This window comes from Lutra lutra, chromosome X (genome assembly GCF_902655055.1).
Source record: "Lutra lutra chromosome X, mLutLut1.2, whole genome shotgun sequence".
NCBI lineage: Eukaryota > Metazoa > Chordata > Mammalia > Carnivora > Mustelidae > Lutra > Lutra lutra.
The window spans coordinates 1555272-1669353 of record NC_062296.1 but is presented as its reverse complement, the minus strand read 5'-3'; the positions used below and the strand labels follow the sequence as shown (position 1 = coordinate 1669353).

General features: G+C 59.3%; 7 protein-coding genes and 1 long non-coding RNA gene across 30 annotated transcripts; 3 read left to right on the top strand and 5 right to left on the bottom strand.

Moving 5' to 3' along the window:
- Positions 1-6748: 6748 nt before the first annotated feature.
- L1CAM (L1 cell adhesion molecule) lies at positions 6749-30279 on the bottom strand. 3 transcript variants are annotated; one of them, XM_047714790.1, is made up of 29 exons: positions 30180-30279; positions 20586-20776; positions 17920-17934; positions 17350-17455; positions 16921-17123; positions 15845-15967; positions 15569-15739; positions 15205-15316; positions 14892-15076; positions 14610-14741; positions 14338-14481; positions 13625-13736; positions 13350-13516; positions 13104-13260; positions 12797-12921; positions 12577-12687; positions 12139-12336; positions 11881-11951; positions 11469-11691; positions 10884-10999; positions 10459-10660; positions 10254-10376; positions 9986-10159; positions 9765-9884; positions 9522-9674; positions 8969-9103; positions 8449-8521; positions 8331-8342; positions 6749-7893 (listed from the first exon to the last, which is right to left on the bottom strand). In XM_047714790.1, exons 2-29 carry the CDS (start codon positions 20659-20661, stop codon positions 7662-7664), a joined length of 3771 nt encoding a protein of 1256 aa, XP_047570746.1. In that variant the 5' UTR covers positions 20662-20776; positions 30180-30279; the 3' UTR covers positions 6749-7661. The 3 variants fall into 3 exon arrangements, with proteins under 3 accessions (XP_047570746.1, XP_047570745.1, XP_047570747.1); XM_047714789.1 differs by lacking the exon at positions 30180-30279 and adding an exon at positions 24250-24269; XM_047714791.1 differs by lacking the exons at positions 8331-8342; positions 17920-17934; positions 30180-30279 and adding an exon at positions 24250-24269.
- Positions 30280-45829: 15550 nt separating this feature from the next.
- AVPR2 (arginine vasopressin receptor 2) lies at positions 45830-48451 on the top strand. Of its 3 annotated transcripts, none has more exons than XM_047714849.1 (5): positions 45830-46047; positions 46243-46381; positions 46481-46534; positions 46889-47770; positions 47973-48451. In XM_047714849.1, exons 3-5 carry the CDS (start codon positions 46510-46512, stop codon positions 48176-48178), a joined length of 1113 nt encoding a protein of 370 aa, XP_047570805.1. In that variant the 5' UTR covers positions 45830-46047; positions 46243-46381; positions 46481-46509; the 3' UTR covers positions 48179-48451. The 3 variants fall into 3 exon arrangements, with proteins under 3 accessions (XP_047570805.1, XP_047570804.1, XP_047570806.1); XM_047714850.1 differs by having other exon boundaries at positions 46030-46047; positions 46269-46381; XM_047714848.1 differs by lacking the exon at positions 46243-46381.
- Positions 48452-48715: 264 nt separating this feature from the next.
- On the bottom strand, positions 48716-65423 carry ARHGAP4 (Rho GTPase activating protein 4). Of its 4 annotated transcripts, XM_047714793.1 has the most exons (23): positions 65034-65422; positions 60292-60499; positions 60052-60214; positions 59863-59925; positions 59411-59593; positions 58587-58715; positions 58272-58493; positions 54181-54282; positions 53872-54063; positions 53693-53777; positions 53503-53530; positions 53161-53263; positions 52332-52392; positions 52152-52229; positions 51926-52060; positions 51716-51821; positions 51387-51620; positions 51227-51300; positions 50956-51139; positions 50734-50826; positions 50348-50462; positions 48998-49255; positions 48716-48953 (listed from the first exon to the last, which is right to left on the bottom strand). In XM_047714793.1, the coding sequence occupies exons 1-22, from the start codon at positions 65098-65100 to the stop codon at positions 49025-49027; spliced, it is 2856 nt and encodes a 951-aa protein (XP_047570749.1). In that variant the 5' UTR covers positions 65101-65422; the 3' UTR covers positions 48716-48953; positions 48998-49024. The 4 variants fall into 4 exon arrangements, with proteins under 4 accessions (XP_047570749.1, XP_047570748.1, XP_047570751.1 ...); XM_047714792.1 differs by having other exon boundaries at positions 48716-49255; XM_047714795.1 differs by lacking the exon at positions 50348-50462 and having other exon boundaries at positions 48716-49255; positions 65034-65423.
- Positions 65424-69662: 4239 nt separating this feature from the next.
- Positions 69663-74173, bottom strand: NAA10 (N-alpha-acetyltransferase 10, NatA catalytic subunit). Of its 4 annotated transcripts, none has more exons than XM_047714874.1 (8): positions 73970-74167; positions 73443-73590; positions 73130-73188; positions 72276-72321; positions 72075-72190; positions 71748-71792; positions 70421-70505; positions 69663-69987 (listed from the first exon to the last, which is right to left on the bottom strand). In XM_047714874.1, the coding sequence occupies exons 1-8, from the start codon at positions 73975-73977 to the stop codon at positions 69751-69753; spliced, it is 744 nt and encodes a 247-aa protein (XP_047570830.1). In that variant the 5' UTR covers positions 73978-74167; the 3' UTR covers positions 69663-69750. The 4 variants fall into 4 exon arrangements, with proteins under 4 accessions (XP_047570830.1, XP_047570831.1, XP_047570832.1 ...); XM_047714875.1 differs by having other exon boundaries at positions 73443-73541; positions 73970-74164; XM_047714876.1 differs by lacking the exon at positions 73970-74167 and adding an exon at positions 73835-73855 and having other exon boundaries at positions 73443-73541.
- Positions 74174-74266: 93 nt separating this feature from the next.
- On the top strand, positions 74267-77164 carry LOC125091343 (uncharacterized). Of its 2 annotated transcripts, none has more exons than XR_007124654.1 (2): positions 74267-74443; positions 76688-77164. It is a non-coding gene; the product is annotated as an uncharacterized LOC125091343 (long non-coding RNA). The 2 variants fall into 2 exon arrangements; XR_007124655.1 differs by lacking the exon at positions 74267-74443 and adding an exon at positions 74838-74968.
- On the bottom strand, positions 74448-81846 carry RENBP (renin binding protein). 2 transcript variants are annotated; one of them, XM_047714823.1, is made up of 11 exons: positions 81697-81845; positions 81297-81406; positions 81061-81136; positions 80781-80856; positions 80232-80404; positions 79466-79690; positions 78803-78884; positions 78285-78460; positions 77496-77627; positions 74708-74795; positions 74448-74612 (listed from the first exon to the last, which is right to left on the bottom strand). In XM_047714823.1, exons 1-11 carry the CDS (start codon positions 81721-81723, stop codon positions 74464-74466), a joined length of 1314 nt encoding a protein of 437 aa, XP_047570779.1. In that variant the 5' UTR covers positions 81724-81845; the 3' UTR covers positions 74448-74463. The 2 variants fall into 2 exon arrangements, with proteins under 2 accessions (XP_047570779.1, XP_047570780.1); XM_047714824.1 differs by lacking the exons at positions 74448-74612; positions 74708-74795 and adding an exon at positions 74860-74991 and having other exon boundaries at positions 81697-81846.
- Positions 81847-83606: 1760 nt separating this feature from the next.
- HCFC1 (host cell factor C1) lies at positions 83607-107901 on the bottom strand. 8 transcript variants are annotated; one of them, XM_047714777.1, is made up of 27 exons: positions 106290-107898; positions 100486-100634; positions 100169-100329; positions 99355-99563; positions 98521-98605; positions 97924-98030; positions 96624-96803; positions 96453-96511; positions 96152-96245; positions 95751-95911; positions 95045-95242; positions 94450-94674; positions 94240-94344; positions 93769-93988; positions 93376-93518; positions 93088-93226; positions 92688-92908; positions 90550-92026; positions 90135-90298; positions 89033-89609; positions 88408-88725; positions 88141-88259; positions 87918-88055; positions 87375-87560; positions 86506-86806; positions 85904-85967; positions 83607-85666 (listed from the first exon to the last, which is right to left on the bottom strand). In XM_047714777.1, exons 1-27 carry the CDS (start codon positions 106480-106482, stop codon positions 85627-85629), a joined length of 6033 nt encoding a protein of 2010 aa, XP_047570733.1. In that variant the 5' UTR covers positions 106483-107898; the 3' UTR covers positions 83607-85626. The 8 variants fall into 8 exon arrangements, with proteins under 8 accessions (XP_047570733.1, XP_047570729.1, XP_047570726.1 ...); XM_047714773.1 differs by having other exon boundaries at positions 89033-89606; positions 96152-96511; XM_047714770.1 differs by having other exon boundaries at positions 96152-96511; positions 106290-107897.
- A 100-nt stretch (positions 107902-108001) lies between these two features.
- Positions 108002-113519, top strand: TMEM187 (transmembrane protein 187). Of its 4 annotated transcripts, none has more exons than XM_047714869.1 (2): positions 108002-108513; positions 111690-113519. In XM_047714869.1, the coding sequence occupies exon 2, from the start codon at positions 111939-111941 to the stop codon at positions 112734-112736; it is 798 nt and encodes a 265-aa protein (XP_047570825.1). In that variant the 5' UTR covers positions 108002-108513; positions 111690-111938; the 3' UTR covers positions 112737-113519. The 4 variants fall into 4 exon arrangements, with proteins under 4 accessions (XP_047570825.1, XP_047570826.1, XP_047570828.1 ...); XM_047714870.1 differs by lacking the exon at positions 108002-108513 and adding an exon at positions 109658-109779; XM_047714872.1 differs by lacking the exon at positions 108002-108513 and adding an exon at positions 111414-111537.
- The last annotated feature ends 563 nt before the right edge of the window (positions 113520-114082 follow it).

Genomic DNA, 114082 nt, shown 5'->3' with positions numbered 1-114082 from the left:
CGTTGGAGAAGTGTCTGCTCATGTCTTCTGCCCAGTTTTTAATTGGAAGATTCACGTTTTGGGTGTTGAGTTTTATAAGTTCATCATGTATTTTGCACACCGATCTTTCATCGGATGCGCCACTTGCAAATACCTTCTCCCGTCCGGCAGGTCGTCTCTTAGTTTTATTGGTTGTTTTCTTCACTGTGCAGAAGTTTGTTTGTTTGTTTTTTAAGATTTCCTTTCCTTTTTTTTTTTAAAAGATTTTATTTGTTTATTTGACAGAGAGATCACAAGTAGGCAGAGAGGCAGGCAGAGAGAGAGGAGGAAGCAGGCTCCCTGCTGAGCAGAGAGCCCGACGCGGGACTCGATCCCAGGACTCTGAGATCATGACCTGAGCGGAAGGCAGCGGCTTAACCCACTGAGCCACCCAGGCGCCCCTTCCTTTCCTTTTTTTAAGATTTTCTTTATTTGAGAGAGAAAAAGTGAGAGAGAGAGAGCACGAGAAGTGGAGGGTCAGAGGAAGAAGCAGACGCCCTGCTGAGCAGGGAGCAAAGCGGGACTGATCCCGGGACTCCCAGATCATGACCTGAGCTGAAGGCAGTCACTTAACCAACTGAGCCACCCAGGTGCCCCGAAGCTTTTTAATTTTGATGGAGTCCCAATAGTTTATGCTTTTGCTTTTATTTCCCTCGCCTCAGGAGACATCTAGAAAGATGCTGTTATGGCTGATGTCAGAGAAATAACTACCTGTGTCCTCTTCTAGGATTTTTATGGTTTCAGGTTTCACATTTAGGTCCTTAATCCATTTTGAGTTTATTTTGTGTATATTTGGTGTAGGAAAGTGGTCTAATTTCGCTCTTCTGCATGTAGGTGATCAGTTTCCCAGCACCATTTGTTGAAGGGGCTGTCTTTTTTTCCATTGGACATTCTTTCCTGCTTTGTCGAAGATGAATTGGCCATAGAGTTGTGGGTTTATTTCTGGGTTTTCTGTTCTATTCTGTTGATCTATGTGTCTGTTTTTGTGCCTGTATCATACTACTTTGATTACTACAACTTGAGGTCTGGCATTGTGATGCCTCCAGCTTTGCTTTCTCTCTCTTTTTTTTGTTTTAAAATTTTATTCAATTATTTGACAGAGAATGACACGGTGAGAGAGGGAACACCAGCAGGGGGAGTGGGAAAGGAAGAAGCAGGCTCCCCGCTGAGCAGGGAGCCTGATGCAGGGCTCGATCCCAGGACCCTGGGATCATGACCTGAGCCGAAGGCAGAGGCTTAACCCACTGAGCCACCCAGGCGCCCCATTTGCTTTTCTTTTTCAAAATTGCTTTGGCTATTCTGGGTCTTTTGTGGTCCCATATCTTAGGATCATTTGTTCTAGTTCTGTGAAAAATTCTACTGGTATTTTGGTAGGGATTGCATTAAATGTGTAGATTGCTTTGGGCAGCTTAGACATTTTAACAATATCTGTTCTTCCAACCCATGAGCATGGGATGTCTTTCCATTTCTTTGTGTCGTCTGCAATTTCATCAGTGCTTTATAGTTTTCAAGGCACAGGTCTTTCACCTCCCTGGTCAAGTTTACTTACTCATAGGGTTATTATTATTATTATTTATGGTGAAATTGTAAATGGGATTATTCTCTTCATTTCTCTTTCTGCTGCTTCATGATTGGTGTACAGAAATGCTACAAATAATACAGATTTCTGCATGTTAATTGTGTATCCTGGGACTTTACCGAATTCCTTTATCTGTTCTAGTAGTTTTTTCGGTGGAATCTTCTGGGTTTTCTATATGTGGTATCATGTCATCTGTAAATAGCGAAAAATTTTCCTTCTTCCTTACCAATTAGGACGCCTTTTATTTCTTTTCTTGTCTAACTGCTGTGGCTAAGATCTCCAATACTATGTTACATAAAAGTGGTGAGAGCGGATAGGACATTCTTGTCTTGTTCGTGACCTTCATGGGAAAGCTCTCAGTTTTTCCCCATTGAGGATAATGTTAGCTGTAGTTTTTTCAGAGATGGCCTTTATTATGTTGAGGTATGTTCCCTCTAAACCCACTTTGTTGAAGTTTTTTTTTTTTTTAATCGTGAATGGGTGTTCTACGTTGTCAAATGCTTCTTCTGCATCTCTTGAAATCATCATATGGTTTTTATCCTTTCTCTTATTCATGTGATGTGTCACACTGATTGATTTGTAAATACTGAACCACACTTGCATCCCGGGAATAAATCCCACTTGATTGTGGTGAATGATCTTTTTTTTTTTTTTTAAGATTTTATTTATTTATTTGACAGAGAGAGATCACCAGCAGGTAGAGAGGCAGGCAGAGAGAGAGGGAGGGAAGCAGGATCTCTGCCGAGCAGAGAACCCGATGCGGGACTTGATCCCAGCACCCTGAGATCATGACCTGAGCCGAAGGCAGCGGCTTAACCCACTGAGCCACCCAGGCGCCCGGTGAATGATCTTTTTAATGTACTGTTGGATTTGATTTGTCAGTATTTTGTTGAGTATTTTTACATCTATGTTCGTCAGAGATGTTGGCCTGTAGTTCTCTTTTCTGTGGCGTCTTTATCTGGTTTTGGTGATACTGGCTTCATAGAGTGTATTTGGAAGTTTTCCTTGTTCTTCTGTTTTTTGGAGTGGTTTGAGAAGAATAAGTACTAACTCTTCCTTGGATGTTTGGTAGAATTCAGTTATGAAGCCATTTGTCTGACCCTGAACTTTTGTTTGTTGGGATTTTTTTTGATTATTGATTCAATTTTCTTGCGGGTAATTGGTCCATTCCAATGATCTATTGTTCTGACATCTTTTTTTTAAAGATTTTATTTATTTATTTGATAGACAGAGATCACAAGTAGGCAGAGAGGCAGGCAGAGAGAGAGGGGGAAGCAGGCTCCCCGCTGAGCAGAGAACCCGATGCGGGACTCGATCCCAGGACCCTGAGATCATGACCTGAGCTGAAGGCCGAGGCTTAACCCACTGAGCCACTCAGGTGCCCCTGTTCTGACATCTTGATATCGCTGAATTTAGGCCAGGATTGACTTCAAGTTTAAGTCAACCAGCCAAGTGGACTTGTTAGAGTCCCTTGCAGCTACACAGGCTAACATTAAATACAGACTCCCTGGTAAATGTGTCTGCTCAATAAATTGCATCTAACTCAATGTCACATCGTCTCCTCCTTGGTGGAAAATCTCTAGAATTTACACATCCCGTGCCCACGTTCTGCCAGTACTTACTATCCAAACTCCCGCTATTCTCTTACTCTTGGATCTTGCGGAGAGGAGACCCTGGCTATGGGGGATGGTTATGGTGGGTCTTGAGGAGAATGGGTACCCCCTTGCAAGACACCAGGGAACTTGCATGAGAGCCCTAAACATTCTCTTACTTTCTAAGAGACACCTGGCCGACTCAGTCGGTAGAGCGAGCAACTCTTGATTTCAGGGTTGTAACTTCAAGCCCCACGTTGGGTATAGAGATAATGTAAAAAATAAAATCTTTTGGGGCGCCTGGGTGGTTCAGTGGGTTGAGTCTCTGCCTTCGGCTCAGGTCATGATCCCGGAGTCCTGGGATTAAGCCCTGCATCGGGCTCCCTGCTCCGCGGGGAGCCTGCTTCTCCCTCTGCCTCTGCTGCTTCACCTGCTTGTGCTCTCTCTGTCTGATAAGTAAATAAAATCTTTTTAAAAAAATCTTTTTAAAAAAGATTTTATTTAGGGCGCCTGGGTGGCTCAGTGGGTTAAGCCGCTGCCTTCAGCTCAGGTCATGATCTCAGGGTCCTGGGATCGAGTCCCGCATCGGGTTCTCTGCTCAGCAGGGAGCCTGCTTCCCTCTCTCTCTCTCTGCCTGTCTCTCTGCCTACTTGTGATCTCTCTCTCTGTCAAATACATAAATAAATAAAATCTTTAAAAAAATTATAAAAAAAAAGATTTTATTTATTTGACAGAGATCACAAGTAGGCAGAGAGGCAGGCAGAGAGAGAGAAGCAGACTCCCTGCCGAGCAGAGAGACCAATTCGGGGCTCAATCCCAGGACCCTGAGATCATGACCTGAGCCGAAGGCAGAGGCTTAACCCACTGAGCCACCCAGGTGCCCTCTTTTTAAAAAATCTCAAAAAAAATAAACAAGATAGATAAAAATCCATAAAAATTCTCTTCATTTTTATAGCTGTAGGGCTGCTACTGCCGGGGCTTGTGCTTCTCACGTGGAAGGCAGAACACTGGGTTGGGGGGAGCAGGTCCCGCAAAACCAGTGGTGCTTTCAGGCCTGGAGACACAGACAAACCCATCCATGCGGCCCCTCTTTTGAGATAGGATTCCCAACACACTCCTGTTACCAGTTTCTCCATCATCAGTCTGGATCTTATGAGGAAGCCGAAACAATGGCAGGTCCTTCCCTAGTGTGTGGAGAGGGAGCGCAGCTCTGCCAACACCTCGATCCCGAACTTCTGGCTTCCAGAACCAGGAGACATTTCTGTTGTTGGAGCCCCTGGTCTGTGGTCCTTTGTTCCAGCTGCCCCTGCAGACTCCCGGAGCAATGGGTAGGCTGCAGTTCCTCAGACATAGCAGCTTCGAGACAGGGGCTAGGCCCTGGGACTCAGAGCTCTGAAGAGGGGGCACTGCTGGCCTAGGGAGGTAGGCTGCCCCAGAGCTGATCTGTCGGTGTTGGGAAATTTGAAAATTTGGTTCAGCTGTCCAGTGTTCTGCAGCGTGATCGGAGGGGCTTGCAGGTCCAAACCCAGCTATACACTTTCCTTCGTGCACGCCAGGTCTCGGTGAAGACATTCTTAGGGGATTGTCGGGGCAGCAAAATAATTCTGTAGGATATGGGAAAGCCGGATTGATGTCATTATACGTTTGTCTGAATCCATAGAACGCACAGAATGAGCCCTTGTGAACGCCGCGGACTCATGGACAATAGACCGGCCCTGGCTCTCGGGTGGTAACAGGTGTCCCACTGCAAGTGCCGGATGTTAACGGGAGTGAAAACCGCTGAGGTTGGCGAGTGAGGGACTCTGTGGAGGAATTCTACTGCCGGTTCAATTTTTCTGTAAACCTAAATTTGCTTTATTATTTTTTAAAAATTTTTAATCTTTTTTAAATTATTTATTTATTTTTTATATTTTTAATTACCTTTTATTTTATTTTATTTATTTATTTGACAGACAGATCACAAGCAGGCAGAGAGGCAGGCAGAGAAAGAGGAAGGAAAGCAGGCTTCCTGCTGAGCAGAGAGCCCTATGCGGGGCTCGATCCTAGAACCCTGGGATCATGACCTGAGCCGAAAGCAGAGGCTTTAACCCACTGAGCCACCCAGGTGCCCTTTTTATCTTTTTTTAAAAGATTTTATTTCTTCATTTGACAGAGAGAGAGAGATCACAAGTAGGCAGAGAGGCAGGCAGAGAGAGGGGGAAGCAGGCTCCCTGCTGAGCAGAGAGCCCGAGCGAGCGTTGTGGGGCTCGATCCCAGGATCCTGAGAGCATGACCTGAGCCGAAGGCAGAGGCTTAATCCACTGAGCCACCCAGGCACCCCTTTTTTTTAATGTTTTAAGTAGGCTCCACTCAGAACGTGAGGCTTGAACTCATGACCCAAAGATCAAGAGTCACACACTACTGACTAAAGCAGCCAGGCGCGCCCCCTAAACTTGCTTTAAAAACCCAAGTCTGGGGCACCTGGGTGGCTCAGTCGGCTAAGGGTCCGACTCTTGATCTCAGCTCAGGTCTCGATCCCAGGGTCTGGAGTTCAAGCCCTGAGTTAGGCTCTGTGCCACGAGTGAACACACTTCTAGGAAGGCAGCCCAGGGCTGATGGAACGACTCCCCGTCGCCAGGGCCCCGGGTCGGAAATGCCCTGTAGTCAGCCCTTCCCAGGCCACACTTGGTTTCCAGCGACGAGATGGACTGGGGCAGGGGAAGGCCCAGCCTCAACGCTCCCCATCTGCTCACTTTCCACCGGTCCCCACCTCAGTGCAAAAGAGGAGGGGGGGATGGGCCTTCAGCTGAGCAAAACATCTCCTTGTTATGTCACAAAAAGCCCTGATTCTGGGGACAAGAAGCGGACGTTGACTGCTACGGCTGGAGGTTAAGCCGGGATGATGAGTGTGGAGGAGACTTGAAGGGATTCGCTGTCTACTGGAGTGCGGAACCCGGCCAAGGACCGGAGGGGCATGTGCTGGGAGAGCCGGTGTTTTAGTGACAGCAGCTGGGAAAGCATGTTCGTGGGCCCACAGGACTGATCAACAACGACAGGAGAATGAGATATGCAGAAAAGAGGGCAAGCCCTGAGAGGCCATGGCCTGGGAAAGGCGGGTGACCTCAACGGCCTGCAGCTCAGCCTTGGCGGGGGGGGGGAGGGCCAAGGGCTCAGGTTCAGCGCTAGGGGGGCTGATCTGGCAGCAGGAAAGGGGTAACTGGGGGAAAGAAATTCTCTTCAGATGCTTTCCGTGCTTGGTTGCAGATGAAACACGGGCTGCCCCTGAACTGTGGGGAAGGAACCGGACCTCCCCTTGGAGAGCCAGGGGCCGGCCCTTCAGGTCCACTTAAGGCCAGTGTGCTCAGTAAAATGACACAGCTTGTCTTCAGTCACAGGTTTTTATTTGCCTGTCATAATTCTGATATTTATGTACATATATATATATTTCTTTTGTTTTTTTTTGTAAAGGGCTCATCAACAGACCAAGCAAAGGCATACAGGGAGACCGTAGCTGCCAGGCAGGAGCGCGGCAGAGCTGGGAGAACCAATCTTTCCTTTTTCCTGTGTGTGTGTGTGTGTGTGTGTGTGTGTGTGTGTGTGTGTGTTTTTATTTTTCCTAGGATGGGATCATCAAAGCTAATTGCTATAAAACCTAGAAACCACCTAGAGACTCAGACATCTGCCTACACTAGTGGCATATGGGGAAAGGCGAGGGCACAAACTTTCAAGATCACGGTGTATTTACATTCCCAAGGCTGAGGGGCAGGGGAGGCTGAGGAGGGGTTCTACTCGGACCGGGCAGGGTGGCTAGAGGGTCCTGGGCTGCAGGCAGTGGCGGGGGCAGCGGGGAAACGTGCCTGCCCCATGCCCTGGCAGTGACAGAGGCCACTTGGATGTTGTCTGGTGGGCACTGAAGGCAGCATGTGTGCAGAGCTCCGGGAAGCTGGCCGCGGGGTGGAGCGGGCAGCGGAGGAAGGTGGCGACCAGCTTGATACTGCGAGGTGGGGACTCTGGGCCCTCCAGATGGCCTCCTCCGCCCCCGCGGCCAGCTTGCCCAGCTCCCGTCCTGATTGGAGCAGATGGTGGGGACACCGAGTCCCGTCCCCAACCCCAGCCAGGCTGTCTGAAGAGTGGCCACCCCTACTTCCTCTCTGCCCAACCACGGCCCTGCAGGCTCTTGGTGGGCGGGTGATTGGTCCCCGAGCTGGAACAAAGCAGTGCGTGCCCAAGAAGGTGTGCAGCTGGGTTTTGGCAATAAAGTGGGGACCGGGTAGTCAGAAGGGGTTCAGAGGCAGTGAGCTCCTCTCCTCTGCCCCCAACTTCAAGCCTCCCGCAGGCCCAGGGCCGGGAGGGTGGGGCCGAGGCCTGGAAGGGAGTGGATGGAGCCTCAGTCCCAAGGTCAGCACAGGTGCTGGGCTCGGGGGTCTTGGCCTGACTCCCTTGTAGCCTGGCCCCAGACTTGGCCCTGCCTGGCCTTGCCTGGCTGGAACGCGCTACTCTAGCGCCCCGGCAGGGTTGATGGGGGAGGCAGCCCCTGAGCTATCATTGCCTCCTGTGGCCTCCTTCTCCTTCTTGCCACTGTACTGGCCGATGAAGGAGCCATCCTCATTAAACTGGACGTCCACACTGCCCCCGTAGTCGGCCAGGCTGTCATCGCTGCCCAGGGGCTTGATGTCTCCATTGAGGGACGGCTGGCTGCTGCCAAAGGCCTTCTCCTCGTTGTCACTGTGAGGACAGACGGCGGGAGGGAGTGGGAGGCTCCCCGGGGAGCCCAGCAGGAGCGGGCAGGTCTAGCCTGAGGGAGGAGGCCCGGCCGGAGGGCGGGGCCCAGGTTCCACCTGCCTTTCATTTGAGGAAGAAGTCCTCATCCTTGCCCCATGGCCCGGGAGGGCAGGTGGGGTGCACACCACCAGAGGGGCAGGATTGGGGCATGCCCAGGATCCAGGGGCCAAGAGGAAGGAAGTGGGTGCTCAGCCTACAGGTGACAGCAGACCCATAAACTGGGCATCAGTGTGGGGACGGGTTGGGGCATGTCGGCTTCTCCCCGAAACAGGGAGCTGCGGGGCCGGAAGGCTGGGGGATGGCAGAACCCCGGGGTACTGTCCGTGGAACGGCCTCTGCCATCAGGCTGTGCCAGTATCTTCCCACCACCCCCGTCTTACCTCTCCAGGGACCTGACATCACCCAGCAGCACGGAAGAGAGAGAGAGATAGGGTCAGATATGAAAGCAAGAGTGGTGCTGGGTGGCCAGCCAGGCCCCACTCTTATCCCTGGGCTCACCTGTACTCGCCGAAGGTCTCGTCCTTCATCGGCCGGGCCTCAGAGTCCACGTGGGTGTCCTCCTTATCCTTCACTGAGACATAGACACAGAGAAGGCCCAGCTTCCTCTCCCACCCCTGCCTGCCTCTGGGCACTAGGCCCCATCCCCAGGCTGGAGACCCTCTGTGCCCTAAGTGCCCCTGTTCTCTCTTGGCAGTGCTCAGAAGCTGGGAAGCCTTCGAGGCAGACCCCTCACCCCACGTGAGCCTGAGTGCCACATGCTGCCAGTGTACACGGAAGCTCTGTGGGGCCCCTTGCCTGTCCCCATGCAGCCATGCCATCCTGCCAGTGACTCGGGTGCCCATGACCACCACCAGCGCCGTCCTGGAAGGCCTGTGGCCCTACAGCTCCTACCGTCTGGAGGTGCAGGCCTTCCATGGCCGGGGACTGGGGCCCGCCAGCGAGACGGCCTTCAAGAGACCCCCTGAGGGAGGTGAGCCTGGGCCCTGCCTCCCACTCGGTGGCTGCCAGCCTCGCTTACCAGAGTACTTGCCGCCTTTGCTGCGCTTGATAAAGCAGAGGATGAGCAAGACGAGAAGCAGGAGGACAACGGCGCTGATGAAGCCGATGAACCAGCCCTCAGTGGCGAAGCCGGCGGGAGGGAGCCTCACACGGCCTGGCGGGGGGGTCCCGAAGACACTGAGCCTGGGCCCCAGCGAGACCCGCACTCCCAGCCCTCTGCCCTTGGGGACCCGAAAGGGCTGAGGGAGGGCCAGGCCCGCAGACACCCCAGGGGCTGGGGGCAGGGGAGGGGGGCAGTGATGACCTGGCATTGAATCGTGCTTGAAACTGACACTTGACCCGGGGTGGGGGGGTGGGCGGGCCCGCTGGGGGCAGGGGGTGGGGAGGAGGACCTTCTGCAAAGATGACTGCCCCGGAAACAGTTAAAAAACAGAAGGATACAGAAAGAGGCCATTTCAGGGGCCCGGACTTCTCAATCCGGGCCAAGCGGCCCCCAGATTCCAGAAGGACAGCAGAGCCATGGCCTGGGGCCTGGGGCAGCCGCGGGCGCGCGGAGCCGACAGAAGCCTCACCGGTGCCGTTGGTCTTCACGGCCATCTTAAGGAGCACCCTCTCCTTGAGCAGGTGGATCTCGTAGTCGGTGTCGGGCTGCAGGTCCCACTGTGTGTAGGAGCTCTGGTTGTAGCTGACGTACTGCGGGGGCAGATGGGGGCTCATCTTCTCGTCTGCAGGGGTGAGGGCGGCAGGAATGAGCAGGAACGCCAGGCAGCAGCCCGGGTTGTGCCAGCCCCGGGGGGGGCCCTCTTTGTGCTCACCCCCCAGGGCTTTGAACCAGATCTGGAACCCAAAGTTGCACTGGCCCTCCTTGGGGACCCAGGAGACCACGCTGTAATTCTCGCCGGCCATGGCCGAGATGTTGCCAAAATCCGGGGTCCCTGGGGAGCAAGAGGAGGTTGTGGGTCCTCGAGGCAGCCCGAGGCTGGCCCTCCTGGGGCCTGGCTGCGGGTCGGGGGCCTCCTCAGCCCCTGCCGCTCACCGGATAAGGCCATGGTGCCTCCCTCCCGCACAATGGCCTCCCCGGGGCCCTCCTTGGTGGTGGCCTGCAGCCGGAAGCGGTACCGCAGGTGCGGGCTGAGGTTAGTCAGGTTGTGTGTCCGAAGCTCGGGGTCCGGAAGGTCAAAGGACAGCTGCTCCTTGTCACCGTCGTCCACTGTGGGGAGAGGCGGGGAGTTGGCCCTGGCTGCCAGCTCTGCCTCCCCCCGCCCCCCCGAGCTCCCCCCACAACTCGGCCGCGCCCCACGCACGAGGGCGGTAGGAGAGCACGTAGCCGGTGAGCACGCCGTTGTGGCTGAGCGGCGGCTGCCAGTGCAGCAGCAGGCTGGTGTCTGACTGGCACTCCAGATGCAGGGCCTCGGGGTGGCCTGGCACTGTGGGGCACAGAGAAGAGTGGCAGGTCCTCGCCTGGGGCCGCCAGGTGGGGGATGGGGCGGGGGCGGGGCCCAGGCTCACCTCCCTCGGGAGTCTTGAAGGCCATCTCGCTGGCGGGCCCCAGTCCCCGGCCATTGAAGGCCTGCACCTCCAGACGGTAGGAGCTATAGGGCCGCAGGCCTCCCAGGACGGCGCTGGTGGTGTTGGCAGGCACCACCACGTGGCCTCTGTGGACATGCCTCTTGCTGTGCTTCCTCTGACTGCCCTCCCACCAGTACGTCACCTTCGGAGAGGGGCAGGAGACCCCGTAGTGTAGAAGGCAGCAGGCAGCGCACCTCCTCAGGCCTGCGTCCCACTGCCCTCAATGGGGACCCTTTCCTCCCACCCCAAGGACTCCTGGGAGAGCAGCCCAGGTGGCAGAGGCCCACCCCAGGGCTGCTACTCCTGGTGGCCTCACGCATCACCCTGGGGATCCTGCCACCCCCACACCTTGAACCCTTCCTTACATTGTATCCTCGGAGGTGGCCCTTGACCTGGGCGGGGTCCACCGGCCACCACCTGACCAGCACAGTGCTAGAGTTGAGGATCTTGACACCTTCCAGCTCAGGGCTTGCCTGGGGGTCTGTAAGCAGCCGGCGACAGGGATGAGGGCCTGTGGCATCCGCAGGCCAGCCCAGAACCCTCCCACAGAAGGAAGATGGATCTGGCTGTTCTATGGGGTGCACCTGGTGTTGGGCTCTCCTGGCAGACCGTCTATTAGTTGCAAGGGAGAAAGGATCTTGACCAGGTGACCAAAATCAGTGTCTAGTAATGTTCCAGATGCAAGGAAAGGAAAGGCGCAGGACAACTAGACCTGACGGGGGGTCTGGATTGGATCCTGGACTGGGCGGAAGACAGCGCGGACGGGTACACCCGGGATGTCAGCCGCCGACTAGAAAAACAGCGTCTCAATGATCAAAGATAAACTTCTGTACTTCGTGGGGGCACTATGGTTAGGGAAGAAAATGTCCTTGCTCCTAGGAAATGCTCTATTGAGAGCCCCAGCATGGAGGGAGGGCTGGGGACCTGGCCAGCGTTTGCCCAATACTCACAGTCTTCCCCCGAGTAGCCAATGGTAATCTGCGGCTCAGGGCCCTTGCCCTGGCTGTTGACGGCCTGGACTTTGATCTCATAAGGCACAAAGGTGGACGTGTTGGACACAACCAGCAAGGGGTCGCTCACGATCTGTTCCTGCCAGGCACCCCGTGTCCCTTGAGGGCGCCACTGGACACGGTACTGAACCTGGGGGGCATTCCAGTCCATCCATCTAAGGGGCTGGAGAGGGGTGAGCAGAAGCGGAGCTGGTCAGCCAACAGCACCTTCCCCCTCAGCTGACCCGCTCCAGAGCCCAGCCTCATGTCCTGTTGTCTTCTGATCCTTCGCAGAGTCGGGGGAGCAGCCGACACCCGCATCCCGCATCCTGGCCTGATGTCCTGGGGCATGCTCAGCCCGGGGGCCCCTCACCTTCCAAGTGATGACCATGTTGCTGGTCTCGTTCCCTTCCCCCTTCACGTCCACAGGGTTCTTCTCCGGGGCTAGAAAATAACATGATAACACATCAGAGCTGTGGGCTCCCACCGAGGCTGTGAAGGCCAAGGCCAAGGAAGGAGGGGGCCCTTTCTGGCACTTGGAAGCCAGGAGCCAGAAGCTCTGAGCGAGCTCTGGCTCCAGCAGAGGGGCTCGGGTAGGCCATCTCTTCCCCTTGGACCCCAGGTGCCTCACCTGCCTCAGGTGTGACCACGGTCTCGGAGGCCGGGCTGGGCTCTCCAGGCCCGTACTTGTTGATGGCAGTAACTCGGAAGGAGTAGCGCACGTAGGGCGAGAGCTTGAGAGTGGTGGAGGTCTGGTTCCCGGGCACCTTGCCCAGACTGTACCATTCCTGAGGCGCCATTTCCTTGTCTTCAAATTCAATGTCATACTCTGCCAGGAAGTGAACCAGTGAATGGGGGAGGGGCAGACAGGGGTACAAGCCCGACTTTCCCTGAACGGGAAAGGGAGTGCCCAAGGCAACAGGCAACCTCAGAGGCTGGGGAGGAACCGCGAGCCCCATGGAGGGGGGCCCGTCATGGAGCCGTGGTCCCAGGAGGAGGAGTCCCACCAGGAGGGAAGGTGACCAGGGGCGGCCGGGTGGGGGCTGGGGGGCACGCTCAGGCCTCTTACTCTCAATGGGGGCGTTATGGTCCTCGGCGGGTCTCCAAGACAGGCGCACCTGGCTCTGCTCCAGCAGGTGGCGGTCGGACAGCTCCAGCTGGGGCACTGGCCCGGGGCTCCCTGTGGGTCATGGAGAGTGGATTCTCTGGCCCGAATACCAGCCGGCCACCCCCACCCCAGCTGGAGGGGGGCGCCCAGGCCGACAGCCCAATACCATCCTGGGACTCACCCACCACCAGGAGCTGGGCCCGGCTCTCCACCACGTCCAGCTCAGTGCCAGCCACACAGCTGTAGTTGCCCTGGTCACTGTAGTCCAGGCTGTGGATGACCAGGCGCCCCTCCTCTATGAAGTACCTGCAGGGGGCAGGGGGTGCATGCTTGTCCCTTTGTTCTGCTCCCTTTCCCTCCCTCGTTTGCCAGAACCTCCCTGCTCAAGGCAGGAGCGCTCCCCCGCGGATGAGGCCAGGAGGTCTGGACGTCCTGCTTTCCCCACTCTGCCCCCTTCCACCAGGCCGAGGTTGGGGCCGGGTCCGCACTTGTCACTGTCCCCAGACTCCTGAAGGTTTCGACCGTCCCCTCGCCAAGTGATGCTGTGCTGCAAGGAGGGGTCAAAGGAGGCCTGGCACGTGAAAGTCACTTTTGAGCCTTTCTTCTCGATTGCACTCTGTGGCCCCTGCGTGATCTGAGTGGCATCTGAGGGCAAGGAAGGAAAGGGGGGTCACACCGGTGTTCTCCAGAGACCCTAACCCTCCCTCCTGGAGGTGTTGCTGATCACATCAGACCTTTGACCTGCAGGTTAGCCACAATGGTCACATTGTTCTGGTCATTGGTGGCCTGGCAGAAGTAGTGGCCAGTGTCATTGGCCTGGAGGTCCCGGATGCCCAGGGTCCCATTGGTGTAGGGGAAGAAACGTTCATCCCGCAGCACGGTCTTCCCTTCCTTGTCCAGCCTGGAGTGAGCAGGGCAGGCCCGGCTCAGAGCCCAGCCGGCTGGGGGCCTTGCCCTCCCTGGGCCAGAAGGTGGTTTGGAGGCACCCCACTGGGGAGGGGTCACTCACCACTGGACACTGGGCACAGGGGCTCCAAAGGCCTTGCACAGAAGATAGGCGGTGCTGCCCTCGACTGCCATGTAGGTCTCATTGTCTGGGGTCAGGATCTTGGCAGGAAGCTCTGGGGGAGAAGTAGTTACAGGGGACAGGCAGGGCTCAGGGTAGGGCGAGGGTGCATAAGTCATCAGCATAGGCGAGGGCTCAGCAGGCCAGCCTCTCCCGGATGGGCTCAGGGGCCATTCTCAGGTCCCCAAGAGCCTGCCCATCTTGCTTCCCTGTATCCAGGCTGAGCTTCTGCCTTCCAGTAGGCCTCAGCTATGCCTCCCATCCCAAGCACCCAAGTTTGACCAATTACATGAGGCCCCGCCGACAGCCCACCTCTTCCTGAAAGCCTTCCTGGCCCATCCCTCCCTTTCCAGAGGCTCCGAGAGAGGAAGCACCAGGCTGGTCTCAGAGACACAGGGCCTCCTCTCAGTGACACGTGGTGGGCCGGTGCACTGTCTGAAGCCACCCTGTCAGCTGTAAATGGTGGCCAGACCCTGCCCTTCCTCCACACCACCGCCCCCAACCCTGCCCCACGCTGCTGACGAAGGTGGGAGCGAGATGGGGTGAAGGAACCCGGGGAGGAGAGAGGCAGCCACGGCAGACAAAGCAGCTGTTGGCCGAGTCAGTCCGGTGGCCTCGCCGGGTGGGCTGCGGGGTCAGACAGACAGGTTACTCACGAACGACATAGATGTAGGCATTGGCCAGCAGGAGCCCGTGCCGGTTGCGGGCCTCGCACTGCGTCACCATCGTGTCGCTGGGCTGCACGTGGCTCAGGATCAAGGCCCCACGCTGGATCCGGTACTTCTGGTCCTTAGCCAGCTCTGCGTGAGCAGCAGTTGCGTCCGGGGGCCCGGGGCAGAGCCGTGAGGCACACCGAGGCACCCCTCACCCTCCCCTCCCACCCCAGGGCTCCCCCAGGCTCCCTGCCCCTTCCCAAGGCCCCACTCACCCTCCACAGGAATGCCGTTGATTCTCCAGGTGATCTCCGGCTGGGGCCTCCCCTGCACCTGGCAGTCTAGGCGGGCAGTCTCTCCGGGCCCGTACAGATGACTCTGGGGCTTGTGCAGCCAGTAGGGGGCAGCTGCGGGGGGGGGGGGGGCTGCCCTGAGCAAGCAGCCACCGCGTCGCCCCGCCCCTGGCCACCCCCCACCCCGCCACCACCTTGGGCACTGCAGGCTCCTGTCCCTGGAGGTCACCCCAGGAGCTGGTGTGGCCCAGGGAGGCACCTTACCCTCCACAGTGACGTAGTAGGTGTGCCGGTCGCTGCCCAGCGAGTTCTCTGCCAGGCACCGGTACTCGCCGTCGTCCTCCTCCGCCACGTTTAGCAGCTGCAGCGTCTTGTTGTGGTTCTGGTAGGCGACTCGGTCAGCCGGCATGGGGCCACTAGGGCGCAGCCACTTGATGGTGGGCGTAGGGCTGCCCCGGGCCAAGCGGGGCGGGGGGTGGGGGCAGAGCACATCGGAGAGAGCACAAGGCTGCTCAGCCTGGGCCAGAGACAGAGACCCCCCCATCTGCCCACCCCCACCCAGGGCCCCCAGACTCACAAGCCCTCGGCGATGCACTCCAGGACCAGCGGCTGCCCCTGCAGGGCCACCAGGTGGCTGCTGGAGTTGGTGGGGAAGAGCAGGCGAGGCTTCCTGTCGATCATGCTGTTGGCTGGGAGGAGAAAGGAAGCACCCATGAAGTTACCAGGGTAGATGACTCCCCTGTGAGGTCCTGGGTGGGGCCTGTTTCCTCCTCTGTTCTAAAGGAAGGACCCCGTCTCTGTTCTGGCCTCCCAGGACGGGGTCTGGCCAGGGTGCAAGTGGGGGTCGAGCAGTCCTGGCGGAAGACTGAAGCCGTCTGATCTTTGGGCTGGGTCGTGCCTGGGTGGGGGGGTGGGCAGGTGTCCGAGTCTTTGGGACTCACTGGCCTTGACCCGGAGGTCAATGGGTTCCTTCTGGATGATGGTCCGGGTGCCAGGGAAGTGGGCGTGGCAGATGTAGTCCGAGTGGTTGTCCGAGGTGAGGACGTTGGCAAAGTAGAGATTGCCGTTCTGACCCATCGTCACCCGCTCATCCTGCTTGATGTGCAAGATCTCTGCGGGGGTGGGGGGGGGCAAGGAAGCAAAGGTCAGACCCCCACCCAGGGAGAGGTACCCGTTGCCACCTTCTCCCCAGCCAGCAGCCCCTCGTGGGCACCCACTGCTGTTCATCCAGTAGATTCGGAGCGGCTCAGCGCTGGGCGGAGGGTGGCAAGGCAAGACCACCGACTCCCCCTCCTCCACCTCTACAGGCTTCACCGTCTCTTTTGGCCACTTGGGGGCACCTAGAGGGGACAGACAGGCTGGCGCTATGGGCCCTAACTCCTGGTCAAGGCAGGGCAGGGCAGGGGAAAGGAGGACAGACGCCCCGTGGGAGGGCCTTTCTGGGCTCAAGGCTGAGACCTTCCACGTGCAAAGGAGAGGCTGGGCAGAAGAGCAGAGGACTGTGAAGGGTTAACCCTTCACAATTCTCAGCTCCCACCCAGAGGCCTAAGATGGGGGGGGCTATGGTGCAGTGATGGGGGAGGGGAGCTGTGGAAGGATGTGGGAGTCACAGACCCTTCCATCATCCTGACACAGAAACCATGGCAACAGTCGCCAAGGTAACCAGAGGGGTGGAGAGGCAGAAAGCTCAGGGAGGATGGGATTGGGATGTAGAGGGAAAACCCCAGGGAGAGGAAGGCACAGATAAAGACAGAGCTGGAGAGCGAGCACCGGAGGAGGGAGACAGAGTGCCAGGTCGGAGGTGGAGAGGGAGGCAGCAGGGAGGAGGGAAAGCAGAGGAAAGGGGCCACAGAATGCTGGGGAGGTGGCAAGACATGACCCAAGAGCTGCGGAGAACGAGAAGGGACTGCAGAGATGCAGAGGGGACAGAAGGCCAAGCCCAGGGAGGAACAAGGCAGCTCAACAAACCTAAGCCTGGGGCGGGCGGGAGTCGTGAGGAGGGCCCCGGAGGCCAAGGCAGGACAAAGCCCAGAGGCAGAAGCGAGGGAAGGGGAGCTAGGGGTGACCAGAAAGATAGCGGGAGAGAGGGACAAAGCACGGAAGGAGGGGGACAGTGCTGGAGAGCGGAGGAAGGTGGCTGCGGCTGGCGGGGCCCCCAGACTCTTCCACACACTAAACTGCCAGCAGGAGGGCCATGGCTCCCAGCCTGGACTCCCGTGCCAGCTCCCTGAGACCTGTTCGGGGACCGTCTTGTGTGCCCCAGGCCCTCCCAGGCCCCTGCAGTGTGTCGCACCCTCAGCCATGAGCTGGATCTCATGGGACATGGCTGTGCCCAGCTTGTTGCTGGCAAAGCAGCGGTAGGTGCCCTGGAACCTCTGGGCAAAGTTGCTGTTGTTGCCCGTGATGGTGAAGGAGCCAGAGTGTGGTGCCTGGTGCACGGTCACACCCACTTCCTCCTTGGGTTTGAAGTGGACGCCATCCCGAGTCCAGCGGAACCTGTGGGCAGAAAAGGGCTCAGAGGCCTGAGGCCCAGGAACCCAGGAAAGGGGCTGGAACAGGCCAGAGGCCAGGCTGTGAGCAGCCAGGGACCCTGGGGATGGGCCAGGCAGGGCAAGGACCAAGGGTGACAAGAGACAACTGGGGTGTCTGGGCGCAGAATTTGGGTGGTCCTGGGAGGCACGGGGACCACAAGCTGAGGGCTTAGAAGGTGAAGGTCACTCACTGCACTTCAGGTTTGCCACTGGCCTCACACTTGAGGCTGATGTCATCTGTAGGGAAGACAACCAGGCGCCGTGGAGACTGTTCTGTGATGACAGGTGGTTCCATCACTGGGGACAGGAGAGACAGAGATGTGGCAAGGATAGTGTCTGGCTTCACAGCCTCAACCCCTGTCCCACTGGGAGGGCGGCAGGGTTCGAAACCCTTAGAGTCCCAAGGCCATGGGAGAGGGTTGGGGAAGAACGAGCTAGAGAGCCATGGGCTTGCGGGCCATGAAAAGAGGGAGAGAAGGGGACACGGTGCAAACGTAGAAAGAGACAGAACGGAGAGAATGGCAGCGCAAAGAACGAAGACAGACATCTGAGAGAGACACGAAGCCAGAGACAGAAACCAGGAAGTCCCATAGAGAGAGGGGAGCAGAGAGGACAGAGCACCGGAGGGTGAGCAAGAAAGCCCAGGCCCGGGGCAGAGACAGAACAAAGACGAGCCGTAGGCAGGATATGCGGGAGGGGGACCTGCAGGCACCACTCTTTGCCCACCTCCTGGGAAACACTCCCACCCTCCCCCAACTTACCCCGGTATCCTTCATCTAAGGAATCCAGGCAGCAAGGGAGAGAGCAGAGAGAAATGCTGACACTAAGCCCCAGCAGGGCGCCCGCTGGCAGGGGCAGAAGTAAGCCCACCCCGCCCCCGCCGACCCACCCCCTCGCCCCGAGGAAGGGGAGGGAGTGAACCAGGGCCACGGGTGGGGTAACATAAGGGTTACATGCCAGGCTGGAATTGTAGCAGGTCAAGACCCAGAGGACAGGGCAGGGTCCCCATCTCTGGTCCCAGGGGCGGGGTCATGGCCACAGGGTCCAGGCCGCAGCTCTCAGGAGAAATCTGTGCCTTTTACAAGTAGTGCCCTTTGGACAGACCCTTGCATCCTTCCCCTGGCAGGGCCTGCAGGACTGATCCCCGTTCCACCCAGGGTGCCTCAGAAGCTGGGGAGGCAGGAAGCCTAGCGTCCCGGGTGCCCTCCCCAGCTCCAGCCCACTTCCCTCCTAATCCAATTACCACGGCTCAGGCGTTTTCAATTACCCAGGCCCAGCCTCCGGAGCCCAGCCGCCCCTCCCCCCCCCCAAACCCTCCCAAAGGCCAGGCTGCCGCCGAGTTTCCGTCGCCTGCAGGGCTGATGCCAGCCCTCTCTCTCCCCTGTCTTCCTCCCCACCAGCCCCCAAGTTCCCTCGGGTGGGGGAGCCGGAGCTACGGCCTCCCAGCTGCAGGACTCAGCGCCACATCGGCCTGGGTGGCTGTGAGGAGGGGAGAGGAGGCAGGGAGGCTTCTGGAAGCTTTGTCTCCGCAGAAGACCTCCGTTAAGGGTCCCCAGAGAGAGAGGAGGAGGCTTCCTGGGGACACTGCCCAGGGAGCCCTGAGCTGGGGAGGGGCCAGCGCAGGCAGCCCAAGAGCAAGAGATGGTGACTGGGATGGAGAACAAGATGGGGAAAATGGACTGGATGGAGGAAGCGGGAGAAGAGACAAAGGGGCCCGGAGCTGCAAGGGGGAGCAGGCTGTAGCTGAAGGTCCCAAAGGGGAGGCGCCCCGCCACCCACCATATTGTACTGGGGTCAATAACCAGCGCTGGCCAGTGCTCAGGGCAGCGCACGTCTGTCTCCTCACTCCTCCCTTTCTCCACATTCTCCCTGCCCCTCTGCACACAGACACGCCTGGCCAGATGGCCCAGGCAGTGTGGTGGCAGGCGGGCCAGGCTGGTGCCCAGGGTAAGGCCTGAAAAGCAACCAAAAGGAGATGGAGGGGAAGGGGGACAGGTACATGTAGGTGAGTGTGCAAAAGTGTGAGTCCAGGCAGACCTGTGAATGCTCCTGGGTGTTCTAACCCGGCAGTGTGTTTGTACATGGGTGTGTCCCGCCAGAGCACATCTGAAGGCTGTGGCTGTGCGTGCTTGCGTTCCATATAGTACACCTGCCTCCATCTGTGTGGGTGACTCTCTTTGTGTCTAAACCCCTCGTTTGTGTGTGTGTGTGTGTGTGTGTGTGTGCGTGCCTCCCATGTGTCCTCTCAGGGTCTCTGCCCCTTCTGTATATCTGGGCCTGGTTGGATACAGGTGGCTTGTCTGTGTCTACCCACGTGTGCATCTAAGGGGACATCCCCACCCTTTGTCTCCTCTCCACCTCCTCCAAACCCTCGGCTGCCTTCCGCCAATGCCGGCTACCTTCCAAGCCCACCTCCCTCAGTCCCTGTCCCATTCCTGGCAGAGATAGTCTTCCCCACTGCCAGCCCCCAGCTCATCTTTCAGTGACACAGGCCTCCTCCAGCTCCAGGCTCAGAGACAAAGGTAGCAAGGTGAGGGCGAAAGGACTGGAACTACCGAGCAAGGAGCGGGCTCAAGATAAACAGCACAGTAACGCACACCCACACGCGGACCCAGCTCACACACACACGCGACCCACCACGATCAGAGGCTAACAAACACCTGCAGACCGTCACAAACCTGACCAGTAACAGTTACAGCGACGCACCAACCTACACATATAGGAAATCAAAATCACACACTCAAGAATATCCACATGTTGTCAGTCACAACCACACACTTCCATACACGCAAATACACAGTCTGTGCAACTCACAAGCACACGCAAATACTCATGGTTTGTCACAAACCTCCAGCCACACTTCCCAACACCCACACACCCATCCAGGACACTCAGCAAATGGAAGGTTCCATCAGTCCCACCCCTCCGCCCCACCCATTCATAAGGATCCAGAAAGCTGCTGGGCCTTTGTAAGGTGTCTTGTCCTGTCTCAGTTCACAGACAGGGCCACCAAAGGCCCAAGATGGGATTATTCAAGTCAGAAGGAAGGCAAAACTAGAATCCAGGCTTTTGCACAAGCTAGCCCGTAACCGGGGCCGGACCCCCTTCTCTTGCCCGCCACAACCCTGGCGGCGGGTGGGGGAGGGCGGGCCAAGGGCGAGCACAGAGGGGGTTGGGGCAGCGCCAAGCTCGCTGTCCGTGGTCCTGAAACCGCTCGTCCAGCCCGCGCCTGTCCCCTATCCATGGTGCTGACACACCCCGTGCCTTCCACCAGTCCTCTCCAGAGGTCCTGGGGGCCTCCTGCCCATCTGTGCCCGGGAAAGTAGGAGTGAGGGTCCAGAGCCAGCAGAAGGTGAGGAAGCAGAAGATAAAGAGGAGCCCAGCGCGGCGGCGAATGGAGGCGTCAAGGCTCCCTCCGGCTACTCACATTCGTCGGGAATCTGGATGAGCAGGCAGGGGCTGCACAGAAGCAGAGGCCACAAGTACCGCAGCGACACGGCCATCTTCCCGGCGGCGCCGGCAGCTCGGCACGGCACAGCCGGCCGGGCTTGGCTCAGGCTCCGGCCGGAGGGAAGGGGGCTGCTGGGCGGCTTGGGGCGGGATCCGGGGGTGGGGGCACTGGGAGAGGGAAGGAGGGAAAGGAAGGGTGGGGGAGGAGAGAGGAGAGAACGGACGACTTTAGTGACTAACATCTGGGCGAGCCCCGGCTCCTGGCCCCGCCCCCCGCCCCGCCCCCGGCTGGCCGGCTCCCCCATCCCTCCCTCCCCCACACCTTAGAAGGAGAAACCTAGAAGAGTCTTAGCACTGGCTAGGCCTCCAGGTTGCCTTTCATTCCTTCTCCTCTGTGCCTTCCGAACCAGCTGCCTCTCCAGCGTCAACTTGTTGCCACAATCAGCTCCCCTGGGCATGCCACAGGCCACTCAATGCATGAGTGTGGATGAGGATGGGCACGTAGCCAAATATGCACATTAGTATTTATGTGGCTGTGTGTGTGCAGGCAGGAGCACATTTGTATACGTCCTCTCTGGGAGGGGAGTGCACTCACGAATGGGTATGTGTCAATGCATGGGTATAGATAGCCGTGTGCACACAGGAACACGTGTGTCTTCTCATGTGTACCTGTGGGGGATGAATCCTCATATGTGCTCTCTCTGTGTTGCACACAAGCAGGGGTGCGCATGTATGCAGAGAACTCTTGTCAGTATCACTGCCATGGGTTTCAGAGCCAACTGATCTCTGGGTGCTGTTCAGCTCTAAAAAAATGGTGAGGGGGGCAGCGGGATCTTGGGAAGTGGGGACAGGGAAGGGAAGAAAGGGGCCCAGGAAGATGACATTTCACAGAACAGTTTGAGGAAATGGAAGAAGGAGGAAGGAAGCCTGACCTCAAGAAGTGGCAGGAGAAAGGAAAGTAGGAAAGCACCTCTCCTCTGTTCCTCTGTCCCCTGCAGGGCAATAGAAGTGAGTGTGGCCTCTCCCCTTCCAGATGCTGCAAGCCAGGGCAGGGATCAGGGGGAGCTCTGGGACAGTGTTTCTGTCACCTCTCAAGTGTCTGGCAAGCCCAAGTCTTTTTCTGAGTCTTCCGGGCTCAACTGCTAGATGTGCCTACTCAAGCACCAAGTGATAGCAGCCACACCCACATCCCACCTGCATGCAAGAAGCCCTGAAGACGGGAGGTACAGGCAATGGGGGCTTCTCTGCCAATGACTAGAAGAGGAAACACGCTCCCAAGAAGACAGCAAACTTTGACTCCCAACAGGAAGGGGTGTGAGAAAGAGGCAAGTGGAGAAAGTGCAGGAGGGGTAAAAGTAGGCTGCTGTTGACCAAGAGCTTGAGTCTGGAGCTGGGGTCTCGGTGCCCTCCCCAAGACCATACTGGACCTCGTCATTGTGCCCAGCGAAGACCTCAACGAAGGGAGACAAAGCCTCATCCAGAAGCTGAAGGGGTGGGTAGGGAGGCCTAGAATGCCCTGATGAGGCATCTAGACTCTGTCAGGAAGCAACCAGCAGCCATACATTGGGTTTTGGTAAGGTGACCCCCAAGAAGAGTGGTGAATGCAACAGACCGCCTGGGGACTAGGAAGGGCAAATGGATGGTGGTGGAGAGTGGTCAGCTGACTGGGGATGGGGGAGATGGAGGAGCACCAGGACAGGTCAACATGGATGGGCTGAAGGCCAAGAGAATGCCTTGGAGGGCTGAAAGTGGTGACCGCATGGCCAGTTCCCAACTTGCAAGAACTAAGCTGGGGCCCAGAAGGGAAGAGCAACAGCAGACCTTCCCCCACAAAGCCAGTACTAGCAGGGTGGCCCCCAGGCAGGCTTGGCCTCCACTTCAAGGCCTGTAGGAAACAGTAGGAGACTCAGATCAGAGGGCAGGCGATCAAACAACCACCTTGGGAGCTCTGAACGCTCTAGTCTTCAGAGGCGGGGGGAGGGAAACCAGCGAGGGCAAGCTCAAAGAAGGGCCTTCTTGCACGGAGGAGACCTGAGTGCTCCCTTTGCTGGAATGATGATCACTGTCATGGCAGCTCCTCTGTGTCCTCAAAATCCAGGCTCCCAGAACGGGGTCGGCAGATAAGATACACGCCAGGTGCACATGTACGGCCAATACAAGCCCCTGCTCCCCACTCTCTGCCCCGTCCCAGTGCCCCACGGTCTCCTGGTATTTGCCACCCAGCTTGCCACCTTCCCGGGCACTCAGACAGGCAGGAGCCAGAAGGTTGAGGCCCCCTGACAGCAGGGAGGGGGCTCTACCTCCTCCACTCCCACTGCTGCCAGGTCTCTGATCTCTCATCATTCCTCAGGCAATTACAGAGCAGGCGGCTCAGGTTGTCAGCTCAGCAGGCCCCCCAACACCCATCAGCACCTCCAGGGGCAGGGAGGCAAAGAGAGTGTTCCACAAGCTGGTGTACAGATGGAGCCAAGGCCATGTCTGCGAGGGGTGGCGACGGGCTGGGGAAGACTGAAGGGTGACAGACAGGGTGAGAAAGAGGCAGGAGGGAGCAGGAGAGGCTGAGAAGTGGGGCTGGGGGAGGGAGGACAGGGAATGGGAGACAAAGGATGCTGGACCACCACTGCAGTAACCAAAATGGAGAAATCCAGCAACGAGACTGGCACTGGGGAAAGGGAGAGAGAAAAGGAGTACGAAGGGTGAGAGATGGTTGCAGAAAGCTCTGATGGAAAGTGGTCCAAAGAGCAAGAAGAGTGCGTGGTGTGTGTGTGTGCACTTGGCCTAGTGGTGCCTCCTTGGGCATTCCTGTCCCTTGGGGGGTGTGCCAGGCAAGGACTGAGATGGAGGAGGGAGATGGGCCTGAGGAGGGGGGCTTCCTGGGCTGGGAGGCCAGGCTGGACTGACAGGCAGGGCAGAGAAGCTGTTGAGCCAGGACCACAGGGACAAAGCCCACGGTAACAGGCAGAGCAGCAGGTCCCCGGCCACTTGTGGCACTGGGGCTAGGAGACAGTTGTAAGACACAATGAATGAGGTGGGGACCCCCAAAATGGGGAGGGAGAAACACTCAGAGGATCCCAGTGGGGTCCTTCCAAGATTTCTGCTAGTGGAGAGTGAGCAGCCACCTGGCTAGGGGAAGGGGCCCGCATGTCCACAGGCACACCAGTGGGTGTCTGTGTGCATGCCTGCACTTTGTGCTGGGGAAATGCACAAAGGCAGGCTGCTCCTGAGTGGGTCTGGCTGGGAACCTATCCCCCGCCCCCAACCCCCCCCCCTCCAGGCAAGAAGAAAGGGCGTGGCAGGCACAGAGGTAGCTGGTCTGGTCCACTGGAGCCGGCAGACAGATGGGCTCAGGACTCCAGAGGAGCTCCGCCCCTCGCCGCTCCCTAGCTAGATTGTGCTCCCTTAGTCCCTGGGTCCCCTGAGGAGTCCTCTCCTCCGGCCTCCGGTCCTCTGACTGGCAGGAGGACTTGGAAGGTCACGGAATGATGCTGAGACCTGGGGTTTCTGCTCTCCTCCCTACACACACAGACACACACACACACACACACACACACACACACACACACACACACGTCATGAACCTTCGAGGGTGCCCAGGTCCTGTGTAGAGTCCTCCCTGCTCCTCCCATCTGATAAAAATGCACCTGCTCAAGGGACAAGCAGCAAGAGGGCCTTCCAGCTCAAGGTCTGCTAAGAATGGCAGCGTCCCATGATCTCGCAGGCCTGAGCAGGGGCAGGGCTGGGGGCTCAATGTCCCAGGTGTGTGAGATGGTCTGAACACGGGTAGTGGGTCCGCGTACTCCTAGGCCTGGGGCCCATGGCTGGGCTCTCTCCCCAGCAGGGCTGGTGGGGCCTTCAAGCCTGTCTGCATGTACATGAGGGCGTGGGTGTCACCTGGTCCCCGTGCACTGTGTTCCTTTAAGGCTCCTCCTCACCCTCCCCCCGCAGGCTGTGGCTGGCGGGTTTCCATGGAGATGGAGCCCAACTCCCTCCACCGGCAGCGGCAGCGGAGAGGAAAGCCTGCCGCAGCCAAATGGGTTATTTTGATAATACATAAAGGAGGCTGCTGGGTGGGAGCCCCCACAGGTATCTGGGGGCTGGGGGCCTGAAAGGATTGCTACCTTGTCTTCTGTGGCCCCCCCACCTTGCCCCTCCCTGAGGCGCTCCCCAGAGTGAGCCCTCAGCCGGCTGCAGTCGCCAAGGCAACAGACCTCACCTGTAAAGGACCATTCTCCTTAAAGGGTGAGGAAGGGGTGGGACAGACGTTAACCCTTCGTGGGAGAGCAGGGAGAAGAGACAGTCTCCACTGGGGAGGGGAGGGGCGGAGCTCACCATTTGAGGCCCGAACAGTTTTCCCCACCCGCTCACGTGTGTGTCTCACTCAGATGCCCCATTTTATTAAATAAATTCATGGATACTACTCACCGCACCCCAGGGACTTCTAAGCACTTTTACATGCATTACTCAATTAATCCTTAACCCCCCCCCCCCACCGGAGGAGGTGCTATCACGATCCCAACTTCACAGATGAGGAAACTGAGGCTCGCAGAGACAGCATGGACCAACGCTCACCAGGATAGAGATTCCCAAAGCCACTAAACACTACTGGGGGGAGAACCAGTGGGGGGAGCAGTCAGCTCGCCTCTCAGGCACCCGGCGTCCCAGCATGTGCACCTGCTTGCGTTCCCAGAGGGCCAGGGCCCTGGCCAGGGGTGGCCTCCAAGCCGTCCTGCTCCGTAGGGAAGGGCTTATTTGCTAAGCAGATGGCAGGCAAATGTGGGGGACAGGGAGGGGAATCTTGGGAGGAGGATGTGACCCATATCACGCCTCAGCACAGAGCAGAAACCATTCCCTTCCTGGGCCTTCGGCTTTGCATGACCCCTGCCATCCAAGGATGCCGTCCGAGAGAAGGCAAATTCCTTTCCCTACCGGGCTTGGGGACAGCTGTGTGGGAGTGGAAACTGAGGCCCAGTGGAGCAGGGGCCAAGACTCTAGCCTCCCAGACCCCTAGAGTGCCAGTGCCATAGCCGAATTTCCCATGCATAGTTGGGGAAACTGATGCCCATGGCCTAAAATCTGCCCCCCTTTCCCCCCTCTAAGCCTTCCTTCAGTTCTGGAAAGCTGGGGACAAGACCACAAACATCCCTAAGAAATAAACCTGGCACTAGAAGGGGCTTGGGAGCCAGGCTGGAGGGCACAATGTACACCCCATTGCAATGGGCTGGCAGGGCCCGCCTCTAGAACCCCAGGGAAGAGAAGGCAGCCAAGCGGACAGGCAGCACAGGGACGGTGCCTGGCAAAGAGGAGAGGCAAGAAGGCTCAGCTTGCTGCCAGATCTGCCAGTCCTGGGACACCTGGCCCAAGGAGGGGCATGGGGGATGGGCAGGGGTTGCCTAAAAAGGGCTCAGAGATGGCCAGGCCCCTCCAGCCCCCTCAGGGGTCCCCACCCCCAAAGGGCTACAGAGCAGAGGGACACAGGAAGCCTTGGGTGGACAATGGGTCTTCTGTTGTCCCCAGGGCCTCAGCATTCCTAAGGCATGAACACAGGAGGCCAGGGGAGGGGTCAGAGGGCACCCCCCACACACAACGGGAAGCCCCATGCTGCAAGGCACCCCAGCCCCCCCGCGACCACCACCATCAGCCCCGCCCCTTCCCAGCACAGGCCCACGGGGCATCCGAGGGGACCCATTCGGGCACAGAAGGATCTGCCCACGCTCTCTCACGAACACAGACAAATGCAACCAGATGTATGATCCCCACTCATGCAAAGAGGAACGCCGTGCAAACGTCGGAAGGCCTGGCTTCTCTCTCCAAATGCTCTAGACCTGAAGGCCGAGGGAGGGGCTCCTGGGAACTCATCTCCTGCCTTCGAGCTCCTCAGTCAGGCCGACATCGAGATGGACAGGCTCAGAAGGCCCCCCTTGGCTGCATGCACAAAGCCCAGGACGCTGTCACCTCCTCCTCCGCCCAACCCAAGGCTGACAAAGCCATCCCTGATGGGTTCAGGGCCAGAGGACAGTGGCTGGGTGCTCCCTCCGCAGCTTCAGGACCTGAGGAGAACATGGAGGGCCCAGGCAAGCTCCCGAGGCTCTGGGTGGGGGGCACTGGACAAAGGAAAGCTTCCGGAAAGGCCAGCAGTCCAGACCCTTCCCCTGCAGAGGGACTGTGGCCTCCTCTCTGACCGTGGGCTTTAGGATGCCACCAAGATCCTGTTGATATCGGGGAAGAAGGCCGACTGGCCTTGCTAACTGCCTGTCCCCCAGTCCTCTGGCTGGTGGCCAGCAGGCGCCTCCTGTCCACCGTCCAGGTCGGATGAAGCTACTACAGGCAGTCTGGGCCCAACCCCAAGGCAAGGAGCCCACTGGAGGAGCGCTGGAAGCCGCTGAGCAGTCACCCAGGTGCTGAGGCTCAGAGCTAGGGCCAAGCTCAAAGACATCAGGAATGGGGCAGGGGAGGAGCAGGGAGAGCAGCTAGACAAAAGGGGAAGCAAAGAGAGCAAGCCCAGGGCACCAAGGGGGAAGGGTGGGACAGGCAGAGGCAGGGGGAGGGGAGGAGCACAGCAGTGCACTCCCCACAGCAAAACTCAACTGAGTTGGGGGGAGAAAGGCGACGCTTTCTAGAAGGGGGGCATGGGGAGCTGGGTGGCTGGCAAGGGGAGAGCAAGGGGGCGGGCCAGGGGAAGCAGAAGAAGGGGGGCAGTCAGGATGGGCAGGGTCAGAGCAGGCAGGAGGGCGAAAGACTGGAAGGCAGGGCCTGCTGAAAGCCTGTCCCAGCAGGTCCCCACCCAGGAACCCAAACACAGCCGTCCAAACCCAGAACGATCTTGTGGGAGGAGCAGGCAAGGGCAAAGACAGGGCCTGATCAGACCCCCTGCGACCCCCATTGTGTGAATCACAGGCTGGGGCGGGGCCCCTAGAACTGCACTCTGTGCGCAGTCTCCCCACCTCCCACCTGCCTAGGGGAGCCTGGCAGAGCAGGGCAGTTGGCTGAGATGTCCATCTTGGTCAACCTCTGCACCGGACCCCCATCTCTACTCCATTCTCCCCTAGCACACGCCCTCCCCAAGCCCAGGACAACCCTAGAGACCCATCCCCCTCACCCCAGAACTGTTCAATCTTTTACCCAAGAGGTGGGTCCAGGAAAAGCTCCCTTCGCCTTTGCCCCGGTTCTCGGGGAGCTGGCCTGGCGCTGCGATTCCTGACCGGGCCCCTCTGCAAGGCCACATGGCCCTCGCCACCCACAACGGCGCCCCGAGCCCTTCTTTCCAGTGGCACCCATTTAGAGCGGCACTGGAGACTGTCTCGAAAGGGACCTTGGAGGTAAACGAATCTGCACCCTCATGTGATAGCCAAGAGGGCAGAGGCTTGGAGCAGGGAAGGAACTCAGACGCCCAAGTCACTGGGCTGGGGAAGGGCAGATGTGGCACGTGGGGCCGCCTCCTCCATTCTCCCCCGCAGGCTTTGCCCAAGTGTGTGCCATGGAAGGCACCAGCCCCAGCAGCAGAAAGAGGCTAATTGGAGAACAGCCCACTGGAGGAGACCTCGGATGGGGCCCTTGCTCGCTCCTTGCTTCCCTTTTCCCTTCAGAGAGTCACAAAGGAGAAAAGAAAACCAATTCATTCCCTCCGAGGACAAAGGCGGCGTTGGTCTGGTTCCTTACTGGCTCTTCCATCAGCAGCACGGAGCCTGGCCCAAGTGGGCACTTGGCAGTGGGCAGCCACCCAGCAAATGACGGCCGACACCATGGGCCGCTGGGCTCCTGGGCAGGGAGGAGCTCATCACGGTACAGAAAGGGGCCCCTGCCGCCTCGGGACACTGTGCACCCACTGGGTGCTCTGCAGGGGGGCTGGGGCCCGGGCACTGGGGGAGGAGCCTCTGGGGAGACTGAGGCTGGGGTGTGCTGAGCGGTGATCAGATCACCGGCAACCCTTAATTTCTTTTGTTCTTTTCTGGATATTTCAAGTGTACCATGGTAAGCCTCGTTACTTCTGGGACTGCACACACACAGACACAAAATAAGTGTGAAGGAAAAGACAATGATCAGAATGCAGCAAAGAGAAATGACTAGGAGCCAGAGGACATTCCCGGTCTCAGCCCTGACACCAGCTTGCCTTGTGGCCACAGAGAGCCAGGAGCCCCTGCAGCCCCAGGAGCCTGGGGGCACACAAGTGGGTGCTGCCTGGGTGCGGTGCCAGGCGAGAGGCTGGGCCGGACTGAGTCCCACCACCTGCGGCAAGGAGCTGCTCAGGAGTAAGAGGGAGTAGAGGCCCCAGACAGGTCCCTGCCCCAGCGCCCCCACCATAAGAGACAAGAAAGATGAGGCTTAGCAGCCCTTGGTGGGAAGAAAGGCTGACTGGCTTATTCACTGCCAGGGCCCACGTGAGTCAGCAGAGATGACACGGGGCTGCCCAGATGCCCCTACCCTCTGGGTGGAGTTAACTGGAAGCAGGGCACCTCCTTAGAGGGGGGCATCAGGCCTCCAGCGCCTTGGGGCTGGCATATGGCTCCGGAACTGACTCCCTAACACAGGCAATGATGCGCGGGGCTCCAGACCCCCACAGGGGGCAGCACGTTGTACTTGCTCTTTGCGGGGCGGGGTGGGGGGGCAACCAAGAGATTCCAAAGTCTGCCCTAGGGAAGGGGGAAGAGGAATTGCAGGCCCCTCCCGTAACAGAGACCCGGCGTCGGGCAAAAGATGCTCTGAGCATCTCGCTTTCCAGAATCCCTGGCCCTGAGCCGCTGCGACCCTCCCTCCCTCACCTCTACCCCACAGACCCACATTCTATGCCCTGTGCACTGCCGCACACCGTAGGCGCCCGGGCTGACTGCACACAGTGCACCTTTCTCGGCCGCAAGAGCCTTCAGAAACTGAGGCTCCAGACACACCCCGCGCCTCCGCAGGAGCCCCTGGTCCTGGTGCAGGCTTGCAGGGGAGCCCTGGGGAGTCCAGACTGGGGTTCGGAAAGAAGAGGGAGGAGAACAAAGCCCCCCTTCGCTCCCCCCCAGCCTTGGGGCGGAGGGCCTGGCAGCGCCCGGCCCGGCCCCCACCCCTCCCCCCCACGGCAGGGGCAGCCTAGGCCAACCCCTACCACGCAGCGGCAGGCTTTTCAGCCAAACCGAGCCCTCGAGTGGGGAAGAGGGGCAGCCACGCCCAGGGCCACACCCCACGGCGGCCAAGTGGGGGGTGTCACTCGGTCCCCAACGCTCCCCTTTCTCTCACACGCGCACACCCGTAGGGATGTGCCAACTTCAGCCCCTACCGGCCCGCACAGGCCCTGCCTGACTCCCCGCGTAGTGTCCCTCTCCCGACCAGCATCTTGGGCGTCGCCCAGGTACCCCTCACCTGTCGGGCTCCGGCTCCCAGTCTCCTTCACCGCCCCCCGCCCGGCTCCCGTCCGCGGGGCCCGGAACCCGGGGCCTGGCCTGGGTGGGGCTCCAGCCACCCCGCCCGCAACTGCGGGCTTGGCCTTGCGGCGCCCCTAGCTCTCGTTCCCCCATCCCGGGCAAGGCTGAGCCAGGGGGCCGGGGGCGTCGCAGCCGCAGCCGGGGCGCGAGGGCAGGCCTGCCCGGCTTACCTGCGCTGCGGCTGCCGCTCGGGCTGCCCGCCCAGCCTCCGCGCACGCCGGCCTCGGACCCGCTGCCAGAGCACGTCTGCGATGCCGATGCTGCGGCGGCAGCGGCGGCGGGGCGGGGCGGGCGTGCGCGCAGGGGAGGGGGAGGGGAGCGAAGGGGAGGCGGGGGAGGAGGGAGTGAGATCACCTCCCCCGCCCGCCCCGCCCCGCCGCGCCCTCTCCCCTCTTCTCCGCGGACCCGGGCTGCGGAGCCCGGCGCCGGCCAGGAGCCCCTTGTGGCCCCCCGCGGGAGCTTAGTACGACCCCCGCCGCCAGATCTTGCCAGACCTGCGCCCGCAGCCCCGTAGTCCCTGGCCCCTGAGCGCCCTGCACCGCGGCGCCCTCGCCGCAGCGTTGGCTCCGGGAGGGAATCGCAGGGCGAGGGTGCCCCCGGAGCGCGGGGCTGGGATGTGGAAAGAGGAGTGGGGTGGGAAACATCCCCCAGCCCTCACCCGGTCCTCGAGGGCGCTGGCGAGGGAAGAGCGGTCGGCCGCGCCCTGGTCGTGGGGTGTTTGGACGCTCCCCAGCCAGGGGCAGAATTCCCCAGTCCCTGGGGTCTTCCCTGAATCCCTCCCATCCTAGGCACCCGGTCCGGTAGGGCGCAGGCCTCGATTTCAGCCCATCAAAGACGCTCCAGGGATGCAAGGAGGTCACGGAGAGGGAGCCCCTGGAGCCACCACTCTCAATTCCTAGATCTTCCTCCAACTCCCTGCCCGCGTTCCCAGGCCCGCATTTTATTTCTTTGTCATGAGGATCGGCCCCTTCTCGACCTTTCCCAGAGGCCGTACTCTCTCAGGCAGCCCTAGCCCTGGAAGCCTGGGAGGGAGCTCCTCCCCAGCGCCCCCGCTAGGGCCCCCGCCAGTGACCTCCAATGGGAGGCGGAGGGCGCAGCGATTCCGGAGTAAGCCGAGCTGGCCGCAGGGCAAGGAAGGCCTAGGGCCCAGATGGCAGATTGCAGCCCTGGTGGCCTACGGTATTTTTATGAGCGTGCCTGTTGCCCAATGAAGCATTCTGGGGCCTTCAACTCAGCCTCCCCAGACCCTCCAAGCCATGCAGGAGGCCCACGTGGGAGGGCTCCCGGCATCCCTGCCTGGGGTTCCCACGCCACTGACCAAAGTGCCAGCTTCCAGCACCCCTGGACGGGGAGGCTTGGGGTCCTGCCCTCAGTGAGGGTCTGGATGTGGTGTTTCTGGGCTCTTTGGAAGGAGACTCCGTGAGGAGAACAGGCTCTTGGGTGAACGGGGAGGGCTGGAGAGCAGGAAGAGCCAAGGGGCCCCCCCTGCCACCCTCCAGGGCTGCCAGTGCCCCCCCACCCCACACCCCGTTTGGTTCTAGTAGATCCGGAGTGGGAGTACAGGACAGAGGCCGAGCCAGGCACAAGGCCAGTGGGCCCAGAGCTCCCTATGGGGGGCGTCCTGGGCGGTCAAGACGGAAGCGCTGAGATGCTCCCTGCTTCCTGCCTGCTCTGATTCCACCTTTGATAGGCCTGGTCTCTCTCCTCTCCAGCCGCAACTGCACAAACCCTTTCCTCCTTTTTGGGAATATAGGGTTTGATGCCGACACTGCCACAGCAATGACAGGAGTGAAGGAAGAGGACGGAGCCCAGAAAGCGTGCTCTCCCCAGCGCATACTGATGGGTTCGGCGCCAGTGACCATGACAGCATTCATTCCCATCGTGACGCCGAATCTCGGGCCTGCCCTGATTCTGAGCGCAGGGTCTTGTATAAGCAACCTGGGGAGGTCGGTCATTATTAGCCCGTATTACAAGGGAGGAGATGAGAGTCGCAAGAGCTCAAAGGATGTGTCCAGGGAGCGTAACCAGAAGGGGTTATGTGGGCACCATTGTTGCCTCCTCTTCACAGATGAGTGAGGTTCGGGCAGGTCAAGAGACTTACCCAAGGTCATCCAGGAGGCAAATGGCAGAGCGGGGATATGCGCTGGCTTCTATTTGACGGAAAAGCCCGTTCTCCCACTTCTGTGGGCTGAGATGGAGGGGCCAACGGCAGTGAGGGCAGGAAGAAGAGAGGATCCTGAACAGGAAGTGAGCCGCGTGCTCACTGGGGACACTGGGAGGCCCTGGGTCTCTCCCACTCACCTCTCCGTCAGTGGCCAGAGCTCCTCACAGCCATCTCGGGCATAGTAAACTGGCCCCGGGCAGGCACCCAGAGTCTGTTCAGACCCCATCCCACCCCCCACAAGGCAAAGGCCATGTCAGGAGTCACCGGCCTCAGCTGAGCACGAGCATACAGGTTTCCGCATCAGCGCACTCCCGTTTCTGTGCCGACCGAGGAGTGAGATTGCTGGGTTACTGGGCGCCTTTTTCTGCCACTGGTTTTTACCTGTGGGGTTGAGTTGACCGTGTGGTTGGTGTTTGCGATGTGTTCAGATTCGTTCTCGCCAGCTTATTCAGTGCTTTCTATCTGACCTGCTTTCCAGGCTGCTCTTTCTGCCCCTACCAGCTATCGGCGAAAGTTCAAGGCAGGACGCAGAGGGGGTGCTGTAAGCCTGAGAAAGGGGGTCACAGACACAGCCCCTGCAGAGGCCCCGAGGGGAGTGTTCGGTGTGAGGGGGGCACAGCTCCAAACCAGTCTCCCTAAGGACCAGCTACCTCTGCCACCATTAGCCTGGTGGCGGGACGGGCGGCCCCCAGGGTAAGTGTGGGTTACGGTTATCAAGAAGATAGCGCCGCTGGCCTGAGTCAGGGATCAGCGAGCTGGGACCAGGAAGTCAGGGCTGTGGGAAGAGGAGGCCCAGCGCGGGAGCGTGGATGCTGGAGCCCTGTGTTTCCTTGTCCTTTAAAACGAGGGGAAGAGGGGCGCCTGGGTGGCTCAGTGGGTTAAAGCCTCTGCCTTCGGCTCGGGTCATGGTCTCAGGGTCCTGGGATCGAGCCCCACATCCGGCTCTCTGCTCAGCAGGGAGCCTGCTTCCTCCTCTCTCTCTGCCTGCCTCTCTGCCTACTTGTGATCTCTGTCAAATAAATAAAATAAAATCTTTAAAAAAAAATTAAAAAAAAAAAAAACGAGGGGAAGAAGGGCTCGGCAAAGTGAAAGGATGAGCTCCCCTTCCTTCAGCCTTCCACATTTCAGGTGAGTGCGCCTAACTGGCAAAATCCAACTTGTCTCCCAGAGCCTGGCTGGCCCTGCGCAGCCTGGGAAATAACGTGCTTGGGCAGGAAGCTCAAAGGCACATTAAAAGGAGGTCCCAGGGATGGCTAGGGTGGCTGTCGGCAAAGCGTCTGCCTTGGGCTCAGGGCATGATCCTGGGGTCCTGGGATGGAGCCCCTCATGGGGGTCCCTGCTTGGCAGGGAGCCTGCTCCTCCCTCTCCCTCTGCCTGCCCGTCTGCCTGCTTGTGCTCTCTCTCTGACAAATGGATAAATAAAATTTAAAAAATTTAAAAAAGGAGGTCCCAGCCATTTCCTGTGATACTGGTCATCATTTAGATAGATCGAACTTGTGTTCTTTTTCATTTCCTTTTCTGTTTTGAAGCGCTGTATGAATTTTTTAATAGTTACCCTAGCTGTTTTCATGTGCATCCTTAATAAAGCCCAAAGTCCGTCAATATCTCTGCTCTGGTGGTTCTAACCGGTGGCAGCAAAGTCTTTGACGTTCCCCGCATCAAGAGGTGGTGCCGCCTTTCCTCCTCCTGAATGTGGGCTGTACTTGATGACTCATTTCTTTTTTTTAAATATTTATTTATTTATTTATTTATTGGGGGGGTGGGGCCAGAGAGAGAGAGAGAGATCTCAAGCAGACTCCCCAATGAGCGCAGAGCCTGGCACGGGGCTCCATCTCATGACCCTGAGACCATGACCTGAACCGAAATCAAGTCGGACGCTTGACCCACTGGGCCCCCCAGGTGCCCCTGAGCACTCATTTCTAATGACAGAATGAAACAAGTGGCGGCGGGCCACTTTGGGGAGTCATAAAGTGTCCTACTCCTTCCTCCTTGTTCTCTTTCCCAGATTGTTCTGTGTGGGACAAGTCAGTGGCTGTGCTGCGAGGGGCACTCAACGACCCCATGGCCAGGGTCCTTTAAAGCTCTTCTCCCTGGGCCTGGCCACCCTCTGTTCCTCCTTGAGCTGTCACTCTGCCTCACTCCCCAATGGCTCACCACCTTCCCCTCACCCACACAGCATTCCCACCTCTCAGTTTCCTGACCTTCTTATCTCCAAAGACCTTGACCTCACCTCAGCCTCCCCCTCTGACGGTTATGCCTTATAGTCCTCATCATCCGCAGAATCACTCTGCCATATTAAGTTCCAAATGCCAGCTCTGTTGGCGTGACTTCCGATCTGTCCCTTCCTGTTCTCCAACTTCCTCCCTTCTCCCAGCCCTGCATTCAGGTTTCTCAAGAGCTTTCCAGTCCGTCGACCCCTGTCCCCGACCTACCAGATCCCACAGGACCTCTTTGTCTTCCACGTGCCCCCTGTGCCTTCGACAGGCTCTAGTTTCTCCATTCATGGGGGGAAATGAGGAATGTCATTTGCATTAGTCAGGGATCTCCAGTGAGACAGAACCGACAGGATGTACGTGTGTGTGTGTGTGACGACCCAAGATCTAGAGAGCAAGCTGGGGAAAGTTCTAGTCCGACCCCAGGAAAAGGTCAGTGTTGCAGCTGGAACAGTCATGCCCGAGAGTTCCCTCTCACTCAGCCTCTTTCTTCTCTTCGGGTCCTCAGTGGGCCGCATGAGGCCCACCCACTCTGGGGGCCAAGGATGCGGCAGGCTCTGTGGTATGCAGCGTGGCCATCTGCCATGTGCTGAATGTTGCCGACTCCCCCCAGTCCTGTGTTGAAGCCCTAATCCTCTATTTGGAGACGGGGCCCTTAAGGAAGTAATTAAGGTTAAATGAGGTCATAAGGGTGGGGCCTTGATCCAATAGGGTTAGTGTCCTTGGAAGAAGAGACAGCAGAGACTTCTCTCTGTCTCCGTCTCTCTTGTCACTAAAGGAGGACACAGCAAGGGGACAACAACCTACAAGTCCAGAAAAGGACTTTCACCAGGAAACCAACCTGATCAGAACTCGATCTGGGACTACCTGCCTCCAGGACTGTGAAAAATTGAACTTCTGTTGTTCACGCCACACAGTCCGTGGGATTTTGCCGGCTTAGACCCGGTCTGTGTGTCAGTCACCGGGTAGAGATGTGAGCACAGCCGGGAGCCATGGCTTGGTAGGCGTTTGGCTTGGCCCGTCCAGTGTAAGCATGCCTAAACCACCTCTTCTCTTGGGTTTCCTGCAACCCCCCAGGCTCTGAACAGAGCTGCCTGTTTGACGAGTGCAGTCCTCCCCCGCCCCCTGCAGATAGTGGCATCAGAGAGAGGCGTGTCTCCGGGGCTGAGATAGCAGCAGTGGGGATATGGGTGCAAATCTATGTACGAAGCAGCTCGACCCCTCCATGCTGTCCCCCGTCCCAGCCGAAGAGCAAGTTCCTTCTTGGGAGATGGGGAAATGAAGAGCGCTTTGGCCGGGCAACACCGGGGACAACTGGGGGGCACCACGCTGGGGACAGGAGGACGAGGCAGATGAACGCTTACCTACTTGCCACGCAGCCCTCTGGCCCCCCTGCCCTCATTCGTTCAAGTACCCGCAGCCAGCCCCGCTTTCACCAGCTGGGTGCTGGAGCAGAGTCGCCAACAAATGGCCATCCGCCTGCTTTTCCCAGCGCAAGAAGAGGAGGACGGAAGTGGCCAACAAGCTGGCTGAAGGAGGGTCGCGGCGATCCAACACGTATGGCCTCAAGCTGTCTGCGCGGGGCGTGGACTTGGCTCGGTTCCACGAGGACAGATCGTGGTGCCCCATCTGCCAGGCCCGGATGCCCGACAAGCCCTCAGCGTGCAAGCCTGCAGGGCCCCTCAGCAGGCCACTGTCGCCCCTGCCAGAGGACCGGGTAAGGGGTTGGCTTCAGAGGTCACTGCGGCCAGAGCCCTGAGTGTACGGGTTGCTCCAGCCCCAGCCCCCAGCCCACTTGGAGATGCTTGCGGATTCTGAATTCTGTCCCCACTGCAGACCTAGTAGAGACAGTGATACCAGGGTTCTCCACTAACATGGCTCAGGCGCATCGCCCCACCACAAAGGCCAGAGTGGACCAGCCTGCCGCTTCCATCCCACGTTCTTTTTTTTTTTTTTTTAAGATTTTATTTATTTATTTGACAGAGAGAGAGAGAGAGAGAGACAGCGAGAGAGGGAACACAAGCAGGGGGAGAGGGAGAAGGAGAAGCAGGCTTCCCGTGGAGCAGGGAACCCAACATGGGGCTCCATCCCAGGACCCTGGGATCATGACCTGAGCCAAAGGCAGACGCTTAACGACTGAGCCACCTGGGCATGCCATCCAACCAATATTCTTAAATATGAGACGACAAGCAAGGATCAGTGAGCATCAGAGGAAGCCTCATGTGCAAACATGAAAGACGGAGAATCAGAATGAAGGGGAAGACAGTTTGTGGGAAATGGGATCACGAGGGAAGGATTCTCTTAAAATTCCTTGAGGAGGGGCACCCAGGTGGCTCAGTGGGTGAAGTGAGTCATAGTCCTGGGGTCCTGAGGTCGAGCCCTGCATTGTCCCTGCTCTGCGGGGACCCAGCTTCTCTGTCTCCCTCTGACCCTGCTTGTGCTTGTGCTCTCTCTGTCAAATAAGTAAGTAAATAAATAAATCTTTTAAAAAATTCCCTGAGGAGTTTTCCTAAAAACTCCTTCATTTCCTCAGGGAGCTAATAGACGAATATTCATGAAAGAAGAACAAGGTGCTCTAAAAAGGAAGAGTCAAAGAACCCACTAGAGCTTTCTGTGGTAGGAAATTAGAAAGACAACACCACTTCCATTCCTAGCTCTTAGAAGCAGGAAAACTACAAAAGCACAGATTTTTTTTTTTTTCTTTTGAGCCCATGAAGGAGCTGAAATTGCCCCCAAAAGTGGGTCCAAATCTATAAAACAGCAGGCCCTTCCCAGGGAAAAGAGCCGTTGTTACCTTTATCTGTGGCGACGGCGGCAATAGCAGGAGGAGGCTGCCATAGACTCGTGTAAGAAAACAGGAACTATTAACACATTGTTAAAGGTCACATATGGAATGGCATGACATTTTGAATCCTGAGGGGTCTTAGACACAAAGAGCTCGCATTCACCCACCAACTCTTCTCTGCAGACTTCACCAAGAAAGCCTGGAAGCAGTGTAGGTGGGCTGATGTATTTTCTCTGCGGTATTGCTGTGCTAGGGGTGCCGAAGCGCAGATGCAGGGCAGAAGAACGGAGCAGTCCCGTTGACTACAAAGAAGTCACAAGTCTGCCAATTACAGGGGAGAAGGGTTAAGTTCGACCTGCTTTTTAAAAAGATTTTAAGTAATCGCTACACGCAATGTGGGGCTCGAACCCACAACCCCAAGATCAAGGGTCACGTGCTCCACTGACTGAGCCAGTCAGATGCCCCCAATTCTACCTTTTGATGGCAAAATGGCAAGGTTCCAGAACAGCAGAACGAGAGATGCTGGTGGGGCTACCTTTGAAAAACAGTCTGCTACATGCACCAGTTAAAAGGCAGACACTGTCAGGCTAGATAAAATTGCTACATGTTATTTACAGGAAGCGTCCTTTCAGCATAAAGACACCAAAGAGCTGAAAGTGAAAGCCTGGAAGCACAGCTTTTTTTTTTTTTTTTTTTCTCCGTACTCAGCATACGAAAGCTGCTCTGACAGTATTAGTATCAGAACGGAATTCAAGACAAAGGGTATTAAGAGAGATGAAGAAGGACAAACAATCAAAGAGACAATCATTTTTTAAAGATTTATTTATTTATTTATTTGACAGAGATCACAAGTAGGCAGAGAGGCAGGCAGAGAGAGAAGGGGAAGCAGGCTCCCTGCTGAGCAGAGAGCCCGAGCGATGCGATGTGGGGCTCCATCCCAGGACCCCGAGATCATGACGTGAGCCGAAGGCAGAGGCTTTAACCCACTGAGCCACCCAGGTGCCCCAACTAGTCTTTAAAAGTAAATGAATAGGGGACACCTGGGTGGCTCAGTGGGTTAAAGCCTCTGCCTTCGGCTCACGTCATGATCTCGGGGTCCTGGGATGGAGCCCCACATCGGGCTCTCTGCTTGGCAGGGAGCCTGCTTCCCCCTCTCTCTCTGCCTGTCTCTCTGCCTTCTTGTGATCTCTCTCTCTGTGTCAAATAAATAAATAAGTCTTAAAAACAATACGAGACAAAAATTTACAGCAACGAAGTTTCTAGAAATAGACAAATCTCCAAACATAGTTTGGAAAAGAAATCAGTAAGATTTGAACAACACTATCAACAAAAGTGACCTAATTGATATTAGTACATCGAGAAAATAACAGGAAAATACACATTCTTCTCAAGTGTGGATGTAACATTCACCAACACAGACTACATTCTGGGCAGTAGCTCAATAAATTGAAATTTCAGTAAATTACAAAGACTAAAAATCTGTGAAGTAGGATTTCTGACCACAGTGATGTTGAATCAGAAATCAATAACAAAATAGTATCTAGGAAATTTTCAAATATTTGGAAATGAAAAAATATGCTTTTAAATAAACCATGAATCAAGGGAGAAATCCCAAGTTAAATCTCATCTATTGGGAAAAAACTTATTTAATTGAATAAAACAAAAACATAAAATATAAAAATTTGGGAATTCAAAACTAAACAAGTGATTAAAGGAACTCGTTTGACATTCACTGCTTATATTAGAAAAGGAAAAGGGTGGGGTGCCTGGGTGGCTCAGCCGGTTAAGCCTCTGCCTTCAGCTCGGGTCATGATCTCAGGGTCCTGGGATCGAGTCCCGCATCAGGCTCTCTGCTTAGCAGGGAATCTGCTTCCTCCTCTCTCTCTGCCTGTGTCTCTGCCTACTTGTGATCCCTGTCAAATAAATAAATAAAATCTTTAGAAAAAAAAATGATAGTAAAGGAAACTTACGCCAATACATTACAATACAAGGTAGACAAGATGGATGGTTTCCGTGAAAGAGACAAGCTATCCAATTCCTCCAGGAAGACATAGATTAACCTGAATAATCCTATATCTATTTAGGGAGTTGAATTTGTAGCTAAAAACATTTCCACAAAGAAAACTCCAGGCCTATGTCTTCACTAAGGAATTCTACAAATTCTACAACAAACTGTTCCAGAAAACAGAGGGAACAGTTCCCATCTCATCTTACCAAAATGAAAGACATTGCACAAAGAGGAAACTACAGATCGGTATGCCTCTGAATACACATGATGCAAACATACTAACCAAAATCCTAGCAAATCACATCCAGCAACATATAAAAAGATAAAACATCATGACCAAGTAGCAATGCCAGTTTGCTTTGACATTTGAAAGTCAGCCAAGGTAATTAACCATATTAACAACAAAAAAGAGAAACCACATGATCATCTCAATAGATGCAGGAAAAACACTTGTGATAAAAGGTCTCAGTACAGTCGGAATAGAGGGAAACTTCCTCAGCCTGGTAAAGGGCATCTGTGAAAACCCCACAGTTAACATCTTATTTAGTGGTGACAGACTACTGCTTTTCCCTTTTGATCAGGGACAAAGCAAGGCTATCTTTCATCCCTTTTACTCACTGTTGCACTGGAGGGCCTAGCTAGTGTGATAAGGCAAGAAAAAGAAATAAAAGGCACATAGATTAGAAAGAAATGTGTTTTTATTTGACATGGTATTATTATCTATGTAAAAAAAAATCCTAAGAAATCTACAAAAACCAGCAGAACTAATGAGTAGGTTTAGCAAGGTCACAGTTAAACAGTCAATATACAATATCAATAGTATATCTATATACTGGCAACGGACAATCAAGTCACAACATTTGAAAGCACCATTGGTTGGGGCACTGGAATGGCTCAGGCAGTTGAGCGGCTGATTCTTGATTTCAGCTGCGGTCATGGTCTCAGGGTGATGAGTTCGAGACCCACGTTGAGCTCCAGGCTCAGCACAGATCCTACTTGTCCCTCCACCTGCCCCTCACCCCACTCATGTACTCCCTCCTTCTCTCGCTTTCAAATAAATAAATAAATAAAATCTTTAAAAAAAAGAAATTAAAAAGCATGTGTTTTCACCATATTTTCAGTTCCTTATTTCCTTACAAGTTTCCTGTGTCTTGCAAAACTTACATAAATGCGTGTGCCTTAAAACCAAACCAAACCAAACCAAACAAACCAAAAAAACAAAAAACAAGAAAAACCCGAAAAGTACCCTCAGCAAAAACATCCAAGATGTAAAATCCTTGCAGATAACTTAATAACATATGGAAACCCTGTAAGCCAAAAATCGTAAAATGCTGCTAAGAGAAATTAAGGGAACGTAAACAAATGGAGCAGAATACCGTATTCGAGGGTTGAAGGACCCCTCATTACTAAGATCTATCTCTACACAGATTCAGATCCGTGTCTCTAGATTCAAATGTAAGGGCAATTAAAGTGCTGGCAGGAGGGGTGCGTGGGCGGCTCAGTGGGTTAAGCATCAGACTCTTGATCCTGGCTCGGGTCACAATCTCAGGGTTGTGAGACCAAGCCCCATGTCGTGCTTCATGCTCAGCGCGGAGTCTGCTCAAGATCCTCTCCTTCTCCCTCCCTCCTGTCCCTCCCTCGAGCTCTCTTTCTCTCTCCCTCTCTAAAATAAATAGAAATCTTTAAAATCCTGGCAGGATTTTTTTTCCTTCGATAGAAACTAACAAGCTGATTTTAAGTTTTACGTGAAAATGCAGATTACCTAGACTAACCAAAATGATTTTGAGAAAGAACAAAGTTGAAGAAGTTATACTATCTCATTTCAGACTTACTATAAATCTATAGTAATCAAGACAGTGTAACACTTGTATAAGGACAGGTGTACAGAACAATGGAACGGAAGTCAGAGTCCAGAAACAGACCTGCACATGTGACCCATTTGTGGCAAAGTTGCCAAAGTAATTCAGTGAGGAAAGGACAGTTGTTTGACTACACGGTGTGGGGACAACTGGATATTCACATGCAAAAGAATGAACCTAAACTTTTAACCTATAACACACACAAAATTTAACTTGAGGTTGGGGTACCTCTTGGGGCTCAGTCAGTTAAATGTCTGCCTTCGGCTTGGGTCATGATCCCGGAGTCCTGAGATCGAGGCCCGAGTCAGGCTCCCTGCTCAGTGGGGAGTGTGCTTCTCCCCTTCCCTCTGATTATCTCCTTGCTTGTGTTCTTTCGCTCTGTCTCTCAAATAAATAAATAAATAAATAAAATCTTTTAAAAATTTTAAGTTGAAATTAATCACAGGCCTAAATGTTAGAGCTAGAAATATAAACCTTGCAGAATAAATCATAGGAGAATATCTCTTTTTTAAAGATTTTATTTATTTGACAGAGAGAGACACAGCGAGAGAGGGAACACAAGCAGGGACAGTGGGAGAGGGAGAAGCAGGCTCCCCGCTGAGCAGGGAGCTCGATGCGGGGCTCGATCCCAGGACCCCGGGATCATGACCTGAGTCGAAGGCAGATGCTTAATCCACTGAGCCACCCAGGAGACCCCCCAAATTTTATTTTTTAATGTTTTTCATGTAATCTGTACATCCAGTGTGAGGCTTAAACTGACAATCCTAAGATCAAGAGTCATATACTCTACTGCACTGCCAGGCGCCCCAGAAGTTTGCTTTTTAACAGGGATTGTTACGGGTGCCTGGTTGGCAGAACACGTGACTCTGGATCTCAGGCTGGTGAGTTGGAGCCCCACGTTGGGGGTAAAATGACAAAAGAGACCACTAACACAATGAAAACGCAAGCCACATACTGGGGAAAATATTTGCGACGCACAGCTTTCGAAGAAGTATCCAAAATATATTAAAAGTGAAAAAAACTCTCACAAATCAGTGGGTGGCTCAGTGGGTTAAGCCTCTGCCTTTGGCTCAGATCATGATTCCAGGGTCCTGGGATCGAGCCCCGCATCGGGCTCTTGGGCTCTCTGCTTGGCAGGGAGCCTGCTTCCCCCTCTCTCTCTGCCTACTTGGGATCTCAATCTCTGTCAAATAAAAAAAATTTTTTTTTAATTTAAGAAAGTGACAAATAAATACGTGAGAAGGTTCTGACCATCATCCATCACAAGGAAAATGCCAGATAAGACCCCAGTAAAATCTTGTTGAAACAGTTCAGACTACAGAGGCAACGGCCCGCACAGAGGCGGAGCAGTAGGCCCGCAGGTTCTCAGCGCCGAGGGCGTCCTCCGGAGGAACGGGGTCCTGCGCACTGTACGTGACAGCTTCAAACTGGCAATAGCCCCATGTTCACCACCTAGCAGTGGAGCCGATCCTCTGCGGCCCAGCCAGCAGAGCCCCACTTGGCACAAAAGAGGAGCAAAGTCCTAACACATACAACAGATAGGCCCAGGCATGAGATACTACATACTCTACAATTCTATTTATATAAAATTCTAGAAAAGACAAATTTATAACAATAGAAAGATCATGGTTGCCAGGCTCCAGCTGCCCTCTGCCCCCTCCCAGGTCGTCAGCCCAGAAGAGGGGTGCTCCCAGCGCCTGCCTGCTGGGGACCCTGCCCCTCCCCGCCTTCGGGGCTCCTAATCCAAGCACCACTCTCCTTCCTCCCGAAACGGGCAAGCAGGCTTTGTCTAACTTTGAAAACTACTGTTCCCTTGAATTTGGACCTCAGGTGAGTGGACACCGTGTCTTGCTCTTACCCTCGAGCCATGCATGTCCCACGTGTTTTTATTAAATGCGTTTTTGCCCTATTGGGTCCCAACGTCTGCCCCAGGGCTCTCTCGTGCCATTGGAGGCTCTCGGAGGAGGTGCCTGGTTGCCATCGGGCTTCCCCGAGCCCGCTCCTCGCCTGTCCGTCCAGCTGGTGTGCGTGCACGCTCGGGCTGCTGTGCCAGGCTGGCCTGGCCGTCTGCAATGAGGCTGTGCCCATCTCTCCTCCTGGCCTCCTGGGCAGACACTCTCCTGGCTCCATCGCTCCTTCTCGATGGGCTGCGCTGCCTCCTCTTCCTCTCTCATCCCTCAAAGCTCCTTCAAGGGTTTATTCAGGGCTGAGAAATGTCTCTGATCCATTAATGTGCTAACAGGGTCCCACCATTTCTCCCCTGGGTGGTGGCTGCCCCGCATCCAGCCCTCTCAGCTGGAGTGGCACATGACCCTGCAGTCCTTGGGGCAGGGCCCAGGTCCTTCCACCTCTGCACACAGGCCACAGGGCCCTCAGCACGGGCCGTTTGTCAAGCAAAGTGTTCTGCCAGTTCTGCTCCCCTGCCCTGGTGGCTGGCGACTGGGAGGCCCAGTGCCCCGGCCTGAGGCCTTCTGTCCTCTCCTACTCAGACACTGGGCTGGGGGACACACAGGCTCACACCTTGGCTACCCAAAGAGTCCTTTCTGCAAATGGAATCCTGGAGGCATGGTGGGGGGAGGGGGTGTCTGCTCAGTCCCACTGAGGCCAACTGGTCCGCCCCGTGACCAAGCCCTTCTCCATCCTTTCACAACCAGCTTCTCAATGCTCCCCAGGGTGAGTGCCACCCCCCAAACACCTCTCAGGGATCCCTCCTGTCTCTCCTCCATAGTCCCTGCCTGCCTTCCTGTCTCAGGGACAAGTGGCCCCCTGGTCAGTGCCCTGCTCTCAGTCCATGAGGGGGGTGGCGCTGGGGCAGGGGCCTGCCTGGGGCCTATCGCCTCTGATCAGCCCCTGGCTGCAGGAGGGGGCACTCAGCCAGCCTGGTCCAGTGTCTCTGCCAGCCCAGTGCCCATGTGGCACCTGCACCTGTGCCACGAGCTCCCCAGCCTTAGGAGCTCTCGGCGAAGGATCCAGACTCTCTCTGGCATGCCCTCGGGCTTTGGTGGCTTCTCAGTTCCTCCTGAAGTTCCCCAGCATCTGTTCTGGCTAGCAGGGGCAAGCCATGTGCCCGGTCTCCCTTTAACATCTGGTCTGGATGTGGACACATACCCGTTGCCTCTTGGAGCCAGGAGAGAAACACTGGGGAGAGGAGAGGACTTCCCCAAGATCTTTACCCCGGGTTCAACGACAGGAAACATGGAGCACGGGGAGCAGAGAGGGTGAGGAAAGTGGCCTCAGGGTTCGGCTGGAGGGAGGGCGGCCTGCTAGGCCCTGTGGGCAGAGAAGGTAGACCCTTCCATGGGCTTCGGGTCTTTGCCCATCCTGTCACCATCGTCAGCCTTCAGGGGTTGGCTTCCCATTTTACAGAGACAGAAGCTGAGGCCCGAATTGCTGCACAGAGTGTGCACAAGGGCGCACAGCCCTAGAGGGCAAGGCATCTGGGTCTCCTGTGCAGATGAGGGAGGTCCCATCCCACCTGCGAGGCGAGGCCCCGGCACAGGGCAGATGGGCATGACAGAGGATGCTGGGTGTGATGTGACTTTTTACCATTGGCTCATAGCTCTCCTGTGAAAAATCTGTTCTAGCATCCTGCCCAGAACTCCCGCTTTCTATCATTTTTGTGGATTTGGACAGCAGTAGAAAAGTTGTTTGTAGGCTTCTGGGTTAATAACAGCAGTGCGGTTACAGGGAAGAAAGTGAGAATGTTCTTGTTCTTAGGGGGTGGGGCTGAAGGGGTCCGACATAGGGTGTCAGCATTCTGCAACCTGTGCCCATAGGGTCCAGCCCTCCCCAGCCCCCACCCCCACCAGGCTCTCTGGCCAGGAAAGGGAGGCCTTAGTCAGGGCTATATTTGTGCCTGGTCAGTGTGAAGCTGTTTTGGCCTTTAGCCTTGCAGGTCATCAGAGAAGACGGACAAACAGGAAAACAGAGCCAGCTGGGCCTGGAGCCTGGCCCTAGGAGACGTGCAGGCCGCTGCCTTGGGCTGGGCTGTGTGGACCTCGGCTGAGGAGGGCCGGGATTTGTAGCAAGAGCAGGAGAGGACTGGAAAGAGGGCTCCTGGGACAGGGCAGAAAGGATGGATTGGAGGGGCTGGGGGTGCCGGGCACTGAGGAGAGGAAGGGGCAAGAGCCCAGCGCCTGGAAGGGAAGCCCCAGCCTCAGAGGCTGTTGCGTGCATGTGCATGTGTGTGTGAGAGAGGCAGGCACAGAGACAGAGAGACAGAGATCTGAAGCTGCCCCCTCCCCCTAGGACAGGTAGCTGCAGGTGGGGGAGGAGGAAGAGGGTGGGGAGGAAGCTGGCTCGCTTGGGGCGCAGAAGCCCTGGCTTGAACCCGCCCCACTCCCTCCCTTCCTGTCCATCATCTCCGGAGGCCCTAATTGAGGACGGGCGGGTACCTCGTAGGCCCAGGAGGAGCCCACACTCCTGAGCTCTCACCCCTTCCGTGCCGGGGCCCAAGAGGGACAGAGAGAACCTGGCGTGAGAAAGGAGTCAAACTGTGCCATGAAAAAGCAGGGTGCCCTTCAGTCAGCCCCACCCATCTCTGACCTCAGTTTCCCCACTTATAAAATGGAGCCGCTGAGCTAACTGATCTCCCAGAGTCCTGCTGGACCTGATCTTCCGAGGGAGGTGGGCCCTGTGGGCGCAGGCGTGGGCCCGGGTCGGGGGGGAGGGGTAGAGCCCGCTTGATGGTCACACCCAGACCAAGCTGGGGACCCACCTAGGAGGGCTCAGGTCCTCAGGAGTGGGGGGAAAGGAGTCCCGTGGACAGACCTGGGAGGGCCGGGACAGGAAGGGCAGCACAGGAGGCCAGGAGCCTACTTCCCCGTGCCACAGGCAGGAGGCCAGGAGAGGCACGTGGGGGAGGGGAGGGAGAGGAAGTCCCCTCCTGGGCAGGTCACTCCCAGAGGCCGGGCTGGGGCGGGGCAGGAGATGGAGAGCAGATCTGAGCTCCTGGGCCACCTTCTCGCCGGCCACTGCCCAGCTGCCCGGAGCCCAGAGAACCCAGCCAGGTAAGGGGCTTCGAGGGGTCCCAGGGACAAGCTGGCCTCTCCCCTCCAGCCCCTGCCCTCCCATGGCCGCCTCTCCCGGACTCCCTCAGGGTGTGTGGGGGGAAGGGGTGTCTGTCTGGCTGCCTCAGATCCCGCGGGCTGCCCGGGTGGGTCCTGGGAGGTGGGTCCTGGGATGCGTTCGTCCATCTGTCTTAGCCGGCTTGGTACGGGGGGGAGCACAGTGGGCCCGGGAGTCTGTGGCTGACTCAGTGTGGCCAGACGTCACCAACCTGGATCTGACTAGGGCTGTAGCCCCACGTCCCCACTGCTGGAACACGTGCACACACGTACACAGGTACCCCGTCACCTGACCCTTCTCGGGGCCCCTGTCTAGACACAGAACGCAGCTGACCCCTCTGATGGGAGGCTGAGCTCAATACCATGTTTCCTCCAGGCGATAGAGACACCTGCCCTGGCCCCATCATGCCCATGGCGTCCACCGCCTCTGGTAAGGTTCCTGCCCCTGGGCCCCCACCCATCCGCCCACCCACCCCTCCATCTGCATGAGCCAGGCAGGCTGAGTGGGGTTGGATGAAGCAGAGAAGCCCCTCTTTCTGGGACCCCCTCCCCCCTCCTCTCTAGGCTCCCTGGGGGCTGGGGCTGCCTCTCCCTCCCTACCACATGAGGTGGGAATGGAATCTGCTGGGAGTCTGGAAGTGGGAGGCTGGAGGGAAGCAGAAGGCCCAGGCTGATGGCCGCTCGAGCCCCTGACTCTGCCTGACCAGCTGGAATGTCCTTGGGCCCAGGGCTCCCCGTGCAGCACACCCCCTAATTCGGCCCTCTTCCTCCACCCCTTGCCCAGCTGTGCCCTGGACCCTCTCTGACCCTGTTCCACCTGGCAACAGCAGCGAGGGGCTGCTGGACACGCGGAACCTGCTGCTCGCCCAGGCGGAGCTTGCCCTGCTCTCCACGGTCTTCGTGGCTGTGGCCCTGAGCAACGGCTTGGTGCTGGGGGTCCTAGCACGCCGGGGCCGGCGGGGTCGCTGGGCACCCATGCATGTCTTCATCGGCCACTTGTGCCTGGCCGACCTGACCGTGGCTCTGTTCCAAGTACTGCCCCAGCTGGTATGGGATGCCACGGACCGCTTCCGTGGGCCAGACGCCCTGTGCCGGGCCGTCAAGTACCTGCAGATGGTGGGCATGTATGCCTCGTCCTACATGATCCTGGCCATGACGCTGGACCGCCACCGTGCCATCTGCCGCCCCATGTTGGCCTACCGCCATGGAGGTGGGACTCACTGGAACCGGCCGGTGCTGGTGGCCTGGGCCTTCTCGCTCATTCTCAGCCTGCCCCAGCTTTTCATCTTTGCCCAGCGTGACGTGGGTAACGGCAGTGGGGTCCATGACTGCTGGGCCCACTTTGTGGAGCCCTGGGGCCTCCGAGCCTATGTCACCTGGATCGCTCTGATGGTGTTCGTGGCCCCGGCCCTGGGCATTGCTGCCTGCCAGGTGCTCATCTTCCGGGAGATCCATGCGAGCCTGCTGCTGGGGCCAGCAGAGAGGGCCGGGGCTTGCCAGGGAGGGCACCGGACAGGCAGTCCCAGCGAGGGGGCCCGGGTGTCAGCAGCCATGGCCAAGACTGTGCGGATGACGCTGGTGATTGTGATCGTGTACGTGCTGTGCTGGGCGCCTTTCTTCCTCGTGCAGCTGTGGGCAGCGTGGGACCCGCAGGCGCCCGTGGAAGGTGGGTGTGGCCACAGCTAGGACTGTGGGGGATGGCTCAGGCCTGGCCACAGAGGCACCCGGGCCCCCACGGACACGGCGGGCCTTGGGCTCAGAAGCACCCGCTGGCTCACGCGGATGGCTCTTCCCAGTGAGCAGGCGGGGTCACCACACCTCCGCTCGGGCACCCTCAGTCCCAGCCTGGACTCTCCTACCCCCCACAGAGGCCCCCTTCGTGCTGCTGATGTTGTTGGCCAGCCTGAACAGCTGCACCAACCCCTGGATCTACGCCTTCTTCAGCAGCAGCGTCTCCTCGGAGCTGCGGAGCCTGCTCTGCGGGGCCCGGAGTAGGGCCCCACCCAGCCCAGGGCCCCAGGAGGAGTCCTGCGCCACTGCCAGCTCCTTCCTGGCCAAGGACACTTCCTCCTGAGAAGTCAGGGGGCGCCTTCCTTCTAGAGGCTCTGTGAAACCCCGCTGCCCACCTGGAGCTGGCCCTGGGAATGCCAGGTGTGGGGCAGCAGCGGGGTTCCACCCCAGCAGGGGACCGCCCCTGAGATGGAGGTCCCAGGGCCCCCCCACCCCCAGGAAGGAAAGGGGGCGGGGCCGGAGGACTTTCCTCTCCCCCCACCGCTCCCCTCTTCCCAGCCTCTCTAGCTCCCCTCAGCCCTCCCCTCTCACTTGCTCCCCAATAAATGTTCCAGCTCTTTTCGAACCGGTGACTCTCCTTGGATCAGAGTAACGTTGGCTGTGAGGCAGCGTAGAAAGACTCCCTCCACCAGACACCGGACCTGGTGTGCGGGTCACCCCACGATGCCATGCCCTGGCCTGGACAAGTCTGTGCTGAGAGACCCCTGGTGGAAGCTGCTGCAGCTGCCCAAGCTGCTGCCTTTGCTGAGCGCCCGCCGCCTGCTGCTGGCCGCCCAGCTCCCACCCCGGCGGGCGCCGAGACAGAGAACCGGCTCGCGTGGGGAGTCAGCGCACAGGCCTTTATGAACGGCAGCCGCCGCCTGCCAGCTCCCACCGGCACCGCACTCTCAGCGAGGCAGACGCAGGCCCCGGCGCCCACCACCCAGCTCGCGGACAAGCCCTCACGGAACAGCCACGGAGGGGCCCGCCCCAGCCTCCTCCCTTCTTGGCCTCCCGAGGGGCCCAGGCCGGGGCTGGAGCAGGCGGGGCCGCCTCTGGGCAGATGGACCCTCCTCTGCGAAGGGCCGGAGGGCCAAGGGCAGGAGCCCCAGCGCCGGCTGCACGGGGCCGGGGAGAAGGTGGCAGCACCTCAGTGCTTAAGGGGCGAGTCCGGGCTCTGGGGACGGGATGCCGAGGGTGATGCCAGGACCCCGGAGCCCCGGGAGAGGCCTTTGTTCCTGCCGAGGCGGCCACAGGCTGGAGGCTTCAGGCTGCAGGGCCCGGGGCCAGGGGAGCAGGTGGATGCCGGCCCAAGCCCTTGGCGGGCGGAGGTCTTTCCCAAGAGCTCCTTAAACACGGAGTCCATGGTCTGGGCCACGGCCTAAAGGGGAGAAGAGAGAGGGAGGGCATCTGGTGAGAGCCTCCCCCAACTAGCCAGCTCTTTCTCCCATCCCCGGTCAGGGGCTCGCCCCCCTGAGCCAGGAGTGGGGGGCCTTCTTCCCTCTGCCGCCCAAGTGTCCACTCGAACTCTTTCTCATTCCGAAAACAAAGCCCTTGGCCACCTTCCTGTCACCACACCCCTCCTCTCCGTTGGCCCCAAAGCTGCTGCCCCTCCTTCCCTGTCCGGTTTCCCTCCTGTCACTCTTGGTGTTACTGTCACAGCCTCCTCTGGGGACAGCAATACATCCCCCCCTCTTCTCATACCTACTCTCACCATGGCTGGGATCACAGCCACACCTTGGCCCCAGGGACCACCAGCGTGCTGGAGCCTCTCAGGTGAGTGTCCCCCTGCAACCCACCCGGCCCTGCCTGCCGCCTGCCTCCCCTCCCCCTCCCCTCCCCCACCTACCACCAGACTCCTGCTTCCCTGGCATGAGAGTCCGTGTGGCCTAGGTCAGCCCCTGGTCCCCTGACTCCTAGGCCGGGCCACTGGGCCACAGCCAGCGCGCCTCATGCTCTTGGGCTCTTTCCTCCAGTCCCCGCTATCCCGAGGGCTTCTGCTCACTGGGAGCCCGGAAGCACACGTGCTAGGCCCATGAAAGCAGGGAGCTGGGTCTCCCTAGACTCCCATTCTCTCCCTCGCCAGCTATCCGCTCCATCTGTCCATCTCCTCAATCTGTCCCTTCTGTCCTCCTTAGCCACCAAGTGCCTGCTAGGCCACTACTGGTCACCTACCCTGGCTCCAGATGCCATGCCTGCCTGGGACTCCCGCTTGCCATTTCCTGCTCAAGAACCGAATGAGACCCCAGGTCCCCCTCCACTCTGCTTTGGGGATCATCCTTCCCTCTGGGCTCACACCCCTGCTGGCCTGTCCCTCCCCGGGCTGGGCCCCGCCAGCTGGTCTGAGGCCAGGAAGGGCAGACTTGAACCTCGGGAAGAAAGAGTTTGGTTCCTAAGGGGGAGGTAAAGACCCCCCCAGGAGAGGTACCCCCCCACCCCCACTATCTGCCACACACCCACTCTTGGCTCTCACCTTGTCTACCTCCACATATCGCTCCGGGGAGGTAGGGACCAAACAGTGCCGTCTATGCCCAGAGGGCCCCCCGGAGGTGCCCAGTGGGGCCTCGGGCGGGGTGCATGGCTCTGGCCTGCAGGGTACAGACAGGGCATGGCCAAGGGAGGAGGAACAGCGAGGCTGGCCCAGCGGGTCCATTCTGTCCTTTGGTGTCCCTCATGGACAACTGTCCCCCAGCCGAGACCCTCTCCACGTGGCCTAAGCCAGACCCCAGCCCCTTCTGACTCCACCCCACACCTTTGCCTGGCACAGGGTTGGCTACCCAGTGGCAGTGCTCAGGCTGAGGTGGGTGAGTAGGGCCACCAAAATGAGTCTTCCCGAGGAACCATCCTTCCCTCGCTCACCGATGGACGAACTCCATGGCCAGGAGGACCTCTGGACTGCTCACCAGCTCCCCTGCAGCCTGCGGCCCCTGGGCCACCGTGTGCTTCTCTGCACTAGGGTCAGAGAGACCACCCGCAAAAAGTGCTCATTCCTGGGGCAGGCTCTGGGGGCCGGCGGGCTCTCAGGGCTGGCCCAAAGTGGTCTGGGCTGCCCCAAGCCTAGGGAAGCTGGGACTCACTCACCTCCCGGGCATCGTGATGTACTTGTGTGGGATGAGTCCCCGGGCGCCCGCACACTCGCCCCGCCACCAGTCGCCCGAGGCCCGCTCGTGCAGCCGCAGCACGTCCCCGCGCTGAAAGCTTAGCTCCTGGGCTGTGCGGCCCGTGTAGGCAAAACAGGCCACGGCCTCCACGACCCCCTCCAGGTCTGCGGAGAAAAGGGGGTTGAAGCTGGGAGGCGAAGGGCACACCCAGGGCGGTCAGGAATCGGCACCTCCTCCTCCCCGCTCCTCACCATCCTCCTGGGCCGTGGTCCCGGCTTCCAGCTCCGGCTCGTTCTCCCCAGCCAAGCCCTCCAGCTGGGCATCCCTGAGGTCAGAGTGAGGCATCTGCGTGGATGAGGAGGCTCCCCTCTGCTGCACGGCCCCCCCAGGCCCCGCACACAGAGAGCATACCCCAGACAGCTGGAGGAGGGCGGGGCCATGCACTTCTCATAGGTCGGGCCCGGCAGCACGGCCACGGGCGGGAAAACCCGCGATGGCTGCACGATGAGGGTCTGCACCAGCTGGTTCACGCGACCCTGCAAGGCTACTGGGTCCTGCCCGGCGGGCACGGGCAGCAGCGTCGGCCCGAAGCACACGGCCAGGTTGTAGGGGTCCATCATGTTCTCGTCGCTGTACTGCGCCAGGCTGGGGGCACACGTGGGTCACAGGCAGTGAGCACCCCGCCGGCTGCTGTGCCCCGTGCCCCCCACAGTCCTCCTGGTCCCCCAGAGCACACTCACTGGTTGAGGAAGGTGAAGAGGTAGCGCAGAACGACCAGCGCTGGCGCAGGCAGCTGGGTCAGGAGGCGGCCCACGTGCTCCACCCGCTCAGCCACAGCCTCCAGCTCTGTGGCCCAGGCCGCCCCCGGGGGAGAGAAGCGCGGGAGTGAGGCCCTGGCCACAGGGCAGTGCCCCCCTCCACCGCCAGGACGCCTCACGCCCGGGCCTCACCTGCTGAGGCCAGCAGCTCTCCGAACAGGTCCGGAGGGAAGAGTGGGGGGTCCAGGCTCCGGAAGTAGAGCTTCAAGACCCCTGCCACTGCGTCCAGGTCGTGGGGTGTGCAGCCTTCCACCAGTGGGTCCTCCCCTAGGGGTGACGCAGGGCATAGGAGGCCGATCGCACCAGCTCCGGCTGTCGCCCCTCTGCCCGCCCCTACCCCGTCCAGCCGGTCCCCTACCTCTCTCGAAAGCGTCACGGATCTCTGAGACCCGGGGCTGGGCACCTGACACCCGGAAGATGCCCTCGTGCTGCAGCCCTGGGGGAGGAGGAGAGCCGGTGGGTGCCCGCTGGGTCCCCTCCCCAGCGCCTGGGGGGTCGGGTGCTGGGCGGGCAGCAGGGAGGCCCGGGTCTTGCTTACCATTCAGGTTGATGAAGCGGACACAGCTCTCCACCACCAGGGGCACCGGCTGGCCTGAGCTCTGGGGACAGAGAGGGGGCTCACTTCACGGTCCCTCCTTGTCACTGGCTCCCTTGTATCTTCTCTAAACAAGCCACGATGGTTATTGGCAATGCGGCCTGCCACGTGGTTTGTGAGACTCACCCCCAACCAACCTCGAGTCCACAGACATTGCCAAACTCTTAAATGAACCACCCGCAGCGCGTGAGCACATCGCAAAAACGCTCCCGCTGTTTCTTCTTTTCAGACCCTTCTCCCTTCCCTCACTTCGCCGCCTAGGACACCCAGGGGCGCGCCAGCCAGAGCTTCCTCCTCACGAGCTCCTTCCTCCTCCCTCCTGGGCTTCCTCCTCACGCGCTCCTGCCTGAGGCTTTCTGTGGAGGCCTGGGTTGTTGTTTTTATTAATTTGTTTTTAAGTGTTTTATTTACTTATTTGTGAAAGAGAGAGAGGGGGAGAGTGCGCACGCGCGAGCGGGAGGCCGGGAGAGGGGGAAGCAGACTCCCTGCCGAGCAGCGAGCCCGATGTGGGCCCTGATCCTAGGACCCCGAGACCGTGACCCGAGCCGAAGGCAGCGCTTCACCCACTGGGCCCCACAGGTGCCCCTCAGTACACGCCTGGTGCTAAGTGAAGGACGTTCCTTGCAGTCGGGTCAGGCCTGACAGAGGCCCGTGCAGGAGGGGTCGGTCGACCACTAGTCAACAATGGAGGCCACTGGGGTCATGGGCCGGAGGGAAGCCAAAAGGCAGGGCAGGGCCTGCACGTGGCTGGAGCGTGAGCCGGAGCCAGTACCTGGATAAACTTCTCCATGTCTCCCCCGAAGAGCTTCTGGTTATACTGGGAGCTGGGGCGGGGGCGGCGGCTCTTCTGCTGTTTTCTCTGTGTGTACTGGGCCCTGTAGCGGACGGCAGCTGGCTCTGAGGGGAGGGCTACGGAGAACAAGATGCCCCCCACCCCTCCTGGAGCCCAGCCAAGCAGGGCCCTGGAGCCCACGAGTCAGTCTAGAACCCACTGGGCCACAGAACGATGAACAGCAGAGCTGAGCCCCAAGGAGAGGGTACGTGGGGACATGGCAGCTTGTCCCTGTAGAAGCCACCCCTGAGAACACACGGGCCGCACGCAGCGGGAACTCACCAAGACACGTCCTGCTCGTCCTTTTCACCTGGGGGTAGAAAACAGTGGTGCGCTTTGCAGGTCCGAAAGAAAGGCTGGCAGAGAGGAACGTGGGCTGCGTGGGGGCCCGAGGCAGGAGAGCTGAGGGCGGGAGCCACTCTGGGCCCGGGGGGCTGGGAGGGAGCAGCCCAGGGCCAGAAGGGGGGCCCACCTCGCTGAATGGCCTCCTGCAGCTTCTCATGCTTGGCCTGTAGCTTGGCGAGGACACTTCGCCCGCTCAGGTACTCCTGCAGTTTCTGGGGAGCCCAAAGAAGAGTCCGAAGTTGGAATCCCAGCTCTGGGCCCTCCCTGCTCCCCGCTCCCGCCCGCCCCCCAGCTGCCCCTCCCCACCGTGATGTAGAAGGTCTCAGTCTCCTGCTGCTGGCCCCGCCTGCGGCCGGCCTGCCGCGCACCCGCATCCGAGCTGGTGGACTTGAGGGACTCTGTGGAGGGGCTGGCTTGGAGGGAGTCGAGCGCGTCCCCGTCTTCTGCCGCCGCCGCCTCCAGCAGGACCTGCAGTGTGGCCTTCAGAGTCTTGCTCACCTGGGGCACAAGTGAGGGACAGAAGTCCAAGTCAGAAGGAAGGGGGAGGGGAGGCGATGGCCACTTGGCTCCGTGTCTCCAGGTCCCGGTCCCCACCCCGAGCCGAGGTATTCCTACCTCCTCCGTCTCTATGGTCTGTCGGTCCAGGCGGCTCTGGATATTCTGGGCTCTGGGCAGAATCTCGTCCCGCAGCTCCATCTCCAGCCGGATCTCAGCCACCTGTGCGGGGCAGTGTGTGGGGCACTGAGGGCTGAGCTTGGGGCCACGAAGCTCAGGCGTGGCGGTGGGCTGGGCAGTGGGCACCAAGAACTCTGGGCCTGAGGACAGCATGCGCGTTTCCGCTGCCGCAGCAGCTGCTGTCCAGGACCCCTGGTTCTTGACATGTAACATACCCGGTTCTCCCCAAGAGGAACAGGCTCCTCCACGCCCGCGCACACCAGTGTACAGACACTCACAGCAGTGCTACTCCTAAAGGCCCCAAGACAGAAGCGAGCCCAATGCCTATCAGATGAGGGGGTGTGGGGGGATGGGGGAGGGGGTGGGGAGTGACTGCTTCCGGGGTCCAGGGTTCTTTTTGGGGGTGAACGTGTTTGGCAATGAGAGAGTGGTGATGGTTGCGTAACTCGGCGAAGATTCTAAAACCCGTGGAATTGTATGCTTTAAATGGGCAGATTATATGGTATGTGATTCACACCTCAATAAAGCAGCTGATCATTTTTTAAAAATGTGGTCAAGAGGGCTGGGGTGTGAGACAGAAGAGGGAGAGCCTAGCGAGATAAACGCCTCATTCTGATCAGGCAGAAATAGGTTCCCTGTAGCAAAATGTGAGCCTTCGAGCCGCTTGCCCTGTGGGCAGAGTGGAGGGTGGGGAGAGACCGGCTTTAAGAAGTGAGGAAGAGGAATGCCTCTCCTTCGAACATTAACCACTTTGAGAACGCTGACACTGACATCAAGTTCAAATGGAGAGCTAAGAGTTTGCTGAACATGCCCTGCTCTCTGTCCTCTGTAAGCCCCACTGGAAAGGGGCGCAGGAAGGCCTAGGTCACGGGGATGCCGGGGGTTGGGGTGCAGCAAGGCCGGCAGTGGAGATGCCATAGAAGTGAAAGATTTGCACACTTGCGTTCACAGCAGCCAAAAGCAGGAAGCAGCCCAAGTGTCCACCAAGGGATGAATGGAGAAGCAAATGCACTCTGTCCATACAAGGCCATGATTTTCAGCCTTAGAACGGAAGAAGAGCCTGTCACAGGCTGCGACATCCAGGAGCCTCGAGGACACTAGGCGGAGCACCACTAGCAAATTACAAGAGACAAATAGAGTATGAGTCCACTCACGACAGTGAGCTAGATTCAGAGAGACAGAAAGTAGGACAGGGGGTGCTGGGGGGCTGTGGGGAGGGGGAGCAAGTGTCTCCCGCGGACATAGTTTCAGTTTGGGAAGATGTAACATGTGCTTAACGTCACTGAACATCACACTTAAAAATGGTTAAAATGGGGGCATCCGGCTGGCTCAGTCAGTAGAGCGTGCAACTCTTGGTCTCAGGGTCTGAATTCAAGCCCCACACTGGCTACAAAATTAAAAAAAAAATCCTTATATGAAATGGTAAATCTCATGTATGTTTGACCAGAATTGTAAAAAAAAAGAAAGAAAGAAAAGTCTCTCCAAGCTCTAGGAGACACTAACATTAGAAGACCCTCCCCCCAGACCCATACAGTTAGCAGAAAACTAGAGATTTGGCCTCTGGAAAGGATAAATCAGAGGGATTCTGGACTTAGGGACACTATTCACAGCTAAAGAAGGGGATAACACTTCCTACCGATGAGAAAGAAGCGGCCGCTGCCATCTGGCGCCGCCCAGATGGGACATGCTGTTACCCTACTGAACATAAGGAGTGTCACAGAGCATCAGCATCAGACAAGGTCACTCTGTGACCACGAGGGCTGATGACAAAAACAAGAACACCTTATAATCACATCCGAGTAGAGACAAAAACAAGAATTTTGTCCGAGCCACAGAAATACGCAAACCTCCCTCTGTTCAGGCTAATAACAATGTCTGCGGCTTTAGCCTCCCTTCACCCCCCCACCCCCCCCACCTCCTGCCTTCTGGATAAGATTCCCGAAGACATCCAATCAGAGTCGCCCCAGCTTCCTGACAGTATCTGGGCCAGAGCCAGAACCAAGTCCCTCCCCCAAATCCCATTAGTCCTTCCTAGCACCCTCTTACCAGGACACCCCAAGATCCCCACCATGGGTGTCTCCCTCAAAGCAATGGTCTGAGTCCCTGACGGAAAGCCCCCCCACCCCGTTGACGAGCTCTGCTCATGCACATTCGCTATCTCATCTAATCTACCTGTCAGCCCCTCCTCTTAAATATGACCTCATGAGGGACGCCTGGGTGGCTCAGTTGTTAAGCATCTGCTTTTGGCTTAGGTCATGATCCCAGGGTCCTGGGATCGAGGCCCACATCGGGCTCCCTGCTTGGCAGGAAGCCTGCTTCCCCCTCTCCCGCTCCCCCTGCTTATGTTCCTTCTCTCTCTGTGTCTCTCTCTGTCAAGTAAATAAAATCTTATTAAAAAATATGACTTCATGACCGAGAATTGCCAGCCATTTGAGGGAAGCTCTAAAATGAAAGAGAAAGGTGAAAGTGAGCTCTTTTCTTTTTTTAACTGCAAGAAAACAAGAGAAAATGCAGAGAGCCGAGAAAAACATCAAGAAAACAAACATGAACATTTCAGAATGATTTCAGAAAATATGATGTCCACAAAACAAGGAGAAGGGGTTATTTTAAATAGGAATTTGGAAAACAGAATAGAACTCTTCGAAACAAAAACTACGAAAGTAAATTAAAAAAAATTTTCAATAATGGATTGAAAGAGATAGTTGAAGAAATCTCTAAGACAGCAGAACTAAAAGAAACAGAGGTGGGAGAAGAGGAAAGAGAACAGATAAGAAAATTAGAGAATCAACCCACAAGGTCCAACATCCAATTACAGGAATTCCTGAAAGTGAGAGAAAAGAAAATTGGGGGGGGGGGAATGATCAAAGGAAAATATAAGCCCCAAACATAAGGCCACAGTACTCTAAACCCACAGTGCCCACTGGTGGTCCAGTCCTGTGAGGGGAAAAAGGATCCTTAAGGATCAGACTGCGTCATCGGTGGGAAGTCCAGCGATGCCTTTCACAGTCGAAGAGAAAATGATTGTCAACTCAAGATTCTATATCCAGCTAAACTAGCAACCAATTTCAAGGCTAGAATATGGGCATTTTCAGACAAGTGAAGTCCCAGACTGCCTGGGAGAGGAGGGGGAGGAGGGAGAGGACCCGGTGGTAGGGCGGTGTGGGAGGCCTGTCAGCTGTGGAAGGAAGTTCAATGCGAACACCTTGAGGCAAGCACCAGAAACTGCAGCTAGAAGATGAGCGGGAAGTGGCTGTTCCTGGGGAGTGGAATCAGAAACAGAAAGGGTGAGTCAGAGAACTGCCACGGCCCATTGTAAGCCTTGAGCAACATTTGACTTTTTCAACTACGACTCGGATCAGAATACAGATTAAAAAGCCAAAAGCTCGCGTGCCTGGGTGGCTCAGTGGGTGAAGCCTCTGCCTTCAGCTCAGGTCATGGTCCCAAGGTCCTGGAATCGAGCCCGCATCGGGCTCTCTGGTCAGTGGGGAGCCTGCTTCCCTCTCTCTCCACCTGCCTCTCTGCCTGCTTGTGATCTCTCTGTCAAATAAGTAAATAGAATTGAAAAAAAAAAAAAAAAAAAAGCTAAAAGCTCCGTGTAATCCCTGTCATTCGCAATGCCCATTTGGACAAACCAGGGAAAACAACAGCTCAGGGACATTCCACTGCTTGTGTGGTTTATTCGCCTTCAGCTTGGCATTATGAAGTGTCTAAAACATGCAGAGCATTTGGGCAAAGACTACACGGACAGCTAGATGCCCACGGACTACCTGGTGTTCAGCCGGAGATATTTTTGCTGTGTGTGCCGTGGTGGGGAGGCGTGCGTTCGTTGGCTGAGGCTTCAAACGCACGCGGCAAAACTTCCAGAGAGCGCGTTTGCCTCGTGGCCATTGAACGAGGGGCTGAGAAATAAGCCACGTCCGGCAGCTCCGACTCCTTAGCAAAGTGGGGTTTGTTTGCCTCAAACGCTTTACAGTGAAGACCAGAGAACACAAAGCCCTACACGTCCCTGCCTGGGGGCCGGTGACCCTCACCTCATCTCCCTCGTGGGGGTGGTAGTCAAAACGCTGTGGGGGACAGAAGGCGACCGCATGCACCTCCAGCACCTTGGCCTTGTCCCCTGAAGGGTCTAGGGCCTCCACGGCCTCTTCCAGGCTGCCCAGGCCCTGCATGTGGGAGACTTGGGCGCGGCTCTCTGCTGCCACATAACTCCGGAGCAGCTGCGCCAGGGCTACGTGGAAGCCTGTGTCGCAGCACTGGGGAGGAGGCAAGCACGCGGCTTGGGCGGGTCCCCCCGGGCTTGGGTTCCCGCCCCCCCTGCCCCCTACTGCCACTCCCACAGTACTCACATCCATAAGGTCCACGACGTCATGTAAGTAGTAGTTGCTGACAGCGGCGTTGACACTGGCCAGGCTGAGCAGGTACTCGTTGCGCGCCTTGGTGCACTTGAGTTTGTGCTCCAAGAACTTGGCCTGACGCTGCTCAAGACCACACAAATACAGCAGGGTCACCGACTCGGCCAGCCGGCCGGGCACTGCCTCAGTCCTTCTGCGGAATCTCCACCTCCAACCCCCCCATGCGGACATCTGCACCGGGATGTCCCCCAGGCCCCCCAAGATACACGGCCCAGAAATCTCAATGTCTTCCCTTGCCCCTCTCTGCCCCACCCTGCCACACAGAAACCCTCCCATCTTGGGCCAGCGACCCCCATTCTGCCTCCGCTCCTCTGGGCTCGGCACCTCCCCAGCCTCTTAGGGACCACCTCAAACTCTCCGTGCACACTCCCCAGTCACCCATCCTCTGTGTCTTCTCGTCTCTCTGAGACCTGGCAGCACTAGGTGAGGCAGGGGTGGGTGGGGCAAAGGCTTCCCTCCTCGACAAAACCAAATCTCTCTTCCCTCCAGCTGGGTGGGGCAGAAGCGGGAGCACCGGGAAGATGGTTCTCCGGTCCCCCCACCCCCCACCGCATCTACCAGTCCGCTTAGGGAGACCTTGAAAGCCAGCAGAGCAGCCTAGGCCCAGCCTTACCAGACGGTTGTGACTCTCCTCTCCCTGGCCCTGCTTTCTCCCTCCGTGCACCACCTCCCAGCAGGCCCCAGTGAAGGCCAGGGATTCCAAGGACAAAGCCTTGAACCAGAGCCTTCGAAGACAGACAGGGGCCCTCCAGGCCCACCTTTTCCACCAGCCGCCCTCCCTTCTTGAGGGAGCTCTTGCGGAGGGGCCCTGTGTCGGTGGCCGTGGCGGGGGCGCCGGTGGCGCTCCGGCCCGCCCGCTTTTCCTCCTGCCGCTCAGCTTCCCGGAGCTTCACCTCAGCGTTCATGCTCTCCGTGTGGTATAGCTGGTACGTCTTCTTGGCCTGCAGAGAGGAACGGGGCCGGGCTGCCCTGCTGAAGGCCATGGCCACAGCCAGCCCTCTCCCTCCTCCTCCCAGCCCGTGGAGGATTCAGATCCTATAGCTACCCGATCCCACGGAGGCACTTAGCCCCACCGCCCTGTGCCCAGGAACAGGGACAAGGGGCTGTGCTTGCAGTCCCCCAAAGCCAGGACCCTGCTGGGCCCCCAACCCTCTTCCTTGAGCCCCGCCTGGAGGCCCCCCACCCGGGCCTCCCTCGGGCCCGGGCTCACCGTCTGCAGCTCTGACACCACCTCCAGCAGCTCCTCCTGCAGCTGCTGCTCCAGATCCTTGCTCTGAGGGTGGAGGGGCCGAGTGTGAGGGTCCTCGGAGCCCTGCCGGACACACCCCCGGGCCACCGCCCGCCCCCCCACCGAGCCTGGGGCCACCCGCACCTCCCGGGCCCAGGGCAAGGGCCTCACCTTTTTGACCAGGCGCCCCACATCCTCGGCGATGTGACTCAGGCGCTGGGCCAGGGGCCCGGCCAGCACCTCGCCCAGGGTGGCGCTCTCCCGGCTCTGCTGCCGCGTCTGCTGCAGCAACACAGCCCAGCAGTGCAAGGGCGACAAGAGCGACGGCTCCTTCCTGGGGCAGAGGGGCGCTCAGACCGGGCGCGGGGCCTCGGGCTCGGCCGCGGTCCCTCCTGCCCCGCGAGGACCTACCGGAAGCTCTGGTGCTCCCGGCTGTTGCCCCCAAGGCGGCCGCCGCGGCCGGAGAAGCGCTCGGCCAGCTTGTCCAAGCCCCGGGAGTACTCCAGCTCCACCTCGGCGCGCCGCCGCAGGAACTCGGCCAGCTCCTGCAGCAGCTCCCGCCGCAGCTCTCCCTGCAGCTCCAGGCAGCGCAGCTGCTCGCCCAGCTGCCAGCGCATCTCTGCCGGGGGGGGGGGGGGGGGGGGGAACCACAGCTCAGCCCCGGGGCGTGGGGCGGGGGGGGGCGACACCCCACGACCCCAGGGTAGGGGGAGAAGGAGGCTGGACCCCAGGGAAAGGGACCTCTGGGCCAAGGCTAAAGGGAAGCGGCCAGGCCCACGCAGCTGAAGATCGGGAAGGCTGCTCTGGGGAGAGAGGGAGCCTGGGCGCCCCGGGAGGGCGGGGGTCCTTGGGGATGGTGGGAACACAGAGTGGCCCAGCCCCATCTCACCCTGGCCCCAGCCAGGTGCCTTTCAGTTGGGCTTCCCATCACTCCCTGCTGCTTGGAAAGCCCCTGAGTTGTTTGCCCGGCCACTTCCTGCCTTCTGGGTGCCCAGGACCGCAGGCGGAGTAGCCTCTCCTGAGACACCCAGACACACGGGTCTGCGTAGGGGCAAAGCTGCCGTGGCATTCTGCCGAAGCTGCGGTGCACTTGTGGCCTTAGTGGCCAGGAACCCTGCCCTTGGTCCCCAGGGGGAAAGGGCGGCCCTACGGGGAGAGCCAACGGCCAGGGCAAGCTGGCTGGAGCAGACAATGAACGGGCTGAGAGAGCTGGCCTGTTTTTCTGCCCCCTGGTTTCCACTTGCCATCACCCACCCACAGGGCACCCTCCGACACACCTCCCAGCAGAGAGCCACACCCCGGGCCCTCACGCTGCTGGCTTTTGACACCTTATCGCTGGCTTGATTTGGCAACACTGCTTTCCCCCTGAAAGCAAAGAACCGCCTGCATAACAGGCTTAAGCAACCTGCTACAAATGGTTTTGCATCCCCCCTGCAGGGTGCCCAGGTGGGCACCAGGGAGCCCTGCTAATAACACTGGGCTTCTGGCTGATGGGTGGCCCACTTACTCATCTCCACCGACACACCCAGGGAGGGACAGCAGTGGATGTCTCCTGTCTGTAGACTGTCTGTGCCAGGCATGTTCAAGATAAGGACATGTAGAGGCAAAGAGGGTTGACCAAGTGCTTTCCCTCATGATGCTGGGATGGGAATGGGGGTACAGATCACAAGGGGACAGGGTTATCTGGGTGGCTCAGTCAGGTAAGCGTGGGACTTCAACAGCTCGGGTCCTGATCTCAGGGAATCTGTGCTCAGCGGGGAGCCTGCCTGTCTCTCGCCCTCTGCTCCTCGCCCCACTCTAGCTCTCTCTAGCTCCCAAATAAATAAACAATATTAAAAAAAAACACAACAGATCACAAGTGGGCAGGTATAGACTAGAATGTCCAGGAGCAAGGGGCTGGGGAGGCAAACAGCAAGGTGATGTCAGAGCTGGAGGTGGGGCAGGAGGGGTTTTCTTCGTAGCCGGTGGTCCGGAGGTGAAGGAAGTGACAGGGGCTGCGCCACCATTTGGGAAGAGTGTTTGGGTCTAAGAAAACGGCGAAGGCTGTTGGAGCCAGCGTGGCGGCAGGGGAAAAAGTGGAGACGCGTGAGAAGCCCGTGGTGAGGGAAGGCCGTCGGGCTGGCCCTAAGGGAGAGAGAAGCCACAGGACCCAAGCCATGTGGGGAGGTCAGGCAGAGGTCAGGTGACAGACAGAAAGTGCCTGGCCCAGTGGGCACCTCCTAAACCAGTCCAGGCAGAAGATAGTGAGGGCTCAGACCAGGGAGTGGGCCTGGGAGGCAGTGAGGAGGGGCAGGACCCAGGGCCCACTGGAAGACCCCACTGTGAACAGCTCAGTGATGGGACCGTTGGCACTTCTGTCCTGCCGGTGAGTTCCGGGGGGCTGTGGGCACGGGACAGCCCCCAGGGGCGGTGCGTGCCCAGCGTCCTCATCACCTCCTCTGATCTCCCTCTGGAGAATGTCCCCTTCCTATTCTCGGCCCCTGGATCCCTCTCCCAGATGTGGCTGCCCCTCGCCCCATCCCTCCCCCAGCAGGGGCCCTGTGATGGGCCCCCGCGCCCCAGTAGTTGCGTCATCACTGGAATTACTAAACAGGAGCGCTCTCCTTCCAGTGTGGGGTCAAGCTGGGCAAAAAGAAGCCAGAGGTGGGGGGTGCTTCCCGACACTGAGACCAGCGGGGAGCAGGGCAGAGCTGGGTGAGCCAGAGTCTCCTTGTACCATCTGAGGCCGGACTCAGGGGCCAGCTCTCGGCGCCATGGGCCAGGTGGAGGGGGCTGTACGCCGCTGGCCATCTGGATGTTCTTCGGCCAATCAGGGTAACATTTTGGGGCTAAAAGCACATCTCATTTCATCCTAAGAAACACGTGAGATGTCCCAGCTCACCTCACCCTCCTCGGAGACCAGCTGCAACTGAACACAGCTGAGCAGGACAGCCGTGTGTTGACGGGAACCCAGACCTGCACCACACCGTGGCTGGTGTCGAGAAGATCCGTGACTGGGGCTTGGCCCCCAGCCTCCAGGCTGTCACTTTCCGGCTCTCAGATCTCAGCTCGAACATGCTCATTGCCAAGCCTTCCCTGACCTCCCCACAAACCAGGTCTGGCCCTCCTCCCGCCCCCCTTGTGGACCGCTGTGCTTTCCCTTTACAGTGGCTGCCGTCATATTCGAACGTGATTGTGGTAGGGGTTGTTTGCCGTGTGTCTCCCCCGCAGGACCTGCGGGCCCCCCAAGGGCAACGGCAGGTTCTCTTGCCCAGCACCACATTCCCGGGGTCTGGGACAGAAGACACGCATGTGAAACTTCTGTCCAAGGAAGGACGGGGTCCACACACACTTGCATCGCCAAGCTGGGGCCTGGGCCCCACCAACACTTCCTGTGAGCGAGGCCTACGGTCTCACTTCTGCTGACAAATAAAGCAAAAGAGAAGATGGCCACCGAAACCACGACTACGCTGACCTTTCAGAATTTAGGGTGTCAAGACAGCGATCTGGGGTTTGTTTAGTATGGTGACAAGTTCTGTGGGGGGAGGAAGTAGAAGGTAAAGGCACTGGAGACCTAGAGCAGCCAAGGAACAGGCTGTAAGGACAGCCTGGCTCACATTCCCAGTGTCTCAGTGTGAGTTAACTGGTCTGTATTTGCTGACTGAACAGTTTCCAAAGTCCTTCAGCTTCCTGACATTCGGGGGAAGCAGGATGGGGTCATTATCTCCACCTGAGAAACGTGGAAGGCAAGGTCTGTCTCACCCTGCACAAAGTCACTTCAACCTGGCTCGGCCATTAGGCCGCCTTTCCCAGACGGGGGTGCGGGGGGAAGGCATACTTTTTGGTGTAAATTGTTCACATTGTATAATTATGGTAGAACCTGCATCTCAGCGCACGGCTCAGTCGGTTAAGGGTTTGCCTTTGGCTCAGGTCATGATCCCCGGGTCCTGGGATCGAGCCCCGCATCCAGCTCCCTGCTTGGTGGGGAGCCTGCTTCTCCCTCTCCCACTCCCCCTGCTTGTGTTCCCTCTCTTGTCTCTCTCTCTCTGTGTCAAATAAATAAATAAATAAATAAATAAAATCTTAAAAAAAAATAAAAAGAACCTGCATCTCTGGGTGGGAAGGAACTTCAAGGATCATTTCCCTCTCCCTCCCAAGGGTTTTTATTGCCGTGTGACTGTGTGCAAGGCACTTTTCCCCGAGTTTCAGTTTCCTTCACCGGTAAAACGGGTCAATTAAGAGTGATATATAGGGTCACACATCTGAAAACTCGGGGAAACATTATGGTCCCAGCTGCTGGCACTTGGACCGCCCTGGGTAAGACAGGCAGAAGAGGTCCACTAAGAATCTGAAAGCAGGGCGCCTGGGTGGCTCAGTGGGTTAAGCCGCTGCCTTCGGCTCAGGTCATGATCTCAGGGTCCTGGGATCGAGTCCCACATCGGGTTCTCTGCTCAGCAGCAAGCCTGCTTCCCTCTCTCTCTCTCTGCCTGCCTCTCCATCTACTTGTGATCTCTCTCTGTCAAATAAATAAATAAAAAATCTTTAAAAAAAAAAAAAAGAATCTGAAAGCAAATTTGCACGTGATTTGCACAAGTGTTTTTCAGAACCCAAGGAGGTCGACCCTCAGAAGGCATCCAAGCTGGCCCTGCCGAAGCTCTACCGCTGATACCCACAGGCCAGCGTGACCCAGAGACAGAGGCCCCCAAGTCCAAGAGAGGGTACAGGAACTGCTTCCAGGCACCTTAGGCACTCACACTCCCCTACCTGGACCTCCTCGGCAAATTAAAGGTGCTCGATTTCACTCTGGCTAGAATGCCACTTTCGGGGGGCCCCCGTGGGCCCCCTTCCCTCACTCGGGCTCTTGGGGTAGGTGCAGGGAGAACCAAGGAGGGCACAGCAACCAAAGGAGGGGAGGGAGGACGCAAGGGAAAACAGTCCACAGCTGAGACCGAAGGGGCTCGGAGAAGTGGGCAAAGGGCTCGCGGTCGGGGGTCGGCTCGGGCTCCCTCAAGCCCCCTCCGGAGGTCGCTGGGGGTGGGGTGGGGGAGGGGAGGGGAGGAGCAGCGGGGCCCTGGGCCAGCGGCGGGCCTTTTCCGGCTCCCTCACGACCCTGGAGGCGGGTGGGGGGGGAGCTCGGCAGGCACCCGGGCCAGGAGCGCCCAACGCCCTCTCACCTTTCACTTGCGCCTCGTACTCGGCCTGCAGCCCCCGCTCCCGGCGCAGCTTCCCGTGCGCGGCCATGGCTTCCGGGCGGCCGCGCCGTCGAGCCCCACTGCTCCCACGCGGCCGCGAGCGGGCCGGGCGCGGGGACCTGGGGCTCTGCAGCCCGCACCCCCGCCGGCCCCGCCCCGCCCCGCCCCCAGCGCGGTTCGGGGGGAGGGGCGGGCCACGGCCTGGCACTGGCCCGCGAGGGCTTTCCGGCGGGGTCCCCCGGCGGCCGGACCCTGCCGCCCCCTCGTGCTGGGCGCTCGGCACACACCCCGGCTGCCTATGCCCCGCGCTCAGCGGCCAAGCCGCCAGGGCCCCTGTGAGAGCCTCGACGTGGTCCTCAAGCTGGCACTCTCCCGCTGCCATTGTCCCACCACCACCACCCCCCCGCCCCCCGCAGAAGATTGTCGGGTCACCACTGCCAAACCCCACCCTTCACAGCATGGCCATGAGTCCCGAATGCCAGTAGGCAGTGCCACTATGGCTGCTCCGGGCCCTGGACTCCCCTGGGTCGCCTGCTTCCCCCTAGACCCCCAGGACATCAGATGGAACCCACACATCCCCAGTCACAGCCCTGAGAGATAAGCACAAGGAGACTGGAGAGCCGGGTGTCAAGTTCCCGGGGAAGGGCGGGGTGGGGGGTGGCGAAGGAAAGTCAGCACCAGAGATTAGAACCTCAGCCATTGCTCCCTCAAGCCCCCTCCTTGCAGGGAGAGCACAGTTTGACTAAGGTTCCCCTTCTGCTCAACCCCATAGGGAGGAACAAGCCTCATTTCCCCATAGGTAGTTACCACTTCCTACCACTTCCTGCTGCCGGAAGAGACTCTTCTGCCTTCTTTCCGCTGTTGCTTGCACCTGCCCTTAGGCTTGGGGCTGGGGGTTCAGCCTTCCTCTTCCCCCCTCAGTGTAAGGTCTTAACAAGCCTGGGGACAAATCTTGGGGCCTCCCTTATTCAGGAGTGCTGGATCTCCCTCCACCAGCCTCTACCAACCCTGAGCCAAAAGGCAATGGATTTTCTCCGTTGAACTGGGAAGGCAAGCTGCACGCGGCCATTGACGAACCAGACTAGACATCTGTCTGAGGTCGGGTGGGTGGGGAATCCCTGGGGTATAGATGGTGGGAGAGGGGTGAGGCCATTAGGCTCCAGAATTATGCCCAGGGAGCCGAGGAAGGTCTGTAGGCACTAGTGCAAGGGGTCCAGGCAGGTATGTGTGTGCATGGATGTCAAAGTCAGGCTCAGTGCAAACGTGGGCACATGTGACCTCGACCTGCAGCTGCAGAGTGGGGTGGGGTGGAGGAGGCTGCGCAGGTCCTTCCTGCCTCTGAACTATGAGCAGTTCTCTTGCCCAGAAGGGGAAAACATACCTCCTCAGTTCCCTGCTCACCCACCCCTACTCCTGCCCAGGACCAGGGTCCTTCTCTAAGACACCATGTGTCCACAGGGCATGGGAGCTGGCCAGACACCAGCAGGCCCAGGACCTGGGCTTCCAGGAGCTGGCCTCAGCAGTACCACTGCTGGAGTCCTCTAGCAAGGCAGGCGAGCCTTCTGCCCCTTCCCAAAGCACACCCGACCCCAAACCCCGTGTGTCAGGAACCCGTGCACCTCACCAGCCAACCCAACACACCTTGCCCCTACTCTCCATCTGAGCACTCCTGGCCTCAGCCCCTACTTTCAAATGCTCTCCTCTATCCTTTTCTGGCTCCAGAAACACTCACACGATACCCCATTAGGCCACTGCTTTAAAACTTGACATCATAAGCCCTGGCTTTTAAGATGCTTGTTTGGCCTTTGAGACCCTAGTGCTTGCTCTATCCTCAGCTCCATTATTCCCCTTCAAAGAATCCAAAAGCCCATTATCCCACAGAAGATGAGGACCAGATGTGTGCGACCTTGCTCAAGGTGTTAAGGAGTGGAGTATACACTGGGCCCAGAGGGGTGACCTCAGGGCTGACATGGGTCAGGCGCTGTGCGTCGGATGGACTAGAGGGAGATGAGATCAATGTTACCGCCGTCTATGTCAGAGCGAGAGGAGATGAGAGCATGAATTGGGCAGTGAAGGTCCCATATGAAGATGCTGTGAGGCCCTTATTTTCCTACAAGTCAGGTTTCCAGAAGAAGCTTAAGAATGGGGGCTATGCGGGGGGGGGGGGGGGGGGCATCTGGGTGGCTCAGTGGGTTAAGCATCTGCCTTCCGCTCACTTCATGATGGGGGGGGGGGTTGTCCTGGGATCCAGCCCCGCTTCGGGCTCCCTGCTCAGCAAGAAGCCTGCTTCTCCCTCTCCCTCTGCCCCTCCCCCAGCTTGTGCTCTCCAGCTCTCTCAATAAATAAAACCTTAAAAAAAAAAAGAAAAAAGAATGGGGGCTTCCGAGGTCAAGGTTGTGCACCCAGTCGGTGTACAGGTTCATCCCTTGGGGAGACGTGCCCAGAGCCCAGCCCCAGCCCCAGAGTAAAAAGGTAAGGGCGGGCCTGCTTCCCCACCGTCAGCTTTCCTGCCCCAGCTTCGCTCGGCAAGCCCTGCAGAGGCAGCCCCTCCCAGAGGCGGGTGCCGCAGCGACCGGGGAAGTGTTGGGCCCCAAGGGACGCTCGAGCCTGCGGCTTCCCCTCTCCCCTCCCCGCCGCGGCCCCCACCTCCGCCCAGGAAACCCAACCGCCTGCAAGAGGCCCAGCGTCAACGGGCCGCAAGGGACGTAGGGCACGGAGGGCAGAGGGCGAGCCGGGAACCGGGGGGCCGGCCGAGGGCGGAAGGAGGGCGCGGCAGACGGCGCCGTGGGAGCCTCCGCGGGCTCCCTCCGCCCAGTGCTGGGGCGCGGCCGAGGCAGCGCGCATGCGCGCCCTGCCCGGGAAAGCCCGCCCCGCCGCCGCCAGACCAGTCAGAGCCTGGGAAAGAAGGCGGCTGCGGGGGACGAAGAGGGGGAGGGACTGACGCCGGGCGTAGGGGGCGGGGCAAAGCACCACCTCCCGCCCCCAGAGCGCGCCGGCGAATGGGCGGGCTGGCGCAGGCGCAGCTTTGCAGCCTCGCCCTCTGCTGTCTGGGCTTCCCCGGCTGCCTGGTGGTCACGTGACCGGCGCCGGCCAGAGAGAAAACGGAGCCCTGGGCCCCGGGGTTGGCCAATTACTCAGCCTAGCAGGGGAGCCCTGCACCATCTGCAGCGGCAGGCGCATCAAGTACAGTGACAGCTCTAGAGTGCCGAGCTCCGCTGGGAGGTGGGCAACCCAGGCAGAGCCTCCCCAGGGACTAACAGCAGCAAGTGATCGTGCTGCAGCCAGAGGGCAGGGCAGGAACAAAGGCACGGGAGCAAATCTTAGGGCTGGCGTAGAACCATGGGAAACGGAGGGCTTACAGAAATACACCCGTAAATACAGAGCGCAAACTGCTGGTTGCCAGAGGGGAGCAGGATGGGCGACAGGCAACATGGTTGAGGAGGAAGGGGAGACACAGGCTTGCGGTTATGGAATGGGCAGGTCAGCACAGGGAAGATGGTCAGTGGTATTGTTAATAGCACTGTATGGTGACAGATGGCAGCTACGCTTGTGCTGAGCGCTGCATAACCCATAGAGATGTTGATCACCATTTTGTGCACCTGAAATTATTGTAAATTTTTGTCAACTATGCTCCAGTTAAAAAAAAAAAGAGGGCTTATATTCTGCATGAAATGACATTATGCATTTGTCAAAAAACAGAATCCACAACACAGAGGGAAATGTAAACCCTGGACTATAGTTAATAATGTATCGATATTTGGGCACCTGGGTGTTCAGTTGTTAAGGGCGTCTCCCTTTGGTTCAGGTCATGATCCCAGGGTCCTGGGATGGAATCCCACGTAGGGCTCCCTCCTCAACAGGAAGCCTGCTTCTCCCTCCCCCACTCCCGCTACTTGTGTTCCCTCTCACGGTCTCTGTCAAATAAATAAATAAAATCTTTAAAAAAATGTATCCGTATTGGCTCAACAATTTTAACAAATGCAACATTTCACACAAAATGTTAACAGGCGAAAACTGACTGCAGAGGGAGGTACATGGAAACCACTATCTGCTCAGTTCTGTAAACCTAAAACTGTCCAAAAAATAAAGCCTATTTCCAAATGAAGGCTGAGGTTAGGGAGCAGATTCCATGGTTATTACAGTCGTTGAACACACAAGATTTCCTGACCTCTTAGATAGCGGGGGAGGGAGGAATCAAGGACAATCAGTTGCCACAGTTGCCAGGGCCTGAGCGACGGGGTAGCTGGCTGGGCCATTACCACACAGGACACAACAGATAAGCCCCAAGCACAGCCGGCTCTTACGCCATCAGTAGCCCAGCGAGGCAGCGGCAGAGCAGGGCTCAGAAGGGGGATCATTTGCTCCCTGGCAGGGACCGGCTTCCAGAACTCCAGGGTCTCCCTCCTCTGGGCCCAAAGGTGCCAAAAGCCATCAGACTTGGGAGCCCCACCTCTAAACCCTGACAAAGCTCTTGCCTTCTATGTGGGCTTAGCAGGACATGTGGTGCCAAAAGGCTGAGGCCTGTATTCGCGGGGACATACAGGGTCTGGAGAGAGGCGGCCGCCCACCTGCCCTACCAATGCGCACACTTGCACACACAAACTCCCCAAAGCCGCTGGGCGAAGTTTATTGTGAAACCTCGAGGGGACGCGAGGACAGGTCGGGCAGGTCAGGGTGGGGAGAGGAGCAAGTGCAGGCTCTAGGAGGCGGAGTCAGAGGCCTCTGAGCTGTCCTTGACGTCGGTGCTCTCTGTGGTCTCGCTGACCTCGCTGAGATCCTTGCTGTCCCCACCGCTATCCTCAGCAGCCAGGCCCTTCTCCTCACGACAGGCCTCTCCCGAGCTTGGAAGTGAGTTGCCCCGGCTTTCCACCTTGTTCTCGATGGAGCCCAGCACCACGTGCCTGCCCTTCTCCTTCAGCTCCAGGTGCCGCCTCAGCTGCCGCCAGGAGCCCAGGGAGACGCAGGAGGAAGGAGACAGGGCCTAAGTCTCCAGACCACGTGGGCCCCTGCCTGCCACCCAAGCTGGGGATGAGGGAAGCCTGCACCTGTCACTTGCTGGGGGCCTCGGGCCAGGGCCAGGGCCAGGGCCAGGCCCTTTGTCCTCCGCCCAGCTGTGTCTCACCCCTGAACCCTGGGAGCCCTAGTTCTCAGCACGTGCTGGGGCCTCCTCCCTCCCCTTGGCCATCGCACCTCAGACAGCACAGGCTTCTGCTGAGAGTGGCATCCCAGAGAAACAGCGGAGGACTCCCAGCGCTACGGCCACTGGCGCAGGTGCCAGTCCCCCTCGCCTGTGGCTGCAGAAGGCCTCCTACTGCCTCAGGCACTCCCAGAGGGCCTGCCCTGCTGGCCTGGCCCCCAGGGATGCTCACCTCGTCAGCCATCTGAGTGAGGTCCCGCTTCATGGCGTATGCGTCTTCCCCATCCGCGTAGTACTTGGGCTCCACTTCGCTGATCCTGGAAGTGGAAAGTGCAGAAAAGAACGACCCAAGTCAGAGCAAATTCTCCTCAGGCTTCTAGCCTCCTCTGCTAGCGGGGCAGCATATCTGTTTTCCCTGAAGGACCCTTCTGGAGACAGCAAGCCCCGTTTCCCTGTGCGCTCTCCAGGAGTCAAGCAGTAAGTAGCCCCCCAATGTATTTATGCCTCTGGGGGCTGCCACTGTCCTGTGTCTGTAACCTGATTCGCAAGGATCTGTTTCTGTGGTCCGTTACATCGAGCTGAAGCCATGAACTGAGACATCCCCTCTCTCCATGCCCTGTTGCCTATCTCTGACTGAGCAAAGGCAGGCTGACTGGTGTGTCCAGCAACGGGAAATGAGGAGGACGGGTGCTGGGCCTCTGTTCCTGACAGTCACTCCCAGGCCCTGCGACCCCCACTCTGAGCAGCTTAGGCACCTGCACTGACAGGGGGTGTACATACAGACCTGGGTACTCCTGCCACTGGCTGGAAGGGGCGCTGGACTGCATGGCCTAGGAGGGCCCAGCAGCCCTGAGACCCCAGAATTGCTGGCCACTGGAAGCAGGTACGTCCAGATCAAAGATCCTTCCCCGAGGGCCCTGTTCATCTCCCACTGAACCGAAGCTAAAGCTGTCTCTCTGGGCCCTCCATCCCCACCTCACTGTCAAGCAGCTTTCACCACCGTGTACCGGTCACACCACTTCCCTGCCAGGCTTTCCCTGTCCTGTGCCAGGCACACAGAGACTCTCATGTCCCCAAGCGGGCTTGTCCTCATCCACCAGGACAGCCCAGAACTTGAGATCCCTCCATTGTTCTTACCAAAGGCCCTACTGGCCTGGACATGCTATGGTTTCTGCAGCACGACATTCTCCTTTCTCCTGGGCCTATTGGATGCTTCCAGGTGCCAGGTGCCCTTGAACCCTGCTTCTGCTCGTGTCCCGGGCCCTCACCTCTACCAAGAAGACTGTGTGCCCTTCACCTAGCCCTAGCCGGTGTCAAGCGACAGAGCAAGAGCCACACCAAACGCATCCTGAGCGGACTGCAGCGGCAGGGCCGTCGTCACAGACGCCGGAGGAGACCTCCTGAGAACGCATGGAGTCCACGGCCCAGTCCCCGTCTCAGCTGACTGCAGGTCTTCCCTCCAGCCACCCACATCCCCCAACCCGGAAGGCAGCTCTGATGCCTGGACGAGCCAGACCTGGGACCACCCCATCCTATTAGAAAAGTCTTGAGCTACTTACTGAAAGTTGAGAGTGTTGGAATAGAGGTGCAAGGCGGCCCGGTTACTGCAGGGGAACAAGGCACTGCTGAGCTGCACAGACTTAGCCAGACAGGGACAGCGTGCCCAGGTCCAGCCCCTCCTCCCAGGTTCCCCCGCCCCACTAATACCACTTCCCAGGTCTTCTCCGAAAGCCAGGGCACCCCAGGACCCCCATCAGCACAGAATCTCCTCCCCACCCTCTCCCTGCCTCAGCCCTGACCCTCCCCCTGCCTCAGCCCCCGCCCCACCCTCCCTCAGCCCCCACCCTCCTCCCCTCCCCTGCCCTTCCCTCCGCCCTGGCTTCCACCTCTTCCTGACGTGCAGGGATACGTATTTGGCATTGAAGTTCTCGATCATGGCTCGCGAGGCCTGGTCCATCAGCTTCTGAGCCAGGCCGAGGCGCCGGTGGGAACGCTTCACAGCCTGGCGGGAGGAGAGTGGGACCTTGAGGGCCACCCCAACCAAGCCCACCTCCACCCCTGCCAGGACCTGGGTGGGTCCTACGCACCAGCGACGTGATATGTCCATGGGGCACATCATCTGGATCCTCCTCCCTAAAGTGAGGAGAAAGGGGAGGCTGGAGAGGAGCCTGATGCTGAGGCGGTCACCAGCCCACGTCCATGATGCAGGCAAAGAGCAGGAGCACAGAACTCCTCTGGCGGCTCCGAAGTTCCCCCAGACCCCGGGTGGGGCAGAGCTGGGCTCTCAAAACCCCATGCCGCAGACAAAACACAAGCGCACTGTCAAAGGAGCCCAATGGAAACGCTGACTGTGCTGTGAGGAACCAAGCCACCGAGCCAGGAAAAGACGTGGAAGACCTTTCAGTGCCGTGACTTAAGTGAAAGGAGCCCATCTGAAAAGGCCCCATACCGTATGATTCCAAACACATGACATTCTAGAAAAGGCAGACCTACAGAGACAGTAAGTAAGTGTGGCAGTGGTTGGTGTGGGGAAGGGGGGAGGAGAAAAGGAACAACAGGGAAGGTTTTCAGGCCGCTGAAACTACGGATTCTAGACCAGCAGATACACGTTACTACACATGTGTCCAAACCCACAGAAGGTACACCACGAAGTGTGAACCCTATTGTAAACCGTGAACTTTAATAATGTGGTCATACTGCTTCATCAACTGTCACCAATGTACTCCAAGGTGTTAGTGATAGAAAAAACTCGGGCTCAAAGGGCAGGGGGTGTATGGGAAGTCAATACTTTCCAGTAATTTTGGAAACCCAAAACGGAACTAAAAACCAGTAGATTAATTCATTAAAACAAGAAAAGCCACTACAGGGCAGCATCTAGGAGACACATGTGGTGTTGGTGCCCCGCCCCACCCCCAATCCACTGCCAACTCTGGTGACTCACATTTTGGCCAGGACGTACCCCACAATCTTCCCATTCTCATCCTCAGCGATGTAAGAGAGCTGGGTGACAGGGAGAAGAAAAAAGAGATTAACTTCCTGTCCGAGGTGGAGGAACCCTTGGCAGGCACTTGGTCCCACTGCCCGCCTGTCACTGTGCGCATGACAGACCCCGACTCAGTGGCGAGTTCAGTGACAGCTCCTGACCTCTAGGTCCAGTGGCTTGGTTTCCTTCCACACACCCCACTGCTGCTCCTCCCACTTGGATGTCCCTTGGCCTGGTCTTGTCCCCCACCCCAAACTCCACAGCCGCGCACCTGCGGCCAGGAGAGGCCGTGGTAGAAGTAGTATTTCATCTGGTAGTTTTCGGGCAGGCACAGGAGGTTGCAGTGCTGCATGTTCATGAGGTCCTCCGGCTGCGGGAGGGCAGGCGGTAGAATGCGGTCAGGCCAGGGGCTGTGGTGCCTAAGTAGGCCTCAGCCACGTTAGAACCCTGCTCCCTGTCTGTCTGCCCCCCCGACCCCCACCCGCGCGGGGCTGGGCGGGCGCTGGGACTATCTGTCTTTGCACACGCCTGGCGCACAGTCGCCGCAGAAATCATCCGTCCCAGGAATGGATCTGAGCGCCAGGCTGTTTTGGGACATCAGGCAACTGAGTCCCGACATTCCTGTTCGGACGGGTCCAGACCCGCGGGGACGGTGGCCTTCACCTGTCCATGCCCTGAGCCCGCAGGCGCGTGGAGCGACCCGCCCGGGGCTTCGCCGGGCCCCTCGGGAGCATGCGCACGCGGCCAGCGGGCCGCGCACCCACGCGGCGCGGACAGCCTCCCGCCCCTGCCCCTCACCCTCGCATTGCGGATGTTCATAACGGCGGCGGGGCACGCGGTTCCCAGCGGGTCGTAAACGCGCAGTCAGCTGCCGCCGCGCTCCAAAGCGAAGCCGAGGCGGCCGGGCCGGGGCTGGGGCTGGAGCCGGGGCTGGAGCTGGGTCTCGGGGATCGCGGGGGCGGTGGCGGAAGGGGCGGTGCGTGCCTGGCCCGGCTGCCGGCCGGAAGTGCGCGCCGCCGAACCCGCCCTCGCGGCCGCCGGGCCAATGCTTGGGGTGGGAGCCAGTGCGGGGGTGGGGCCTGTCCGGGAGGCGGGACAGGGCGCGGAGCGAACCAATGGCCGGGCGAGCCCCGGCGCGGGGCGGGCCCGTCACGGGGCTCTTGGGGCGGCCCAGCGCGCGGGGCGGGCCCGGGTTCGGTCCGCTCCCGCGGGTCCGCTTGTGCCAGTTGCGAGCCACCCTCCTCCCGCGATCCCACACACGCACGCACACAGGTAGTGCAGCACGCACGGTTTTATTTCGCGCCTTGGCGGGCGGGGGGCACGGCGGGGGGCACGACGGGAGGGGAGCCAGAGCTGGGACCGGGGGCCACGGGGAGGCGGCTCAGCAGGGCGCCCAGCATCTCCTCGCACATGGCGAGGCACCTCGGCACATGGAAGCAGCCTGCAGGGAGAGGCAGGACAGCTGGTCGAGAGGCCCAGGGGCAGCCGACTGCCCCAAGCCCCTGCGGCCCCCGCCCTGTCTGTCCCCCCACTCACCTTTGAAAGGACCCCCTTTGATGGTGAGAGCGACTTTCCCCTCTTGGTTCAAGTAGCCGAACCATTCCCCGTACTCAGGATCCCGAAACTGGAGTAACGAGACAGTGACAAGGCCTCCAGGTGCCACAAGGCCAAGTAAAGGGGCGCTCACCGTCCCCACCGCACCGCTACCGCAGGGTCACAAACAGGACTGGCCCCAGGTAACGGGGCTCCAGAATCACCGCTTTTAAAAGCAGGACCGCTTCCAGGACAAAGATGAAGGTGGGGGACTTTTCTCTTTCTGCTTGGGGATGGGAGTGCGCAGCTAGACCACCCGCTGGGGAGGGGGCCACAGGCTGAGACTTGAAACACTACAGAAAGGGACTAAGTAGCACCCTGTTTGGGGACCACGAGAAACATTCTACAGCTTGACAAATGCACAGATGTAGTTACACAGATGCATACATTGTTATATCTCAGTGACCTGAACACTTGGATAGGCTTTATTGTGTATAAATTGTACTTTAAGAAAATTGATTAAAAAAAAAAAAAGTTGATTTTAGGGGCGCCTGGGTAGCTCAGTCATTAAGCGTCTGCCTTCACCTCAGGTCATGATCCCAGGGTCCTGGGATGGAGCCCCGCATCGGGTTCCCTGAGTCTGCTTCTCCCTCTCCCACTTCCCCCCGCTTCTGTTCTCTCACTTTCTGTCAAATAAATTAATAAAAATCCAAAAAAAAAAGTGAAGTCTTTAAAAAAAAGGAAAAGAAAATTGATTTAAAGGAACAAGGAGAATTCCGGTGGAGTTGCGGACCTTCATGTAACTTTGTAGTTGCTTCCTGGAGGGGGCTTCTGCTACAGATTCTCTCTCCCTTCCTCTCCCACTGCCCCTCCCCCCTGGTTGTGCATGGATGCGTGCACACGAATTCTAAAATCTTTTTTTTTTTTTTTAAATTTCCCTTCTTCACCATAGTGGTAGTACCTCCTCAGTACTATAGTCCTTTAGGGAGAATCTTTTTTTTAAGATTTTATTTATTAATTTGACAGCTACAGAGGGAACACAAGCAGGGAGAGAGGGAGAAGCAGGCTCCCTGCTGAGCAGAGAGCCTGATGCAGGGTAGATCCCAGGACCCTGGGATCATGACCTGAGCCAAAGGCAGACGCTTTAACCCACTGAGCCACCCAGGCGCCCCTAAAATCTTTCTTAAAAATAAAATGTAGGGGCGCCTGGGTGGCTCAGTGGGTTAAAGCCTCTGCCTTTGGCTCAAGTCATGATCCCAGGGTCCTGGGATCTACCCTGCATCAGGCTCTCTGCTCAGCAGGGAGCCTGCTTCTCCCTCTCTCTCTGCCTGCTTCTCTGCCTACTTGTGATCTCTGTCTGTCAAATAAATAAATAAAATCTTTTAAAAAATAAATAAATAAAATGTATTCTTGGGGCGCCTGGGTGGCTCAGTCGATTAAGTGTCTGCCTTTGGCTTGGGTCATGATCTCAGGGTCCTGCTCAGCAGGGAGTCTTGCTTCTCCCTCGGCCCTTCCCCCACTCCTGCTCTCTCTCTCGCACCTGTGCTCTCTCAAATAAATAAATAATCTTTTAAAAAAAAATCTTTGGGGGGCGCCTGGGTGGCTCAGTTGGTTGGGCGACTGCCTTCAGCTCAGGTCATGATTCTGGAGTCCCGGGATCAAGTCCCACATCGGGCTCCCAGCTCCATGGGGAGTCTGCTTCTCCCTCTGGCCTTCTCCTCGCTCATGCTCTCTCACTGTCTCTCTCTCGCTCTCAAATAAATAAAATATTAAAAAAAAATCTTTGGGGTGCCTGGGTGACTCAGTGGGTTAAGCCTCTGCCTTTGGCTCAGGTCATGATCTCCGGGTCCTGGGATCGGGCTCTCTGCTCAGCAGGGAGCCTGCCCCCCATGCCCCGCCGCCTGCCTCGCTGCCTACTTGTGATCTCTCTGTCAAATTTTTTTTAAAGGCATTAAAAAAATCTTTAAATTTCATTTTACGCAGTTCAAACCGATGGACTCTAACAGCCGCAGGTCTCCTGATTTCCTGTGTTTAACATGCAGAAGTGAACACTGGATCCCAGTTAGAGGTTAGTGCCAAGAAAGGTATAGTTTTCTTCCAAGTTCCAAAGCGCACAGACCCCAGGAGACCATGTGTAGAACCTCCTGTGCCGGGATGGACCAGTGGAGTGGGTCACAGCTTTAGAAACATGCCGGGAATCCTCAGTCATCACCAGGCGCCCCCCGAGCGGCACCTAGCACATCACTCTGTTCCTAATGCTCGGCCTCTGGTGGACCCCTGGCTGCCTTCTGACCTCACAGCTGATTCTTGCCCTGCCCAAAGCCCCAGGACCCAGTAATGCCTAAATCCCACGAGATACCTCCTCTGTGCAGAGCAACCCCTTCTGTGTTTGCTCTCTCCCACTTGCCCCCCCCAGTCCCCTGCCCTTGATGTATTTTCCAAAGCTGTCACTGCCACCTACATGTTTGTGTGTTTACTTGTTTATACCCTGCCCACGCTGCTGCCCCCCCCCCCCCACCAGCATCGGCTCCAGAGGGGGCAGCGGCTGCTTCATTGAGTGAATGGAGGGCACCAGGGACCAGATCTCTGGGAACTCTGGCCAGCCCAGGGACCACACCCACTGAGGGGGAGGTGAAGGGGCTGTGGGATCCTCCTCCCCATCCCTGCCTAGTCTCTTCCCACAGTCCAAGAAAGCCTGGCTGGGGGCCCGCCCTGAGAGGGACAGCTGCCTGCTCTTCCCTCGCCCCCATGCAGAACCCAAGAGCACTATGGACCCGGAAGCCACATTTACCTGGCGGAAGGTGTATTCAGCCACCTGGTAGAAGAGATGCAGCAAGGCAGGGTCCCCGCTGTCACTGTAGCCCATGAGGAAGGCGATCATGGCTTCGCTGTGTGGCCACCAGAGCTTCATGGCCCACTCCAGCTGAGAGCAGAGCAGCGACAGGTGTCTGTGAGCCCTGAGATGCACCCTGTGCCGCCCCTCTCAGCCCACCCTCCCGATCGCGGCCCAGACACCATCGGGCCCCAGCACTTGGGGCTTCATCACAGGCTGGATGTCCCTGAGGGTCTGAATGGCCCCTCTGCACGGGACCAGCTTCCTGACCGGGATGCACCCCCTAACAACCCCTTCCCAAGGGCCAGGGTGGGGTGGCCTCCCTTTCTAACCCTGGAACCGAAACCCTGTCTGCCTTGTCAGCCTGTCTAAAGCCTGCTGGACACCAGCTCCTACTGATGGCAGGATCGGTCACCCTCTGCAGATCTCAGTGGGGTCAAAACCCAAGCAGAGGCAGCGGACATAAGGATGCAAACCTGCTCCCACTACCGATGCCTGAGAGTCACCCAGAGCACCTTTCAAAGATGAAGAGCACATGTATCTCAGAACTGGCATCGTCCGCACTCGCTGACGGGAGGGTGAGGGCCACTGGCAGAGAGGAGTTTCCCACCAGGGTCACACTGGGCGAGTTCATCACCCTGAAACCCAGGTCCCCACCCCCCACAAAATGAGTGATGACGGCACCCGCCTCCCAGGGAAGAAAGCCTTGAACAGCCTGGTACCATGTGGCCCTGGGCACATTCCCACCTGGGTGGGGCAGAGGCCGTCAGCATCCTGGAAGTAGAAGAGGCCTCCGTGGTCAGGGTCCCAGCCAGAGCGGAAGGGCAGCAACAGGAACTTGTTGATAACGTGGGCTCGGAGCTTGGGGTCACCCTTCCTGACAGCGTGACGGAGCAGGAACCAGCCAGCTTCCAGCGCGTGGCCTGGTGAGCGCTCTGGGTTAAGACAGGCAGTGGACTCCCCCCTGCCCCCCAAGGCAGGTGCCTCCCTTCCTCCTCCACTAACTATGGGAGCTGCTCTGAGCTCTTGCCACAGCTTCTCTCCTGCAGAAAGCTTGCCCTCCCAGTCTGTCCCAGACTCTGTCTCCGGCTGCTGACACCCCTGCCTGGGAGGCCTGTCCCGGCTTCTCTGCCCCATCCTCAGCAGCAGCTGGAGCGGGGAGGGCTGAAGGCAGCCCCTGGGCACTCCCACATCTGAGATGCAGAACTGGGGACTGAGCAGTCCCTTCCTCCTGGGCGCCCCCCCCAGCCTACTCTATTCCTCACCTGGGTTCTGGTGCCTCCCCAGGCAGCCAGAAAGCTCCTCACCGTCCTCGGACACATTCTCCAGCACAGCCTGTCCATCCCTCTGCCCAGGAGGGAGGGAGGAACACAGGAAGATAAATCTGCCTTCAGCTCCCAACTGGAAAGGTGCACCCACTCGCCCTCCCCTCTGTCATCTGTGGTCCTGGGCAGGCCTGGCTCAGAGGGGGCATTTGAGAAGGGGCCCAAGGGCCTGAATGGGTTCTGACCCTTGCCTGGGCCCCCAAGGTGGGAAGAGTGACACACTGAATGGGAGCTGAGAGTTAAGGTTGGCTGGGTTGCCTACAGAGGCCCAGAAGAACTTGGGTCTGGCTGGGTCTCCTGCTCTTGAACACACCAGAGCCCCCGGCCCCTTCCCTCCTGCCCTTGGCCCCACTGGGCTCCCCTGGGCCTTCTACCTTTCCCAGGGGTGTGGGCTTCTGGGCCCCAGCCGAGCTCCCCGCCCCCACCGGGTCTTCCCGCCTGTAAAGGGGGCCACCAAGGCCCAGCCGGGGGTGTGCGTGTGTAGGCTATGGAGGTGCCCCAGGGCCTGGGGAGTGAGGGTCACCCTACTCCCCCGCTCCTAGGGCCCATCTGGCAGGTGAGGGTCAGCCTCCTCTTCCCTGGGCGTCCTCCCCACCCCCCCACCTGGACGTGCTGCAGAATCCTCTGGACACACCAGTCCCCCAGCTCTGCGTAGTTGCCCGCCAGCTCCTCGTCCGCCTCCCCGAGCTGGTCCACGAGGTTGAGCAGCATCATGGGCACCGCCATGGACTCAGAGGCCGGGGCTCCGGGGAGGTGCGGACGGCCCAGCCCTGATGGGTCCTCCCGCACCCAGCACGCGATCTGCTCCATCATCTCCACCGCTTCCTTCTGGGTGGGGAGAAGGGAGGCGAGGGGAGGCCAGGGCTGAGGCGGCATCCCGTGCGGTCTGAACTGGGGTGGGAGAGCCTCGTCCGCCCGCCTGCTCCTAGGACCCCTTCACCAAGGGCCTACTCTGGGCCCCAGGCCTGGGTTGGGGGCTGGGGGCCGGTGTAGATCTGCCCCACCCTGCCTCGGGGTGGGGGGGGTGTCTCCCAGTTTGTGGGTGCGGGCCACTCCCGGGCAGTGATGTCGGGTCTGAGAGCCCAAGGGGCTCCAGGGAGGAGGGAGAGCTCCCTTTCGGCGGGAGCAGGTGTGCACTGGTCTCTCCGTGCTCTGTGCATGAATTCAGAGGAAAAGATTCCAGGGAGGGCGAACCCCTCACAGTACAACCCAGTGAGGGGGCCGCTGTCAGCAGCCCTGGGCCCATGGGGGCCCAGAGGAAGGACTGCTGTTGGCAACAGACCCCATGTGCACACGGAGCCCAGGGAGGAGGCTTGCACACGAACAGGAAGGCATCAGGCAGCCATAAGGCAGCCTCCTTCCCGCACACCTGGTAACGCGCTTCCCCAGTCACCCGCCACAGCTCGTTCATGGCCATGGTGTAGAAACACTCGCTGAAGATGGTCCGCTGCACCTTGACCGGGCGGCCGTCCCGCGTCAGCACAAAGGCACACTTCTTTCCAGGAGGTGCCACTCGGGCATAACGTAGCAAAAATTCGCCACCTGGTGGTTGGGAAGTTGCTACGCTTAAGCTGAAGTGAAGTTGCCCAAAGGCCCTTCACTGCTTCTGGACCCCCTAGAACTGCAGGAGCTCTACCGCCTTCCCAGAATTTGCCGAGGAGGTCAATGACCAGCGGTGAGTCTCTGAGGATGAGCGGGACCCACCTCCAAATACATCACATGGAGAGTTAGGGCTTCGACATGGGAATTTGGGGGGTGGGCGGGACACAGACTGAGTCCATAGCGCCTGGTTTGGGAGGAGAGTGCTCCCCCTGGGAGAGGACCCCCCAGGGTTCACTCACCCACAAAGAACAAAACCACAAAGCTCCAGGCCATCCCCAGGGGCTCTTCTGAGGAGATGGGGACAGGGAGAGTGCACCTGCTTTGGCGGAATCCAGAAGTTCAGGGCTGCGGAATCGCTCAAGTTTTCGGTACAGGCGACAATACATCCACACCTGTGGGGGAGTGGAGGGAATATGGCTTAAGCAGGGAGCAGCGCGGGGGTTCGCAGGGCTGGGAGGAGAAGTCGTCCTCAGGTGCCCCTGCCATGGGAGGAGGGGTGTGGAGGTGCCCAGCCTGGTGCGTGCAGATTGCGGACCGGCCAAGCCAACTCCAGCAGCCACTTCTGGGAGCGCTCCCTGCCGGGGCACATGCCCTACCTGCCTCCCCTGCAGCCAAACATACTTGAGGTCATCGTACACCTGCCCATCTCGACCAAGGCACGTGAAGAAACCCCTGTGGGATTCACAGTGTTAGCAAAGCGGGGAAGGGGCCTTGCAACCACCGGGTCTGCTGCTCTGCTGGGCTCAGCAGATCTGAGTCAGCTGAGAGTGAGATGGGGGCTCAGGACGGGCAAAGACACCCCCCCCCAGGGCACCAGAAGGGCGAGGCGCACCCATGCTCCTGGTCGTGAGAGTGCTCCGTCCAGAAAGCCACCACGCGGTCCAGTTCCTGCTCCACGCGCTCTTTCCAGGTCTGCATAGCCTCTCGCTCCTTTTCCATGTCCTGGGGGAACCCGGGACTTGGAGACACAGCTTCCCCACAGGCCTCCCCATTTTCCCAGTCCCCAAACTCAACAGGCTCCTCTGTGCCCTCAGGTCACCCCACGCTCCAGGGGACCCCAGGGCTGCCTGAGCCGTCTCCCCTGGGCCCCCAGGCTTCGGAACCCAGACCTCAGGGTTCCCCACACCCCTGCGTGGGGCTGTCCTCTGGCTCGGGACTGGCCCCAGAACTGACCCCACCGTCCTGGGAATCCTCCAGAACAACACCCTCCCCATTACGGCCCCTCCACTGGCCTGCCACACTTGGAGACCCCCGCTCATCCTTCCTTCTCCTCCGGGAAGCCAGACAGAGCTGGTCGTAGTCCCGTGACTGTCACTCAGCTGACCCTGCCGCGCCCCACCCGCCCCCTCCTCCGGGAAGTTCCGCGGAGTCTGGGGGCGGGGCTTGGCGGTCGCACGACTCCGCCCCCGTGCTCCGGCATCGCCCACACGCTCGCGGGCCAAGACCCGTGGGCAGAGCAGGGCAGAGCCAGCAGCGACTGCTGCTGGCAGACCCCGGTTCGAGAGCCTCCTGATGGGAAATGGTGGGTGAACTGGCAGGGCAGTCTGGGGCGGGGAGCACGCGGCTGGCTCCAGCACACCCGCTCCTCCCAGCCACCTCTTCCCACCCTTGAACGAGTTGGGGGGAAGAGTCCTGCGGAAGGGGCCTGGGCAGGGCAGGGCAGCTGAGGGTGATGTCCCCAGCTCATGCTTAGTGGAGGCCCTGGCTTTGGGTCCGACTGGGCTCGTACCCACCCCGCTCACAGATGCTTGTCATTGTTTACGGTATAACCCTTCACGTCCAGCCTCTCCCCTGCTTTCCTTGCACTCTCTCCCCGTCATGCCTAGCCAAGGACAAGTCTTCAGTATGTGGAAGTTTCTAAGGTTCCTGTGGGTAAGCCTGCTGGCGGCCTTGGGTCCAGTGGATGGGGCCTTGGCCAGTCTGAAGACAGAGAGCTGGCACCACTCCTCTCCCCCCACACAGGCCTCTCCCCAGGAGGCCGCAGAGCGCTGTGCTCCGATGCTATACTGGCATGGCCCGGAGAGTCCCGCGGGCCACTTTGAGGCAGGTGAGCAGAGGGACGGTGGAGGAAAGTGTCACAGAGCCATCTGACACATGCCTGGCCAATCCGCACAGGCCCCACCCCCTGGGGCCAGCCCCACGCAGACCTTGTGTACCTGCTGGCCAACATCCTCCCACCCCCAGCCATTGCTCCCGCTGCTCCAACTTGCAGGGCACGTGCTCACCTCCCCCCCGCCCCCGGCACCAGACACTGGACTCCAGATCAGATCAGAACTGGTGCCATGGGGAAGACAGAGCCATGGTTCCTGGTATCAAGAGCCACAGGACAGGTCCCATCATGAGGCACTGCGAGCCCAGTGGAGTGAGCACCAGGGAGAGGCTTGCCCTGGGAGGCTGCCCAAGAGAGGTGGCTGAGAGCCAGCACTGCATGGGCCCACACACCCAAAGGGCAGAGATGGCATGACTGGATGAGAGGGTACCGAGGCTATCTCCCCGCGCCCCTCGCCCCAGCACCAAGCAGCAGCTCTGCTCCCCCTGGCTGCTCCACCCGTGCTACTGATAACCAACAGCTGCACCGTCCCAGTCTGTTCAATATAACTTTTGCTCCTTTTCTTTCTGAAGCCTGACTCGCATGCACAAGGGAGCCAGCACAGAGTCCCTCCTGCAGCACCCGTCGGTTGCAGGAACCACCTGTGGGCGATACACTCTGGGGGACTTGAGCTCTTGTCGGAGAGTCCGGCTCAGCCCTTCTCTTCCCGCTTGTCCAAGGAGGCCAGTGGCTGGTGACCTCCCGGTCCTTTGTCCCAGTCCCCCGTCCTCTGGGTGGGGAAAGGAGGGCAGGTGATCTGGTCTCCAGACGGGGAACCGACAGCAACTGCCCAGGAAGCCCCTTGGCCTCTACTCCAAACCAAGGCTGCTGTGGGACGTTTCGTGGGGAACCGCGTCCTGGCCTCAGTCCCCAGGGCTGCAGGCCTCAGCGGAGCCTTGAACTTTCAAGTGAACCCTGCTCACTGCCCTTAGAGCAAGAGGCTCCCAGGGACTCCGTGAGCCACGGGGTGGGGCGGGGAGGGGGGGGTAGGTGGTGGCATCACAGCTCCAGCCTCCTCCCTGGGAGTCCTGGACACAGTAAATGAGCAGGTGGTTATTTCAAAAAAAGTCTTTTAATTGTTCAAAATAGCACAAAACGACATCGCACTATGGTAATATTGAGTCACAGGGGTTACTCTACAATAGATGAACGGCATACTGTTCTCAGAAACGAGAGAAATCAAAGGGCACTCAGGAGGAGGGACAGGGAAAACAACAGGGCCAGGCGAGTGGGCTCCAAGGTGACCGACTAAACGTGACATTTTCCACAGCGAAGTATACTATAATACAACAAACCAGAGGCCCCAGAAGGTGTGGGCCAGTGGCAGGGGTCTGCAGAGGCCGGGCCCCTCACTGCAGCTCATCTCCAGGCCAGAGATGGGGGGATCTGAAAAGACAGGCTGCTCGCTATAAATCCTTCTGCACGACCTGCTGCTAAACCTTGCTCAGTGCCTAAAGCTCGGGTGTGGGGCAGAAAGCCACACTAAGAGCCCTCGCGCCACCCCCACCCCCCGCCCCGAGTCTGGCCCTGGGCCTGCAGATTCACAGAACAGGTGACTGGTGCGATCATCCTGCATCTTCTCTATGGCCTCTCCTGGGTGCCCCCACACAGTCGCTTTCCCAGCCCAAGCTGCCCTCCTCCCCTCACCCCAATCCTTCTGACATGCCCCTGCCTGGAGGAGGCCGCAGGAGGCCGCAGGGGACGGTGGCAGATACTCTAAGCCAGTTTGCCAAGGAGGGAGCCTGCGGGGCAGGGGGTGGGGTGGGGAGTCGCTGGGAGTGGGCTGGGGGGCAGGGGACGTTGAGAGCACTGTGAACCCAGGACCCGCTCCTCTGCAGAAACCTGACTTTAGACTCCAACAGAGACTCTCCAGCTTGATCACCCACGGGAGTGAGGTTTGACAGCTCAGCCCTCCTCTATCCCAGGGGCCTGGGGACAAATAAAGGGGGCAGACAGCAGGGGCCGGCAAGAGGAAATCAGGCCAGGCAGCCAACACCAGGCCCGCAGGGGAGATTCCACGCCTCTCCTGTGCCAGCTGCCCCCAGCTTTTCTTCCAGAAAGATCCCTGCCAAGGCTTTAGCCAAGGAAAAAAAAGTAAAAGTTAAAAAAAAAAAAAGAAAAAAAAGGTACACATACTGTACACAGCTAACAACAACAACAACAAAAAAAGGGACAAAACCCCACACGCTAAGGCTAAAATTACAATAAAAATGTCAACTTCATCAATTCCAACTTAAAAAAAATACAACAAATGCAGCAGTTGGTGGTGTGGCCCCTAGCCCCGACCCAGGGGCCAAAGCCAGGCTCCGTGGGGGCTACTGTACGCCCCACTGGGAGCCAGGAGATTTGCACAGAACACTGCTCGGGCCACCATGGGCTCATTCTTCCCCTTTTCTCTTTCTTCTCACTTCCTAGCTCTCTAATCGTGAAAGAAGAGGGACGGGACAAGGGGTCGGAGTACGAAGGCCGTTGAGACGGGTTGGACGAAGCTGAAGCCCGGGGCCGAGCGGCGGCAGGATATGCAAAAGGAACCAGGTGGGCATCTAGCACTCAGGTGCCCGCCAGTCCTCTCGGAGCAGAGGCGGGGGGGAGGGGAGCTTGGGGGCGGGGCGGGGGGGGGCGCTCTTCTGCTTCCATGCTACAGCCCCTCCTGCCCTTGGCCGCCCCCTCGGAACCAAGGTGACCAGCTGCCAGAGGCGCGTGCGTCCCGGTCTCCAAGGCGCATCTGCTTCGTCCAAAGCCTCTGTCTAGCTCCCTCGAGGGCCTCAGAACGCGGGGCCTGCTCAGCTCCTGGAGGATGGTACCAGCGGGAAGAAGGGGGAGGAGGGCACGCGTCTCACTTGCTCACTGCTCTTCCAGATCCGCGTTCTGCTTCCTCCCACAGCAGCGGTGCAATGTGCTTTCTTGCGATTATTTTAAAAACAGAGAGGGAGAGAATGAGTGGCGGCCAGTGGCTGCTGAGGGTGAAGTGTGAGCGCCGGGTGGGGAGGACAGGGGGGCCCTGGCAGGTGGCGTTCCTGAAGCAGAAGGGTGGGGGGTCCGGCGAAGGGTCCAGGTGCAGGGGAGCTGCCTCTCACTGACCATCTGCCTTAGATTTCTTTGGAGCAGATTTCCTTGGAAGGAGCCAAGAAAAAGGAAAGAGAGCATCAGCATGGGTCCCAACGACTCTGGGAAACCGCGCGGTGGGCCTCCCTGCAGACCTCCAGCTGGTGCCTCACATGTGCTCCCACCACGTGTGCAGCCCCTCGAGGCTTTGGAAGGGACAAGCCACACTGTTTCTATTGCTGCTTCCTCCCAGTAGCTGTCTACCCTCAGCCTTAGAAAGTTCCAGAAAGGGGCTTCCTGCTTACATTTCCGGAGAGGACATGGGCCGCTTGCTGGCTGGCTTGGCGCCAGAGCTGTCTTTACTGGTTTCTGAAAGGAAAAATGGAGTGGTAAGCAGCTCAGCAAAGTGGGCTGTCGGGCCGACTTCAGCCACACAGTGGCCCACAGGCCAAGAGGCCGAGAACGGAGGGGACAGGGACACCCTGCCCACAGCCTACAGAAGCCTGCCGAGCAAAGGCCTCTCCTATGTGCGCCACCCTCCTCCCGCAGTCGCTCAGGCCCGGGTGAAAGGCCCTCACCATTCTCCATGGTCAGCCTCATGGTTCCCTGGAGTAAAGCCCGACAAGGCACGCTGGGGCGTCCATTCTCCACCCTGCGCCCTTGACTTGGGCCTTGCCCTGTACCTCCTACTTGAAGTTCTCATGGTCCCCCGTCTCACCTCAAACACCCTTGGCCGGCTTTCCCCGAACCCGCAGATGAGGCAAGGTGTCCCCCCCAACCCCGAGACCCGTCCATAGCACCCACCCTAGGTCATCTCCCCCAACCGTGAAGCTCTAAAGTCCAGCCTGGAGCCAGGTCGCCTCACTTCACGTGATGCTGGCCCAGGAGCCTCCCGCACGACACCCACCTTGCAACCACCTCACTTGGGTGGCTGGGCCGTAGCCCTTCTCATTGCGGGCGGCGATGCGGAAGATGATGGCGGGCTTGGTGGTGTAGTCAATGTGGGCGTTGGAGAGGCTGGACGACTGCACCAGGCAGGATGGGCTGGGCCCGCAGTACACCCGCATGAAGGCCAGCTGGGCCGGCGTGGAACTCTTGGGCTCACCACCGGCCTGCGAGCTCTGGATGGCCAGGTACACCGAGTACTCGATGATCTTGCCGGAGGTCACAGACGGCGGCTCCCACGTCAGGTGCGCACCATCTGGACTCTAGAACCAAGGGGCCAGGGGTCAAGCCGTGCCGCCTGTGGCCTCTGTGACTCTCTCACTCGGCCTCTCCAGGGACAGATAAATGGGAACACTTTGTGGCTTCCCAAACCGACTGGTTGTACCTCTCAGCCCTCTTCCTGACGCAACCGAGCTCTGGGGACATGGCCTTGCCAGTCCCGGCCCGGGGGGCAGCCTGACCGAACGACAAAGTAACACGAACAGGGGCTCAGAGCACCGCCTCCCTTCACCTGCTCTGCCATCGACTGTGGGACTTGGCCCTGAGCCTCTTGGTGCCTCAGTTTCCTCATCAGATCCCAGACCTCCTCAGGACGTTGAAGGATTGGATAAAGAAAACACGTTGAACGTGGCAGGTAAGAGACCCTCAGTGAACACTAGCTGCCACGTTAGAGAGAAGGAGAACGAAGACGGGGAGGGAAGGAATTGACCCTTGTCAACCCAGCAACCGGCGACAGGACAGAAGCCGCAGCCCAGACCCAGCCGGCCCAGAAGGGAGCGCCTGGCGGACGGGCTTGGGCTCGGCACAGGGTTACCCCACGGCAAGACTCACTTTGCTGATTTTAATGGCACAGGGGGCCCCCGGGAAACCAGGCAGACACGTCTTAAAGGCCGAGATCTCGCTGAAGGGTCCCCGGCCGCAGGCATTGATCCCGGCCACGCGGAACTTATAGGCTGTGCCCGGCTGCAGTTCCTGCTTCTTCAGCTGGTTGTAGTCGGGGACAGTGCCCGAGTCATCCTGGGGACAGAGGCCGGGAGGACAGGAAGAGGGAGAGAGAAAAAGGTGACCTAAGCCCCATCGCCGAGAGCAGCTCTGGGGTTGGGCTCCAGGGCCGGCAGCACTCTTCCGCCCTGGGGATGGGCCAGGAGGGCGGCAGTAGGGACAGGGGACTGACAGTAGGCTCTGTGGCGGCTCGAAGGGCCCTGGGAGAAAGAGGCATGTGGAGAGGACGCCACACATGGCTGTCCTTGGGCTGGCCCCAAAGCGGATGGTGCCCTGGGGAGCTTCAGAAGGCGCCGTGAGCCCCAACACCTGCCTCATGGCCAGCCCACCCCCCGCCCCCGCCCAAGGGCACCGGCTCCCAGGAACACTTACGTCAGAAGGGATAGCGTCATCTGGTGGCAGGAAATAGTGTGTCACCATTACATTGGTACCCTTAATGACCCCCACATCAAACCACTGGTTCTCCTTCTTCACAGGCGCCTTGCTGGGTGGAGGTGGCAAGTCCGGCTTCTGAAAGACAGGAGGGAGAGCTGAAACCCTCGGCCTTCGGGCCCCGGATGCTGCACCCCTTGAAACCCCGCTGCTCCAGACTCACCACACCCAGGGACTCGATGCCATTGGCCACTTCAGTCAGGGTGGCCGCGGCCTGCAGCTTGGCGGGGCTGGCCACCACCACCGGCTGTGGAGCCACAAACGTGTTGGACGGAGCCAGGCCTGTGAGGGAGAGAGACATCCGTGGGGGCGGCCCGGAGAGCCTGCTCGTGTGCAGGGAGCTCCTCCCCTCGAGCCAGACCGCCCTGGCCGTGTCTGTGGGAAGGGCCCAGGCACTCGGCCCCCACCGGCGTGGTGCCCTCACACTCACTCTCGGTGGCCGTGGGGGGCAGCAGGGCCACGGTGCTAGGCACGGCCGCGGCCAGCTCGTTGAGGCAGTTGCCCTCAATGGCCGGGTCGTTGAGGCTGTCGGCGGGGGCCAAGGCCTCAGTGGGGAGGTGCTGCTGCTGCTGCGCCTGCGCCTCCTGTAGTTGCTGCTGCTGCACGAGTGCCGCCAGCTCCTGCTGCGTCAGCACGATGGGGATGGTGGCGGCCTGGCCCTCTTGGCCCTCGGCCGACAGGTGGCCCAGCTCCGCCTGCGTCACAGCCGCTGCCGCCTCGGACGTGTCCATGGGCTCCCCGGTGCCTGCTCCAGGGGGTGGGGGTGGGGGTGGGAGCAGGGACGCCACTCAAGAGGAGTGCTGGCCCAGGCGGCCCAGCCCTGCACCCCGGCCTGCCCTGTCCCGGCCAACTTGGGCCACCCTGGCAGGGAGCCAGGCCCCCTCTTCTCAGGCAGCCCGCCCCCTGCCAACATGGTGGCCACCTGGTCAGGGCAGTCAGCGGGAGGCTGCAGAAGTCCACCCTGGCCTTGTTCCTCCCAAGGGGCCCACCTTCCCCTCAGGGCTCCTGGCTGGCCTGGACGGTCAGCGCTCAGCCGTCCCTCCACCAGCACCTACCCATGACGGCCTGCTGCGCGGCCTGGAGCACTGCCTGGATAGCCAGGGCCTGGGCCTCCTCCGTGGCTGCGGCCTGGGCAGCCGCTTCAGCTGCAGCAGTGACTGCCAGCTCCTCGGGGGTGAGCCCCGTCACCATGAGGGTGGTGGTGCCCGCCTGGGCCTCGGCCATCAGCTCTTGGGGGAGGGACAACTGGTCTACGTCAGACTGTGTGGGTGGGGGCGGCTGGACCACCACCGTGGCCACCACGGCTGAGCTGGCAGGCTCCTGGCCCGGAGATGGGTCCCCTGTACTGCTCAGATCCACGGCGGCCTGGAGCTCAGGGGTCTGGGAGGCTGACAGGACCTCGGCGGACTCCCCCAGCAGGGGTGTAGAGGCGGGCTGCAGGAGTTGCCGTGGCGGCAGCTGCTGGCGAGGCCCTGGCGAGGCCTGGAGTTCCTCTGGGGGCTGCAGGATGTCAACAGCAGAGAAGGGCATGTCAGAAGTTTCTGTGTTGGCTATGGTCACTGTTATCGTGGCCGGGATGGGGACTTCGGTGGTCAGAGCCCCTGGGGTAGCCTCAGTCACTGATGAGATCTTCTAGAAAGGGAGAGAAGCCCCCGTCAGAGGGGAGAAGAGAGTGGCCAGAGCCGGGCAGCCTTCATCTTTCCCTGGAGACCTGGATTTTCACTGTCCGCAGCCAGCCTCACCCCACCTGATTAGGAGTGCAGCAGGTAACGGAGCCACGGTGGGGGGCGCACAAGACAGGAAACCCTTGGGACCCTCTGGCTGATTTTTACCCATCCTCAGAGAGGCATCTCGGTCTAGCCAAAGAGACACTCTGGCTCCTGCCGTGTCACTCTTAGCCAAATGACAAGCCATGGGAAACAGCTACAGAAATCAAAGCGTCTCCAAGACGCTGGGGCCTGGAAGACCCCTGCCTCCTGCCCAACGATGCCCCAGGCAGCACTTTTATGGTCAGGAAGAAGGACTCCAGAAAAGGGATGAGGAGCGGTCCAGTGCCTGGGGCAAGGGCGACACCTGGTGTCCGAGCCTGGAACCGCACAGACCGGAAGTGCAGTGGGCAGCAGGGAGGTGGCACGGGGTACCTCTGGGGGTTCTTACCGGCACCGAGGGGCCTGGGACGGGTGTGGACTGTGTTACAGTGGTCACAGCCCGTGTCAGGGTGGAGGACACGGTCGTTGTAACAGCACTGGAGCTGGTGATGTTCACACTGTCACCCTGGGTGCTCTCCACCTCTCCCTGGTCACTGGCGGCTGGTGGGGGATCTGGGAGGGAGAGGAGCAAGCAAAGAGAAGTGTGACAAGTACTAGGCTAGCAGGAGCCCCAAGGCCTCTAGCCAGCTTTGCCCCCAGGGGACACAGTTTCTTGCAATACCCCAACCCCTGCTGGGACACCGAGCCCCAAGAACTCTAACTATTAGCTTCTGGCAGGGCAGCTCTTCTAGTCACCACTCCCCTCAGCCTCTGAGCCCAGGGCTCTGGGAGACAACGCACACCAGGCCGGTGTCTTTACTCACCTTGGTTCGAGCTCATGTTGGAGGTGACGGTGGTGGCCGTGTGCGTGGTGCCTGTCTCATGCGTCTCACAAGGTGGGTTGGAGCAAACCCTCTGCGTCGGGAACGGAGCCAGCAACGAAGCAGCAGCCTGAGCGGCGACGGTGGCCGGTGCTGCCACCTCCAAGCCGGACTCTAGGGTCCTATGGGAGGGAACGGTATCGGGGAGCAGGGCGCCCACACCGACTGACATGGTGGTGCCAGTGGAAGTGGTCTGGTGTGTCTCGCAGGGGCGGCCGGCAGGGGGCTGTTGCCCTCCCTCGGGCTGGCCCGCACCCCCACCGGAGGTGGCCGTGGTGGGTGTGTGCGTGGTGCCTGTCTCATGGGTCTCGCAAGGCGGGTTGGAGCACACCCGCTGGGTGCTGCCTGCGTTCGAGGTAGTGGCGGTGTTGGTGGTGCCCGTCTCGTGGGTCTCGCAGGGCGGGTTGGAGCAGACTTGGGTCACGGTGGCTGAAGGGCACAGCAGCGCCTCCAGGGCTGGCACAGTCACGGTGGCGCCTGGTGAACTCTCGTATGTGGGCATGGGGGTCCCCCGGGCCTCGCCAGGCTCCCCGGCCCCCATGGCAGAGCGGACCGTGGTAGGCGTGTTGGTTGTGTGGGTGTGGTGGGCCTCCAGCTGGCGGCCAATGGAGACCAGCGGACTCAGGCCAGCCATGGGACTGTCCTTGCCTCCGAGAATGCTGGCTCGGACCTGGCCGCTCACAGGGGCCAGCTGCACGAAAGCTGAGCACGGGGTCACACCGGTGGCCATCACAGTCATGGTGGCGCTGGTCACACTGGTCTGGCGGGTTTGGCACAAGGGCTTGACAGACATCTGGGCTCCCTCTGATGCCCCAGCAGCCACACCAACCCGGAGCACAGCGGGCGCGGTGCTGGCCATGCAGACACGCCGCACGTCCCGCTGCTGGCCGGCGCCGATGCTGGACATGGCGGTGGTAGCGGTGCTGGTGGTGCCTGTCTCATGCGTCTCGCAGGGCGGGTTGGAGCAGCTGTGTGGCCCGGCCATGTTGGACGTAGCAGTGGTGGCTGTGTTAGTGGTGCCTGTCTCATGCGTCTCACATGGCGGGTTGGAGCAGACGCGGACCACGCTGCCGTTCTGCGGCCCAACCGTCGAGGTCACAAGGGAAGCAGCTGCCTCCTGTCTGTCACAGACAAACTGCACATGGGCGGGCTGTGGCTGCCCCCCAAGATTAGCTACGACAGTGGTGGTGGCCGTGTTAGTGGTGCCCGTCTCGTGCGTCTCGCAGGGTGGATTCGAGCACACCAGGGTCACGGTGCCTGGCTGTACCTCTCCCTGACCCGAGTCGGCGATAGTGACAGTGGCCGTGGGCTGTTCTGTAGTAGGTGAGGCTAGAATGGACACAGGCAGGTCGTGCACAGGCTGAGCCTCGACACCACTGGGTGCCGTGATGAGAGTCACCTGGGTTGGCTGGGAGACAGGCTGGGGGAGAGAACAGATGGGAAGGGTTACTTTACTTCTGCAACTTCCTATCTGTCCCTCTGCCATCCTACAGTGTCATCCGTGCTGGCGGGGACCACCGGCTCAGGTTCTAAAGCAACAGCCCTGGGAAATATTCAGGACCTGTTTTCCCTCTGAGCTCCAGACACTGAGTGGCTCAGGGATCAGACTAGAGGCACGGCTTTGCCTCCAAGACCAGGGAGACCGGGAAGGGGCTGTGGGGTTGTCAGTGGCTACGGCCAGCCCTTGGTCATGGAGGGAGCCCCGCTGACCCTGTACCTAGACACTTTGCCACTTGCATGAATTCAGCTTAAAATATATGAAGAAAATAAATACTATGCACACAAAACCAGAAACTGTTGAATCGTCTACATCGTACGAGAAAACGTCTGCCCCACGTTCAAAATCTAGAACTGCTTAAGACCTAACCCGCTGACACGACAGTTGTAGTGACCTCAAGAGTCATAGCGGTACAACAGGGAAGCGCCCCTGCCCCTCCCCCAGGCCACGCAGGTGAGGAAAAGAGGGCCTGGACCCCAAGAAGCGGAGCAGAAGCCTTAAGCTGTGGCTCATCCATGCGCACACGCACGCGAAAGCCAGGACATGTGCCCGCCCACCCCCTGCACTCTCCCAGCCATCCTACCTGCATGGTGATGGTGGGGGTGCTGAGCCCGCCGGCCGCCGTCAGCGTGGTCTGAGCTGCCGACACGGTGATGGCAGTGGGGTTGATCACTTGGCTTGAGAGGGTAGCGATGGTGCCCAACGTGGTGATGGGCGTGGCCAGGGAGGCGCTTGTACTGTGGCCTCCGGCTCCGGCAAGGCTAGTGGAAACGGTGCCCGTCACTGTGCCAAGGGTTGTGACGCCTGGAGGGGGAAGGGGCAGGGGTGGGGTGAGGCCCGCACCTGGGGCCTTCCCCCTGCCATCAGCTTTTCCCTCCCGCGGGGACAGGACACGGGGACAAGAGCACACCCCAGGGGAGAAGAAGGCTGGGAGCGGGCTCCTCTCCCAACGGAGGGGCAGGCCCGGCATCTAGGCTACGCACCTGTGGTGCCCTTCACAACTAACGTGGTGACAGCTGGCTTGACGGCAGAGACTGTGACAGGAGTGACCAGGCGGACCCCCCCCATGGGCACGGTGCGGAGAATGGTGCCCGGCTGTCCAGGGGCCCCTTTCAGCACCACCTGCAATGCCAGAAGAAGAGCGCCCCCATGTCACTCCTAGGTTGCCCAGACCTGTGCTGCCCCCTCCCGGGCCCCTCAGGAGGACGAGTGTGGCCTGCAGGGATCCTGGGCTGGATGCTAGGGCAAGGGGAGGGCCGGGCACACCTCACCTGAGTCACTCCTTGCTGTCCGTGCCCAGTGGCGATCTTAGGGACAGCGGTGATGATTTTGGCCGGTGCTCCAGTTCCTGAAGTCATCACTTTGGTGGTGATGATGGTGATGGGGGACTTGATGCCAGGACTGCTGGTCACACCTGGGCAGGAGAGGGGTGGTTTGGCCTCAGGGGCCCCTCGCCCATTTCCCTCATGCTCTCTTGCAAGCAGTGCCTCCCACCCACCACCCCTCGATCCAAACCCGGTACCGACTGTAACCACGCCCCTGCCACCTCCCTACAAACGTGAGGCAAGGGAAGGAAGAAAGCGCGCCACAGCCCGGCCCCCCCGCCCGTGCAGCCTTGGCCTCCTGACATGGCTCCTCATCTGGGGCCCGGGAGAGGCCCCCACCTGTGGCGCCAGCCTGCGTGATGATGGCCGACATGGGGATGGTCTTGATGATGGTGGTTGTGCCAGGCTTGGTGGTGCTCGGGGACACGCTGCTGATGCCCAGGATGGTGGGCTTAGTCCCTGCCCCGCTGGCCTGTGTGGTAGTGATGATGGTGGTGGGCTTGCCGTCTGCTGAGGTCACCAGCTTCAGGATGGTCCCGGCTGGCAGCGGCCCTTTGGTCTGCAAGAGCAAGACAAGTGCATGTCACCATCGCCAGGATGGGCCGCTCTCTACTGGTGGCCCGAGGGGCTCCGGGAGGGTTCTGAAGACAGGGAGAGGCGGGATCAAGCCGTGGGACGGTGTGAGCTGCAGAGTGTGAAGAGATCTTCCCTAGACAGGGACAGGGGTTCTTCCTGCGGCCCAGAGCCACCCCGTTGTCAGTCAGGGGCCCAGAGCCGCCCCGTGTCAGAGTCTGTGGCCCCAGAGCATACCTGGATGATCTGAGTCACTGGGCCCGTAGATGCCTGGCCTGTGACTGCCGAGGTCTGAACCGGTTTGGTCTGAACCACTGACATCACTTTGCCAAGGTTGGAAATCTGAAAAGAAAGGATGGGGCAAGGAGTGATCTGGAAACCCAGCAAGAGCACAGCCTGGGTCGGGCCTCTCCCGTCACAGGCAGCCCAGTGATGCCCGTCACTCACTAGAGCGCTGCCTCCAGGGACGGAGATGGGGCTCTTCACCAGGGTGATGGTCTTGGTGACTCCACCCACCACGGTGGTCACCACCTGGGCTTGCTGGGCCACTGTCACAGTCCCTGACTTGTGGACCGTGATGATGGGGCGGGTGGATGTGTTGGCAGCGGAAGAGACTGACGTTCCCACCTGCGCGGCTGCAGTCTTCAGCATCCGGGTGGCGGGGTTGCTCACCTTGAAGGGGCGGAGACGGGCCATGAGCGGGACAGAGAGGCCGCGCCCCCGCCCAGAGTGGCCCTGCAGGCCCGTGGCTCCCTGCCCATCTGCTCGTCTACCTGCCCACACCCACCCACCTGCAGAACGGCTCGCAGTGCTTTCCCTTTCCTTTAGTGAAGCAAAAGGACACCGAGAGCGCACACCTAGCCTACGGCTGTCACGGCCCCATGGAATGGCTTGTTCCGCAGCCCACGGCAAGCAGCGAGGAGGGGCCAACAACCCCACAGCTCGCTCCAAAGCCTGGGAGGGGCAATCACTGTCTTACCCCAGTGCTCAGAGGCCCTACCCCAAGGCTGGCGGCTCAGAGCCGGGCCCGAGGCACACTCACCATGACTGGCGAGGAGGCCACCTTTACAGTGGCCGGAAGGGTGGTGGTGCCAGGTGTCACGGCCACAGTCTTGACAATGGTGGTGCCTGCCGGGACGCTCAGCACTGTGGGCGCTGAGGAAGGAGGGATCTTCTGTGTGGCGGCGGCAGCGGCTGCCAGCGCAGCCATGCCGCTCATCTGGGGGCTGCTGCCGATCACCTGCAGGGGCATGGGGTGCATGAGCCTGGGCTAGGGGAGGGCAGCAGAGACCTCGGCAGAATCCAGCTCAGCCCAGCCTAGGGAGCCTCCGCCCGGGGCCCAGCGTTCCTCCTGCCAGCACCCCTCGGCTCCAGCCTGGCCTCCCACCACTGGCCAGGCGTGGCGACCCAGCAGTATGCGTCTGCCAGAAGCTCGAGATCTTTTCTGAAGACCATGAAGCCAGACACGGCTCCCTCCTCTGGGCCCGGGGTCAGACCCTGGCTGGCTAGATTCTCCCCTCGGGCTTCTGAACAAAGAAGTTCACATTTAAGACGCCCTTGCGGGAGCCAGATACACACGGCAGTGAGGTCTTTTTGAGGCATTAGCTTATAAATTTTGATTAACTCCGTAATAACAGGTGACCTCCTCAGTGCTCCGCAGCCAAGAAAAGCCCTGGCTGGGGGCAGCCTTAAGCCCTGTAAGCGCCATCGATCACCAGGATGTCCCGCCCTCTCCAACAGCTCCTCACCGTCCCCTGGGCACTCTGAGTTGGCACAACCATTCGCACGCCTGCGGGAAGGGAGGTCACGGTGACGGGGGCTTTCCCAGCCTGGCTGGCAGGTCGCATGGTGACCAATGGGGTTCCTGTTGTTGCCTGAGGACCGGTGACTTTGAGAACAGCAGGCACACCTGGTGAGGGAAGCAGGGGGCCTCTGCTGCATCCCGTGTGCAAATGCGAAGTGCTTCCGCGACCCGTTTGTGCATCAGGTCTGGTCCTCCCAGACCTGCTCAGGAACTGTGTCCACAGGTATGGCCAAGCCGGCGCACGTGACCATCAGGCATGTGGTCCTCGACAGCCCTCAGTACGGCTGACCATGTCCCTGTGGGCTAGACCCTGCCCTCAGACCCAGTGCCAGGCCCCCAGCTCACCTGGAGTCCTGGCTGCGGCGGGCACGGAGATGGAGCTGCCAGGCACCGTCGGCAAGACCTGGATGGTGGTGGTGGTTGGGGGCGCGCTGGCAGCCTGGGGCAGGAGCGTGATGCCTACTTGGGTCAGCGGCTGCACGGCAGGTGCGGCTGCTGCGGGGGCAGGGCTCTTGGGAGGGTTGGCAGGCACAGACGGGACTGGATTGGGTGTGGGGGAGGTGGCGGTAGCAGCCGTGGCAGGAATGTCATATTTCTGGAGCTGCAGAAGGTAACTGTCGGCTGTCGCCACTGCCCCCCAGCTCACCTCCAGGGAGTTCGTGTTGGCTCGTACCAGCTGTACCCGGGCCGGGGGTGGTGGCTTTTCTGGGAGAGAGCAGAGCCGGTGAGAAAGGGCCGGAGCATAAGCTCCTCCCGCAACCCCCACCCCAGGCTCAGCTGCAGGCGGTGGCCTATGGCCCCGACCCAGAGGCCTTACCTGTCTCCAGGTACCAGAGGTCCTTACAGCAGACCTGGTTGTTCCAGGCCTTTCGGTAGCCATCGCGCCCACTCCATATGTACAGGCGGGTGTTGATGGCCACGGCACAATGGCCAGCTCGGGCCCGAGGGATATTGTCCTCCAGCGTGTCCATCAGGATGGTCTCCCAGGCCATGGTATCTGGGGAGGGTGGGAGGGGAGGTCAGCAAAGGGACAAAGGAACCCATAACCCCCAGCGCCCCTTTGGCCTTTCGCTGTCAGGGATGGGGAATTAAAAACCAGGAAGTTATCAAAGATTACTAAATTAAAAACAAACAAATGGAAAATAACTCAGTATGGCAAAAGGCCCATGGAAGATGAAATTAGAAACCACAAACTACAAACTGGCGGGACTGTCTGAAACGCACAGCCAAAGGTTTCACTTCTCGCACATCGAACACAAGAGCCTACAGAAAGAGACGGGCAAAGAGGAACGCGAGCTACGGAGAAGGCGACAGGAGGATCTAAGGAGAAATACATACCCTCACGGAAAACAAGAGAAACGCAAACTGAAACCACAAGGCGCCTGGCAGTTTGGCTCCCGCGCCTACTGCAGCCAGGGCTGGGGGGGGCAGTGGGGGCGGCTGTCACCTCTCGGACTCGCCAGAGAGAGGGCACAGGCACCACCGGGGGCACCTACGTGGCTGCGGCCTCTGCGGGACGGCTTGGCAACGGCCTTCGGCAGCGACTCTACCTCTAGATGTTTACCCTGCACTTGCACGTGGGCGAGAACAGTGCAAGGATACTCACGGAGCCGCGTCTGTGCAAGTTTCAACACCTGGATAGCAACTCAAAAGAATGAGGCCGCTCGGCGTGCGGGGATGGGAGCGGACGGTCTCCAAGACCGAGTGCACTGAAAGGGCTGGGCTTGGTGCCGCACTGCGGGGAGCAGGCTGCCATCGTGTGTGTTTAGAAAGGAGCCCGCCGACGATGCTCGTATAGGCAGAGAAGTCCCTGTGGGGCGGGTGACAAGCCACCAACGTGGCTGCCTCCACAGAAGGGGAGGCGGGAGGGAGGCTCTGCCCTGTCACACTTTTGTACTTTCTGAGGCCGAGCCGTGTGCAGGAGAAGAGCCTACTCAAAACCTGAAAGCGGGGACACCCCTCTGAGCGCTCTGGCCAGTGGCTACTTCTCGTGGATTCTAGAGGCCGGGCCTTAGAAGCAGCTTCGCTCCCTGCACAGCCCACATAGCTCTCGGGGCTGAGGAGGGCCGGCCTCCCGCAGCCCTCCGCAGGCCACGCCGAGCCCGGGGAGGCCATACCCAGGTTGAGGCAAGCCAGTGTGTTGGTACACTTCCACTCCTTCTCGTGTGTGGCCACTTTGACGTCATCCATGACGAGAGGCACCCAGCCACCAAACACGTACATTCTGGGACGAGGGAGGGAAGAGTAGGAGAGGGTTGTGGAGGAGGTGCCAAGCTAGAGGCCACCTCTTCCATCCAGAAAGTTCTAAACACGCTTGGTCCTCCAGCTCTCCCCAGGAGAGTCCCCCAGGACGCATGGACGCTCTTGATGCGGGCCTCTCCATGGTGGCTCAGCCCTCACAAGAACTGCGTCACCTCTGCCACACAGTGCTGCTACTCAGCTCATCTAAAGCTCACCGCCATCCCCATCGGTCTCATAGGCACTTTGGGACCTTGGCGTTGACAGATGCCCTGCTGCTCACGGAGAGGACCTAGAACGGTCTGCGCCCCTCTACCCCGAGTCTGTCTTGGTCTCCCGGGGTTGTCATGTAAAGACGGGACTGCGGCAGGCCAGCCCAGCCAGAAAGAGGCCTCCCGGGGCCTCAGGAAGCACAGGAACAGAACGGAGGCCTGTGGGGGCGGGGCGGGCCAGGCGGGAAGACGGCGGCCACTCACTTGTTTCCAATGGTCGTGGCTGAGTGAAGGCTCCGAGGGAGAGGGGCCACCCCGCTGAGACTGGGCTTGTTCCACGTCAGAGTGTCTGCGCAGAGTGATGGACAAGGGACGGTTACTACATGAGGTCGGACTCGGGCCCTCGGCCCCGCAGGACCTTCCCCGGATGCAGGGAAGGCTCTGGAAGGCGGGTGCCCACCAAGCCCAAGAACTCCATGGCAGGCCTCCCCAGGGCCCCCAAGAGGCCTTCTGGTCACCGGGCTCTGGCATTTCCCACACTCAGTTCGCTATCCTGGCAAGTGCTGCTCTCAGGGCTCTGGCACAAGCCAAAGGTGCACCCCCAAAGGCACTGCATTTGCCACCCTGCTCACCCCAAAACACGTGTCCGTCCCCGCCCCCGGCACTGCCAGGAACTTCACTCCGGGGAAATGGTTTCCTTTGAGAGCCAGCACTGACCTCCAGGACGCCATGCCCCCGCAGAGATGTGTCCTCAGCTGTCCAGTGCCCTTGGCCTTCCTTCAGGCCAAAATCTGACCTCCTTTCAACCACTCCCGACCCTAAGCGAGCCCCACTCTGGCTATGGGCCTCTCTCAACACCCCATGTGACCGCGAGAGACCACAGCGCGTCATCCCCATTACAGGCTGATCCCTGATGAACTGACAGGGATGGACGCTGCCTCATCCAGCCTGTTCCAGCCTAGAAAAGGCCCTCACCCCCTCGCCCCTGCTCCCAGGCTGCCCCCCCGAGGACGGAGGGCTGAGCGGCGCGCTCACCCCATCTCTGCACACCACGCCCCCAAGTCCAGTGTTCTCTGAGCCTGCCCCCCCACAGCTTACCGATGTCCAGGGTCCAGAGGTCCCCCAGTCTGCAGCCGCTCATCCCTCCATAGATCACGAGCTTGGACTTCTTATTGTCCTTCTCAGTGTAGACCACAGCAGTGTGTGACTCCCGGGGGGGAGGCAGGACACCATACGTGATGGGGATGTCCCAGGCCACCACGCCGGAGCCTGGCCGTAGTTCCAGGATGTACAAGTCGTTCAGGTACCTGGAGAAGGAAAGGCAGTCATGGCAAGCCCCCCGACTCCATGCGCTAGCGGCCTCACCAACTTCTAGGGGCGAATAGCAGACTCCCTGGGAGACAAAGGGGGCTAGGTCCAAATGAACTCCCAAGTTCTTCTCCCCTCAGCTCTGAGAAGTGACTACCAGAAACTCCCAAGGATAAGTGTCCCAAGGATGAGTGGGAGTCCAGGAGGAGCCATGGGATGGCGTGCGCTAGGCTGCCTTGCACACGAAGCTGGCCATCATACTAGGGCCTCCTGGGGTCAAAGCAGGAGCCCATCTGGGACCACCTTCAGCCTTCAGAAAGGCACTCGGTCACCGGCTTTGGAAAATACCATCGCTAAGTCTACAGGTAGCAAAGGCCAGGAAGGCGAGCGCCAGCTCTAACGGGTGGGAGCAGGCACCAGCCGAGGGTGAGGCGGGCCTCTATGGCCTGGCCCGGCCCTCCTGCTCTCCCACCTCCACTGGGTTCAAGACCTCAGAGGTAGAAAGGCCCTACCGGGCATGGAGTGTGACCCTCTCGTTTCCCTGAAGAAAGGGAAGAGGCACGGCCACCCTCAGGACTCCAGATGGAAGACGACGAAGCCTCACCTCGGAATGTTGTTCTTGGGGTCCTCGCTGTCATTGGCCAGGCCCCCAAACAGGTAGCACTTATTGCCCACAAGGGAGAAGCTGTGCCCGAGCCGAGGACATGGGGGCGGGCCGTTTTTGGGCGTTTTTGCTTTGAGTCTCTTCCATTCCCATCGGCTTGCCTGCAAAATCAAGACTTGGGGGTCGAGCCTAGGACGGGCTGGTCCCCGTCAGGACCCCAGGCCATTTATTGTGGAGGGGGGAGGCGGCGGGGGAGCGGGGAGGGAGGCCCAGGGCCGCCGCTGCCGCAAGCAGGCGAGCATGCTGCGGGCTGCTACCTGCAGCTCATAGAGGTCGTTGCTGTACTTCCCGTACTCCACCATCCCGCCGAACACCAGCAGGCGCGTCCCATCGCACACGAAGCCATAGGCTGCGCACCCGGGGGGAATGTCCCCTCTCACGGCTGGGATGAACCACTGGTTAGTCGCTGAGCAACAAAAGGAAGCAGGAGTCAGAACACTTCAGAAAGCCTTCGGAACCAGAACCCCCACTCCTCTTACTCCCCAAATCCAGCAGCCTGCGAAACGTGCTCTGAGAAAGCGGGGGCCCCTCCAAACAGCCTGCAATCGCCCGACTTCTCATCAAGGTCGTCTTCATAAGCAGGAAGTCACTAACCAAGATAATTCATTAGCTTCTGGGAATGTAGCCACTGACTTCCTTTCCCTACCGCTCAGGGGGTCCGCTATTGGAATGAAGTGTCCGCCTCTTCCTGGGGGCGCAGGGCTACACCTCTAAGTGGCCGGAAGCGTGACCGCGGCCCGCCAACGCCCGCCCTCCCTGCAGGCGCTGGCAGCCGGAGGTGTGCAGGTGACGGAGGCCCATCAAGGCAGCTCGGCCCACCAGCTGCTGGGGTCTCCTGGGGGACGGACCATGCCACCCACCTTTCCCCTCATGTCACACCCGTACCAATCTCGAATATTCCTGAAAGCCAGAAGTGGTGGCTGCAAAAGCTTCCCCCAGATTCACACCTCTAAGCGGGAGTGAGGACGCCACCACCTCAGAAGAGGGTGAAAGAGAAGCCCACCCCACCCCCACGCCACTCCTCCCCTCACTTCGGGTTCGCACTCCGGGTTCAGCTCCCCACGTGCCTGCCATGCCAGGGCCTCCCAGAAAAACACAAGGCACAAATCCTCCTCAGAATTTTGAGGGATCCTTTCCATTACACGTTACATAAAGGACCGTCCCTAAACGACATGCTACACTCACTCCAAACACCTCAAACCGGGCGTCAGACACCAATCTCTTCTGCCCGTCAACTGCTTTCGGTCAACCATGAGCGACCACGCCCAAGCGTGATGGGGGCGGCCCTGGAGTCCGGCAGGCGTTAGGATCGTCCCAGGGGAGGGCCTTGGGGGTGCCCCAGCTGCCCGAATGCTTCTCAGCCTTTCTGGGAGGGCACGTACTTGGGTCACTGACACATCTCCCCTACACACTAGGTGACAAGTCCCATGTCCACGTCGGCCAAAGGGCCCGCCCCCATCTAAAAGCACTCGATGCCTCCAGAATCACAGCCTTTCCTGGGGCGGAAGGGCCCCCGTCGCTCCCGCCTCCCCGCCTGCTGCAGGTTGATTTGGAACAGGCTGTGATCCTGCCCCACCCCACCCACCCCTCCTCCATGGTTCAGCAGAGTCACCTGGACTCCAGGAGGCCCAGCAGCAAAGCCTCCCCCGCCTTCCCCGTAGAGGGGCTGGCCCAGGCCCCAGCTCACTGCCTCACTGTCATGCCCACTGTGAAAAACAGATGAAAAACGGCAGCAGCCTTCAACGACCGTGCGCACACTGCAAGACACGGAGTTCCTTCCCAGCTACGCAGGGAAAAGCCGGAGGAAGACCTGGAAGCTGCCCAGGCCAAGTCCCCTCCATGGATGAAGGAACAGAGCTCAGGAGAAGTGACTTACCTGAGGTCACAGAGCAAAAAAGAGGCACAGGCAAGGACCCAGTCGCTGACTTCAAAGCCATCGCTAGATACTCCGCCAAGGGCCCCATGGGCCGCCCTCTCTCACCTGAGCACTTGGCACTGCCACGTGTGGCTACAGGGCCAACACAGAGCCACTAGTAGGGACTGTGACAAAGCCACACGAGCCTTCCCATCACGCTCTAATCAGTGGCCCAGCTGGCCAGGCTAGAAGGAACCGGTGCTGTCTCAAGAGCTCACGACCACCAGCTCCTTTAAGAGGAGCTGATCTTGTTCTAGAACACTCGGGGCAGGGGCCCTCCACACCGCTGTCAAGAGCCGCAGCCCCGTCCCGCCCACGCGACGGCATAGCGCTGCCTCACGCCCTCGCATTATCTCCAGCTCATTGAGTGGGGCACCTTGACACCCAGCCCCCGGGTCCCACATTCTCCGTCCGCCACGGCCTGTCAGTGCGCTCTGCTGGGAGGAGAGGAGGCCACCTGCACACGGGACCCTCCGTGGGACAACCAGAAACAGGACTCCATCTTCTCCCTCCCCAGCAAGCCTGAAAGCGCAGCTTAGGAGTCTCATCAGCGGCCGCAGCCCTGTCCCCACACACTGCCTCCATCTGTGGTGGCTCCCATCAGCCCTTAAACGCGTCACCCCGGGAGACTGGGCCACACAGCTGGGCACACGCAGTCCACCGGTGGCGTCGGCTCCGCTCTGTCATGCCAGGGCGCTTCCTGCGTGGCAGACGCAGTGCCAAGCCTGCGGGGGGGGGGGGGGGGGCACAGACATGCCCGCCCTCGCTCGCGAACCCCTAGTTGAGCGGGAAAGTTGCTGGTCCTCGGCTCCCGGCAGCGACAGCAGCAGTGTGCGTCTGCAGCGGCCGGGGCCTCGGGCGCGCGGAGCAAGGCAGCGCGGCAGAGGGGGCTTCTCAGAAAAGGCGAACGCAGAGCCAGGCCTCGAAGGGCGAACAGGATTTCCTGACAAACAAAACTAACGGGGCTGATCAGGAAGTGAGCTCAAGAGGCGAGTTAGAAGAGAGGTCTCCGGGCGGAGAGGAACGGATTTCGGAGGGGTCGAACCTAGCGGCCAGGTAGCTAGAGGAGCAGAGGTCGGGAAGGTGTTTCAAGGTTGTGGCCTGGGCCCATTAACTGAAGGAAGACACAGCCCAAATGTCTCCACGAATATCTGTACCCCAAGTGCTCCTGCATGACCCTGCAACCAGCTGGCAGGGTGACCCTAGACCTGTCACTTCCCCTCTCAGACCCTGTTTCCTCATGTGCAAAAAAACAAGGAAGTCCCACTACATGTTTTCCAAGGCTCCTTGCAGCTGTTTAACAGTTGCCAGATGTTAACCACTGAGGCAGACCAGCCATACCCTCCCCTCATGGGGACACACCCCACCGTCAGGACTGGCTCTTCTCCATAATCCGCTTTGCTACCCTGAGATAACATTCCCACAGCGTAGGACAGTAGCAGCTACCACAAGATCTCCCAAAGGCCAGTCAAGTGTCCCACAGCCGCTATGATAGTTGTCGCCAAAAAGGAAGGACACACACCCTTCGAGCATCACCTCCAGATCCCTGAGCTAACCAAGACAGCAAAGTGCTCGCACACGTCCCAGACGCGCCCCCTGGGGCCATTTATCTTGGCAAGAGGGATTGCTTCCAGCCCAGTCAGCTCTCATTCCAGAAGGTCTCTCAGCCCAGAGAAGGGAAAGTGCAAGAGAAGAGGCATAAGGAAGGTCTGCTCTGCCTTGATTTAAAACAAAACAGCGGGGAGCAGACAGGCCGCTGTCAAGGCAACGGCTCGCAAGCACCTGCATCTGTGCCTCCAGTGGTGGAAGAGGGGCCACGCGAAGCCCCATATCAGCCGAGGAGAAGGCAAGAGCCCTGCAGCTACAACCATGAGCAGACGCCACACGCAGCACAGACTCCAGCTCTGGTCAGACCCCGAGCAGACACACGGGGAGGAGTGCGGGAACTGCTGTGCTAGCGGCTCTCCTGCGGGAATGGATGGCGCTTTTTCCAAACCGCTACCCTGGAGGAACCCGGGGCTGCTGCCCTTCGGACGGCTGGCTACCCTCTACTACGGGACACAACCTTGCAAATGGGAAAGGAACAGAAGCCAAAGTGGCCAGTTCGTTTGCATAAACCAGCAAATATGCAGAAAGCCCTGGCAGCAGCGGACTTCAGAGCTGATGGTAATTAGGCCCATGCCCTACTTTCTAAAATTGTAGCTCCCTCTTGAGGATCGTCTCCAAGCCTTATGAGAATAAAGTCAGTCCAAGCAGTTTAGAAGGTTCTGCTCCAGGGGCGCCTGGGTGGCTCAGTGGGTTAAGCCGCTGCCTTTGGCTCGGGTCATGATCCCAGGTCCTGGGATCGAGCCCCGCATAGGGCTTTCTGCTCAGCAGGGAGCCTGCTTCCTCCTCTCTCTCTGCCTGCCTCTCTGCCTGCTTGTGCTCTCTCTCTGTCAAATAAATAAATAAAATCTTAAAAAAAAAAAAAAAAAAGAAGAAGGTTCTGCTCCAGCCAGCGGCCTCTCTAAAAACAGCCCCGTCCCTCAGCCCTACCTTACTGAGGTAACGGCTGCCACTGCAGCTGTCGCAGCTGGCACAGGGTACTGCCAAGCAGCCCGGCCTCACTGGAGGCAACAGGTGCTGAGCCCCGCAACGCAAAGGGGCACTAGCAACCCACCAGCCTTTGCAAGTCAACTTGGTAGGGGCAGCACCGTGCATGGAGCACAGAAAGCCGCTCTCTGCCTCAGGGCAGGGAGATGGCAGCACCCAAGCCTCACCACGGTAACCTCCTTCTCCCCTGGGCGCCAGCTCCCCACACCAGAGCAACCTCAAAGCTGGGAGGCCGTGCCCAGATTCAAGGACCTGGCACTACCAGAACCCCGGAAAAGAACGGGCCTGGAGAGAAGGACCCTGCCCGATGCGGGGGGTGGGGGGGAGGCTGCGAAACAGCCGCGGGTGGCCCAGACCCGAACACATCGCCCTGCTAGAGAGGGGGGCTTCCTGAAAGACCCCGACAGGTGTGTGGGCGTACGCGCACGCAGCCCGCCCCTGCCTTCTTCCCCTGGGTGTCTTGGTCTCTCAGCACCACCCCTCCAGCAAGGAGCACGCCTGGCCTCTCCCTCCGAGAGAGGTGAAGGGCCCTGGGCCACTGCTTTCACTGTCTCAGACTGAGAGGCCACCGGAGGATGCGACCTAGTCCCAGAGCCTGCGCCGTCTGAGGCTCGGGCCGCACGCAGCTAGCCGCAGCTAGCCGTGTCCGCGGGGCTCAGACTCCTCTCAGCCCGCGGGTCTGGCGCCGGGGCTTTGGAGCAGGAATGCACATGGGCCGGCAGCGGAGACCCGCCCGCAGGTGAGGCGAGGGCCCACCTAGCCCACTAGGGATCGCTGGACTTCACCTTCTACCCTGCAGAGCCCTCGGGTAGGAAAGGCAGCGGCCGAAGAGGCGAGCACTACAGACGTGCGCGGCCAAAGGGGGAGCCGGCCTCGCCGCCCCGCCTGCCCCGCCTGCGAGCGCCCAAGACTCCCGCACTAGCTCCGCGGCGGTCACCCAGCGGGGGGCACACCCCCCCCCCCGCCGGGATTAGGGCCCTCAACTCTATCCCTAATCGGTAATCGAGAAGCTGTCATTTCCCTCGAACAAGCGTCAACGAAGGAGAAGAGCTGAGCAGGCGCAGGAGGCGGGAGGGAGGGGGTGGGACTGTGCCTGCGCCAAAGGGACGCAGCCGCCCGCCCGGCGGGGTAACGGTGTGTGTCTCAAGTCAGCGCCGGCGACGCCCCCGCCCCCTCACCCGCCGGACTCGAGAATTTCTCCCGCAGAATGAAAAGCACTCCTCAAAGACCGGAGCGCCCACGGGGAGGGGCAGGGGAAGGCCGGGGAGAGAGGAGGGAAAGCAGAGGAGCCGGGCGGAGCAAAGGGTCGCAGCTCGGAGGAGAGCGCCGATCAGTGCGGAGCGAGAGGGAGGAAAGGGAGGAGGGAGAGAGCAGGCAGGAGGGGAGGGGAAGAGAAAGGAGCGGGGGGGGGGGTGGGGAGGGAAGGGAGGGAAGGAGGGAGGGAAGAAGAGGGAGAGGGAGGAAATGGAGGGAGGGAGGGAGGAGGTGGAGGGAGCGAGGGAGGGAGGAGGAAAGGAGGGAAAGATCCCAGGACCCAGCGGGCTTTGCACTCACCCGTGTTGTACACGTGCAGTTCGTCCACTATCCCCTCGTTGCCGCCGCCAAACACCACGATGAGTTCCTTGATGGCCACGGCTCGGTGGCCGTGGCGCGGCCGGGGCACTGGACCCGACCAGCCCACCACTCGCTTCCAGCGGGGCTGCAGAAGCACCGCTGGCGAGTTGGCGGGCGACACGGCCGAAGCCATAGTTCCGGGAAAGGCCGTAGTGAGAAAAAGTCACCAAACGAGAAGGGAGCCCCCCAATTCCTCCCACACACACCCCCTTTCGTCTAAGGTAGCTCTCACGGAGAAGCGGTTCCTCACACAGCGGTGGACGGCTCCATGGAGGCCGCCATCTTAACTACCCTCCTTCCCTTCGGCTCTTCCCCTTCTTCTAGCTCACCCCGTCTCTTCAAGAGCCTCCCGAAACTTTCGAGCGCCTAGCCCCGAGAAGCTGGAGGCCGCCAAGTCCCGCCGCCCCGACTACTCCCTCGGACTCTCCCGCTTACAAGCTCGGGCGGGAGGCCCTGGGAGCCGCCATCTTGAGCCGCCTCTCTCTCCTCCCTTCCTCAGTCGTAGCCCTCCCCCGCCGGAAATGGCGGAGCCCCGGCCCGGTTCCCACACCCCCCAAGTCCCCTGCACTGGCCGGCTTCCGGGGCGGGTGGAAAGGAGCCACAAGCACCGCGGTTGTCTCTGCCCCGCCGGCGCTCACACCACAATTGTGGGAGCCGCCATCTTGAGACCGTCCCGCTTCCCCGCCCAGCGCTTAGTGCAGCCGCCGCTCCCGAAACAGCCTCGACACTCGTAAGGGACAGAGGCGCGCCGGAGGCCGGTGGAACGAACTCGAATTCTCGGGGGCTGCTCGGAGACTCGCGCCGTACAGCTCGTGAGGTCTCGAACCTCTCTCCCGAGTCCGCCTCTGCTGCTCAGACTGCGCCTGCCGCCCTGGGAGCCGCCATCTTGAGACTAACTCCCCCTTCCCCCCTATTCTCTTCCTCCTGGGTCAGTTCTTCCACTGCAAACCAAACGCAAGGCAGTGTCCGGTCCTCGCTTCCGTCCTTATTACTCCTTCCCACAGGAGCCGCTCCAAAGAGCCAGAGTTAGGCCCCGAAGTGGCAACTGTACGGCAGGAGGAGCGGTAACGGCAGGGCGCTCATGCCTCCTCCCTGGGAGCCGCCATCTTGTGTGAAGAAGTAACAACTAAACATGGCGGCAGCGGCGGTCGGGCGAGGGGGCGGAGCCGGACTACGTCATCATCTCCCCCCCACCGCCCCCGCCCTCGCACGGCTTCTCCGTGAGCCGAGGCCTCTTAAAGGATCCCTGCGCTGCCCCGCGGCGAGGGCCCAGGTCCGCCGCGCGTTGAGCTTGGGCTCAGGACGTCCTCGGGTCAGGCGCAAGCGCGCCCAGCCCCGCGGCCCAGCCCCCCCATTGAGCCCTCACGCCTCCGCCCTGGGAGCCGCCATCTTGCCACTTCCCCTCGCCCGGCCGTCCACGGGCGTCAATAGCAACTTTCAGCACAAAACAAAGATGGCGGCTGAGGCATCTGGTGAATGCCCGGATGAGAATGCCTCGAACGAACTGGGCCCCGCCCCCTTGGGAACCGTCCCCCAGGTTGCTGAAGGACACATGCCCGAGGAGTTGCCTTTAACTAGCAGTGGGGACAAGGCATAGACTGCCGAGGGAGGCTGAAGGGAGCCATCAGAATTGCGCCTCGGGTCCGACAGCGGACAGATTCCCACTCCCCACACCCAGCGACCGCGGGAGAAGCGGCGCGAGACGCGCCGGGCGTGGGGAGGCGGGGGAGCCGGAGGCGGGGCGAGTGGGCAGTGACGCGCCGGCTCCCAGGCTCGCCGGCCCCGCCCCCGGGAGCCGGCGCCACCGCCCGCGCTCCAACGAAAGGAGCCGGGCCGCGTGCCCGGGGCCGCTCCCCACCCTCTCCCTGCCGGCCGCAGGGCGGGCAGCCAGGCCGGCGGTACCCACGCCGAGCGGGAGGGCGCGGGAGAGCTTCGCGTCGCTCCGCGTCGCTCCGCGTCACCCGCGTCACCTTGCGTCACCCTGCCCCGCCTGCTTCCCAGAGACCCGCGCCCCGCCCCTCCGCGCAGGCGCAGGGCCGCTTTTCGGGTCCGCCCTTTCCCGAGATTTGAATTTCCCTCAGCAAAGATAGAGAGGCAAATACCCGGATGGTGATCGCTGGCCTCTTCGCGCCAATACTGCAAGTTCTCGCAGCAACCTTGAGAGGTGGGTACTGGCGTGGACCCCGTGTGCCGGATCTTGCAGGAGGCCGCTCGGGCGCTGCACCATCATCCGCACTGTCAGACTCGGGCTGTAGCGCAGGGATCCTGCGCTGGCTTCTGGTTGCTTGGAGCCACAACGTGCTTTTTGCACTTTCAGCTTTGTTTTATCTTTATTTTCACCAAGTCGAAATTTGGCCTTTCCCGCAATTACAAATGTAGGCTACAGAGCACAGAGTGTTAACCTGGTGACTTTGTCACCAGTGGGAGTGACAGATCGTTTAGCTTCTGTCGTAGTTACCCTGTCATTAACTCAAATACGAGACTTACCACCACTTTGAAATTACTGTAGGTACAATCGGCCCATAGATTCTGTAATTTCATTTACTAGTCAAGTAGCACAGGTATTCCCGAATTACACCTTTTCCAAAAATATTTTATACCATCTTTCGACATTAAGTTTATGTTGTAACTGTTTTTACACATTTGGAAGCATTTCTTTGAGCAACGCCAAAGGGCCCTGTGACAGCCAAAGGACAAAGAACAAGAGCCCTCCCCTATAAATGTGCCACCAACTGCCCTAAATGGCGTTCGCCTCACCTCTATGGCCGCAGTTCTCTCGCAAGCCTTTCCCTAGAGTTCAGGAATCACTGAAGTCGCTCCAGGCTTCTTGGGGATCCAGATTGGCCTCACCTGCCAGGGCTGTCCCCGTGTTAGAGCCCTCACGCTGGCATCCCCTCATCTGTAGAAAGGCAGCAAGGGTGGTCAGGATAGTCAGAGACACAAGCAGTTGTCATACAGGAAAGAAGCCACGTATGGCCCCAGGAAGCAGGGGAGTAAGGAACATGTGCTAACCCCTTAGCCAGGATATCGTCCTGCTTTGGAGGACTTCTCCCAAAAGAGCCCAGAACCTCAGGCCAATGCTGTTGAGCTCTAGCCTTCGTGTGCCAAGTGCTGGGGGAATCTGTGTCGCATAGCAAGGTTTATGGCAGCTCAGGCATGCGGAGGAGCTCAGCCATAAAGTACCCCGCTTGGTCTTGGGGTACCCGGGAAGGTGGTTTGATGGCATGTCACTTTAAGCTTGCACAAGGGCGCAGATGGACTCTGCCCAGCAGCTGGAGAGAGGAGCCACTTTCCATGCCCTTCCTGGACCTCCTTCTCTATCAAGTTGACAGTATTTGACTCCTGTCCCCAGCTCTCACCCCTGCTGGCTGGAGGAGGTTCCAAAGGCCTGGCCCTTCGAGCCACAGAGCCAGGCCCCAGACAGGTGCAGGTAAGGTGTCTCGGTTGGAGTCAGGAGCTGGATGGGGAGGCCAAGTTGAAAGTGTTAGCAGAGGGCACCTGGGTGGCTCAGTGGGTTAAGCGTCTGCCTTCCACTCGGGTCATGATCCCAGGGTCCTGGGATCGAGCCCCACATCGGGGTCTCTGCTCCACGGGGAGCCTGCTTCCTCCTCTCTCTCTGCCTGCCTCTCTGCCTACTTGTGATCTCTGTCAAATAAATAAATCAAATCTTTAAAAAAAAAAAAAAAAAGAAAGTGTTAGCGGACCCAAGGCAGGGGGGAATGAGGACTGCAGAAACTCATTCTAGCCAGAGGACAGACTGAGCCTAGGGAGTTTTTCACGTGTTAAGCAGGGACTGGCACCATCCAGGCCAGGGAGCTTGAGGAGGATGCTGGCGGCCGTTGTGGGCAGAGCACATCAGCAGCGGCCAGCCTGGAAGTGGGAACCCCAGGGCGGGGGCAGCTCCCTGGACCAGGACCTGGAAGCTTGCTAGAGAAGGGGTCGGGGGAGGCGTGTGACAGTGCTGCGAGCTGAGGAGGGGGCTTATGGTCAGTGAGGAGATGCCGAGTCCCTGGTGGGAATGCTGGGCTTTGTGGGCCTCCTTAGCAAAGGACCCCCAAGGCAGGATGGGAGCGGGAAAGCTCAGTGGGAGGTCCGGCAGCCCCTTCCCCAGAGAAAATAGGTGGATGCCGGGACCCGGGTGAGAAGTGACTGGTAGCGTGCCAGCGGAAGCACGAGGAAGCAGAGGACAGGCGCTGGCTGGGCGCTTGAACTGGGCTGGACTGGAATTGAGCAGGTGCTCACGGGGCTCCCAAGGCAAGGGAGAGCTGACCGTCAGACCATGCCGCACTTTCCAGGCCTGAATTGCCGGAGGGGAGATGGGCATTGTACAGACTCAGAAGCGAGCGCTGCTCCGGGGTCCGCAGGTAGAAGCTCCTCGGCTGGGGCACTGGCCGCGTGTGCAAACCGAGGCCTGGACCGGTTAAGGCCTGAGGTCACACAAATGTTAGGTGGGGGGGGCCAGAGTTCGAACACAGACAGCCCCTGTCATCCCCACCTGCCACCCTCTTGGCCTTTGAGTCCTCTTCAGAGTGCAGAACCTTTTCTCTCCACAACGGTGACAGATTTCTTAGCTACTAGGCCAGCTCGTGCCACAGCTGGTCCCAAAGTTGTTGACAGTCCATGATAAGTGCACACTGTCTTCTTGTCACCCGCTTCTGTGGCTGCAGGACATGGCGGTTTAATCCTGCGGGAGGAAAGAAGGCGACTCTGGATGGTGTGGCACCTCAGGGGAGGGCGCAGGGCCAGCCGAGGTAGAAGGCGGAAAAGCAGAGGGGAGCCTGCTTGTCCTCCTCTCCCTGCCGCGCCCCTCCGTCCTCTCCCCCACCTTCCCCTCCTTCTTCTGCACCCTCCCCTCCTCCCCCTCCAGTACTGTCCCATCCCTTGCTTTGGATTCCAGAACTTGCCACAGCTAAGGTCTCTAGTTCAACTGGATGTTTGGCTAAAGGGGCTCGGGGCTGACTGGAAATGTCAGCATTGATGAGACCACTGAGGTGGGAAAACCCTTTCCGAATTGTAACAGTGGGCCTTGGGAAGGTCTAAGTCTCTAAATGCCATGGATGCAAGGGAACTAGAGCAAGGAGCAGGATTTTCCTACCGCCCAGAGGAGAGAAGAACCGCATGGGTTCAGGGGAGAAAGGCACGGAACCCCTTGGGGAGAGAGCATTCTAGGGGCTTCCAGAAGCCGCAAGTAAGAAGGGGAACACACTGTAGGTATCGCTTCGCTTTCATTTGTTTTCTTCTAATGAAAACTGTTGGTGGACCCTGAGGCAGAGAGTTGGGAAGCTGGAGGCTCTCTTTTGGGTGCTTTTCTTTGTAACCCCACTGTTTTTGTGACCACAGGGGAAGAGGCACAACCGTCTTCCACTCCCGCCAGCCGGTCAGCGGGACCACTGCCTTTCTCTGGCCTGTGTCCGCCACTCTGGGGCAAGGTCTAGGGCAAGGTCGCAGCATCTGTGTCAGAAATCACGGGAACTTGGCCTGCTGAAGAAGCTGGCTCAGCTGGGAGGCCAAGGCACGTTTCAGCAAAGCAGTTTATCTTTATTCTGAACGGACAGTGGAGGCCGCCTCGAGGCCTCCCTGGGGCTCCACATGAAGCCCGAGTCCAGGCAGGCCCTCTTCCATGTGGCTGTGGTCAGCTGCTTCTGCACAGCCACCGTCTACACAGGTGTGTTCGATGGCATCTTCGTCCAGCTGGGCTATGAATACTATGCCGAAGCCCCTGTCACCGGCTTCCCCGCCTTCCTGGCCATGCCCTTCAACTCACTCATTAACGTGGCCTACGTTCTGTTGGGGCTATATTGGCTGCAGAGGAAGGCCAGGGCCCCGGGGCACCCCATGGAGGCGCGGAGGGCTCGCTACCTGAAGGATGTCTTCGCCAGCATGGCCCTGGTCTATGGCCCGGTTCAGTGGCTGCGGATTGCGACGCAGGTGCACCCCGCCGCTGTGCTGGACCAGTGGTTCACCTTGCCCATCTTCGCGTGGCCAGTCGCCTGGTGTCTCTCCCTAGACAGGGGTTGGGATCCCTGGTTGTTCCTTGCCATCGAGGGTCTCTCCCTGGGCAGTTACGGCCTCACCCTGCTACACTCCTGTGGGTTCGAGGTCGCGCTGGGCGCCCACATCGCAGCTGCCGTGGCCCAGGCCCTGTGCACTCACAGGCGCCACGGCACTGCCTCCTCGGGGACCTACTTGGCTCTGGGCATGCTCTCCTGTGCGGGCTTTGTGGTCCTCAAGCTGTGCGACCATCAGCTCGTGCAGTGGCGTCTCTTCCAGCGGCTCACAGGCCACTTCTGGTCCAAAGTCTGTGACGTGCTCCAGTTCCATTTCGCTTTCTTGTTTCTGACAAACTTGAACACTGGCCAAAGCCCTCCTGAGGGGAAGATACATTAAAGTTTGCCCGGAAGAAACTTAAAAAAAGAAGAGGAAGAAATGGAACGGGCGGCCAGCTCAGTCAGTAGAGCGTTTGACTCTTGATCTTGGGGTCCTGAGTTCAAGCCCCATGTGGGGGGCAGAGATGACTTAAATAAATCGAAGAAAACTTAAGGAAAACTAAAGTGTGGAACAAAGCTGCTTGCAGTCACCCTGTCCCTCCCCCCGCTGACCACCCACCTGCAGCTGTCATCGGTGTGCAATTTCCTAGGTGTGATAAGATAGGAGGGTCACACGGAAGACTGTCCCTTCCCTCGAAGTTATGGACTTTGAGATTTAGAGGCGAAATGTTATGCGGTCTGAGACTTTCGCAGAGATAAAGCAGATGGCTTAGTGCAAGGGATGGAGGGGGTCATTGTACTAGTCTTGTAACTCTTCTGTAGTTTGAAATTTTTTCAGAATAAAAGGATGGGGGCGAATGACGCCAGGAAATCCATCACTGTCACGGTGGGAGAGAAGTGGTTACCCACATGGCAGGCCAGGCAGCGGGCATGCCAGTGAGTGTCCCCAGGGTCGAGTGGGTTCAGGGAGACCAAGTTACTTCGCACACAGGCTGTGCAGGCTAATGGGGAAATCGAAAGCCAAGGTCACGTGGCAGAAGCCCCATCATTTCAGGTCCTTTGTGGAACAAGGCATGGTGTGTCTACATGAAGGAAACACAAACATCAAAAGTTGAATTCTCAACGGAGGGCCCCTGGGTGGCTCAGTCAGTTGGCTGACTTCTGCTTGGATCATGATCCCAGGGTCCTGGGATCGAGCCTCACATGGGGCTCCCTGCTCGGTGGGGAGCCTGCTTCCCCCCTCCCTCCACCTGCCGCTCCCCCTGCTTGTGCATGCACTCGCTCTCTCGCTCTCTCTCTCAAATGGGTAAATCTTAAAAAAAACAAAAATGAATTCTCAACAGAACGTTGCCCTGGGAGCCAGGGTGGGGCTTAGATGTCCTTAGCGGCAAGGCTTACTGAAGGGTCCTGTGGAGGTTTCCATCGGACAGACCCAGCGCCTGGGCTCAGCCAGCCCTGCCTCCCGCTCGTCAGTGCGCCATCCACCCGCTCGTTTCATCCGCTGTCATCGGAAGGACATCTGTTCTTCAAAGAAAAAGGTGAAGGCACAGTTAAAGAGGACACCGTCTCTGCCCACATGCACCTGCTCAGTGTCCCCCAAGGCCCCTCCCTGGGGCCTGCGGGTTGGCATGGGGACCATTGCAGTGACTGCTGAGATGCTTTTGAAACTGGGTACCTGGACGCCTCCCAAGTGCGTGGCGGGCCTGCTGACCGACCTCTACCCCTCCCGCAAGGCCTGGGCAAATG

Coding starts and splice junctions, on each gene's coding strand:
- L1CAM (XM_047714790.1), bottom strand. CDS start 20,661: ATGGCCGTGTCGCTGCGGTACTTGTGGCCTCTGCTTCTGTGCAGCCCC. Junction 10,661..10,883: donor GCCACCTCCGAGGATACAAT/GTAAGGAAGGGT, acceptor CCCTCTCCGAAG/GTGACGTACTGGTGGGAGGG. Junction 9,104..9,521: donor CGTGAAGACCAACGGCACCG/GTGAGGCTTCTG, acceptor CCCCCCCGCCAG/GCCGTGTGAGGCTCCCTCCC.
- AVPR2 (XM_047714848.1), top strand. CDS start 46,510: ATGCCCATGGCGTCCACCGCCTCTG. Junction 46,535..46,888: donor CATGGCGTCCACCGCCTCTG/GTAAGGTTCCTG, acceptor CCCCTTGCCCAG/CTGTGCCCTGGACCCTCTCT. Junction 47,771..47,972: donor CCCGCAGGCGCCCGTGGAAG/GTGGGTGTGGCC, acceptor TACCCCCCACAG/AGGCCCCCTTCGTGCTGCTG.
- ARHGAP4 (XM_047714792.1), bottom strand. CDS start 65,100: ATGGCCGCGCACGGGAAGCTGCGCCGGGAGCGGGGGCTGCAGGCCGAG. Junction 53,531..53,692: donor GCAGGAGGCCATTCAGCGAG/GTGGGCCCCCCT, acceptor TTCTACCCCCAG/GTGAAAAGGACGAGCAGGAC. Junction 52,393..53,160: donor ACATGGAGAAGTTTATCCAG/GTACTGGCTCCG, acceptor CTCTGTCCCCAG/AGCTCAGGCCAGCCGGTGCC.
- NAA10 (XM_047714874.1), bottom strand. Junction 73,189..73,442: donor ACGGCCTCTCCTGGCCGCAG/GTGCGCGGCTGT, acceptor CCTGTCACCCAG/CTCTCTTACATCGCTGAGGA. Junction 72,191..72,275: donor ATGGACATATCACGTCGCTG/GTGCGTAGGACC, acceptor TCCTCCCGCCAG/GCTGTGAAGCGTTCCCACCG.
- RENBP (XM_047714823.1), bottom strand. CDS start 81,723: ATGAGCGGGGGTCTCCAAGTGTGGCAG. Junction 80,405..80,780: donor TCTGGATTCCGCCAAAGCAG/GTGCACTCTCCC, acceptor CCCAACCACCAG/GTGGCGAATTTTTGCTACGT. Junction 79,691..80,231: donor CTGGGGAAGCGCGTTACCAG/GTGTGCGGGAAG, acceptor CTCCCCACCCAG/AAGGAAGCGGTGGAGATGAT.
- HCFC1 (XM_047714770.1), bottom strand. CDS start 106,482: ATGGCTTCGGCCGTGTCGCCCGCCAACTCGCCAGCGGTGCTTCTGCAG. Junction 88,726..89,032: donor CGCGCAGCAGGCCGTCATGG/GTAGGTGCTGGT, acceptor CACCCCCTGGAG/CAGGCACCGGGGAGCCCATG. Junction 88,260..88,407: donor GCCCCCCACGGCCACCGAGA/GTGAGTGTGAGG, acceptor TCTCCCTCACAG/GCCTGGCTCCGTCCAACACG.
- TMEM187 (XM_047714869.1), top strand. CDS start 111,939: ATGAAGCCCGAGTCCAGGCAGGCCCTCTTCCATGTGGCTGTGGTCAGC.